General features: G+C 35.1%; 13 protein-coding genes and 1 long non-coding RNA gene across 17 annotated transcripts; 1 reads left to right on the top strand and 13 right to left on the bottom strand.

The window, feature by feature from the left end:
• Positions 1-6051: 6051 nt before the first annotated feature.
• Positions 6052-8674, bottom strand: LOC110692760 (protein ODORANT1-like). The gene is made up of 2 exons (XM_021869825.1): positions 8160-8674; positions 6052-7167 (listed from the first exon to the last, which is right to left on the bottom strand). The coding sequence occupies exons 1-2, from the start codon at positions 8420-8422 to the stop codon at positions 6510-6512; spliced, it is 921 nt and encodes a 306-aa protein (XP_021725517.1). The 5' UTR covers positions 8423-8674; the 3' UTR covers positions 6052-6509.
• An 11750-nt stretch (positions 8675-20424) lies between these two features.
• On the bottom strand, positions 20425-26064 carry LOC110692759 (FAM10 family protein At4g22670-like). The gene is made up of 11 exons (XM_021869824.1): positions 25785-26064; positions 25653-25689; positions 25369-25524; positions 24849-24936; positions 24684-24761; positions 24514-24578; positions 23875-24015; positions 22986-23102; positions 22587-22898; positions 22367-22424; positions 20425-20901 (listed from the first exon to the last, which is right to left on the bottom strand). Exons 1-11 carry the CDS (start codon positions 25892-25894, stop codon positions 20810-20812), a joined length of 1254 nt encoding a protein of 417 aa, XP_021725516.1. The 5' UTR covers positions 25895-26064; the 3' UTR covers positions 20425-20809.
• A 1674-nt stretch (positions 26065-27738) lies between these two features.
• On the bottom strand, positions 27739-31418 carry LOC110692758 (lipid transfer-like protein VAS). The gene is made up of 3 exons (XM_021869823.1): positions 31020-31418; positions 30391-30426; positions 27739-28002 (listed from the first exon to the last, which is right to left on the bottom strand). Exons 1-3 carry the CDS (start codon positions 31330-31332, stop codon positions 27908-27910), a joined length of 444 nt encoding a protein of 147 aa, XP_021725515.1. The 5' UTR covers positions 31333-31418; the 3' UTR covers positions 27739-27907.
• Positions 31419-32482: 1064 nt separating this feature from the next.
• Positions 32483-35322, bottom strand: LOC110692757 (lipid transfer-like protein VAS). The gene is made up of 3 exons (XM_021869822.1): positions 34893-35322; positions 34398-34460; positions 32483-32772 (listed from the first exon to the last, which is right to left on the bottom strand). Exons 1-3 carry the CDS (start codon positions 35206-35208, stop codon positions 32660-32662), a joined length of 492 nt encoding a protein of 163 aa, XP_021725514.1. The 5' UTR covers positions 35209-35322; the 3' UTR covers positions 32483-32659.
• Positions 35323-36587: 1265 nt separating this feature from the next.
• Positions 36588-37891, bottom strand: LOC110692899 (non-specific lipid-transfer protein-like protein At5g64080). The gene is made up of 3 exons (XM_021869975.1): positions 37510-37891; positions 37304-37351; positions 36588-36881 (listed from the first exon to the last, which is right to left on the bottom strand). The coding sequence occupies exons 1-3, from the start codon at positions 37832-37834 to the stop codon at positions 36871-36873; spliced, it is 384 nt and encodes a 127-aa protein (XP_021725667.1). The 5' UTR covers positions 37835-37891; the 3' UTR covers positions 36588-36870.
• Positions 37892-41229: 3338 nt separating this feature from the next.
• LOC110692898 (lipid transfer-like protein VAS) lies at positions 41230-42802 on the bottom strand. The gene is made up of 3 exons (XM_021869974.1): positions 42323-42802; positions 41873-41953; positions 41230-41684 (listed from the first exon to the last, which is right to left on the bottom strand). The coding sequence occupies exons 1-3, from the start codon at positions 42633-42635 to the stop codon at positions 41602-41604; spliced, it is 477 nt and encodes a 158-aa protein (XP_021725666.1). The 5' UTR covers positions 42636-42802; the 3' UTR covers positions 41230-41601.
• Positions 42803-43501: 699 nt separating this feature from the next.
• LOC110692896 lies at positions 43502-45698 on the bottom strand. Its single transcript, XM_021869973.1, has 5 exons — positions 45310-45698; positions 45151-45201; positions 44702-44749; positions 44431-44502; positions 43502-43982 (listed from the first exon to the last, which is right to left on the bottom strand). Exons 1-5 carry the CDS (start codon positions 45611-45613, stop codon positions 43606-43608), a joined length of 852 nt encoding a protein of 283 aa, XP_021725665.1. The 5' UTR covers positions 45614-45698; the 3' UTR covers positions 43502-43605.
• Positions 45699-50795: 5097 nt separating this feature from the next.
• LOC110692895 lies at positions 50796-53231 on the bottom strand. Its single transcript, XM_021869972.1, has 3 exons — positions 52844-53231; positions 51869-51937; positions 50796-51234 (listed from the first exon to the last, which is right to left on the bottom strand). The coding sequence occupies exons 1-3, from the start codon at positions 53139-53141 to the stop codon at positions 50888-50890; spliced, it is 714 nt and encodes a 237-aa protein (XP_021725664.1). The 5' UTR covers positions 53142-53231; the 3' UTR covers positions 50796-50887.
• Positions 53232-55722: 2491 nt separating this feature from the next.
• Positions 55723-58671, bottom strand: LOC110692894 (clumping factor B-like). The gene is made up of 7 exons (XM_021869971.1): positions 58285-58671; positions 58080-58133; positions 57830-57877; positions 57656-57703; positions 57421-57468; positions 56647-56697; positions 55723-56236 (listed from the first exon to the last, which is right to left on the bottom strand). The coding sequence occupies exons 1-7, from the start codon at positions 58595-58597 to the stop codon at positions 55980-55982; spliced, it is 819 nt and encodes a 272-aa protein (XP_021725663.1). The 5' UTR covers positions 58598-58671; the 3' UTR covers positions 55723-55979.
• Positions 58672-61884: 3213 nt separating this feature from the next.
• LOC110692893 lies at positions 61885-63974 on the bottom strand. The gene is made up of 6 exons (XM_021869970.1): positions 63556-63974; positions 62980-63033; positions 62723-62761; positions 62470-62520; positions 62333-62383; positions 61885-62078 (listed from the first exon to the last, which is right to left on the bottom strand). The coding sequence occupies exons 1-6, from the start codon at positions 63866-63868 to the stop codon at positions 61948-61950; spliced, it is 639 nt and encodes a 212-aa protein (XP_021725662.1). The 5' UTR covers positions 63869-63974; the 3' UTR covers positions 61885-61947.
• A 1617-nt stretch (positions 63975-65591) lies between these two features.
• LOC110692892 lies at positions 65592-69844 on the bottom strand. Of its 2 annotated transcripts, XM_021869968.1 has the most exons (9): positions 69506-69844; positions 69368-69412; positions 69144-69182; positions 68047-68328; positions 67697-67738; positions 67365-67412; positions 66535-66588; positions 66135-66167; positions 65592-65836 (listed from the first exon to the last, which is right to left on the bottom strand). In XM_021869968.1, the coding sequence occupies exons 1-9, from the start codon at positions 69807-69809 to the stop codon at positions 65739-65741; spliced, it is 945 nt and encodes a 314-aa protein (XP_021725660.1). In that variant the 5' UTR covers positions 69810-69844; the 3' UTR covers positions 65592-65738. The 2 variants fall into 2 exon arrangements, with proteins under 2 accessions (XP_021725660.1, XP_021725661.1); XM_021869969.1 differs by lacking the exon at positions 66135-66167.
• Positions 69845-75894: 6050 nt separating this feature from the next.
• Positions 75895-77280, top strand: LOC110692863. Its single transcript, XM_021869945.1, has one exon. The coding sequence runs from the start codon at positions 75895-75897 to the stop codon at positions 77278-77280; it is 1386 nt and encodes a 461-aa protein (XP_021725637.1).
• A 3793-nt stretch (positions 77281-81073) lies between these two features.
• LOC110692862 (acidic leucine-rich nuclear phosphoprotein 32 family member B-like) lies at positions 81074-81658 on the bottom strand. The gene has a single exon (XM_021869944.1). It carries the CDS (start codon positions 81656-81658, stop codon positions 81074-81076), a length of 585 nt encoding a protein of 194 aa, XP_021725636.1.
• A 41507-nt stretch (positions 81659-123165) lies between these two features.
• Positions 123166-127512, bottom strand: LOC110692756. Of its 3 annotated transcripts, XR_002505527.1 has the most exons (4): positions 126810-127512; positions 125956-126037; positions 124920-125069; positions 123166-123473 (listed from the first exon to the last, which is right to left on the bottom strand). It is a non-coding gene; the product is annotated as an uncharacterized LOC110692756 (long non-coding RNA). The 3 variants fall into 3 exon arrangements; XR_002505526.1 differs by lacking the exon at positions 123166-123473 and having other exon boundaries at positions 124768-125069; XR_002505528.1 differs by lacking the exons at positions 123166-123473; positions 126810-127512 and adding an exon at positions 126128-126793 and having other exon boundaries at positions 124768-125069.
• Positions 127513-128678: the final 1166 nt, after the last annotated feature.

Here is a 128678-nt window from a genome sequence, read left to right as displayed (position 1 = left end):
TTTGTAGATAGTGTGTATGCTATTGTTATTGTGTACGTTATTTACGTGTTTGTTTCTCCATAACATTATAATAAAAATATGCTATCATTGGTGTTTACTTTGGCACCCAAACTCGTCTTGTTTACTAAGTGGGGATTGGGGGATCATTAACCTACCAACCCTCATTCTGTGGGCCACTTTTGTGGAGATTTCTCATACATCCTCCTAAAGTTCTAAGTGGATTAATTGGTCCATGTATAGTAAATGCAAGATTTAATAATACTCCATCTGTTCCATAATGTTTTTCAGTTTTCAGGAACTTAGTTCTTAGTTTCACGTATAGTAATGTGTTTGTGTCGGGTTGTGCAATGGGCCGCCTTTATTTGGGAGAAACATATTGAGACATGGCATATCCTGACCTGGCTGGCATGACAAATTAAAGCACGCTAAAATTAATGAAATTCTGCTTAGGCACGCAAACCGACACAATGACACGTGGGCCCACCTTTAGAAAATTTCGACCCGACATGACAAGAAACTCATGGGCTGATCCATGGGATGCTTTTACTAAACCCAAAGCATGTAGGCTCGGCACAAGGCACGACCTGACACGGCCCAAAGCCATCTTTAGCTAGGGCCTTGCCTAACCAACTAATGCTCCATTCACCAAAGAAGAACCAGGTTCAACTCAATGCCATAGTTGGCCTGCATAATTTTATTTTTTTTACCAATCGAAAGGCCACAACCTATAAAAAAAATTAAAAAATAAAACTAATTTTGATAACAATTATTCAAATAAATGGTTTCTCCAAACCTATAAAATGCATAATTAGTTAATAATTTAATATGTATAAACTTTTGGTCTTTCGTATAATGTATTTATATTAGACAAAATAATACTCCGTATTTCATATAAATTATAAATATATATAAAAAAAACAAAAATAAATAAAAAAAAAGGAAGGATGAGGTCGATCGATGGGAATTAGAAATTAAAAGGATCGGAGACACTTTATTACCTTTTATCATATCATGAATGTAAATTACACATTATGGGGCTGTGCCCCTTGGCTTAAAAACAATGAATGAAATTTCATGTTGTTTTCTTCTTTGGAATGTAATGGGGACCTTATAATTTGGGTACGTATGGGGCGGTCCAACGTCTCCAATTCGACTGACATATGTTTTGTTTTTGCAACAATATAAATATAAAGTAGAAGATGATAAAAAGAATAATTCAAAATTTTATTTATGAAGAAAGATGAAATAATGATTCAATATTCCACTAACACCAAACATACAGTATCTCATCTTCAATTCTTGTTACTTTTGTAGGAAAGCCAGGTCATTTCTCCACAAACTACCCTAGCTTCAAGGGGTTTGTATAGTAGGACCATTTTTCTTGGCATGCTTTCATGGGTTTTGACTTAAACCGTTTTGTTCTCAATTACTTCTTAAGTCTAATTCTAACATAAGGGAGTGCATCACCCTGCATTCCACTCTTGTTATCTTGTAACGTTAATGTTGCGGTCAAGTTGAGGCAGGAAGGCTTCGTTCGTTGCTCAATTTAATGCACTTTTTACATCTGTGGAGTCGGATGTGTTCTATTTACATACCTGATTTTTACTGATCTGATCGTATCTAATCTTATCTGAACTTATTAGCTCTTATTAGAACTTATCTGAACTTATCTTATACGAACTTTTTAACCCTGAAATAAGTAGAATTAAAGTGAACAGAACAAGGCCCAAGACTATCATACCCCCACACTCGTATCAGTTATTACTTTTTTCAAGTCTATGTTCTAAAATGTTCTTTCTACTCATAGTAAATTTAGGATGAAAAATCACTATTGCGATAATTAATAAAGAATTAAGAACAAAAAATGTATACTTCCATAAGAAAGGGAAATTGAAATAAGCCATTAACTTACTATGTGTATTATGATAAGTTGCTTTTGGATTGATATAACAAAATTTGCAAATTAAGGCATAAGAGCATGCTAAAGTTATTAATCACGTTTTTAGCTTAATTTGTGTATATACTCAATTATTTTTCTACTCCCGTACTAACCAAAGGAATTTTTTAACGTCATCAATAAATTGTTACTATCAGTAGCAAATTGGATTCTCATAATTAAGCATCATTAATAATATTTTATATCATTGATAATATAATAATGGATTAATGTAGATCTTAATTATGTAATAATTGCTCCTTAACATTCATCAGCCTCTTATCATGCTTAGGTAAGATAAATAGTAGTTTTGTATGAATTAAGCTTGTTGGTGAATAATTGTACGTACTAGCTCATTAGCAACTATAGTTGTGTGGTCATGATGATGCAACCAATTGCGAAAGTTGGTAGTTATAAAATTCCATAAAAGAGGAGAAAATAAAGATTTAACTTAAAATTTATACTTTGTTTTCATCATTAGTTTGAAAAAATTAGTGAGACGTATCTTATTATATGTGATATGATGTGTACTTGCTACATTGAGTGGATCCGAATTGATACACTATCTTTGTCAAAAAAAAATTGGTTACTTACAGTTTTAATTTCATATGTTGCACATCTTATCTTGATGTGGACTTAGCTAGGTGAGTGTACGTAGAATGTAATTCTACCTTTATATAGTTAGTATATGAACCATGTCCACAATTATATGTCGCGCTATGCATCCTCTCACGATCAAGTGCAAAAGAAGAGTATTTTATGTCATGGTGTATGTTGGGTGTTATGTAACGTTCGATTAATATTAGATTATCATCATCTACTATGTAATAAGCCTATGACTGCTATGAGACACCTCTAACTGATTAATCGTTTATATGCAACACAAACAAACTTTTATGTTTTCAGGTGTTTACCTATGCAATAATATTAACAAACTGAACATCTTGAGATAGAGAAATTCATTTTTATCGAAAAAGTATGTCTTCAAGTTGGTTAACAGACATCTACAGTTCTACACTAAACAATAAAATAAAGTATTGATCTTCTTTAATATTATTGTTCGACCTTCTCACACGCTATGACTATAAGAGTGTGTATTGATAATATTATTGCCCTGTGTTATATTGTGTAAGCTATTAGCATGAACATGAGTCTCATCAACTTACCGTCCGTGATTAACAATTGCCAAAAGCTAACAAATCTACCTGATAATTAATTTGGTGCCATAGAATATATTTTTGATGTACTACGTGACAGTTTACTATGATTATACACCCCCCACTTTGTCGGAAACAAATACACTTACTCTTATACAACAAATATATACCCGAAATAATTCCGTGATTCGCCAAAAGGTAACGCATATAATATGGGGTAGGCCTTGAAATGAAAACTGACCAACGTTAATTATGTGTGACAAAATTAATTAAATTAATTAAATCAATTGAAGTTACAGCTTTAATTCCTATAATTGTCTTGTTATACTATATAGTACTTCATCATGCTATGATTATGTCACTAAGTACAAAACTATAGGTGATTAATTAAGTTGAAAAAAGATGACTTTGGTTGCTTAAAGCGCAATTTATGAACATATAGTATTATAGATTTATAGTGTATATTTTTTTTTATGACGAAAAAGTATGCTAAAGTCCTTATCCTTTATAATTGAGTGGTATAATTATTAGTAGTAGAATAATTCAATGTACACAATGCCTTTCCCAAACAAAACTAAGCTAGAGATATATGCAAAGTATTTTAAGAAGCCTTTATGTCACGAAATTCATCATTTCTGAGTTGTAAAAAAAATCAAATGCATAAATTGTATGAATAAATTTCAAATACTTTGAAGGAAAATGAGTAAGAAATATTCTCTCCGTATTTGAATAAATGAAACTTTTTTATTTTCCGTCGTGTTTAAATAACTAAAACATTTCTTTTTTTTAGTAACTTCCATCTATTTTTAAATAATATTTTAATAGTTTTTTTTAATAATATTCTATTAATTAATGGTTTTCACAAAACCCCTTACTCTCTTTTCTTTCCTCAAACTTATACTCTCCTTTTAATAAATTCAACTAAATTTCCGAAAACACTGTAAAAGTCAAAATATTTCATCTATTTAAACACAGAGAGAATACTCGGTACATACAATAATGTTAGATTTCTCACAAGCTATACCCAAATTGAATCTTTATGACTAATTTAGAACTCTTGCAATTTTGATACACGTGTGTTACACAATTATTTAACCGTTGATAATAAAGTTCCAGGCTATAAGTACATATGAGTATGAAATAAAACTTCACATCAATGTCCTTGTTAGTAGAGCGCAAATGCATTTGAAAGACAATATTCTACATACATCACAATTCACTAAGAATATACGATAGTACTAATGCTTCAATTGAAAACCTTCAACTTTATCTAGAATTTAATTTTCATGGTACCACTACTTCAAAAATAAAAATCTTGCTTATCATGTGGTCAGCCCACAAATAACAAAACCTTGCATATACATCATCAATAGATGACACATGTAACACAAAGCCTCTATGCTCACAAATTAATCCGTTTTAAATTACATGTAACATTTGACTTCTCAAAATTAAATTTTATTTAAAAAATTTGACCTTATTTGTTAATATAATGCAATGTCAACCATTACTCAGTAACACTAACAAATGACATGCGTTAAACTAGTTTTAAAATGATTTATAAATATACATCATATCATATCAGATGTTACACTTAATTTGAGACAGATTATATGGAGTAATTACGTATCTATGGTTATGGAGCAACCACAAAAAATAAAGTAAGCACAAGAAAAGAAGGAATGGATCAACCAATAAAAATGCTGGAATTTATGTAATGGAGCATGCATAGAAGTAAGTCCTAGTATATACTCTCTAGAGTTAACTAGGTAGTGCCACTCAATTAAAATAAATATAAATTGGTAAAATCCATTGATAGATTGATAATGATAGATCGTATCAAAGTTGGGGTATGTTTTGTTAGTGGCGAACTTAGGTAGTCGGAAAGCTACAATTATTATTCACTCAAATAAAGTTTTTAGCATATTAAAGTGGCATGACAGACAGTCTAAGGGTTAATTATGAAGATAAATTAGTTTAATTAGACAAGCACCAATTAATATGATTTGCTACTGTATCTATTTATTAATGCGATGTTGATTTGTTATTTATTTCTTTTTCATCTTTTTTTTCCACTTTTTTTGTTTTATTTCTTTGTGTATGTATTAATTGTTTTTAAACAATAGTTAATATATATGTAGCCTTTTGCATCACTATTACAATAATGTGTCGTGTAAACACACAAATTCTCCCCCCACATCACACCCTTTAATAAATAAATAAGGAGTAACTAAAAAGAACAAAAACACTTTTCTTTTTTATTATTTTTTTATTTAATAGGCAATTTGCCTATACATGCATCCTAGTAGTCTCCCCAATATTGAGTTCTATTGTATGTCAAAATATATACTATTATACTTGTATTCTTAATCAATCAACAAAAATAAATTAGTCAATTTCCTCGTTATAACTCCTTCTATAAGAAAACATACATGAGTAAGTTATAAGTACGTCTCAATATTAAGGCAACATAATAAAATGTGTGAATGGTGTAGAGCCCAATATCAAAGGAAAAATTACAATCCATTTTCACATGAGAGGTGGGCTATTATTATGTGCCAATAGACATTTATGGAAAAATAATTGTCAATTTGGAGATAAGATAGGGTTACAAGGATAATTATAATGTTAAACTCATTATTGATACAGAACCAGCTATCAAACGGGTCTTGATTATACATACTCCCTTTGTGTTTTAATAATTGCTACACTTATCAAATGTGGCCGTGTTTTAATATTGTCTATTATTGTATAAAGTTTGATCTATAAACCATGCATCCCATCTAAAGTAAGACTAGGTTTCAAATCAATCGCCATTTAATAAGTTCCTCAAAATGATAGAGATCCTCTCATCAAATTCATGCATGTATACACATTAGCACTTAAATGAAAAATAATTTCAAATCAATATTTAATTTGTATAATTGTATTACTTTATATACAACACTAAACATATAATTTGTTTATAAAATGACAACAAATATTATTATCATTATTATTCATCATGGTAGGTACATAATTTATGTACAAAGGCTTTCCTTTGCACAGGAAGACAACGCCAAAGGGGCGCCTCATCAACTTTTTGAACAATAATTTACAGGCACAATTAATTAAAAAAAATAACAAATAAAAAGTGCACTATTTTCAGTTTTTTTCACTATGATGTACTCGTATCACTTTGGTATGGTATGATATTCTCACATATGGTTGGCTAAAAACAACCACCCGAGAAATGAAAATTAATTAACCTAATTTGGAAACATGCTACTTAATTTTGTAGCATCATATGTCATACATGCATGTACGTACATACGTGTTTTCCCGGTGGTCATCTTGTACGTGTGCGTAGCTCGACTGTTGTTTGATTGATTACTCCCGATAATGACCCAAACCATCGCGCTAATTAATTATCATTATTATTGATTGTTACCCATTTCTAACACATCCATTGTGTTCATAATTTCAATGTCATTGAAACAATCAAGCCCGAAATCTTGGATACCAAAATCTTGACAATCGAATAGCCACGAACAGTTATCTTCCCATGTAGGCAAGGTAATGGTATTAGCAACATTATTGCTTGACAAACAAGTTTGATCACTATTGTACGAGTAAGGCAACTCCAACGGTGTAACATCGTTGTCATCCCATAAGTAATTCATTAGCGCGTTATCAATGCTAATGCCTTCGATTAAGCTCGAAGTGTTAGGCTGATCATTATTAACACTCGAGCTATTCTCTGTCGGAGGGCTATTATTGTTAGTAATGTCCTCCGACATTGAATTAATGACCGACATGCTATTAGCTGGATCGCTATTGGCTGTCTCTAATGATGATGACTGGGTTTGATTTAAGGACTCAGCCGTGCTTATATCAGAATTATTATTGTTGTTAGAAGATGAAGATGATTGGTTTGGAATAATTTGATTATTTGGGGATTGATCTTTGTTTAAAGGTTCATGGGTAACGGGGTCAATTCCCATCTTAATAAGTTTCTTCTTAATATGGGTGTTCCAATGATTCTTGATCTCATTATCCGTTCTCCCCGGTAATCTTGCAGCAATTTTGGACCACCTGAAATATGATCAAAATTATCAGTAATTAGTTTCGTAATTAGCAAAAATGGTTACATAACTTTAATTTACGTCATTGTCATACATACTATATTTTCTACACGGGGCAAAAGGTTAAAATAAAGAAATAAAAAGGAATACAAAGAGAAAACTATATTCCAAAAAGCTCCGAATTAAAAACCGCCAAAAAATCTAAACAAAGGGATTTGAAAGACAAGCTTTTTTAAAGCATTGTTATTATTTATAGACACCAATCACATAATTAATTAATATCATTGTAACTTTTGTAAGGCCATTATGTCATAATTTACAATAAATTTAATCGACAAGAAACTATGTGCTACTCGTAGCTAGTTAATTGTCATGGTCATGCAAAAGTTAGGTGATTTGGTTACTTAAAAGTTACTTCAATAAAGAATACTTATCTTGCATATTCCATATAATATCACCGTCACAATATAAGTTGACGGTGAAAAGTTACCTATGTGTGATTTTAACTTTCACGTTATTAATTTATTCCTAATTTAAATTACGGTATTAAGACAGTAATTTTACTTTGTACTCCGTACTAGCTACTAGTCAAGATTTTAATTTAGAGACAATTAACTTAAGCAAAACATATTTTTATAGTCAAATGAATAGCAACAAATTTTAGACTTTTGCAATTATTATTTGTAATAACTTCATAAACATTTCTAAAAAATGTCATTATTTTCAAACCATAAGATCTTTTCAAGGAACATAATTAATATGGTGTTTTCATGAGTACTCGATTACAATCTTTCACGATTTCACTTTAACCATGATTCTTTTTATTATTGTATTATCTTAAGAAAAGGTAGACTTAATTAATTAGTATCATTACAATTTTGTACATTTACAATTTTGTATAGTTATTCATTCAATTAAATTACAAGGCACACATTGTTTAAATTTATGTTACAAATAAAAAACGAGACTTGTGCATGAATACCGACGTAAAAATAATGTTACCTATTTCCAAGTCGAGCATGAAGATCAATAACCAATTGTTCTTCAGCATCACTAAGAAGGCCACGTTTCAAGTCAGGCCGGAGATAGTTAGTCCACCGGAGACGGCAGCTTTTACCGCAACGCCGAAGACCGGCGAGCTTAGGGACAGCCCTCCAACAACATTGCCCATTAGTGAGGATAAAGTTGATAAGCTTTTTATCTTCCTCAGCGGTCCAAGGGCCTTTTTTAACACCTAGTTTGTCACAACAAGGTTGTCGTCCCATAACGCGTATAATAAAGCACCACCACTACCACCACCGCGACTACGACTATGACTATATGCTAGAGAGTAGAGAATGAAATAATAAAATGAAAGTGTTATGTTGTAAGCTCTTTCTCCTTGCTAGAGTTGGAATAATAATAAAAACTTGTAAAAGAGCAAATGAGTAATGAAATGAGGATCACACCAACCTATATATAAAAAAAATAAAAGGATGACTTTGTTAATTTCCTCTTGTAATAAAAAGTGGTACCAAAATATTTATAAAATTTTATGAGACAAAAGATAAGACCCCACCGAGGTTTACTTGAAAGGTGCTTGGGAACAACAATCTAACTTCTTCTGGTGCTTCAACTTCTTGGTCCCACACCAATAGTGCGAATTGGGGTGACCCAACTATAGACCTACAACATGTTTTTGCATAAAGTTTTTTTTTTTAATTAATATTTTTTAAAAATAATATTATGTTAATTAACAATTACTAAAGTCTTTATTTTCGTTTAAGTGAATGTTCTGATTTATTGTGATGAACTGAAGTGATTGGAGTTGAACTGAACAAAACTGAACTGAATTGAATAGAGCTTAAATGAATTATCTATGAGAGAAGAAAATTAAGAAGTGAACTGAAATAAACTGATTGAAGTTGAACTGAAATTAAGTTGAAAATAATAGACCCTAAATTAGAGCTATTATTTTTAATTTGGTAAATACTTCACTATAGCTGAAAAGTGTGTATGAAATTGATAAAGTACTTAGGCCCTGTTCTTTTGAGCTTCTGGGCAGAGCAGAGCAGATTTCAGCAGAGCAAAGCAAAACAGAGCAGATTTCAGCAGAGCAGAGCAGATTTCAGCCGAGCCGAGCAGAGCAAAGCAGATTTTATTATTATTATTATTATTATTATTATTATTATTATTATTATTATTATTATTATTACTACTACTACTACTACTACTACTACTACTACTACTACTATTACTACTACTACTACTACTACTATTATTATTATTATTAAATATTAATTATTATTATTATTAAATATTAATTATTATTGTTATTATTATTATTATTTTTATTAATAATTATTAATAATTTATTATTATTATTAAATATAATAATTATTTTTTATTTTTTTTATTTTTTTTTATTAAATATCAATAATTAATTATTGTTGTTATTATTATCAAGTATTAATTATTATTATAATTAAATATTATTTATTTATTATTATTAAATATTATTTATTTATTATTATTATTATAAAATATTAATTATTATTATTATTAAATATTAAACATTATTTATTTATTATTATTAAATATTAATTATTATTATAATAATTTAATATTAAGTATTAATTTTAAGTAGAGCAGAGCAGGGCAGAGCAGAGCAGAGCAGAGCAGATTGAAGCAGAGTAGAGTAGATTTCAGCAAAGCAGAGCAGAGCAAAGCAGATTTCAGCAGAGCAGAGCAGAGCAAAGCAGCTCTAGAGAACGGGGCCTTAAATAGTTATAAGTTTAACTTTGTGTCAAAGCTCAATTATAAAAAAGTATATTTGAAATCAAATTTAATTAAGGAGTAGCTTCATAACACAATAAATAATAACTGACCAAACTTATACTTCTTAGGAATGTAAAACATTAAATCGATTATTAACGAGGTCCTTTTTTCTAATTTGGTATAGACTAATCAAAGTAATACGTACTATTAATTATTTTAATCAATATATTACAATATTTATCAATTATTTGGTTAATTTAATCACTATATTACAATATTGTGGAAGTATCATTTTAGCATTAAAAAAAATTAGCATAAAATATCTCTAAAAAATCTTGTAAAAAAAATGTAAAAATAATAATTCTTCTCCCTGAATATAACCATGTACAATCGCATTCCCTCCGAATTTGAGCTTACTCAATCATAGCATCACCCATTTCGTCATCCCTACGTTTTCATTGGCTTTTGTTAAAGAATAGAATGTTAAAAAGCGTGTCTTATAAAAAATAAAAAGAAAAAAAAAATGTAAAAAAGAATGGTGCAACTTAACCATGGTTAGCGCGTAGACTAGAGACTATGGTCAGCATAATCTTTGGAAGATAATCAACTATCACTTTCATGATAGCACCTTATCTTCTTCGAGTCTGTTTGGCTAATTGATTGCTCCAAGACCATAGTTCTCTTAAGCAAGTTATTACTTTTTTTAAAAAAAAAATAAAATAAAAAATAATATGATGTATGACGAAAACTATAATCGAGTATTAAACATTTGAAACATTGTCGATCTAGAGTGAAATCCTATTGAGGTTATAACTTATGAGTTTATGTTCAATCACATGTGATGATTAGAGTCTCAGCGGGCATTGGTTTTATACTCTATCATATCACCTCTTTACATGTAAAGCTCTTGATCAATGTTAACTAGGGAATCGGATCTACTCAACAAAAAGTTTTAGATAAAGACTAGATAGAGCTCTAAAATTGATTTAATATTATATCAATGTGCATTGTAGATCATAATTTAGTTTATGCTTCTGATCCGATTTCTACATTGATCAATAATATGAATGTGATGACCTTGTAATTTTAAATGACTAGCTAGCTAACATGAATAAGAAATGTTCAAGAGGGTAGGGAATAACTCAAGCGGTTAGAGCTCACACAAGAAAAAATGAACAAGAAATATTGTCGACTCAATCTCAAGCAAATTCATGGTCATCACACTTTCAAATGTGGTAAATATGGCTACATCGTTTGGTACATGTACCTAAATTTATAATTAGGTGAAAATGAAGAAACACATGTTCTCCCCAAGTCTCTGTAATTAGATTTGAATATTTATTCTGTTTATTTTTAATTCATGAGTTAAATAATTGTAAAATGATTTACACATGGGAGCTTTCCAAATAAAGAGGGAATAAGAACAAAAATAAAAACATGAGCACAGTACATTACACATGTTCTCAACAATGCTCTATCGTTAACTCATTAATCCATTTATTTTCTTATTGGATCATTATCATTAGGTATAACTATAAGATATGTTTGACAAGTGAGACCTAATTAAGAACATCCCCATGTCAATGAAATCACATCTAGATCAAGAAATTAAATACCAACTAAATAATTAGTTCGTTAGAGACTGATTCATACCATTTAATTGTAATTAGAATTTAGACCATCCAGATGCATGTAGCAGCCACAAAATCAAATAATCCTTAAATTCTGAGCTATGGTCAATTTGTACGTACTAAATTATCAAAATATGTGACATTGTAATAAATAGGGATGGAAACTTTCAATATTAAGTCTTCGTTGAATCAATTATAAGGTTAACGATTTAACCCTCGTGAGACAAAAGAAGGAAGAGTCAAATATCATTTACGAAGGAAGCGAAAATGATATATAGAGTATACAAATTTTAGGGTTAAAATTTAGAATATTAAACATCAATTGATCACGCATTGAGAACACCGACTAATTAATTTAGTCATTAATCTTGAAATTAATACTATTCTAGAAATTATATTTTATGTTTAAAGTTAGCCGTAAAGTTGTATATTCGTAAATAGTGAATTAAAGAGAGCAACTCATTAGTTAGCCATTTTCTTTTTTGACGGCTATGCGTGCAATCTACAAAGTTTTTTTCCCGTGTATTTTTATGATTTCTTATGTATTATGCAATACAATAAGGTACATATATAATTAAAAAAAAAAACTTATATGTTTAATGAAATACTTCTTTAATATCCATATTCACCTTTTTTGTTAAAAAAAATGTTGAAATTTCACCAAAATATTACTATTGTATATATTATGATGAACTATGAATTGCAAGTTCTTATTTTATAATATCCTCTAAAAATTTTATCTATTAAAATTATTTATACAAATAGATTATTGATCAAAGCTCAACATCAATAGTCTCCATACTTGTGTTGAAACACCCCAACAAAAACACCATACTTGATGATAATATATTGATGTAGGCGTAATTTAGAGCCCTTTTAACTACAAACATAGAGCCTAATACTAACAACTTCAATTGCATCTTTTTTTAATAGCTAAGGTAGCATCATAATTTTATCCTCAATTTCATGATTTAATAAAATATTAAATCAAGAAAATGGCGTGTTAAATGGAATACACTTAAGGGTAGATGGCCACTATGAAGAAGTAAGGAGTATAAAGTTTAAGGATTGTTACAAAGCTTCCCCACACGGCCAGACGCAAAAGCGCGCATGCGTGTACATTGGCAAGTTTTAAATAGCCAATGAAATTGATTTTATAAGATTCACACTTTTATGCTTTGCCCACATATGCTTTGTTAGTGTTTGAACATTGGGAATTTGGCCCACACTAGCTCTAAATTCTTGACACTTGTTTTAATTTTATTTTTCTAGATTGTTCTAATGGTTAATCCGGATCCTTTTTTAAATCCGGATTCATATTTTAATTTTAGGTAACAAGGCGTTTAATTAGCGTGTGTACTGCTGTTTTACTTGACTGGTTTGATTGACTATTTTTATTGACTTTTAAGTTGACTACTTAAATAAATATAAATTGATTGATAAACTCACATGTAAGGACTTGTAAATCTATAACTATGTGTAATTATATTCATATAATTGAAGTGGTAAAAAAAACCCGTAAAAATTACTATATTTAAAATTTTAATTTTACAAGTTACTAGCTCTAAGGCTAGTATCTTTTTATTTTGGCTTATAGTCTTAAACGTCAACTTTTCAATTGATTTAAAAATCTAAGAAGTATGTACTAAATATTTTTGGTTAGTTGTTAGCTAGCATAACAAAGCCAAAACCCAATCAAAAATCCATTTGTCAAATTTTCCCACAACTTTTACATTTCTAGTTCTATAAGAACACATATGTAGAATTAAATGTGGTGATTGTGAATATGGCTTGAATATTCAATTTTATTCTTATTTTGTTTTGTGTTGATTTCAAGTTGTTAACAAAATATAGCTATAACTTTGCGGTATCAAGAATTCAAGACCAATTAATTTTAGTTTTGAACTTTTATATAATTAAGTCGTACATATAGTACTATATAGTACTACGCTAATTTCCAAAACATACATTAACTAACTTTAAACTAATAACTCAAAATTAGCAACAACAAAGAACAAGCTCTTGATTTTATTGGTATAATCATGAAGTTGTTAATATTTAATCAAACTGCATCTATGAAGATAAACATTACACCCAATTAGCCAAAACATTAGACAAAACCATAATCTTAATTATATCATAAAAAACAAAAAATGGGAGCAGTTTAAAACCCAAATTAGCAGTAATTGACTTGGATTACTAGTTTAGGCTAAAATTTCAACGTGGAGCCCTCTCCTTTAATTTGATTGTCAATGCCAAACTTGCTAGACATAACTTGATGTGCTTAGTAAGTCTTTTAATCCTAGGTTTGTTTTCAAAGTTATATCTTGTTTTTCCTCCTAATTAATTAAGTATTTGCAAAAAATTAGACTATTCTAACCATTATTAGCAATTAATAAATATAATGGCAACTGGGATTTTTATACATTAAAATTGCACGTATGTTTGACAATCAGCAACATTTAATTTCTTCTTCAAATAACCTAAATATATCCGAATTTTACTAACTTAACTTACAATTAATAAAATAATTAAATTACAAACCATGAAATAAAAGCAATTGGTGTTTTCTTTTATTGTAATTAACATAAAGTTATGGAAAAATTAATGGGTTAAATTAGTGACAGATGTGTGTAAGAGAATGACTATTACTGTTTTCTTACAGCTTGCAAGTTAAGACTTACATATAATAGAGAATCTTATATTTTTTGAGTGTATGTTTGTAGTATACAAATTGTATACTACAAGTCGTTGTACGTAACCCTAAGGGAATCGAGGAAGGAGCATAATTCTTAATTTAGTAACAATTAACAATAATACTCCAGCTTGGATGGTAGGCGATAATAAATAATGCTAATATCATAATAATGATGAAGTTGTATATGCAACATAGCTTAGTATTCCTTTGTTTGGCTAAGAAGTACGACGGATAAGATGGATGGGAAGAGAGAAAATATATCGTTAAAAATAGGAAGGAATATATGACATACCTTCCTCACAAAAAGAAAATTTAATCTACTCTACTCTTTACAAAAATATTTTTCCCCCTAGCGAAGAAATTTAATTTGGAACGTTGATTTTTCACAAATTAAATGTTCTCCATCAAAATAAGCAGTGACGCGAAATTACAGCTTAAATAGATGTAGAATTATGTCAAATTATTTTCCATCCCTAAGCTAGCGAATAAATTTAATTTTCGAAACTTAAATGTTCTCCATCAAAATAACTAGTGACGCAAAATTATAGCTTAGATAGATGTAGAATTACGTCTACCATAGGTTACTTAAAATAAGTAAATAAATAAAGAAATATAAGTACGTACGTACTTACTCGTATAACCTTGTGACACAAGAATTACAGCATGCCTTCTTTTTAAGGAAAGACAAATGAGGCTTAACTTGCCAATTAGTGAGCTTAATTAGATTAAGTAAAATATAATGTATGTCATTATCTTAAAACCATAAGAACACACCTGACATACACCTGCCATGTTCTTATAATGCCCCAACATTATTCGCAATGATTGATAATAAACCACGTCAAACATCTCAGATTTGCAAGAATATAAATACTTTATCTTAATGGAATCATCAATCAACCAAATATACTCCATCTGTTCAGATATAATTGTTACATTGTCCTAATTGTTCATAAAACATATTCCTAACGACAAAGATACCCTTTTCATCGCCCAATCTTTATAAAATATTATGGTTAACCTAATAAAAATCTTGTTACTTTCATTCATAGTTCGATAGGTTTTTATTTAATCTTTTCGTAAATCCTGATAAAACTGTATGTATATATGTGACTATTAGACCCGAATGAAGTATTGTACTCCGTACATTATAGTAATGGAGTAAATATATAATTATTGAATAGAAGTTCCTTGTAACATAAAATGTGGTCCAAAATTATATAAAACCACAATTACAAGAAAAGTATGGTGGCATTGCTTGTAAGATTGAGCATTGTCGGGTAAAACCTCAGCTGTTACATACTACAGTTTCAGTTACAGGTTCAAAATCTAAGCTTACAACTGGGATAACTTAGAGAAAATATATGTTGTTATTATTTTGTACAAGTTGCTTCTACTTAGGAATACCACTTATGTAGTCTATACATTTGACATTTTACTTTGCATACTCTTCAAGATTACCTTTTTTTATGTAATTTTTTTGGTCCTACGTACGATAGTTCCACTCATGATCTTTATGAAGCAATACAAGAACAAGTATCTATGACTCTATGAGAGCATATCATACTATTACATTATTTGCATGCATATATATATATGTCACATTTCCATACATTATTTGTTACTTATTTATGCTTATTATAATGATCTTATTTGAATTTTGATTTTAAGTAGAGAGTATAAGTGACTGTCTTGACATCAGTATGTGTCATTAAGTGTTACATTTAACAATCATTTTATAATACACGTGACCTTGTTTGACAATCAGTTATTGACTGTTACAAGTAATAAATTGGCTTATTTGACCTATTATTAATAATATCCTACTAGTATATATATATTTTTTTTTTTTTGAGAAAGTACAAGTTTACATATGGCTTATGACTTTTAGGTGTCTATATGTGTGAAACAACCAAAAATTAGTAGGAAAAAAAAAAAGATTACTGTCATAGACATCGTTTCCTTTTGGCTGAAGATAGTTTTCAAGTAGTTGAAATAAAGATTTTGAGATAACAGCTATATTTCAATTATAAAAAAATATGATACAAAATATTTTATAAATATGAAAATGTGAAAAATCACATTGGGGAATTTGTGAAGCATCAACCAATATTAAGATTATTTATATCGCAAAACCAACTCAATCAAAATCTTAAGCTAATGGTTGAAACTCTTCATATTGGTTGCGGGATGATTCTTCCCATGTCTATCTCCCGTCATAACTCATAAGTCGCATGACGATAACAACATCTCACTAGCCACCTTGAGATAGAGACCTAGCACAGGGTGAACCTTGTACCATACCCAACGGCTCAAGATCAGGAACAAAGAGGATGAAAGCGAATTAAAAATGACATATATGTGTCACAAAGGTCAATAAAGATATTAGAAAGTAATTAAGCTAGTGATCTAAGTGATTTGAAAAGATGAAGTAATAAGTTGATATAATTATTGTATGAAAATGTGGTTAATTTGATTAATAAAAGTGATGTAGAATGGAGAGGAGGCAGGGATTAATTAATTAAGTGGAAGCAAATCACATCTCCCGTTTTAGACATCTGTCAATCATGGGTAAGTCCGTGTCCTTAAGTAGTGATTAACAAGTGAATTAAAGAGCAACTTGCATAATTACTGCTTTTAAACCATTAGTTTAAAGACTAAAAGCGACTTAAGAACTACCATTGTTACAATGTTGTTGACTAATTACTACTAATTAGTGCTAAACTGCCGACAAATTATACTTGAGTGAACTAATTAAGATAAGGTATTATAGTAGTAAGAATTTTATAACTTCCATCATTTAATTATTCATATGTTAAGATTATTGTAGAATGAGGTTAAATTTTAATTACTGAGTATTTTATTATTTGCATTATTATTAAAATTTAGAATATTTTATAATTATAAGGTTGATTCTGATACCATGTTAATAGACCAACTCAACTAAAAGTTTAACCTGATAGTTAAAGTCGAAAAATATGTTTTACACTGTAACAGATTCAATAAGTCTCAAGTTTCACATTTCTTATACAATCATTGACTTAGTCAAATAAGATAAGTATCAAGGGCTAATCAAGTATTGATCAAGACCAATTATATAAGATGTAAAAATATAGGGAAATTCTCACCGGTGACACCCAACTTCCGTTTTTTCTCAATGGTAGAATATAATATTTTGGATTATCATTGGTAATCACCAATTAGTAATACTAATTTACTGGTAAAATTAATGAAACTTTTATCTAAGTCCTTACCCATGGTTACTATGTTAAGTGAAAAATTAGCTACGAAATGACTCAATTGCCCCTATTTATTTCCCTTAACCACTTATGTCTAATCAAATAACTTCAGGGCTTCATCTAGTATACTAATTGCAAGTCAGCTTGCAAATTCTGTTGTTAATCTAACTGGAAAACAATTGAGTATTGTCGCAGATCACGGTGACTCATTCCCTATAGCTGACCTCCTGTGTCAAGAACCTTTCCCTGGAGCATTTTGTTTAGCCATGGTAGTATTAAGAGAAATTGAGAAGAAGAAGAACAAGGAGTACGAATAGAATTGGGTTGTTTAAGGTTTATATAAAGGGGTAATTGATTAAAGAGGGAAAGTAGCATATAACTTTGGAGGGAAGTGATTTTTTAGAAGGGTAGGTTTGTAATTGTGTTATTATTAATCCATGGTTAGTCAATAATTAGGCAAATGTTTCATTAATGTTACCAATAAATTAGTATTAATAATTGGTGATTACCAATGATAATAAAAAAATTTGCATTCTACCGTATAGAAAAAACAAAAGTTGGGTGTTACCGGTGAGAATTTCCCAAAAATAAAGGGAGAATCCGATAAATAGGTTTAAATAAATAAGTTCACTTTATATGAGGAGAACAACGTCTAACACACCATATCTTTTAGAAATCTTTATCTTCACACCCTTCATAGTTTTTGTTGTTGTCGAGTACTCCTTACTACTTAAATGATGTTCTTTGAGTTTTAAATTTTTAGTAATTTACGCGATTATTAGGAAAAAAAATTGACTAATGTAGTGGTTTTTGACTTACCTTTTCATTGTAAGGAAAAAATTAGCAGAGAATGCGAGTTTGAATTTATTACAAAATAAAGATTATTAGTGAAGCTTCATATAGACTAAACGATTGAATGAGAAGTCTTAGAATTAGCCCCACCTAGAAAATGTAATAATATGGAGTTTGTGGTAAAGAATGAGTTGATAATTATAACTTGTGAAATTAAAGATTCAACATTTAAACAATTTCAAACAAGTAGTTGGGAACCAAACTGAACACAAGAATATTTAATGGTAAGTTTTAAGCTATATGCTACAGTAATAATACGCAAGTTGAAACTTCATACTAGTGTACAAGAAGTTCAATCTAGATAATTGTTTACTTTTCTTTACATTCGAGATAATGCAAGGGGGTAAATAGATACTCTGCAATTTATTAATTGGAAAATTTGCAAAATTGCAGCCAATTAAAGTTCGTATATTGTGAATTGTAGCCATTTTAAAAAAATTGCAAATCGCAGCTCAAAAGTTCGTATAAATTGTAAATTGCAGCCCGATTCAACTTTTTCATCGGTTTACATGTCAAAAAATCTTCAGTAAAGGTTTTAGGGGCCATTTTAGCCTTAGGGATCCGAATTGAGCTCGGAATTAGCAAAAAAATAACATAAGTGTCTCATTTTTATACTTTTCCATTAATCGATACATTTTTGTTAGGCAAAACGAGGCACTAACGTTATTTTTTTGCTAATTCTGAGCTCAATTCGGTCCCTTAAAACCTGAAATGACCTCTAAAACTTTAACCGAAAAATTTTCAACATGTAAACCAATGAAAAAATTAAATCGGGTTGCAATTTACAATGTATACGAACTTTTGGGCTGCAATTTACAGTTTTTTTTTTAAATGGCTGTAATTTGCAAAATACGAACTTTAAATAGCTGCAATTTGCAAAATACGAACTTCAAATGGCTGCAATTTGCAAATTTTCCTTATTAATTTTATTGAGTTTTCTTGTATGCCATATTTGACATAGCACTTAAAGTAAATAAGTAGTATATCGTAAGATTCAGGGTAAAAAAATTTTATGGAGTAGGAAAATTTGTAATTAACCATTCTCTTAGATTATCCTTTGTTGAACTTACCACCTGCTTTTTACGAAATTAGAAGACTCCCCCTCCTAAAGTCAAAAACTCAAAACCATTATATATCACCACCCCTTCTCCTATTCCGTGTAGTCGTATGTACTAAAGTACCAAGCATAGTATATCCAGCTTTAGTAAAGAACATAGAGTTGTTTAGTAAAGAACATATGACTGTTTTTGTAAAGAACATTTAGCCGTTTTTTTATTAAAAATTTTTTAATAATTATACTCATACTTTGTAATTATGTACTTGTATTACTTGTTTGACACAATCAAAGAATAAATTTTAGGGAATTTCCCTTCATTTATTCATATGGATAATTCTAGGAAAAAGGAAAATAAAAATTTTGAGAACATTTGTCATAATCAAAGCAGAATCAAATAAACGAGTTATTTTCTTAAGAATAATGATGCTTCATCTCAAGTATATTCTATTTCGTATGACAGTAACACTTACTAAGAAAGTCGGAAGTTCCTCTTGTGGGGGTAAATAGTCCTTAACCAATAGGAGCCATATTAGAATAACATCATATTCAGTTGCAAAATACGTACTAGTCAAAAGTATATTAGTATTATATCATTTATATGCAAAATAGATTACGTTACTATAGTAAAATTGGAGAACATTAGGATCCTATGCAAAATAGATTACGTTACTATAATAAAAATGGATTGATTCAGCTCGATATACACTATCGCATTTGTTGTTTTTTGACTTCTTTCATGGCTTTTAATTAATGAAATAATTTTAGTTTTAAAAAAAGGGGATTATAAATCCAGATGAAACTCCAATGGAATTTGATAAAGTAACTTCTACTTAAATTAATGCATACAACCAACATCTTGTAATAAGCATAATTAACCATCTGTTTCCCAAATCTTGCTACTAACATGGAAACAATGAGTTTAGTTAAGTGGATTGCTAGTTTACCACTCAACTCCCGCGCCTGAGGTTCAAATCCTTGTACAAAGAACATGCGCACAGAATGCAGAAACTCCAAGCAAAAATAGAGCACTCGATGCAATAAAGCAATCCAATATTTGAACTCAACTATAACGATGACAGTATGACACCGAAACAACTACACAAATTTCCAAAGTTCCATAAAACTAATGCTGACAATGTGCAATATTAACAGCAACTATCTTTAAAATCGGTCTATAAGATCTGCTCTAAATCAAGATACAAGTTTCATCCAAATCACAGCATGACTTACAACTAGCTGCTGTCTAGCAATATATAAAAGTGAAGCCCATCAATGTTGGAACATGCACAATAAGGTCAACTAAAAGGGCAAAAGTGCCGAAGTTAAGTACCTCCACTCAATCCTTTAAAATTTTGCAGGAAGACCACTCATTTTTTTTGTCACCATGTTTTGTCTCACTAACAGACGTACCTCCACAATCAACCGGAAAATTTGCCCATCATCTTAGCAATAATGGGGGCCACCTTCGGATTTGCTTGGTGCTTTGACAGATTTGCTGGGTTCTTCATTACTGTAAGCATACCAAATCAAATTTCAGAAACTAAATTATGAGCAGACTTCAAATGAAAAGAGTAAAATCAGGATGGAGATTGCCGACCTTCAAAATCTCAATGACCTAAAACAAATGATATGATACCTAGTCAATAGAAACCTTACATTCTTTCATGCATCAAATTTGAGAACTCAATTCATACTTAATATAGAAAGATGAGAAATTACAAGATTAAACCAGAAGTAAATATAAATTCTTGGACAGGCCCATTTCAAATTAGCAAGTCCTACAACTCTAACCAGTAACTCAGTCTCAGCCAACATTATTTAAATAAATTTATGGGGAGATGACCCAAATATAACCACAGCATTTAGCATTAGTAAATATAATTTTCACGCTGCTGTATGTCTGTATCTCTACCCTACACCCAAAAGGCCTACAATGTGGTAAGGCCAGAACAGCAGATACAATTACAACAATTTCAAAAATGCAAGGAAAACAAGAGAATTTGTCCAGAAAAATAATGTAAAATGCTCTGCTCTCCAATAATGCAATGAAGCATAATAGAACATTATGGCACCCTACATATTTGCTAACATTGTCTTGATGCCTTCTGCATGCAAGGAGTGCACAATCATGAATCTAAAAGCTTTTTAATTACTCCAATCATATAAAATGCAATGCACTAACATAGTATTATTTGTCTGTATGTTATACCAATGCAGAATTTCTTCATAATTTAAAAATGTTCATTATAGCTGCTAAGTTTTCACAAACCAATGTATAACATTAAATGGAAGTGATTTTGAAATGGGAATAATTAGACATGTTTATTGAACAACACAAAGAAAACCCATTCCATTGACAAGACATAAAATGGGTTAAGGCCAAAATCAAAACAATCCACCCCATTCTCTCTAAATAAGAATGTGGTAATATGGGATTTGACGTCTCTAGATACAGAAATTGAACCCTCCCCACCCCACCACCAAATGGCCACTTTTAATGAGCAAGTCAGCCCACTTAATCAGACACAAATCAATATAAAGTCGGATGACTAAAACTAAACTAGGTTATCACAGGCCCAAGGATACCTCTATAGTCTATCCAATCTCACCGAGTTTTTAGTATCAAGATTTTGCTTATAAACTGACATGGAGTTTTCCATAAGAATGTGCGAGGTAAAATTCACATTTTTCATTACAGCGTCTAATAGTCAGTCACTGGTGGTAATGATTAGTCATGAAAATCAATAAGAGCACATGTATAGAAGTGCAGGGGTATTGTGTACAGCTTTGGCCATTCACAGACCATTAATACAGAGTACCAAACTGTGTACAAAATTCATTACAATTCCACCAAATCATGACCTTGTACCAAACAAGGTGTGAAGTTGAGCCATTGAGATAGCAATATAAAATAACAAAATCCATAATTAGTGCATTAACCACATCAGAAAGAGCTGAATGACATTAGTACTTACCATCTTGAAGAGCCGCCATGACCTCTGGATCCTTAAAGGCCGTCATCAACTCAGGGTCCTGATCCAAACATTACAATTACCATATAAGAAATCAAATTCAGGCTTGGAGAAACAAGAAGCATAAAGAGATAAAAGTATCAAGTAATACAAAAGGTACAGCTGGCTAATCATCAATATGGAAATACCGTAAAAATCATTTCAAAACAGCATTTCAACTCACATTTAATATTTTGCTGAAATCAACATTGCCAGGCATTCCACCAGGCATACCTCCAGCAGCTCCAGGCATACCTCCAGTGGCTCCAGGCATACCTCCAGGCGCTCCAGGCATACCTCCTGGGAACCCTCCAGGCATGCCTCCTGGGAATCCTCCAGGCATGCCTCCTGGGAACCCACCAGGCATGCCACCAGGGAACCCTCCAGGCATACCACCAGGGAACCCTCCAGGCATACCGCCAGGGAATCCCCCAGGCATACCGCCAGATCTACTTGAAGATGACTTTTCCTCCTCCTTGGCTTTCTCATAGGCAGCCTAAAAAGGAACATCACCATTTCAGTTGCATAGTCAACACAATAACACAATTTCGGATCAAAAGGAGGAAAAAAAAAAAACAGAAACCTGTGCTTCAGCCTTCCTGCGCTGTCTTTCTCGTTGAGCCCTTCTTTCCTCTCTTTCCTTGCGCAGCCTATCATATTTCCTCCTATGCTCTTCAATCCTGTGTGCATTGGGCTCAACCTGATAGGTCGATTTGAGAGGTGTAAACATATATAGGAATACCAAGTAGAACCCTAACTCCCATCCCAAACAAATAAAAACAACAGGAAGACCAAAAAAAAAAGTTGTTACTTCCTAGTATTCTTCTCACATTAAAAAAATACAATTTTACGTCGTAAGTCCTTGAAAACAGAGCTTTGACCCAAATTCTTGAATCAACTAATCCAGCATCCTATTGGCTCCACCCCCAACCACCACCAAAATAGCAATTTACATAAAGGCGGCCTCACCCTTTCCTAACGCCAGGTATTGCTACAGGAAATCAAATATTAATTATGGTCACAATAACAATAACGGTTGTAAAAGAGCGGTTTAAAACTCCAAACGTTAGTATTTTACAAAATCATTTTGCATCAGCATTTTGGTCCCTATATAGAAAATGCTTGTCCATTAGGTGATTGCTATATCCTAGTGTGCAAAACAGCTAAATAACTGCTAACTGCTAGTTAAACCAGCTAACTACACTACTGCCAAACGAGTTAACAAAGTACTATATCTCTATAGCTTGCACTATCATCTCATTCAAATGCATCCAACCAGTAGAGTATGTAGATAGAAAATAACACTGTTACTGTTAACCTACTCAACTGTTACTGCTTACAAGGAAAGAAACCCCCCTCAACATACTTCATCAATGTAAGATTGAGTAACGCTGGGGTGTCAAACCAATAATAACAGATAATAAACAGATATAAACAAATATGCAGAATAAAAAAATCAATATTGGTAGCACCTTTTTCAGCACCGCACTTATTTCTTCATCATAGTCGATTGTTGAGGCCACATGCAAATCCTTAGCAGCCTCTGCCCACTGACCAAGCATTGCTCTTGCCATGCCACGAGCTTTGTGCCCTTTAGCAGAATCAGGATTTATCTGGCAAAAGGAATATGAGTTAAAAGATTTCTGCAAGCTGCACTATGAAATCCATTCATGGATAAAAATTGAGCAAACTGAACATGAATAGGTTATGCATAGGTTAGGGCAGGAGACTATCGATTTCAACATATCATATCATATCTACAGTGGGCAGGCATTTACTCTTCAAATAATACAAGGGTATTAAATCTTGGTTGTATCACTGCACCGTGCAATGTATAGGGTTTTTGAACTTAGCACAACCGCAATATAAGTCCAAGGCAGTGGCAGACCATACAAATTTGCCCACAAAAGTGGTATAGTGACCATTATTACAGTGGCAACTGCCAACAAGATTCAAACCCTATGACAACTATAAATAAACAAATTTCAAAATTTCAGTACATAAATGCAACATATATAGCACTATAGCAGTCAATCAGCTATCCAAGAGGAGTTTTCATAAACCATTATCCAATCAGTTTCAGTTAAAAAAATATTCAAGTGTAATGTTACCTCCAAAGCAGCATCGGCATCACGTATAGCAGCATTTGGCTTTTTCATCTTTACATACACACTAGCTGTGGAGCAGCAGATGACAAATCAGTAAAACACTAGAACAACAGTCAATAAAAACAATGATATCAAAATACAAAGTATAACCTGAACAGAGCATGAAGTTTTACCTCTGGTAGCATACATAATAGCCGACGGATTGAGTAATATAGCTGATGTCAAATGCTCAATTGCTTCCTCTGGTTTGCCTAATATCCCAAAAGGCACACATGAATAAGACAAGGGAAAGCTGAGAAAACACCCAAAAAACTTTACAACATAAATGATGTAATTACCTTCCGAAATTGCTTCCATTGCCTTCATTTTTTCTTCTTGAGCCGCCTCACGGTTTTCATCTGTGACTTCAACCGAAGAATCACCCATCTACAAAAAATTCCAATACACAAAAGAGTCAATATATTTGCAACTATAGGAGAGCATTTTGTTACTCAAACTCAAACAATACAGTTCAAACCACCATCCAAAATCCTCACTCATAAAGACAGCACAACACCCTTCACAATTGTTCACATAAGGCTACTTACCCTACACTTACAACGTCAAAGGCCGAAGCTTGGGCAGAGGCATTCAGGGTAATGATATAGAACCTTAATTTCTTACCATCTAATTATTCATCAATATTCCAATAACAAAGTTCATTCACCAAACCTAACCGAATAACAACGATTTTTCAAGCATTTTAGCAGCAAATATCATACAAGTACTTCATTTCAAATAGTTCAACACATGAAAATTCTCACATTTCCGATAATAACCAAATCAAATGCATCAAAAAAATAGATAAAATAAAAAGACCTTCTGAGGAGCATCATTATCAGGCTCAACGATTTCGCCTTCTAACTCAACATCAGATTCAACAATCTCCTCCTCTTCCTCTTCTTCCTCTACTTCTTCAACATGCGGCTTAGCATCCGCTACATCCTCGTCACTCTCATCATCAACAGTGTATTTCTGAATCCACAAATTCAAACAACATTTACAACATACACACACAAAAAGCTCAAATTAACAAGCATTTTTTGTAAAAAATTAATCGAAATAAAAAATTAAAAAAAAAAAAAACCCTAGAAACAAATTACCGATTTGTCGGAAGAAGTAGGAAGCTTAGCACCAAGACTGAAACCAACAAATGCAAAAACAATGAGAAAAATCAAGAGGATAGAGAAACGACGAGATTAAACTAAGGTTTTGGCAATGGCGGAAATTCATACCCTTCGATGTAATCACGGAAGAAAGAGAGAGAAGGATCGTAGAGAATGGAAGGATTGGATTTGCAGAGATCAACGAATTGCTTCAATTGCTGAACTTTTGAATCATCCATTGTTATCTTCTTCGAGCTATAAGATTAAGATCTGCAGAAATTAATTTATCAAACAAAAATTTGGGTTTCGCAGTAAAATGAGTAGAAAGGTTGAAGATGATTAATAAATATTTAGGGTTTAAGGGAAATAATGAAATGAATTGAAACTTTTGATTTGATTGAAACCCCTAGATTGTTTCTAGTAGCTTCTTTTGCTAAATGGATAATTTTCTTTTATTAGGGGTATGAAGGGTCTGTTCATATTTAGTTATTTTCAATTCAGTTCAGTTCAGTTCAGTTCAGCTCCAATCAGTTCACTTCAGTTCAGCTTCAATCAGTTCAGTTCAGCTCCAATCAGTTCAGCTCTTAATTTTCCTCTCTCATAAAATATTCATTTCAGCTTAGTTCATTTCAGTTCAGCTCCAATCAGTTCAGTTCAGTTCAGCTCCAATCAGTTCAGTTCAGTTCAGGCCCGAAGTGTATTAATACATTTCACCGTCGAAATTATTGGAATCGGAAATTACGGTTATATGACCTATTTTTGCAAGGTGTCGTTTGTTAATGCTCCAAAAGGCAAACCTAAAATTTTAAGATTGCTCTCTAGTCTTTATTTTGGGCTTTTGTGCATAAAATAGGGGTGCAGTGGTGCATACACTCCACATGTATCTGTATCATGCATTTGTGAATGAGATGGTTCGTGTAGGTTTGTAACTCTGTAAGTCGACTTGTGGGTATCACCATATCATCTTTAACGAGTTGAGTAGTATTTATCTTGAAACACGTTAGGAAAAAGTCATGTTGTGTCGATCTTTTAGAAATAGAGTCTATGCTGGGTAGACTCATATATTGTGCTATGATAGGAGGCTCTTATTTGCAAGTAGTGCCATGTATAACTTGTGGCTCAATTCGTGTCTCTCGTGTTGTGCCAGACTTATAATAAACTCAATACGGTCATACCATGTCAAGCCAATTATGTGCTAGCTTGATTCATGCCCTCTTTTACTCAATCTTAATTAATGTACTGAAGATTCAATATTCAATTCATATACGGAGTATAAGATTGTTTTTCTAATTAATTTACCATGATTTAACGTTCCTTTTCACTGGCTAGCAATTGTTTGTCTTAAGCATATAGATTAGTTTACAAACATTTTCATTTATTTAAATTGATCATAGAAGTAATCTAAAGCTTAGTATACAATATAAAAACACTTGTAAATGCCAATTGAAAACACTATTAACCTTAAGTAGTCATCAATGATCAATTACAAGAATACTTAAGTGGCATTTGCGTTGGATAGATCGATGACTAGGTAATGCTACTTTAGGAGCAACATTGCTACATGCCTGCCATGATTGATTTCTTATTCTGGGTTTTGGCTTATTACAACCATTTTAAGTACTATTGGTGCTAGTACTCCTAGTAACTTTAGGTAATGGTATGTTTTTCCTCTTTCTGCTTCCTTAGCTTGTTTAGTGACTTGCTTTTGAAGTTGTAATGGTTGGTTTACACAGGCCGATGGCGGTACTGTACTGGGTTATGCTGTGAAAGACCGAGATTAGATAATTAGTTTGCTGTCAAGGAGTTGTACCCTCCCATTTTATCCATCCTGTATATCTTTCAATTTGAACTAGGAGTTTCTCTAGTTCATGAACTTAGTTATGTTTTGGTTGTGGGTTTAGGAAACTAATGAATGAAATTCCTAAATTCCTTTCTGGTCTTTTCAAAGACTACTTATGAGTTATTTTCTATAGTAAAGGAGTACTCCGTAGAAATTAATCAAAACATAAATATAAGGTAATTTTTACCTTATTTTTATTAATCGATTTACACTACTAACAAATTATAAAATTGAGATACACTGTCGTCTAAAAATAAAGATATACCATAATACTAGTATAACAGGAGATAAATAAATACTCCGTACATAAACACCCGAGGCAAACAATGATCATCAACTTTTGATTTAATGTGGAGCAAACTGAACTGGTAACGAAAATATACGTGAAAATTGAAAATACATGCAATACAATCTAATAGAACATGAAGAATGCTCCAAACATGAGTAAGATGGCACCTAATCCAGCTCCTGTAATCCTGCCAGCAGCATTGCCAGAAGGACTGCTTCCTGCAAAGATTATTCAAACAAAGATACAAATTATGTCAGTTCATTCAAATTACAGAAACAATTTTCCGATGACATAACTTGTTTTTTTAGTCAATTTTTTTTTTTTTTTTTTTTTTTTTTTTGAGGGAGCTTTTTTTAGTCAATTAGGAAGTAAGAAATAGGAACATATCCAGCCAAAATCATCCTTTGGATGAATACAAAGCTACAATAAAACAAACATGATTTCCAAATAGTACAATTAAGCAAGCAGTATACTCAATTTCAGTAATAAGCATATGAGCAGAAGTTGATCAGACCGACATAATATAATATCAAGTATGAAATACAAACGTCTCTAACTCCCATCAAAATTTCACATTGCATAGCAGGACTCCATGAAAAACTTGGGGAGTTTTCATTCTATTGATAGTAGATTTAGTGGCATTAGTGCTGTAACACCTTTTCAAATGTGCTAGCGTACTGCACTTTTTAAAAGTTGGAGGGAAGAGTAAAGCATCAAATTTCCTTTCCTTTTTCTCAGTCGATATATTTTTTGGAAATCCACCAGCTAATCTCATAGCAAAAGGCGGAATAATATTGGCCCTCACGCGGCAAAGTTTTATCTTACGGACCTTACAGGTTGACGTTAAGATGGGAGGAGTATACTTTAGTTCCTGACCCTTTCTGCCGTTCCCCTTTTTCTTGATGGAGGGAAGAGAAGCCAAGCATTGCCTATATGATAACTTACTGCTTCGTTGGACCCAAGAATGGTTTTCCTTTTTCTAACATACAAAGTGATCAATTGTTTTAAAGTAAGTTCGCTTCAAAATGCTAGATTCAGAAAGATGTAATCATGAAAAGATACAAGTAAAAGAGCATGAACTAAGGTGCTAGTGTCAAATTAATGGACATTAAGTAATAGATAGAGGGGTTAGCTGCTAGACGAGGAGGGTGTAAAGAACTGAGTTCGGTCACCCATTAGAAATCAATATAACAGCACGAATTTCTGATTTTAACAAACAAATTTAATAAAGATGAAAGCTTTAAATTGATTGATAATGGTGGAATGGTTACAAACGATAATTTAATAGCTTAAGGCTATCAATCTTCGATAGTGAGTTTAGCTCACAACTCTCCATTAATGGCTTTAGGCCATAACTCTCCAAAAGGTTCTCACCAAATATCTGCCTATCTATTTACTTCCCTTACCTCCCTATTTATACTAAGGACTATCAACCCTAATAAACTAATAAAACTAGAATACCTATACTACCCCTCAAAGTTAGTCTATTACAGAGGGGCTGGCCGCTGGCGGGTGGATTCGCAAAGAGTGAGTCATCAAGAGATACAAAGTTGGAAGTGCCAGTAAATGAATAATAGTCTAGGTAGGTATACGGTACATGACTATCACAGCTGGCTATTTTCCTAGGAGAAACATCGAAAAACAGAGACCGATAGACGTTTACTTCTAGTCAAGATAGTTTGCCAAGACTTGGAACTTGGAATGCCCCAAAATAATTCAAACCTAACACTAATGCATTCGATAACAATATCCTCGTTCGATGACACATCAATTGGCATCATAAAGGTAATAGAACAAACAAAATTTCTTTGTCCAATACTCCTAAGAAACAACTCACCAAACTTCAACAATACTTGCAAAATGCATGGCATGTTTTCAGCATAACAAATGGAAATAGCCAAGGAATTTCTAAGTACTTAGGTGGATTCATATAAAGGAACTATTCACTACAAACCTCAACAATTGCAAGCTAGTATGATAGATTGTTAGGAGTAAATTGGACTGGGTTTTGATAATGATTTGATACTTAAACTTATTTTCTTTGACCTCTATGTGAAAGAACAATTTTCTACGTTCTAAGAATGCAAATTTGATCACCATAAAAATAAAAATAAAAATATACTTCATAGCATGTTCATACTCTATGAACCTGTGCTTATACTAGTACTAGTTATAAGTTCCAAGCAATGATAATAATGGTTCAAAATAGCAAGCAAGACACCATATCTAGGTCCGACATTTTTATGAGTCCGAGTAACATATGTCTATGGTACCAGTAACTAGTATATGTTGTGCTGACAATTCTTTACAAGAAACAAATGCTAAAGGTATTCAAAGAATTAAGTTGCATCACATTAGTTACCCAATTACCCTCCACCCCTCATATTTACAACAACCATTTAATCAACCACCACCATCTACATTTAATCTGTGTCCAAAGTAGGGCATAATAAAAAAAATGGACATGGCATTCAAGCAAAGTACGGACAACACGTTATTTTCAAGTACAGCGCAACAAACAACATTATTGAAATGCCTATAAAAGTAAATTAATTATTCAAATTTAAAGGCTTTAAACCAAATGACAAAGTCGAAAAGTATGTTACCTGAAGGAGTTGAAGATGGTGGGGAATTTGCTAAACCTGACCAAGGGGGGAATAATTATACATTAAAAAAAGTATTAGAACAATTACACCAAAGTAAATGTCTTTTTAAAATAAGGAGATTGATATACATATAGGAGCCTATAATAACATTTTCATTGTTGTTCGCGGGATTATACACTTGTATTATTAGTATTACCATCTAATAGTCTACTACAATGTACAAATTGTGATTTATTTCACATTAAGACTAGCAATATACTTGTTGAACTTTCTATATGCAAATTCTTAACTTTTTTCTTTCCACCTAGTTGAAGTTGAATCATCAAAATGCATGTGAACACAAAATTGTATTCCATTTTAGCCGAATTTTTTTATTTTATTTTTTGTCTTAGTTTGACTTTTCATTTCACAATAATCAAGAAGATTCAATCATCAATAATTTTCTATAGAATATAGAGTAATTGATAAGATCATAAAGAACACAATTGATCAAACAACAAAAAGTCAATCATTCAATCCTAAAGAAAAAACATGTAATTTTTTTAAAAATTCCCAAATAATTAAGCTCATAAAACAAATAAAACAACCCAAATAAATCAAAATAATGATGATTAAGAAAAAAGAAAAACCTGTGCAAATATTAGGAGATTTGCCAGTATCAATATGACAAAGCTTAGGAAGATTCATAGCTTGAGTAATATTAATACCAAAAGCTTTAGTTAAAGCAGGATTATTGTATATATTGCATAAGCATTGCTTTTCATTGGTAACCGCTTCTTTAAGTGGGTTGCAACAGCTCGGCGACGGCGTAGTGGTGGAGTTTAAGTAGTTAACGCACGCCGTTAGCTTTGATGCGCATGAAGGTGTTTCGCCGGAGCTTTGCGCCGCCGCTAGCTGCGCCACTAGCGCGACCGCCAATAATACAGCAAAGATTTTGCTCATGTTTAAACTTTAGAGAGTAAGAAAGATATTTTCTTGTTCTTGTTTATTGGGGAGTTTTCTTGGGATTGTTTTGAATGTTGGACTGTGATTTTATGGGTTTGGAGTTGAGGGGGCAGGTGAAAGTGGGGCCTATCAAGATGACTAGTGTGAATGAGTGTATATTCATTGAAAATTGGTAATGAAATGCTGACTATACTCGTCTTAATATTCTACTCCGTCCCCAAATTACATTCCTACTTCTAGTAGGGAGTACTTTAAAGGAGGGGTGAATCAAATTCAATCTGTGTCTCTTATGTCACGTTGACTTCGATATCATGTTAACGGATTAAGTTAACCAAAAAGCATAGGGCTTGTTTGGCATTATTTTTTATTTTTAGTTTTCTGATTTTTTTGAAAACTAAAAACCAAAAACAGGAAATAAGAAAAATGTGTTTCTACATTTTTGTTGTCAGTTTTCAAAATTATTATGATTTTAATAAAGTTTAAATAATTTTTTATTATATATTATATACTTTTATACAACAAAAAAACAAAAAAAAAAACAGAAAATCACAGCAGTACCAAACGAACCCTTAGCTAATGATTATAGCTGATGACTTTGGGCCTGTTCATATTTACTTATTTTCAGTTCAATTCAGTTCAGCTCCAATCAGTTCAGTTCAGCTCTTAATTTCCCTCTCTCATAAAATATTCATTTCAGCTTAGTTCAGTTCAGTTCAGCTCCAATGAGTTCAGTTCAGTAAATATGATCAGACCCTTTGTTTTAATATATTCTATTGTAAAAAGTATTCACCTGAAAAGTTGTAAGAGTGTTAAATGGGCTTGACTTCGTAGCATAAAAACATTCTGTTGAAAAGTTTCAACATATGGCGTCACCTTGCTCAATATCTTAACGTAAGCATTCTACTATTTGTTGATCAAGGAGAATAAACAATCCAATTTCAGCCTTCTAATTAGCTAGAGTGGTTGATGTTATTGCTTGGATTGGTGTGATTTTATTTAGATGATTATAAATTTATAATTAGTCTTGTACTGATTAAGAACCAAAAGTGCTAACACAACTCTATATAAGGTAGAGCTTTAGAGGTATATAAGTACACTTCTATAAGAGCCGGGACGGAATTAGACAATACCCAGGTCTAACATCAAATTGTGATGGAACAAAGCACTTAAAAATTAATTAGATACTCAGGAAAATGTTCAAACACTGAATGGCCTCATCAGAATTGATGTCTTCCACAATAATGATATGATGATTATGATCACCATGGAATAATTTCTAGATTACACAAGTTAATTAAAGATATCAAAAGAGCAGAAGCACATACTAAAACATTGTATATGCTCCAAACATAAGTAAGATAGAAACTATTCCAACCGAACCAGCTCCTGTGATCTTAGGGGCAGCATTGCCAGGAGGACTGCTTGTAGACGAGCCCCCTGCAAATATTGATCAGATGATTAGCTCAGTTTAGTACATCCAAATTACACGGGTTTCATGCAAATTAATGTATAAAGGCTTTCCTAACTACCAGTACCAAACTTACTACAAAGCATATATGTAGAGGTTGGTCACGCTACCAAATAAAATTAACATCAAAATCCATCAACATAATCTTGCCACATGACCACATGGAAAATAAATCACCCCTTCTAGTTCATAATATTGTTCCCTTTCGGAGGGAAAAGTGTGTGTGTGTGTGTGTTGGGGGGTTGCCTGTTTGGAACCATCTAAGAGCATTTTACATGTTCAACTCTAACCTATATGTGGGAATGGCCCTGAAAGGCCTAAATCAATTCCACATCTGCTCTTTCAATCGCTCAGTTAATACAGCAGATCAAGCAATGGCTTTGACTGAATGCAGACCGCTTGGACTGAATGCAGACCGCTAACTTTATTTGTGTTCAGATGGACTACTCGAGCTAATGACCAATGCAAACAATTTCAGATATAGGTATAGTGCTTTTGATATTAGTGGTTATTACCAGGTGTTTCCGCTAGTTTTTGTTAGTCTTGGGGAAGGGGGTTTTGCCCTTCCCTTGGTCTTGACTAGGTTGGACCCGGTCAACTTGTTCATGAAAATATAATATTTCTCAAACTATTATCATTGTTCATTCTTGTCAAACGCATTCGAGGAGAAAAAAGAATTCCATGCAACAGAGAGAGTAAACAGGGGGAGAAAGAGGGCAATGTGCATATTGGTGACAAAAGGTGATAGTGGTGGGAGAAAGGGCTGGGCTAGTAAGCCATCTTGCTAATCGCAACTGGCTAACTATAATGAAATTCATCTTAGGGAGTAGTATCACCTTTAATCCCCCTCCACTTTCAATCAAATAAGGCTACAAACCAATCAAATATAGGAAAATTGATAGCGAAGTCCTGACTACTGACAGTCTAAGTAAACACCAATCCTTATTCTTTCTTCATTCATGACACCAATGATTCAGGCATCGTAAAAGGTACTTAGGATAGACAGACAGCAATCTAGTATAATTCTGCTTACGAAGTAGCTCAACAATTTTCAAACACGCATGTTAAATGCTTAACGTAAGTAGAAGCTAAGGTTCCTTTACCTAAAGCAAAGGTGCTAGAAAAGGTCTTCAAGTGGAATGGAAGCACTTATTTTGAAGTGTGCAATTAGTCCCTTGTAAACAAAGTACTACAACCTCAAGTCGGGTTGGTCTCTAGAGGCCAAATGTCCCAAGTTTGACAAATTCGGGCAACAACTGGCTACGAACCAAAATTATACACAACAATTCAGCTAAACTTTATGTCGATGCCTCAATCAAAACTTTAACCAAAACAAGATATCAAAACAAACCACTTGATCAAATGAATTCATGATAGTGACTCCACTCCACCCACTTCACAACCACCAAAAATTCACCATACCCATTTATTTTTCTTTCCAGTTTGTCACAGACACAATGTATCAATCCAAAAAGCACTCAGTTTTGTAACTAGTATTATTGTCTTTTGTCACACACACAATGTAATAAACTAAAAATAGAAACTAAAAAAAAACAATTTTCAAAAGGCCATTCCAAAAATGAAGCGTTTTTACCTGGAGGAGTTGGGGTTGATCCAGCAGCAGGTGAAGAAGATGGAGATGGGGCTTGGGCTAAATCTGAACAAAAGGGTTAAAATTTTAATAAATAATTAATCAAACATTCAAAAGTATTCAAAATAAATTAATCAATAATACAAATCCAATAATTCGAGTAATTAGACTATAGGATTGCAAATCATGAAATCAACAGTATATTCCCACTAATACTACTTGAATCATCAATTGCATACCAAAATCCAAAATCAAAACCCAATAACACTCTCAATCCAAAACATCGAAATCTACAAGAACAATTTTGATACTAATTGAATAATTCGATTGCAAATTAAACAGTAATTTCACTCTAATACTACTTAAATTATATAGAAACCCAAGCAAAATCAAAACTTTTTAAACCAAAATCAAGTAAAATTACAAATGACAAAACCCAAAATAAAAATCTAAAACAAAAAGAACAAAAACAATAAAATAAATGAAAATATAACCAACCTTTGCAAAAGGTGCTGGGATCTTTGACAGTATTAATATGACAAAGAGTGATGAGATTAAGAGCTTGAGTAACATTAATATGAAAAGCTTGAATTAAAGCAGGATTATTATAAATATCGCAAAGACATTTTCTTTCTTTTGTGACGGCTTCTTTGAGTGGAGTACAACAGCTTGTATCGGGTGTTTTGGTGGCGTTCAAGTAGGAGAAACACGGTGCTAGCTTTGTTGCGCACGAGGGTATTCCGTCCGACCCTTGCGCCGCCGTAGACGCTACTAGCGCCGCCAGTAAAACCACCAACATCGACAATTTCCCCATTTTCTAAAGGATTGTAGTGAACAATTCTTTCTTTTTGGTTTTTAATTGGAATGATTTTATCTCAAGGAGTCACGGGGGTTTAACTGTTTAACTTTAGTTTAGGCTAGGTTTTTAGTCATTTTGTTTATTGGAACTTATCTTATTAGGTTTTGACCGAGTCTATCTCAAAATGCGTGTTTATCAATACGTAATTCGTATTGTGTAGGACATGACAGGGCAGAGCAGAATAAATTTCAGCAAAGTAGAGCAGAATAGCTCTAAAGAACCAAGCCTAAATCTATTATTTAATGAGTAAATCACGTAAATGCAGTAAATTACTTTCTTTTTGTAGTTAAAATTAATCACATTTTATTATTGACTCAAGTCTATCTCAAAATATTTTAATGAGTAGATCGCATAAGTTGAATTAACAATGTTTTTATCTCTTGTTATCATGAAATATGGAAGTGAGTAGAGTTTAGCACTTTACCCTAAGTATACTTGTTATTGTTAAAATATTATAACTATAGTACAAATCTTGAATCTTGATAGAGCTTATATTATAAAGTTATGGTTATATATATCAACATATATACTATGTAAGTAATGCAAGTGATTTGATTTAGCGACACATTTTGTATCTATCTAATGTAGACATGGACAGTAGGACCAATTTGAGTTAGCACATGGTGCAAATTATTATGGCTTGTAACAGGATGTGAAATTTAATCTGTATAATTCATTTGTCCCTCAACAAGTCACAGTGAGTAGATTACATACACATGATGTATCTTGAAATTAGTAGTTTTAGTAAACAACTAGGACAAACTAACAAATATATGTGGAGTATTATTTAGGGAGAATGTATTGCTTTTCAAACACTACATGAGTAAATTTCAAAATTTGGCATAAGCCCACAACTCATGGAGGTCATTTTTGAAATATGTATGGACTAACCTAACATGACAATGGGTTGTGCATAAAAGAATGACAACAATACATGACCCAAGTTAGTTGGAGATCAGATGAAATATTGGCTAGGTATGAACTCAATTAATGTATTGAAGTTCAACCTAAGAATGACTCTATACCAATTTTGATTTTTCCTTCACACACTTTAATAGTAGTGGATCTACTTGACATGTGGATTTGCATGACTTCAATTAAAAATAGACAATACATTTGTATGTGCTATTTTTTGTTTTTTTTTTGACAAACCGTATGTACTATTTAATGATATGTTATCTGGTCATCTAATGGTTCAATGTAATTGCTTCTTGGTATATTGCTTGTATTATGATTTATGTGATTGAACTGAGTTAATTAGAACTTTATTTTAGAAAGTTCTTTTTTTTTGTCATTAAAAAAACAAAGAAAGGATTTTTAATCTAATCCACAAATTCACAACACAAGAGCGTTTAAAATTAATAAATTACTTAGATTACAAAGAGCAAAATGGAGAGATTTTGTGTTACTCCGTAGTAAAAATTTTCCCTTTTATTATTGGATGAGCAGAAATAAGCAATACTTCAATACAGAAAAGAAATTTTTTCTAAAAAGAGAAAAAAAAATGGAAGAAAGATTAAAAGGACCCAGGCCCTCAATAGAACATTCAACGCAAAGCAAGAAAAAGCCCAAACATCTGATCCAGTCCAAGAAATGTTGTTGCCCAGCTGACTTTCCTTAGTCCATACCTACAAAAGTTTTAATGCCAATTAATTTCATGTAAAATCATGAGTAATAAATAAGTCCCTCATGATCTTATCAACAAAAGTTTTAGAAAACGAATTTAGAGGTAAGATTAATGCATATCTTGTTTGAATGTAACTGATTACACATATATTTATATATTTTTCTTAGTTAAAACCTATTTCAATTAACTTTGTATTATATGTACAAGTATAATATATAAAATACAACCTCCAAATTAAATGATTTAAATCGCGCACACCTTAAACATCTAATTAAACTACAAGGATACGTAAGATTGATCAAACTAAACAAGTAGTACAATTATATCTTACTAGTATCATAGATCTAGCTTTTAATAATTAAGTTATATAAAGACGAGATGAAAATCACAATACTTATGTAAAAAGACGAAAAAATTACAAACCTGAAGCTGGAGCCACAGCTGGAGACATTGATGGAGCCAAAGCTAGCGCTGTTGTTTGAAAAACAATACCACGTCAAATTAATTGTCACATTATTTCCACTTTCAATTCAATAACAATCACTTTAATTGTCACATTATTATTTCAACGATTGAATATATTGTACATACGTATGTACTAATAGATTAATTAGGAGCGAATAAGTTACCTTCACATTGAGCAAGTATATCAAATTGGATGCCACAACGTTGTGGTAGAGTAAGTGCCTCGGTAACATTAAGGCTCAAAGCCTGGATTATCTCAATGCTGCTAAAGATTGTACAAAGACAAGGGAGATCATTTTTAGTCACCATCTCTAGGGGTTGGCAACATGCGGCGGGTGGCACGGCGGTTGTCGAGTTAACGAACGGGCCACAAGGATCGAGCTCCATAACACAATCTGGTACGTCAACTTCATCTTGTGCTCGTGCCGCTAGCGGTGTTGGTACCACTAGCACCACCATCAAAGCAGCCAAGCACAACACTTTGCTCATTTTGTTTTCTAAAGTACTTCGTTTAGTTTACGTGTTTAATTTGTTAAATTTTATACTCAAATTCTGATTTCTATTTATAGACTTATTATTTGGGTATGTTTGTATGTAAGTAGCTTATTAAATATAAAAAGTCATTTTTTATTGCGGAGTATTTAGTTGATTTGTAGTGCATGATGATAATTGGTGAATGGAATTTCCTTAGGTATACATTTGAGCTTAATGTATTTTGGAAAATATATGATTGACCTTGTTTGTGTTTTTTTTTTATTCATTTTTCTTTCAAATAATTAAAATGCAACATGTAAGTGTTTATTATTTTTAAAAAGAATCTCCCTTAAGAGTTAAGGTCTTAGCTAGTTGACCTTCTCCATTAGTATTGTAAATTTGTAATACGAAATTACGAAGTATGTTATAGCAATTAAGTATGTACTTTTAATAGCAAGTTGTTTTTGGTTGAATTGTTGAACGGATGAATTCCATTCAACATAATTATAAATATAGTTTCCCATTATTCTCTATTTTATTTTGTAAAGGCTAGGATGGGAATAATTTTAACTCTTATACAACTATACAAGTATTAAATATTATTACCAAAGATGGTAGTTAGGATCTGTTGTCTCAATAAAATTCTCTTAACCAAAATAATTTCTTTTCCTCGCCATGTGCTTAATTATATATCTTGTGATATGAGAACTTAAGCCTGCAACTAACATTGATTGCCGTATCTAATAAGGTACAACAGGTTGTATGGATGTATGATGTGAAACATAATCAATTACTACGTAGATTACTAGTACTACTTCTTGAGTTAACTAATATATACCCCCTCCTCTGAATGAATACTGCATAAATATGACTTGTTCACCTGCCATGATGTCAATGCACAACTCTTACCAATATTAATATCTTCAATTGTCATTTAGCAAAATTAATAAAAATTTGATATTGTGGACATATAAATATACATGCATTACCGTGACTAATTTAGCAAACTTACTAATAACTTTTGTCATGTATAAAATATTACAAAGAATAAAATCAAGTCAAAGAGTGCAAAGTCAAACTAATGCATATATAGATACCGAGGGATTATATATTATATAAACTTTGTATAAATATCTTCAACTTGTTTGAAAAATGAAATACTTTACTGGTAGATCGAATGTAAGCTCGATGTCAGCCTGTTAAGAAGTAGGCCGGTTCATGTTCATATATATGTCTAGGCGAGTAGGCGGTCTAACTAAATAAAATTATTCTCCTTATATATTAATGTAATAGCTAGTCTGATCTTATGGCTTACCAACATACCAAGTCTACGCAAATAATGTCTTCGAGAAATATAGAAAAATTAATGGCAAGAGCCAATCTAGGGAGGCTGTATTGCCTGTATATATGAACGAAGTATCCTTGAATATTTCTGTTATCACGCATGTACTCATCATCACCTTCATATGGTGGCAGTAAAAAATAATACTACATTGTTGTTATTTTCAATATACGAGTAGTAGACTAGTAGCTAATAAGTTTGCTAGGATATTCCCTTGACTATTACGAAGTACAATGTATATGTGCTAATATATACTATTACTAATTCGATTGCTTTTAAAATATGACGACCTTAATTTATACATACTTTGTATACAACTGTACAAGTTGCAGTTGTTGTTGGTTTTTTTTTTTTGTGAGATTTGAAAGAATTGTAGTTGGTTTTTATTGTTATATCTCTACTGGAGCTCCATTCGGCGAAAAATTAAAGCTAGCTACGTAGGACCTGTTCTCATAGATTGAACTCAACCAAACTGAACTGAACTAAACTGAGTTGAACTGAACTGAATATTTTATAAGAGAAGGAAATTAGGAGCTGAACTGAGTTGAAATGAACTGAGTTGAACTGAACTGAACTGAATTGAAAATAAACGTATGAGAACAAACCCGTATATTCAACTCAATAATGTCATAGCTCATAGATCTAAGACTTTGGACAACAAATATGCTGTATAAGTTATGATGAGGAATGGCATGATCGATGTTATGACTGGTAAGGAGATAGAAATGAGAGTAAATATTGTTAATTTGAAAATTGGTTGTACTATTTTGGTGATAATATTAATGCTTTGATATCTTTTAACTTGGAGAAAATTAAAGTGATAGTTTAATGGTCAAGGTAGGTTAACTTGAGTTCCAAGTCTTCATCACATTGCCACATTTCGTAGCTTTAAAATAGTAATTAAATGTATTACGTTACGGAGTATATTTAGTTAGGATTTTTTGTGAAAAACTACCTTTTATATACAACTTTTTGTGAAAAACTAACTTTTAAAAAAAATGTTGTAAATGACTACCACTTTTTAAAAATATGTTGTAAATAACTACCACTTGCCGGAATCTTGCCGTTGACTTTTAATTCCGACGTTGACTAGACCATCCCCACCCCCTCCGCCTCCCTTTACTAAATTTCGACCACCACCCACCCCCTCCGCCTCCCTTTTCCAATTTCCGACCACCGCCACCCCTGCACCCATCCTTTTAGCCATCCCTTACCCCTTCTTGCAGCCCTCACAATCGGACCACCCCCACTTCCGTTTTCGACAGCCATTTCCGGCCACCCCTCAAACAAATTATCAATTTTCTGATTTCCGGCCCCAAATACTTCGAAACCCCTCAAACAAGTTATCAATTTCTAGCCAAATTTCATCTCACCCACCATATCTCACCCTCAAAATCCCGCCCACCCTCCTTCGGCCCCCTCGAAAACCTTACCCTTTTCAATTTCTGGATTTGGGGTTTTTTTTTTTTTTGAATTTCAGGTTTCAAAGACATTGAAGGTTAGTTTTAATGGTGGTTACGGGGAAGAAGGGGTAGGGAGGACTAAATTAAAGGAGGTTTGCAAGAAGGGGTAAGGATGGCTAGGGAAAAAGAGGGCTTGTAGGGGGTGGGGATGGTCGAAAATCGGGAAGGAAGGCGGAGGGGCAACAAGCGCAATTTTCCGGCAGGGGTATGGGTAGGGGCAGTCTGAAACTGGACAAAGGGAGGGGGAGTTGACGGCAAGGGGGTGGGGGTGGTCGAAACTGGAAAAGGGAGGAGGAGGAGGGGTGGGGGTGGTCGAAAACGGGAAAAAGCCGCCAAGTGGTCTAGTCAACGCCGGAAAAGTAAGTCAACGGCAAGATTCCGACAAGTGGTAGTTATTTACAACATTTTTTAAAAAAGAGGTAGTCATTTACAACATTTTTTTTAAAAGGTAGTTTTTCACAAAAAGTTGTATATAAAAGGTAGTTTTTCACAAAAAAATCCATTTAGTTATTCGAAAAAAAATGAACTTTTTCCCCCCTTATTCTGAGCATAAAAAAAGCATATATATGAGGTCAATTTTAATAATTATAATCCAATTATATAAGTATTAGTACGTACAAAAGGTTAATATCTTAACTATTATCGATGATATGCAAAATTATGACTTGTGAGGTTTATTATAGCAATGTGTTAGTAATATAAATTTCGAACAATGTAGAGCTTATTTGTGAAATTCGAAAAAGAATTGCATGTAACCACCAATTATCCATTACAACCTCAATGTTACCAATTGAAGAGATCGAAATCATCAATCCAATAATACAATCTCAAAAAAAAAAAAAAAAAAAAATCATTATAATCCGTTCTCCATACTATGTATGAACACGGATATTAATTATTTACGAGTAGTTACACTAATAAGAATGGCATGAATCAAGAATTATATATGTGTATCCCAGTTGGGAGTGTAGACGTTCCTAATAGAACATTAATCCCGCCAATACCAACATCAAGCTAGAAATTGGTCCCGCTCGTTTAACGATGTTTGCAGCACTCTTTCCTGCAAGATTAATTACGATGAATTTCAATAACGTATTAGTTAATTATTTCAATTTACTTCGATAATATGGATTAATACAGAGTTACATATGTGGCAACTAACACGAGGTGAAAAGTACGTCTATATTAGTTTTGAATCCTGATTTTGAATTGAATTGCTAAAAGAAATCTTAAAATTGTAGTAATTACCTGCGGGACTTGGAGATGATTCAGATGAAGTTGTAGTTTCACCACCAGCTACTGGAGATTTAGTTGGTGCTGCTCCTTTTACTATAAATATCAAATAAGTTGTAAATAAATTTAACTTTTGTACAAAGTTATGAAAGGAATAGAATGTTTGAGAATTACGAGAGAATAAAAAAGGCATACAAGATATTATTAGATTCGCTTAATTGTACATTAGCAAATTTTCATGATTGTACATTATATTTCCAACAAATTTGATCAATATTTCAAAATTGTTTTTTATATTCCTTTTTTATGACCTTTAAAAACCACATTATAAGATCAAAGGAACACAAAGGGTACAACAAATTGAATACTTATGTAAAATTATTTAATCACTCAAACTCTTAAGGACTTGTAACTAGTTGCATTATAATTTTAATAGCCATATATATAAAACAATAAGAATATTACCTTTTTTACAAAGACTGGTATCAACATTTTTAATGCCACATTTGGTGGGGAGCTCCATGGCCTGGGTCATATTGACATGATAAGTGGTGGCAAGTTCAGGGTTCTCGAAAATATTACAAAGGCATGGCACCTGTGTTTTGAACGCCTCCGTAAGAGGGCCGCAACACATTGGTGGTGGATTGGTAGTGGCATTGATGAACTGCGCGCAAGGCATCAATGCTTGAATGCATGACGTGCTTGGATCTTGAGCGTGTGTAGACACCAACATTACCGCGAATACTACCATGATCATCATCACCTTCTCATATGCCATTTTATATGATCTCTACTAGGATGGAAATAAAAACCTTCCTTCTTATTAGTGTACTAATATATGAATTTGATTTTACTAGAAAAAATAATTTATTGAAAATATGTTTGATTTGTTGAAGAATTTTGGATTGGTTGTATATATAGGATGAATCTTAGAATGTAGCAGATTTTTTAAGATATCAATGGACCTGGCAATTTTAAGCCAAGGTGTAATTTAATCTGTAGTATAGCTGTAACATGTTGGCCACTAACTAAATACATCACATGAACTACGTTATTAACTGTAATTTGAGAAATTTTCATGTAGTACTAATTAAGGAGTAATTAATTGATAAATTTAATGATATATATTAAGATAATTTAACAATAGATTATGTTTAACAACTAATTATACCATATTCACAGCTCATCATGTATGAAGTTGGAATATTAGGATATGGTTATATATATACTCCGTGACTAGGCTTTTCGTCCCATTTTCTTTTTTGGCTGCCATATTAACTTGGTCGCATATCTTTTTCAGACATCATTTTCATGGAAAATATTTTCCATCAAAATAAATGGACGGAACCAACTCATATCCTCATGAGTTTCACGTAGATCAGATCAATAACCGTCGTATGGGTATATAATATTTTTACAATTCAAACAAATGAAGATAAATGTACATATTGGACTAATAACAATGAAAATAAAAAGTAGTCTTTAATTTAACTAGCTACATTATAAGATATTAATAAGAATACTATAGTAAATTTTGAGATGTCCATTTAAAAATTAAATGCTCAAATTAAAGTTTGAAATTTGTGATCTCTATTTTATAATAACCCACCTCAAACTCAAGCCTTCACAATTAAGCACAAAATCTTTCACAATATCATGTGGATGTAGTATTTATTAAAAACAAGTGATCGAAAACAAATCATAACTCTTGAAAATACAATGATTCAAATCAAGATATCATAGTTATTTTAAATCAAAAAAGTTATTGCGAAAATAATCAAGAGTGAACTAGGAAGTAATCCAACTATATGTGCAATATTATTGTTGTTACTTCCACTTATGTTTAGGCTGTTCTTCGTCTTCTTTGGAATCCGACTTCCTGTGGTGCTGCTATTTGAACTAGGGCATAATGTATCGAGAGATTCACTGATTTTACAAAGCGTCAAATATTGATCAAAAGTGTCGGCATTTGAAGGATCATCAAGAACAGCGATCTTGGCACCAGCACAGAAACACTCACTTTCATCTGTTACTGCTTGTTCAACAATGGGACAACACTCTGATATTTCACTCTCAGACTTTGAATCAGTACAAGTTAATATCTTTGACCAACATTCGCCAACACCTGTGTATTTGTTGTACATGAAAAATAAATCAAAATATACCTTACGTGCATGTTTTTATTTTATTTTTTTTTTATTTTTTAACCTTATCACTAGACCAAACTTTGCTTGGTTACCACGCATAAATAAATTATGATATGATCCAATGGTTAAGTGAAAATGTATACAAGCATCACTAGTCTTAACTTTGGACTTTGAGGTCCGAGAGCTTAATTAATTCTATATGGTGATGCGAGTAATAATAAAGATAATTATTTCGTAACACATTAGCTATATGGTATGATACAAAGTTTGATTCGTTCTCCTAGCCAAGGGATAATTAAAAACCCTAATCTATGTATACACTAGTCATTATTATGAATATACAAGTAGGATAATGAGTAAAATTCATACTTTTTGAAAGAACAAATGTTTTAATTATTGATACATCAAGTTAAACGAAGAAATTACCAGCTGGTAGTGACTCATCTGGCGAGGGAGTTGATACGTCGGTAGCAGGGGTAGAAGTTGTAGAAGTAGGACCTTCAAAATTTAGAAATGCTATGTATATTAGTACATGCGGCCACTTAAATAATACGTATGTCGTATATATATAGGTATTTATAAATCATTGTACGGAGTACTAGACCAACATTGTACAACTAATAAACTCATCTTATTAATAACAAAATGTTCATATGAAAATAAGTAATTAATTCACATATGAATAAATTACACGTACTTGGTGGTGAGGGATCTTCTACTGGAGCTGAGGTTGGTATAGAGCCGCCTTCAAAATCAATTCAAAATAGTAAACTTAATTTATTAGTGGATCGGAGTAAGTATATAATTTGATTATATGACAAAACTTAATTACAACTTACAAGTATAATAATGTAACATGATCATCATGGATGTATTAAGGAATGACACGACCAACACACATGTATTAAGGAATGACAATTGGATTTAAATCACATTTACTAAATTTCATATCGGATTTAATTTAACATTGAATTTCCATATTTTTGTATCAGATTTGGACTATTGTCTAATAAAATGAAGTACTACCTCCGTTTCATATTATTTACAACGATAGACATTTTTCCTCGATCTCTACTTTATGTCAAATCATTGCGAATAATATGAAAATAAGGTAGTATATAAAATTGTAGATAGAGATGTAAATACTTGATGATGAAGAGTCTGGTGACACCAGTGGAGCCGAGCTTGAATCAGAATCTTCATAATAAACAAAAATAGCAAAATCAGTTATTATTTCTTATCTCGCAAGTAAATAATGCATTAGCTATGAGATGGAATAAGGAGATCGAGCGAGGTTGTACATACCATCAGGACATAAGGTCTGAAAAGAACCAGAAATGTCACAAAAAGTAAAGATGGTAGAGAAGGAAGCATCAATAGTTGCATTTTGTAGCGCAGTTTCTTTCATCAAACAAAAGCAGTCTCTTTCATCGTCTATTTCTTGCTGTATAATTGGACAACACAATGCTACATCATTATCACCAAGGCAGCTCGATATTTTGAGCCAACACCCCGCGTTTTCGACTTCATCGTCTTGTGCTAGTGAAGGTCTAATTGATATTGTTGTCAACATTATTATTGCAAACAATACCATCTTCATCATTTTCATGCTTATTCGATCTCTTAATTACTCTCTCTTTTTTCTTAAAGCTCTAGCTTTATGAAGTGTATATAATGTGAGTATGTAAATATAAGTATTTGATGATATTGAAGCATATGTTATATTTATAGCCAATTTCATAGGAGTAGATTAATTATGTATAAAGAACTTAAAAAATAATAATTGCCAATATTTTTGTAAATAATGTAAAGGTTGATACAATAATTAAGTATTTCAGTATCTCACAAATGGACGCTACCTCGCCTGTGACTTATTATTAAAAAGTATTTAGAGGTATATAGTACATTATACTTTGTATTACATTACATTCTTATCACCACAAATCCACAATCGTTAATTATATGCATTTTTAAGGTACTATTATTACGAGATATGTAATGTAACACACTAACACAAAGTATAATGTAGCACGCACTATGACCCCATGAAACAAATTTTATTATACATCCGAGTATATAAAGAGTAATTTTTTGTTTTTCCTTATTTGGGCGGAGTAAAAAGTGAGTGTTTAAGGTGTTTGTGGTACACTGAATGATTGAAAACACATAAACTTTATCATCATGTTCATCCTTCTACATGAGATATGAGTCATATGACATATCATTTACATCACCAGTGCAGTATTATTGCTTTCTAGAAATAATAAGCAACTTCTAGAAGTTGCCAGACATGCATTTCATAATACTATAAATAGCGTATGTACTTTGTAGTAATGCATAATCGTTGAACGTAACATTTGACTTCTGTTTTTATACTCCTACTTGTAAGCTTAAACGTATAACTAATTATTGACTTCTTGTTTAGTTGTTTATGGAACAGCCATGTGCCCATGTGCATGCAAGAAATTGTTTTGTACGTAATTTTTCTTTGACAAAATTAAATAAAATCAAGTTGGGTTATTTCTTTAAAAAAGATTGAAAAAAAAATTCACTTTTATATAAATTTTATAATCGTTAAATTATACTAAGTACATGCCGCCCAATTTGTACAAATTAACGGTGGATTGAAATATTGGATCAAGCCAAGTAAGTTAACTAATTGATGGATGAGATCTTGTTAGGTACATTATAGTGTCAATTAAAGGATCAACTTTGCATAATTTCACTAATACGTCAAAGATCATACAAAAGCCATAGAAAACAAGGATCTGAAGGGGGGGGGGGGTAAAAATGTATGATACACATGTTATGTATTATAATTAAATTTGTAGTATGTCAGGGAGAATGTGAAGTCTAATTTTACACACAAGCGTATAATGATTATTTTTTGTAGTTCGATACATAAGATACTTTCTTTATCGAAATTTTTGTTCTATAATACGAAGTAATTATAATATTGGATACAAGTTAATTGTTGTTCACTAATTATTAATGAAATATATATTTATGTATGATTCAATTTTCTAATTCTAAGTATATTCCTTACATCATATTTTTCTTACTATACAATGTTAAAAAATGTTATATCTATACGGTCAATACAGAATACATAGGAGTACGGAGCAAAACACTATTATATTGAAGAGCAATGACCACTAATTTTGAAATAATAATATTCTCTCTATGTTTTAATAAGAGTAACACTATTAATGCGACCATGTTTTAATAAGTGTTATATATATATTTTGATAAAAAAAAAAAAAAAATACATTTTAATATTACATCGTTCTGTTCTCATGTTCTTTACTCAAATCCACTACTACCTTTATATATATATATATATATATATATATACGCCGAATTTTATTTCCTCTCATATTCATTACTTTTCAATAAATTATTAACCTTACTCTCTTTTTCTTTTACAATTTTTTAATATTTCAACTTTTCCATTTACCTCTTATTTTATTTAAGTTAATTACTAAAATTATGTGTTAGTCAAGTGTAACATTTAAAAAAAAAAATCAAGCATAACACAGATTAAAACACAATAGGATTAGACTTTATGATTTAAAAAAAAATTGACATACAGTTCCAAATTTGCAATTAGTCAATGTCAACTTTGAAGTTTTAGGGCCTCTTAAATAAGTCATCAGCCAGTAAGGTACGACTTCGGAATTTGAGGGCATTAATACAAGTACTTCTAGAATGTGTGCATGAACGTGCGCAACTAGCATGGGGGTTGACTTAGTTTTCATTGGATATTAGTAAAAACCTTTTCAATGAAAAATTAAATTAGTTTTTTAAATAACCTATTTTTAAAGAAAAAAACAATTGTAAATGAATTTTTCTTAGTTTGATTGCATACAAAAAAAAGTAAAAGAAAAATGAAATAGGAGTGAGAATGGATGAGGTAAGGAGGGAAGTAAAAATGAGGTCTATTGTTTAGGATGTAATTTTCCACCATTAAAAATTTATTTTTCATCCCTTCACAAACCAAACAAATAAAAATAAGAAAAAAAAATTATTTTCTATGAAAATATTTTACATCAAATTAAATCAATTTTATAGGCATTGAAAAAAAACCCTATAATTATCGACAATAGTGTTCGATGAATTTATTTTTCTCCAAACAAACTCTATTTGTTATTTAAGGAAAACCTTACAGTAAAATTCAATTCAGGTGTGCACAATAACATCAAGACAATTAATTAAAAAAAAGTACATAGTGTTTTTAATAGAGCTAGTAATACACTTTATTAGTTATGATATGATATTCATACTACAAAAATTTTGTTAATATGAGTATTGTAGCTTCCACTTAGAGCTGGTCATGGGCCGGGCTGACCCGTGGGCGGTGGCACGAGCACACCAAGCGGCCCAACACAACACACGCCCGCTAGCGGCATAGCACGGCACGAGGAACAAGGGGTAAACCGTGGGTCGTGCCGTGAACATAAAAATAAAAATTTGACATGAACTCGCCACGAGCTTAGGCCTGCCAACACGACCCATAATATAAAAATAATTTTTAAAAACTATAAAGAATATAAAGAATAAAGAATTATAAATAATTAAAATTTAAAATTAATTAATTAATAATAATTTTTTTAATTAATAATAAAAATAATGGGCTGGCTTGTGGCGCGGAAAGACCCGACAATGTAGACACATGGCGGTGCCATGATTTGGACTGGAGTGTGCCATTTGGTGGCCCGGCACGGTATAACCTGCCATCATGTACCTAGGCCGGCACGAGCCACCTCCTAGCATGGTGAGGCACGGCCCGTGAAGGCCCGGTAAGACACAATGCCTAGATCTTCTTCCACTACTACCATTGTCACTGTTATCTTCATGTCAAAAAATATGACAATTTTGTGAGTTTACCTTTAAACAATAAGATTATGGAAATTCTACAAGTTTTTTTTTTTATTTTTCCTTATGCAATATTTATTTATTTTTTTTTTTTTTTTTTTTTTTGACAATAGCAAAGGCCTTATGCGATATATACATACGGAGTATTTTTTCTTTCAAGCAACAAACCACCTTGTGAAAAAAGATGATTCAACAGTAGTTAGTTTTAAGATGACTACCATTACATACTAAATTTTTTATGGGCTGATTTTAATTTAATTTATTTTTTACGTCAAAAATTATAACTCATTTACCTAATTTTTAGAATTCATTTACTGTTTTAATTATAAAATATAAAACTTAAAAATAAATTTTGAAAAAATATATATATAAAAACATTTATTTTTAGTTTTGACACAAAAAAAAAAAAAAAAAAGTCAATAAAATATTATTATAATGATAGTCATTTTACAGAAGACCACCATAGAATTTTTATGTGAAAAAAGATAGGAGTTAAGAAAGAGAAAAGGCTCAATGCTAGAAGTGAAATGAGGTTATATCGTATATAAATTAATGAAATATTTTATGAAGGAACCATTTTGTATAAAACAATTTTAAAATATTTAAATATAATATGAATGAACCACACTAATTGGGGAAATTAGTAACATATTATTACAAGTTCACAAATCACAATATAAAGAAATGGAGCAAGTATCTAAATAATGTCACAAAAATCAAAGTGCAAAGAAGTAAGTGTATATATATATAAGTATAATAATACAATTAGGAGTGAGCATGGGACGGGTACCCGTACCGTTAGTACTAACGGTTCGGGTACCCGATAACCAATATCACTAAAAGTGATATCCATAACCCGAACCGATAAGTTTGGGTACCCGGACTTCGGGTACCCGTATTTTCGGAACGGTTATCGGGTACCCAATAAAGTATCCAATAGTGATAATTAAACTTAAAAAATTAGTTATTATGATATTTTTTAACAATAATTAGTAACAATACCACATGATCTTGACCAAATTATTAATAACATTACTAATTATTGATATTTATAGTGATTATGAAGTAATGTAAGAGTTTAAATATTGAAAAGATAGATTTAAGTAGGAAAAAAAACAAAATAATTGCTTATCGGAACGGAACGGGTACCCGTTAATTTTAAAATGATACCCAAAAACCATACCCGATAACAAATTATCGGAACGGATACCCGAACCGTTATGGTTATTGGATCAGGTACCCTAATTTTCGAAACGGTAACGGAACGGATTTTTGGGTTTTCGATTATTCGGGTAGTTTTGCTCAGCCCTAAATACAATTATACAAATTCAATATGGCTGGCCATAATAATTAGTTGAATTAATTGTTATTTTCTAGTTATAGCCAGCTAGAGTGTCTTAGAGAATTTTTAGATGTTGGTCGGTTATGAGTATATATTAATCGATTTTGAACTTCAAGCATCAACATAAACTTTTAATTGAGTTTGTCCTTTAACATGGTATTAAGAGTCAGTACGCGTGACATAAAGGTCACCGATTTAAATTTCATTCTTCTCCTACTTTTTGTTAAATATTGGTCTGGGCCGCATCCGTCACCAAGAGAAAAAGTCCACTTCACGAATCCAAAGGATATTCTATCCCAAAACCATATGGTGATAGAAGGAGTAGCCCCTTAGCCTTATAAGGTAATTAACTCTCTCTTCTTCAACCAATGTGCAAGGACACTTGCATGTGGTGATTCTTGATAGGTCTATTTTTCAACACTTTCAAGTGGAATATTTCTCGTTAGGTATGAGAGGCCAATGCCACTTGATGCCCAAAGGGTGGCTCTCATGTACCGGGCGTAATAGAGTATATAAACTGATCCCGAGTTTCAACCATCAATATAAAAATGAGAGTAGTATAGATAGAAATAAATAAATCATCACTGTAATTATATATGGAAGTGTTTATATATTATTGAACAAATGCTTGCACAAATCAAAATTCTTAAAATGAGGATGTCATAGTCATTTTAAAACCAAGGAACTTAAGGCCAAAATAATTAAGAGTGAAGTGGGAAGTAAACCAACAGAAAGTGCAACATTATTGTTGGTACTTCCTTTTATGTTTAGGGGCTTTGCGCTCTTTGGTATCTTGGCTGTTGTCCCATGGCTAGCACTACTAGGGCAGATTGTGTCGAAAGAGTCGCGAATTTCACAAAGCGCCAGATACTGAAAGAAGATGTCGGCATCGGAATTACTACAGAAGCACTCCCTTTCATCTGCTATTGCTTGTTTAACGATCGGACAACAATCTAAAGAATCAGACTTTGAATCTGTACAATCTGATATTCTATGCCAACATTCGCCAACATCTGTTTGTTGTACATGAAAACATAATTATAATTAATTACTGCCAATGATCATAAAAAAATATATATATAATCATGTGGGATTACACAGTCGATGATTATTTTGCCTTCTAGCTCTTTCTTCCCCTCCCTCTATTAGTTTTAATTATATGGTGATTATACTGATATGAGTACTGGTAAAATTAATTTGCGTGTTCTTCTAGAAAAAAATATTTAATTAAAAGACTTACAACTGACAAGGTGTATGTAAAACCCTAGTCCATAGACCAGTATATATTTGACTTGTGAATGTACAAGAAATAAGAAATAATTACTCTTTTACACTTGTAAGTTACAACGCATACTTTTTTTCGGTATTTAAAAAAACAGGGCCTTACATGATTTAATATATTTTTAATAGTAGACCATGAGTAATAAATAAGGGTATTAATCAACTTTTAATATATTTTTTTTTTCAATTATAGTGTGTTACAAGTATTCTAATATTTTTTAGAAAAGTGTTGCCAAATATATTTAAAAAAAAAAAGGATTATATATATATATATATATATATATATATATATATATATATATATATATATATATATATATATATATATATATATGCATACTGATTTGCATCACACGATGAAGTTACCTGTTGGTAGTGACTCATCTGATGCTGGAATTGTTACTTCGGTAGTAGGGGTAGAACTCGTAGGAGGACCTTCAAAATAGAGATGCTATATATATCAGCTTTTCAGTAGCCATGCAAAATTTTGACTAGCTTTGATAATTTATAATTTTAAAAAATATAGTGATGTGTGATCTTGTTAAATTCGTTTTGTTTTATACTTTAAGTAAATAATATCAAATTTATAAATTTCACATATTAGTAATAAAGTATATTAATAATACATGTGAAATCTTGTTAGATTCATCTTGATTTATACTTTAATTAAATAATATCATGCATATTTTATAATTTTTACATATTAGTAATACAAAAATATAATAATAGAAATAATAATGCATTAACAAGCACGTAATGAGAATTGTTACATTTAATCTAAAATGAAATAGAGTACCTAAACTAGCCAAACTACTACTCCTTCCATTCCTAAATAATTAACATCATGCAACATGCCAATGTAATTATGATTATATATACATATATATATATATATATATATATATATATATATATATATTGAAAAAGTCAAACGTGTCAATTCTTAATACAGTACACCTTATTTAAGATGTTATATAAAACTTTAAATTAATACCTATCTAACAAAATACTCCGTATTTCATTATGTTTTTTTTAAAACACAACTATAATATGATGGTCAAAGCTATTACGTTAGTAGTGAAAAAAAAAAGTTAAATGTGTCGATTCTCTAGGAACGAAGAGAATATATTCGTTTCTTATTAAGTATAACAAAAAGTATTATTTATAAGATATATGAGTAAAAAAAATAAATAATAAATAAATAATAAACGGAGGTAGTAATTTGAATTCCTTATCAAGCTTCAATTCTAATGTTCATTTACTTTCAGATCAAAGGTATGGTTTAATTCGAGTTTTTATTTGACAATAATGTACGTTCCATTATATCGAGATTGCACTTACCGTCAGGGCATAAGGTCTGAAAAGAACCAGAAATATCACAAAAAGTAAGAATAGTAGAGAAGGAAGCATCAATAGTTGCATTTTGTAGCGCAGTTTCTTTCATCAAACAAAAGCAGTCTCTTTCATCGTCTATTTCTTGCTGTATAATTGGACAACACAATGCTACATCATTATCACCAAGGCAGCTCGATATTTTGAGCCAACACCCCGCGTTTTCGACTTCATCGTCTTGTGCTAGTGAAGGTCTAATTGATATTGTTGTCAACATTACTGCCAACAACACCACCTTCATTTTCATGCTTAATTAACTTGTAATTGTATACTCTCACTAGTCACTACCCTTTTTTATAAAGTTCTAGCTTATGATGATATTATGCAATACTTAATGTGTTTGTAAATATGATCATAAGATATTATTATTGAAGAGTATGCTATATTTATAGCCACCTTCTACAAGTAAAATATTAATAAAAGAGCTAAAAGAATATTAATAATTGATATTCTTTTAATAATGTAAAAGTTATTGATTGAGGGATCGAGTAACTCGATTAATCCTAACCACGCCCACACAGAAAAATCCCCTTTTTTTTTTCTTTCTTTTTGAAAGAGGAACCAAGTGTTTTTAATTAGGCAACTTCTAGAAGTTTTGCCAGACATACTATAGCGTACGTAGCAATGCATAATGGTTGAACGTAATATTTGACTTCTGTTTTATACTCCTACTTGTTAGCTTTAATTTAATTAATTCTTGTTGTTAGAATATAGTCATGTGCAATGTGCATGCACCAAATGGTTCTGTACTGTATACTTCTCCAAGTAAAACAAAATCAAAGGGTCAAAATCTAAGTAGTAATTCTATCAAGTACCTTTTTATTTTATTATTTTTTTGTTTTATATATTCGGATATTAATGGATTATGATACGGAGTAAGTTTTTCCTTAATTAGCTACATTTTGTAAATTTCTTCTCATTCATTGTTCATGTGAGCGCTGATAGTATTATGAAAACTTTAGCCTTATTTTAAGTTCTTAATTTGCAGTTGGTCAATGTCAACTTCTAGAATGACATGCATGGCGCTAAACACGTGAACGTGCGCAAGTTGCATGGCAGTTGACCTCAGAAAATTTTGAGTTTGACTTTTTTTATAAACGAAAGTACAGTACATTGAGAATAAGAGAATAGTAGCCGTAGGTGGAATTAAAATTATGATACTTGGTAGTTGGTACGTATCACGTATGATATAATTTGGCCAAAACTGGCTATTAGGCAGACTGGGTTAGGGTCCATTCTTAATCGAATCACCGAAGATTGCACTTTTATACTCCCTCCGTTACATATTACTAATTACTGGCAACAAAGGAATATTTTATGTCTCACAAATAATACCCCTGTGTTGTGAGTAATATGTAACGGAGGGAGTATATGTAATAACATGTCGGGCTAACATTTAGGTTGTGAGGGGTTCATAATGGGTGGGCCACTAAACTATTTCCTCTGTTTTATATTAATATATTTCTTTAACCACATTTGTCAATGCATACATTTAGATAGATGTAAACTTATTTGATTACTTATTAGCAAAAATTTATAAAAGTTTGATTGGAAATTAGACGACATTGAGACGAATCTAACAAGACCATGTATGATTTTTTTTTTAACACTAAAAAAACGAAGTAAAAGTAGGTTATGTGAATAGTTCGCAAAGCCAAAACATGTCAATTAAAAATTGGGAAATTGTTCTATGTGCCTTTAAGCTTTAAAAAAATGTATTGTGTACCCCTGAAAACTTTCAAATGCAGTGTGTATCCCCGAGGTTTGTAAGAACTTGCACCAAATACCCCTAGACTCATATAACAAATGATAATTTTGTTAATTTGAGACCCCATATAGGCTATAAGCATCAAATTCTATTATAGTGTTACAGTGTAATACTAGTATAATGCTAAAGCATTTAATTATCAAGCAAACTTAATTCATAAGTCAAATTCTAACACCTTAAAGTTTAGGATTTAGAATGATCGATGGAGTTCAAATTTTGATGTAATTTATGCTTTTAGGCGGTTTTACTCTATATAAATATAAAGTACTAAAATTGATTCTGTGTTTGGGCATAATTTTAGTTTGATAAGTCAATGATATGTGCATTTGTAAGACGATCAGAGTATGTGGTGATTTTTTTTTTTTTTACAAACCTTAAGGGTACATGGTACATTTGAAAGTTTTCAAGGGTACACGGTGCATTTTTCAAAACGTCAGGGGTACACAAAACAATTTCCCAAAAAAAAAAGTATTAATTGAATTGAATATAAGCAATGATTAATTAAGTATAATGAATTTATGATCAAAGATATATCAATGTTTTTTTTTTCATTATCTAATAAATTAGGCAAATATTTTGGTCATATGCAAACTCTACCCAATTAAAGTCCCAAAGTTTATGACAATTAAGGGCCCTTTGATATTGATTTCGATACTATTGTCATTGGGCTACCCTATCCAACAAGCATGTCTAATTATGGTTGTGGGCTTGCGAAAGTTTACTAATAAAGTGTGTGTAAATGCGTGGGATAAATATTATATGAAAGGATACTTTGTCTATCCCTATACTCTATGAGAGAAACTATATGTTAACCTACAAAAAATGTATGTGCAAAATGTAATAAGTGAAGTTTTGGATAATTGTGATGAAATATGAATCTATCGTTAAAAGAGATTGCGTGCTTAATTATGTTAATCCATCCCATTTAAATACTTTATTTTATTGTAATAGCCAATGAATGTAAAGTATACATGTTGCTTATGTTAATCCATTAAATTAAAGAGATTTTTAAAATGAACATTTTGTTACAAAAAATTGGGGGAATACAATGAATATAATAATGTAAGTAATGAGGAGGATTTTTTTTTGCATAGCTTTCAAGGGTTAATTTGTATCGATCGAAAATTAAAATAGTTGAAGCATAACCGTTAAATGAAAATGCTTAAAAAGGCAAACATAACATTCTTTGAGGAATAGAGGGAGTAATAAAGAGTAAAAGCCAAGCCAATTTATACAACATTTTTATAACGATTCCAAAAATGCGGTTAGATGATAAAGGTATTTTTGAAGAAAAAAAATTATAGTCGCCGCAGAATTTTAAGACAATAGTATCGCCCAAATAAAGAGTGCATTACTAGAAAATAAGACCATTTGATAATATCTGATCTTGTTTGCATTACTGTCATTTTTATCACCACCTCTTATGCTGGTACCACCACCTGTGTTCTTAGTATCATTAAAATCACTTTCGTCGCCACTTCCATTATTGCTAGTATCATTACCATCACCACTTTCATTGCTAGTATCATTACCATCCTTTTCATCACTTTCATTGCCCGTATCATAATCAGTAGCTGCAAGAGATATAAACTATATAAACTGCTCTTTCTATGTAAAACTTTGACCAGCATATAATTTTAGGCAAAAAGTAATAATAGTAGATTTGAGAGGGAAGTATTTATTAAAAGAGTATTAGGGTTTGAGTATACTAGTACAATGAAGATCATGATAGAAGAAAAAATATATTTAAATGGATCGGAGTATGTTTGAGTATAAAGAAATGACATAAGTGTAAAACTATTAACATGGTTGTTCTGGTGTTGCTAGGGAAAAATGAATTAACGATTGACGGTGGACCTTCATTTACTTTTTTTTTTTTTTTTTCCAATAATACACAAAAGGGTTTGAAGGACCTTCATTTTAAAAACATTAATAAGTGTAAATTCCATTAGAAAAAAATTGGTTGGACGATAAAAAAGATTACCTGGCGTTGGTGGAAATAAAGTTTCAGCGGGGCTTGATGGAGTTTGGTCACCTTCGCATTAAATTGACAACATTAAAACTCATATCATTATATACATAGTCAAACTAGGTTAAGTAGTAGTTTTAGTTGGTTATAGTACTATTTAAGACTTGTGATTAAATTATTTACATAATTCATCCTATATTACATAGGATTCTTGCTTTTACCAAGTTAAATAACAAATAAAACATAATGACACAATGACTTGATTAAGAAGTGATCTTGAGCCAATTGGTAATGTTTAAAAATAGACAGACTAAATTTGTTGATTTTGAATTATTTTCAAATGTAAAAAATAGTTAAAAAAAAAATTATTTTATAAATTTCCGAAAAATTAACATTAATTCATTTTTTATTTTCTTAATTAATTTATGATTTTTTAAAACAGATTTTTATTTAATTTTAGCATATAAAATCAATAAAAAAAAATCTAACAATCACAACCGTCCAATTTAAAAAATTATAGTTCAAATAATAACTGTAAATTTTCATTTTAAATTTATACTTAAAAAAAATAATTAAAAAACCCTAATTAGCTTGAACTACTTAGATTCCCTCCCGATTTAACGTGATCCTAGAATCGATTCAGGCCATTTTTGAACGACATAATTAGTGCGAATAAACAAGCATGGTCGCAGCCAAAAAAAAAAAAGCATGGTCATGCAATGTACTCATGCTAGTATTAACCAATTGAATCATGATTTATACATATATTGGTGCCTATTAAAATAGTACCTGTTGGCGGCAAAACAGGATTAGATTCTGTAGGGCTAGGCTCAATACCTTTAAAATTCAAATTGCATTATCATTAGTACGAAAGATATGTATCATTTGTCAAAGTTTGACCTTGACAATGTACCGATCAAACTAAGACATGTGAATGATACAAAAGGGGTGCAAGTTAATTAATTGAATAAATTTCCACGAATAATTATTTATATATATACTTTCTGGTTCCTATGAAAAATACCTGTTGATGGGGTAATGGGATCAGATTCCGTAGGGCTAGGCTCAATACCTTCACAATTCAGATTGCATTGTCATTAGTACGAAAGATATGTATCATTTGTCAAAGTTTGACCTCGACAAATGTGCCTATCAAATTGAGACATGTGAATATAAGTGTGGTTCCTATAAAAAATACCTGTTGATGGGGTAATGGGATCAGATTCTGAAGGGCTAGGCTCAATACCTTTAAAATTCAAATTGCATGATCATTAGTACGAGTACATGATATAGTACCATTGGATCGATGCATGTCATAAAATTAAAGTATTTGATTATGTAATTTAGTAAACTAATAAAAAAAAAATAACTACCAGAATTAATATATGCTCTATATATTTGAAACAAAAAAAAAGTTAGTCGTATATTAAAGGAAGCTGAGACATTACTTGGTGGTGACTCTGGCGAGGAAGATGTAGGCACAATAGGGCTTGAATCAGAATCTTCAAAATCAGAATAGCCAAAGTCAGTACATGAATATGTAACGATGTGTCTTAATACACACATTGACTTATCCATGTATCAAAGACACAAGATTATTGTGATTGTACGTAAATTCAATAAATAATGCAAAAGTCAAAGTGACGAACTCACCAGGGCATAAGGAGTCTAACGAAGCAGTAACGCTACAAAAAATGAGAATGTTAGACCAAGTTCTGGCATGGGAGGCATTGCGTCCGAAAATCTCCTTTGTCAAACAAAAGCATTCTCTTTCATCTGCAATGGCGTCTTTGATGGTTGGACAACAATCAAGAATACTGCTTGAATCTTCCATACAATCGCTAATTGTCAACAAGCATGATCGGTCTACGCTTTCTTGTGCGAATGATCCCCTTATTCCGACTAATAATATTGTCGAAATTACGATAGTAATTATTGATCCTATACATCTCTCGCTTCTCATCATTTTTCTTGATCCTATACTCGTATTTCTCTAGATTTACTCAATATATATATACGAGTCTGCTTCCGAAATTAACATCCAAATTTATCTCTTCTTGTTTTTTTAATAAGATCTGATGGCTCTTTGCAACCCTTAACTTTGCGCATTACTTAACTTAGCGCATTAGTTAAGTTCCTACTTGCATTAGATTAATAGATGAACTTAAGTTAGTGTGCCTCAACCACGAAGACGTCTTCTGCCTCTACAACTTGTTCTGTAATGTATTGCTTATACTTCGTAGTTATTCAACGATGTAATAGATAGTTGATCTCATGTATGTATACAAGTTGCACACAAGGTCTTGGAACTTATTTAATTTTAAAGATTTTTATTTAAATGCAATACACTTTTTTGGCACGTTTTTTAAAGAGTTTATTAGAATAGGTCATTAAATGAGCAATTTTATGAAAATAATTTGAAAACCAAGATTAGAGAAGAGTTTGTTAGGTACTACGACGTGTATAAATTGTTCTGATTAATTTGTTCTTCTATTACATGCATTTATACATACCAAGAGAACATATTATTCAAGTTAAATAGAACATAATTCATGTTATTGAAACCCATCAAATATTTTAAAATATATTCTTTTATTTATGTGCCTTAAAAAACTTAATTTGCAATAATAATATGGAGTAACGTTATTCAAACCTAAAGAACATATTGATCAAACTTAAATAGCATATACTTCGTATCATACTTCCAATTAAAATTGATGAATATGTATTGAAGAAATGAGAAAGAACATTCATCCTAATCCCCCCCAAAAAAATCATCCTAAACCTCAAAAAATAACACTAAAAACAAAAAATATAGAAATAACTTGGGTAATACTTTTTCTTTCAATAACGATTTCGTTAATTACATCTCTCTATTATTAATGTCATTCATACGTTAAAATCAACTCCAAACGTAATATTATTCCACATTGAAACACTTTGAAATTCAAAATTCGACGTTAGTTTTTTTTATATATGTAAAAAAAAATTTAAAAAATGTTTCTTTCTCTATACAAAAAATGAAATTCTATGTCTTTAGAAAAATGATACTCGTATTAATAAAATGGAATATAAATTACAACTCAATCCCTTCTATCAGTGAGAAAAATATTTTGACTTTTTTGCATGTGTACTTTATATTTATTTGCCATCATATTTTTTTGGTTTTTTTATACGCTTTTAAAAATCAGATATATCATGCGCATGGTATACCTGAGTGTATAATGATTTTTTTTTTTTAAAAAAAAAAGACCAATCATTTTAACAATTATTGTGGTTTTTTCTAACTAGATCGAATATTATTTTATCCAATAATTTATGTTGTGTTTTCTAGTCTTAATTATAGATATCATATGCATCTTTGATCAATATTTTTTTTTTGAAAAGAAGAAAAGGGATTTCATTAATTAAATATATTCAAACAGCACTTACATATAATTTTTACAAAAATAAAAAATTTCATCACAAAAACATAACACCTTAAAACTAAATATATCATAGATTTGATCAACAATCACCCTAATAAAACACTTAGCTTCATCGATACGAAGAAATACAATATGTGAGTTAGCTTTAGCTAAATCGGTTTGAAATCTACTGATGTGTAGTCCTTTGACTTGAAATACTCATGAGGTCCTTTGGACTGTTATGGAGATTATGAAACCCTAAATTTTCAAATCTCACCATACAAAGAGAAAATGAAAATAAACACAAGTGAAAAAAAATCATCATCTCAAGGATGAGATCTATTTATAAATTGAAAGCAATTAAAAAGTTTTTCAGGCTTACCACCGTTAAAAACACCAGTACAATCCCCTACAAAGATTCATAACTGAGACCAAGAGGGAAGGATGGAGATGGTAGTGATTAAGAGAAAAGGAAGAAGAAAAATCATCATAGAAAAAAACCTAGCAATGGAGGCTAGGAATACTCTTCCAAGAGAGAAATTCTAGAGGGAACCAAAAAACCCTTCTAAGGAGAGAACCTTGCTAGAGGGGAAAAACACAAATGATTGATATAAAGTCAAAATTGCTAAATAAAATAAATAGTAAAAAAGAGGCTGATAAAGATCTCTTTGACCAATAAATTAAAATACTACGTATTATGTTAGGTACAAGTATGAGCGGTGTTTATCCCGTATTGAAAAAGAAAGCAAAGGGCTTTCAGTTTGTAACCCAAGCAGGCTACTCCTCCTATTACTAATTGGTTTTACGATGGAACCTCGATTTAATTGGGCTCTGGTTTGTAGGCTTCTTTTTCTTGGCGTTAAGGACCATTTGTGAGTGTCGCCTTACCTAGTGTTAACTCTGTATATATAGTCCTGGGTGTGATTTTGTTCAGGGGGAAGTGTATAGCTAGGCTCACACTTGAGATGGAGATTTTTAGGTGATTGTCAATTAGTTTTAGGATGAAATCTCAATTTAGGCTACTTGTGTTATAACATTTTATTTTTTTAAAAAGAACATTATTGGAGTGAGAATTAATCGTTCCAAATTAATATAATACGAAGTACTTCATACTCCCAACGTTTTTTAAAGTTTGGCTCACTTTATATTTGTGCGGTCTTCAATGAACATTTTTTACCATGAATATATTCGGCTATGTATAAATGAAAATTATAAAAAGTTGATATTTTAAAAATTTATGATAAAGGGAATCTAATAAGACCTCACATGTTGTGTTCAAGACTCACTACTACCACTAGTAGGATAGCTTGTAGAATAAGACAAGCTATTAGTAATGTGTGAAATAAGCCATGCAAGGTAGTGTGTAGAGTAAGCCAAATGTTGACTTAATTGGTTCCTTTTGTGATAGTGTGCTTTGTACACTTTGTAGTTGGCTTGTAGAATAAGCCAAACTTGGTAGAGTGCTATATAAGCTATAACATGGGTCTTGTTGTAGCATCACTAAGCACAAGTAGGAGTGGGAGAATAACATACTTACTCTAAGGTTTGAGTGAAAACATAAGAGAGTGAGTAGTTGTTAGTAGCTTGTGAGTGCAAATACTAGAGAAGTTGTGAGCTCATTAAAAGTGTTTGTAATTGTGGTTTTGTAGCTCAAATTCAATAGTGAGATTGTCTTTGAGAAGGGTAACAAAGTTATCCATAAATTGCTTGTGTTATTTTTATTGTTCTTTGGCATTGTTGTTTATTATTGCTTGTTTTCGGTCCCGAATTCCTAACACATACTAATTTATTTCTATTGTATAAATCTTAAATTGAGGTCAAAATTATTTTATTTTGCCCACATCAATAGTAATTAAGTGAGTCGAACTTTCAAAAATGGAAGTAGTACAAAGTATATATTAAGAAAGAGTCAAGACAATAGAATCGCCCAAATCAGGAGTAGTGCACTACTAGAAACTAAGACCATTGGATATCCGATCTTCTTTGCATTACTGTCGTCATTTTCATCACCGCTTCCATTGCCAGTATCATTATCAGTAGCTGAAAGAGATATAAACAATGTAATTAACTCATTAAGGATCTTTATATTATCAAGTAAACCATATAAAATATTACCTCCGTTTCATATTTTTTGCAAATTTAGGGTATTATTTGTGAGATATAAAATATTCTTTAAGTTGCAAAAAATATGAAACGGAGGTAATATTTTATTATCCTGTTGAATTAATCTTTGACTAACGTGTACAGTTAAAATAAATACAACTATTAAGAAATGGAGGTGTAAAAATATTTACCTGGTTGTTCTGGTGTTGGGGGAAATAATAATTCAGTTGGGATTGGTGGACCTTCATATTTAATTTATAAATATGGTAACTAATTAGTGCAAATTCCATTATATATAAAATTTGATTGTATGATAAAAAAAGATTACCTGGCGTTGGTGGAAATAAATTTTCAACGGGACTTGATGGAGTTGGAACGCCTTCGTATCAAATTGACAACATTAAATTTCATTATAATAACAATAATACCGTATAATTTTACACATAATAACAAAATATAAATTGAATATGAAATTAAACGAACTTGATTGATTATATATTGTTACTAATTATTATTGAATTGATTGACGCAATAAAATGTCTTTTATATTTATACTCGAAAAAAAAAAGGGGTCATGTTACCTGTAGGTGGAGAAACGGGAGATTCCGTAGGACTAATACCTTCAAATTGCATAATCATCAGTAAATACTTTGTTAAAGAATCAACTCAATCAAAAGTTTAAATTGATGGTTGAAACTTAGAATCGGTTTATATACTCTATCATATTTATTAATATGATGCATGTCATATAAAGTATATACTCCGTATATGTAAAACCAAAAAAAAAAAAAAAAAAAACCCTAATAGCAAATTCTAGGATTGGAAGATAAGAGATTACTTGGTGGCGAATCTGGCGAGGAAGATGGAGGCAAAACAAAGCTTGAATTCGAATCTTCATCATCAAAAATAGTAAAATCAGTACAAGCTTATGATGAAGATAATGTATTCAATTCATGTATCTTAATAAATGTAATGCATACTTCATATTTTATTCTGTTATACATATTGTATCAATTAAAATTATAATAACATCTCTTTATACATATAATTTTCATGTTGAATAAAATTAAATCAATTACTCGATCATTAAGGTAAAAAAAAAAAAAAAAAAAACTCGATCATTAAGGTCAAATTAAAACTCAAAAATCCACTTGATTGATGCATGGATCAATATATAACAAGAAAATGAGAAGAAAAAAAAAAAGTTCAAGGGCACAAGATTATAGCAAGCTCTTTTACCATTCAACTGGTTGTACCTAGAGCTAGGTACAAATATATCCTAAAAAGAAAAAAATAAAAAAAGAATTTGGTTGTACCTAGTTGGATCAAAATACAAACGGTTGAGTAAAAATTGCACAGGACAGCAGATATACGTCTGACAATAAATGAAAAAAAAAAAAGGTAGCGAACTCACCAGGGCATAAGGAGTCGAACGAAGCAGTGACACTACAAAAAATGAGAATATTGGACCAAGTTCTGGCAAGGGTAGCATTTCTTCCGAAAATCTGTTTTGTCAAACAAAAACATTCTCTTTCCTCTAAAATGGCGTCTTTGATGATTGGACAACATTCAAGTAAACTGCTTGACTCCCGCAAACAAGTTCCCATTGTCACCAAGCATGTATCATTTACGCTTTTTTGTGCGGATGAACCCTTAATTCCAACCATTATAATTATTGTTATCATCAATATTATTGATCCTATGCTTCTTCTCTCATTTCCCATCATTTTATATTTCTTAGCTTGATAATTAAGACTCCGTATTATTATTGTGATTATAACTACAGTTTTATCAATATATATGATTATACATGTATATGCTTTTAATCTATCAGACATAATAACATGTTCGTTAGTTATGATTAGGTCATATATACAATTATATACTAGGTCGTATAATTTGTTTACGTACTAATGAGGAATATTCTTGTCATTTTTGTTGTTTTTGTAATAATTTATAAAGTGGACTTAATATACAATTGCGTTAACACCTTAATCTTTCAAGATTGATTATGACCTTAATGTGGTTGACATTTTTATGTGAAAATTAATCCATTCAAAACTTTTTTCTATAATTTACATGTCTTATTACAGCTGGAATTAATGGATAACACTCCTATATACCTTTTCTTTATGGAAATACTTTTCATTCCAAACTTTTTTTTTTTGAAACATTCATTCCAAACTTTTAATTATGTGTTCTCATCTTGTTAGGAAATTAGGGTGTAATCGTGTTTGATTAATGCGGAACAAATCAATGAAATTAAGAACGAGAAAAGCAATAAAGAAGATAGACAAAAAACACAAGGATTTACGTGGTTTGGTCAAAATAGACCTACATCCACGGGTGGGGGATTCGAGAGCTTCTTCACTATAATGGAGAAAGAAACAAGAGGATAATACAAGGAGTCCTAAATCTAATGGCTCAAAAGGTATGATCTAATTGATTGACTAACACAAGGAAACCCTAATAAAACCCTAAGATTGTTCCCCAAATATACTCAAATAGCCGTCATAGAAAAAATATAATTTTAGGAAATATTCCATAAATTATCCTAGAATAACCTAACTGCCGAGCTATCGGCAGCTAGCTCATGCCTGCCGCAAGTCCTCATAGGGCCGAGCTATAGCTCACTCGCATAGAGCTATAGCTCGCAGCCTCGTTGCAAATTTCCAACTTCGTCAGGTTTTTGTAAAACGGTCATAACTTTCTCGTTTCTTATCGGAATTGGGAATATGACCTATCGTTGGAAAGATCTTGAACCAAGCTATCACCTCCAACTTGAATCACCTCAAAATCAGTTGTAGTTTGAGAGATATAAGCGTTCAAAGTCAGCCCTACTAGATTTCGAGTTACAATTTAACACATCTAATAGCATTTTTTTCATATAAAAATATGCTTAACCTTATTTTGTGTCACGAAATAATTTCTTCGTAGTTTGTTAAGTAAATTTATACAACCTAACCAGAGATTAGGGCTCATAAGATCGACCCATTAACTATACACAATATAAAGGCCTAACATTTTGTTTCTTATTGAGTGCATCTTGTGGAGTTTTTACATTACTTGTAAACATGAGAGGGAAGGATAGCTCAAGTGGTTAGAGTTCCCTCCCAATTTCAAGAGATCTTGGGATCGATTCTCACCCCCGCCCTTGCGGCTCTCTAAACACCAAATATTATTTGTAAACATAATTACTTTGACCATTGATACATCATAAATTGTAAGAGTATATTAGTAAAAACCTATGAAAGTTTGCTACTAATTTGATAATTATTTACATTGAGACTGATCCAAAACAATTACTACGTACAATATATAATGACTAAATTTATCGTTGTATATTTAGCAGATCGATTAACCATTTTAGTCTTTTTCCTCTAAAGACTAAGATTATACTTTATTATACAATTACTGAAGACAATTTTATGTAGTTTGAAATTAAAAGGAAACAATTTAATTAAAACATTCACGTAGATAGAGTTACAAATAGCTAGTAATATTAGTTTTACAAAGAAAACTAGCAGCTAGCAATACAAGAAGAGATTTACATATATAATGAGCAATTGAGCATCTCTCAGACATAAGAATCCTTATCTAATGAAACAAGACGTATGTGAAGATAACAAATAATCCGGAAAGTGACCCAATCATCGAAATCTTATTTGCAGCACTTTTTTCAGCTTCCGTATTACCTGCAAAGTTAAATTCACGTGGAAAGACAAACTTCTAGCACTATTAGTTAGTTGCACTTTTGGTAATTAAATATAGTCATATTATATCATATTACTAGTAGAAAGTTTGGAAGTACAATTATACTCTTGTATATCATACATTTGTATTGGAATGAGTAGTTTACAATGCTAAATAATGTTACACAGAGTATATATCTATGAATAAGATTTTCAAATAAAATAATAAATAAATATATTAGTAAAGTAAATTAAAAAAAACCATTGTATTAGTAAAATGAATTGGAAGAGGAATAATTACCACTAGATGGCGGCTTTGTTGGAGCTGAGGCATCTAATTAAAGGAAAAGATAAAATGTAATTCATATAGAAAAAAATAAAAATAAAAACTTAGATTTTGATAATTATATGATAGTAATACTTTCTCTATGTAGAACGTTGTTCACATGCATGAGTATGTACATCCACATATGTAAACATAATTACCTTTATTTTTATTATTTGCAACAAGGGGTATTTTTAAAGTGTGATATAAAATTTATTTGTTACAAATAATTATATAAAAAAGGAAATAGTTTAATTTAATGGATCAGTTAAAAGAAAAAAAAAAAAACAAAAAAACCTGTTGCGGGCTAAAAAGATACTTTTTTCTTTGTTAGTTGTAAAATGATGATCAAGTGATAAACGGAGCACGAAATTACCTGAAGAGTTCATTGTGATTACGATACTTGCTTTGCTGAGGCTCTCCATTGAATCTTTCATTTGAAATAAACCAGTGTTATTGATAAGCATTACTTAATTAGTTAGGAAGGACTTTTTAAGTGGTTAACTTTATGAGGATGAACCTTTCATACAAAGAAAAAAAAATGCAATATAGGTCCTTTATCTTACAGAGATTGTTATATACACCCGGGGTGCACGATGCACCCAAGGGTTTTTTATTTGTTGTTCATTTGATGATAAAATGAGCAATAATCATTGAAATGAACGAACAATACTTTTTAGTGCACCGTACACTTGGGTGTATATAATAAATTTTATTTATATATTAGGTTGTTCTTAAAGACCCAATATATGGTCAAAATTGGCAAAAAAATTAATAAAAGGGTCTTCTTTTACGTGCCAAAAAATATATCGATTTGTGTGTCATCAATTTCAAATGCAGAAAATTGTTTGAGTAAGATTTTGAGTTCATTTCAATATAAAATTGGGTCCTTAAAGGCCAAAATGAAATAGGCCAAGTAAGTTGGAATTAGAGGAAAAATGAGAAAAAACACTAGAGATATGGGCAATTTTTCAAAGTCAAGTCAATACCCGGAAAAAAAAGTCAATGGCTAGGTGAAAGTTCCTTTTTACGACCTAAATGACATATAATGACATTTTTCCGGCTTTTTTTTTTTATTTAAGTTTATTTATATATTTATTCTAGCAAATGTTCCAACATAAAAAACTTCAACTATCTTGCCAAATTAAATAGATACAAAAACAAATAAAAACAACTAACATTAATTAGTTCAAGTAAGAAATTTACCATGAGATGGCCGGATTATAGGAGCGGAATTAGGGCTTGAAGCTTCACCTTCAATAATTATTTTAAACCAATTCAAATTATTAGTAATGGGCTAAAAATAAATGCAGGGTCATTATTAAATTTGGCAAGTATAATAGTGTCAGTCGTCCTAGAGCTCAAAGTCATCAACTTTATTTTTTGTAAAATACAAAATGATGATAGTCTATTTCCTTCATTCCAAAATACTCTTAACAGTACAGAGTACACCAGTAATACTACAATAAGTCAACAAGTATATAGTCAATCAATATAGCATACAAATAAAAATTAAACAACCACAAAATTAAACATACCATTGGAAAGTGACAATGCTTTAGTTGTAGGATTGCTTGAACCTTCAACCATAAAACCAAAAACCATATTATACATTCTACTAATAAAATCATTCAAGTAAAAAAAGTAAAAAAATTAAAAATAAATTATAATAAAGTCGTTAAGAAAAAAAATGTAACAAAAAACATCATATACTACCTCCGGTCCAAATTACTCGCAACTTTGGGGTATTATTTGTGAGATATAAAATATTTCAAAATTGCGAGTAATTTGGACCGGAGGTAGTATATCTTGTACACTTATATATATACATGTATAAGGGGGCGAATTGAATAAACAATGTCTATTTATACTACGTAATAATATATACCTTGGCAGAAATTGTTAAGAGAAGTGATAGAAGTAACAATGTTGCATGCGGACATGACGAGCGTAGTATTGGTAATTTGGTCGGGATTTTCTTCAAGAAAAGGTTTGATGGTACAAAAACATTCTTTATCAATTCTAGCTGTTTGTTGCATCAAAGGGCAGCATAGAAATTCAGTCAAATTAAACGCAGGGCTCGATGGATTCAAAGTTGGCTCTAATTCACTTCGATTATGACTCCTATCTATGCAATGGTCAATCTCTCGCCAGCATACGGCTTCGAATTCTGGAAGAACAAATTTTCGTCACTTTAATACATGGTTAAATTCAAGGGTAATAAGAGCTACATATATGCATTAATTACACGTACTAAAATACACTACGAGTACTCATATAATTTAAAAATTAATGATAAGTACATGTCTAAATAAATGTAATTTGCATTCTCTTTAGGAAACCGATATGTATATTGAAAATGTGCAAAATAGACAAGAACTTTTGAGACAAACGAGGCAACACAATTTAATACAGTATACGTTCGTGTTGTTTGGTTGACAAAATAAAACATAGAATTGTATAAACTTAGGGCCTAACCTTTTGGAAAAACATATATACAATACTAATCCCTAGAATTACCTTAACTTAGGTTACAATATAAAAGATAACTACCAAAAATATTCCACAAAATATATCCTCAATACCCCCTCAAGTTAGAGATTATACAAAATATATCCTAAACCTAGGATGAGAATATTTTATGGATATTCTCTATCAATGGTGTTTGGTTGACAAATTCATGTAAAGTAAAATGGAGGAACTAAATTTCTTAGGGGACCTAGGTAAGTGGAAATTCCCGTAAGTGGAACTTTTCATGGAAATTTCCACTTACCTTGTTTAACAAAACACATTTTAGAATTTTCTAGGAAGTCCAGTTTCATAGAAAATCAAATTTCCAAGTAATTTGCAATTTCTACGTACAACCAAACAAGCCGGTAGTATATAACTCATGCGTCTTGCAGGCAATGAGGAAAACTTAATTATTTGGTAAATTTTGCCCGTGATTAATTAAATGGATGATGAAGTGGAAGATGAATTACGTACCTAATGGTGGCGAAGGCTGAGGTGCAGGGGTTATGGAATCTTCAAAGCAGAAATTGCAAGATTAGTTTATTTATATAAATATAGAAATCGTGCAAATAAAAATGAACAATTATTTTGAGACAGAGAAGGTAAAATTATTTATTGTATACGTAGTATAAGTCATCTTGCAGGCAAACTTATTCGATAGATAGAATTTGCCCGTGATTTAATGGAATATGAATTACCTGGTGTTGACGGAGGGTCTGGTGTAATGGGGCTTGAATCAGAATCTTGAAAGCAGAAATTTCAAGATTAGTGTAAACTATATAATTATAAATAATAAGCTAGTGTAAATATGTAAAACGCAAGATATATATATGTACCAGAGCAAATAGTGTCGAAAGAAGCAATATCACACACAGTGAGAATTTTAGATACGGCGCCGGCAATACTAACATTCCGATCAAGATTCGGCTTAACACTGCAGAAACACTCTTTCTCCGAGTTTATTTCTTCAAACACGATTTTACAACACTCCTCCTGGAACTCGTCCCACGTTTCGACATCATTGAGGCATGTTCGTATATTCTGCCAGCATTCCTTTTGTGCTAATGAAGGCACATATAATTGCATTGACATCAACAACACAATTCCTACCATCATACCCATTTCTCTTCCTTTCTTCATCTTCTTCCTGATTCTTTTATTTTTGTAATTTCCTTCAGAAGATGGTTTTGTTTGATGTAGGTCATGTATGTTACTTAAATAATTTATATAGGGTTTTACCAAGAAAAAGTCACTAATGATTTAATTTAGCCACTTGATTGTATTATTTGATCAAGGATTACTTTTATTAAGACTGGCAAATAATAAAACAATTATTTAGTTGCTACTTGATTGATTTCGACCGTTAATGCTTGTCACAACGATATTATGCTTACAAAGTTACAATGGGCATATATTTCAGTACTGGTATCCCATTCACTACTTCTTTGTGCAATAGAATACTCTGTTTGTCGTTCCATAATAATTGACATATACGGAGTACATTCTTTCCTCATAATCAATATATTAGTTTAATTTGACCTTAAATACATGTATTACATATATAGTAAAATTTTAGTAAAAAAATATTTAAAAGTTGATTATTTGAAATCTTATATTTTACAATAAATTTATGACAAAATACGTTTTTTTACATTACTAAAAACATACTACACCAATAGCCAAAGTATATAAAGTGAAAACAAAGTTAAACGTGTCAATTAATCTGGGGAAGAAGAAAGTAACACAATGATTATAAGTAACACAATGATTTTTTAAAATTGAATATTAAGTGGTGCTAGATATGAGGGGACCCATGCTCCAAACATATTTCAACTATTTCAATCTCAATAGGCTTTCATGTAAGGGGCGTGTTAATATATAAACTAATCATAGTCTTCAACCATTAGCTTACCAATTAATTGATATGGTTAGTTCTCAATCATAGCTGATCATTCTCTTAAAATTTATGTTTAATAAATAATAAGAAAATAAAATACTATTTGTCTATTACTATTATTTAGTTATTAATTAAAGGGTAAAAAAATGAATACAGCTGATATATTGTTCAAATTCACGATATGAAAGATTCTTAAGTAAACTTCATACAATCATGTTGGGTATGGCCCAAATATTCTAAGCCCATTATTTTGATGAAGTATTAGGTTCATGTTGTAGAACTTCCGGATACATCTAGCATAATTGATATTGCTCCGCACTTATCTAGATTTTTTTTACTAGCTAAATTATCATGCAAAGCCCTAAAATGATTCTAGTTTTTTATATTGGAAGAAGATAGAATAATATGGTTAGTGAATTTTCTAGAATATCATGGATACAAAAATGATGATAAATTTCTCGAATATTCCGGACATTTTTTCCAAGCTCCATCTACACCTATAAATATATGTCATGGGCATTCAATCATTGAATATAGAACAACACAAGAAGTCATACCATACACAAGCCTTCCTACATACTACACCTCCTTGTACTATTTACCTTCTTTACGAATCCACTATTCTTATTGTGTTATACTCCTTTGTGAGTTCCTTATATAGCGAGAGTTCTCTTGTAATACTCACCCTCTCAATCGTTCCTATACTCCCCTATTTTCAAATAATGGAATAAAAGTGCTCGTCATAACATAAAATTGTGTGTTCATTTATATTAATTATCTTACCAATTATCAATTCAATTTATACTTCTCATTCAAACACATTTTTACTTCTGTTGCGCATTCTTCAACTCTAATATGTCAAATAATAAATCAACAAATATGAAGTAAAATTTATATTGATCCAATGTAACAAGACAAATTCATCATATTATTAACAAACTAATTATACTTTGTATTATTATAAATAATTGACAATTTTGGAAGAGTTTCAATTGTTGAACCCGTCGTTTAATAATTTTATCATAATCCTTAAGTTAGTTGATAAACTAATAAGCATATAATACTACTTCCATCTATGAACTTAATTAATATAGTGAACGGCAAGTCATGAAGATAATTCTTTAATACTCCTAATTAAATTGTTTGCCATCACCTTCCTTAATTTCTACTTGTTTTTTTTTTCAATAAAATTAATAAATTTATTTTATTATCTATTTATATTTCCTTCATTATATTTATTTGAAGTTTTTTTGATTTATCGTCATAATTAAATTTTATAATATCAAATATATATTTTTACTTATCTACAATCAATGATGCAACTATTTGTAATTCTGCCATGATGACAAATGTAAAAGTTAAATCGGTACAAATTAAAGATAATGGAGAAAATATTTTGTACATAAGTTTTAGGTTAGAATCAAGCAAAACCAATTGATACTTTCAAAACAAGAAAGTGTCTAACTTCAAAAAAGGAATGAAGTTAGTAGTGTTCCTGCCTATAACAATACAGGTTATATAGTTTTATTATTATTATCGAGTATAATATGAAATATAGTTTAGTTTACACTGATACTTGTGTTATTGTTTTTAATGATATACTCATATTAATTGGCTGTGAATATGTTAGATTCAACTCCTCTTATTATCATAATTTTGGAATGGATCAATTAATTTAATTACATTATTTGGATTGGATAATAGATTATGTATTGATTTACTTTCCATAGTGTTTGCTCCAATCGATGTTGTTTGGATCGGAAAATAGATTATGTGTCACTCTTAAAAACAATTGAAGCAAACACCAAGGGTAAAAGATGACGGTTAAATTGCACTGTATATATTATCTTGTAAAAGTTAAAGGTGCACATCCTTCCAACCCTTAGTTGGTAGAAAATAGTAAAGGTCACTAGTATGTTTTATATATATATATATATATATATATATATATATATATATATATATATATATATATATATATATATATATATTAAAGGTCACTAGTATATTAAAATTACGGTCACTATGTTCAACATAACACTGATTAACACATGTAGACCTCGGTTCATTCACAATTATATATTGGTGATCAAGTCCATAAAAGTTTTAATAAAATTCACTATGCTAAAGTTAAGATCACTATATTAGAAATAACATCGGTTAGTACGCGTGAAACTCAGGTTCACAATAATATTAATGTGATGAACTAGGCCCACCCAAGTTTTAAATAGAGTAGATGTATATATACTACATCATGAGAAATTGTGGCAATAGAATTAGTGTATTTTTAACCTATGAAATAGATGTTTATGTCATTGATGGTGGCTAGTCTTAGATTGACGATAATGTCCGACCCGTTGATTACCAGATGAAGAATAATGTAAGGATTTGTAAAAATACACTTGTACGGGATATACCGGTAGAATCATAATATGCCGGTAAAAGAGTGTCGTGCAGTTTAAAGCCCTCGTTAATCATTGAATAATTCATGTCCTTATCGGCATTAGTCTCTACCACGTGGAGAGCTGCTTCTCGGAACGTGGCATGTCCCTCCAACACGTGGAGAGTTGCTTGGTGCCGCGTAGGCACCTACTACTTACAAGGTCGATGTGCCACCTATCTGTATAGGTGGCACCTGCTTGGTTGTGTTCCTATAAATACCCAAGCAAATCCTCATTTCAAGGACGATTTTTTCTCTCTCTAAAACACTTTCTCTCTCTTCTTTCACTTTCTTCACTTTCTTCTCACAAAGGTACTGACTTTAGCATCAGAGTGGTTATTCCCGGATAACCCCCGGGCTAGCTAATTTGTATTGGCTGTGCAGGTGAGAAATTGGACGGTAAACCATTACCAGCCCTCAGACGTTAACGAAAGCAGAATCCAGCAGGAACAATTGGCGCTAGAAGGAGGGGGGAGTAATAACTTCTATCGTCCAACAGGACCTCTCACAGTCATGGAAGGAAGTAAGGAAACTTTAGTACCGGTGCCTGAAGTTGATAACCGGCAATATGACAACACGAATAAAACCGTACTACCAGAAATCATGGTCGAAGATGAAACTCATCTCCTTCATGGTAACACAATGAACAGGCCCGTAACACCTGACCGTAGTAGAGCATTAACCCCAGATCCCTTGGAAGGGTTTACCCCGGAGGAGCTAGAGATAACGACCAAGGTCATGCGGGCTATGTCTAAGAAAAGAAAAGAAGCCGAGTTAGCGGCAGGGGGAATGCGGGATGAGGTACCGACAAAGCCGCTGATAGTGAACTTGGAGAGTCAGTTCAATCAGGCGGGACAGCAACAACCGTCAAGAAACCGGGGCCGAGAGACCACACTGGTCGAGCGCCAACTCACACAAGGCGCCCAGGTGGGGGATTCAGGTTCTTACCGGCACGAGGTCTCTAGTGGCTTGGAAAGGCGGGCAGTCAGGGTGATCATCAGGCCCAGAATATCTCCATTCACACAAGAGGTACTTTACCAGCAAATGGAGAAAATAAAGATGTCGTCCTGTACGTATGATGGTAAGGGGGACCAAAGCGGTATGTGGCTGCGTTTGAGAGTCACATGTTGCTATATACCGACACCGATGCTGTGTGGTGTAAAGTTTTCCCCACGACTCTTATCGGCTCAGCTTCGGATTGGTTCTCCAATTTTGAGCCGGGATCAATTGACTACTTTGAGACCCTGGTGGAGTTGCTCACAGGTCAGTACATAAGTAATAGTGCGAGACAAAGGACATCTGGCGAGCTCATGGCTATACGGCAACGAAAGGATGAGTCGCTCAGGGATTTCATTAGACGCTTCAACAACGAGGCTAACACTATACCAAAATTGCAGCAAGAAATTGCCGTGATGGCATTGATGAATGGGCTAGATGACAACCAACTTGTGAACAGACACCAGCCAAGCGAGAACGAATTCCCTCTACACATGACTTGGCTATGGAAAATTTTGATACCCGGCCGGTAACTGCGCCACGTCCTTCCCCAGGAGGCGAAACTGTAAAGATCGAATTGCAGCCTGGAGTTCCCGGTAGGGTAGTGCGTGTCGGATCCGATATGGATGTCAACACACGCTACCATTTGGTAGAATTGTTGCGAGAAAGTGCTGACGTGTTCGCTTTCTCGGCAGACGACATGCCAGGGATACATCCCGACGTCATAGTACATAAGCTAAATGTCGACAGGAGGGCAAGACCTGTTCGGCAGAAGAAGAGGAACTTCTCAACAGAGAAAATGGAGGCTATTCGGTCAGAGGTGAATAAGTTGCTAGCGGCAGGGTTTATCGAACCTTGCACATACCCCGAATGGTTAGCAAATGTGGTTATGGTGAGGAAGCCGTCAGGGAAATGGAGAATGTGCGTGGATTTTACAGACTTGAACAGAGCCTGCCCGAAAGATTGCTATCCCTTGCCGAGGATAGATAGATTGGTAGATTCAACCTCCGGTCACGCGCTATTGAGCTTCATGGACGCTTTCTCCGGATATCATCAGGTCAGCTTATATGAGTCGGATCGAACCAAGGCGGCATTCATTACCGACTCCCGAGTTTTCTGCTACAGGGCTATGCCATTTGGATTGAGAAATGCAGGGGCTACGTACCAGAAGCTGGTCGACAAGGTATTTGCGAACCAGAAAGGAAGAAATGTAGAGGTGTATGTGGATGATTCAATTGTGAAAAGCCGTTTGGCTACAGACCACGTCGTCGATTTGAGAGAAACTTTTGAGACACTTGCGTTACCGGATGAAGTTAAACCCAGAGAAGTGCGTGTTCGGCGTGCGGTCAGGAAAGTTTCTCGGTTTCATGGTGAGCGAAAGGGGGATAGACGCCAACCCCGATAAGATTGAGGCGATTCTGAGTTTACCAGAACCAAAGTGTATAAAAGACATACAGAGGCTCACTGGTCGAATGGCCGCGTTAACGAGATTCATCAGCAAGTCAGCTGATAAGGCCTTACCGTTCTTTGTGATCTTGCGTCAGAACAAGCTGTTTGAATGGGGGAAGGACCAGTCCAAGGCGTTTCAGGCTGTTAAAAATCACTTGAGGTCCTTACCCACCGTTGCAAGGCCAGAACAAGGAGAAATATTACAGCTTTATATCTCCGCGTCGGAAAATACGGTAGCGGCGGTGCTCCTGGTAGAGCGGCAAAAAACACAACTGCCAATTTACTTCGTGAGCCACGTCTTAAATGCTGCCGAGAAAAGGTACCCGTTAGTAGAAAAGGTCGCGTACGCGGTAGTTGTGGCCGCACGAAAGTTACGCCCTTATTTTGATGCACATGCAATTGATATCTTAACGAATCAGCCGTTAGAGAAATCTTTGTAGAAGATGGAAACGTCTGGCCGACTGCTTAAATGGGCTATTGAATTGTCTGAGTATGTTATTGCGTATAAACCAAGAGTATCAATTAAAGCCCAGGCTTTGTCTGACTTCATTGTGGAAACGTCCTATTATGAAGAAGAGGATGCTATCGGCACATGGAAGGTATCAGTTGACGGCTCTTCTGCTTCAACCGGCTCAGGAGCTGGAGTAATTATTATCTCTCCCCAGGGAGATGTGTTCGAGTATGCCGTTAAGTTCAAGTTCAAAGCCTCGAATAATGAGGCAGAATATGAAGCAGCGTTGGCAGGAATACAGTTATGCATATCTGCGGAAGCAAGGCGTATTGAGATGACAACTGACTCGCAGTTAGTAGCAAATCAGTTTAATGGCACTTACGAGACTCGAGAGTCGAGCATGACGACATATTTGGCAAAACTCAAGAGTGTTACATCTGGTCTGGAGTATTTCGAAATCAAGTTGGTCCCTCGAGCAATGAACACACAGGCAGACGCCTTGGCTAAACTCGCAAGTTCAAGCTTCAATGACTTAGAGAGGACGGTTATGGTAGAGGTTATGAAAGAAAGAAGTATTGATGAACAACCTCCTAAGGACGTATATTGTACAACTGCGGGACAAGAATGGTATGATGATATCTTGGCTTACAAAATACATAATGCCCTTCCTGCCGGCAAGACGGAGGCAAGAAAGGTCCAGAAAGACAGTGTTTGGTTTATCATGTTCCGAGGTTTGTTGTATAAGCGGGGGTTTTCGTTACCGCTGCGAAGGTGTATAACGGCTTATGAGTCGGCAAGACTGATAGAAGAAATACACGAGGGTGATTGTGGTAATCATGCGGGGGGTCGGTCAATGTCCTTGGAAGCAATGAAACGAGGCTACTATTGGCCAACAATGAATGCAGATACCATGGAATACGCTAAAAAATGTGATAAATTCCAGAAGTACGGGCCGGTAATTAATCAACCTCCCAATGATTTGTCACCTATTCTTAACCCAATCCCGTTTTCTCAGTGGGGAATGGACATTATAGGGCCGTTTACATCGGCAACAGGTGGCCGTAAGTTTTTGATTGTAGGGATAGACTACTTCACAAAATGGATAGAAGCAGAACCGGTAGCAAAGATTACAGCGAATGAGGTAAAAAATTTTATCTGGAAAAGCATTTTTACGCGGTTCGGGTTGCCGACAGCAATGGTGTTTGATCACGGATCACAATTTGACTGTAGCCCGGTAAAGAAATTTCTAAGCATATACAAAGTAAAGTTTGCGTATGCGACAGTATGTCACCCGCAGTCAAATGGCCAAGCTGAGGCCGCTAACAAGCAGATACTAGGGGTAGTTAAGAAAAAAGTAGAAGACACTAAAGGCTTGTGAGCTGATCTGATACCCGAGATTTTGTGGGCGAATCGTACGACAACAAGAGAAACTACGGGGGAATCTCCTTTTAACCTCGCTTTCGGCTCAGAGGCAGTGGTTCCGGCGGAAGTGGGATTACCTTCTTTTCGGGTACAACACTTCTGCGAAAGTCAAAATGATTTGTTGCTCCGACGACAATTGGATTTTCTACCGGAAGCAAGGTTGACGGCTGCCATAAAATCTGTGGCATACAAAAACCGAATGAGCCACGCTTATAACCGACGTGTCAACTATCGGCCCATGGAAGATGGTGATCTAGTTCTACGTAGAACGGCGGCAACCGGCAAAAGGAACGCAGAAGGTAAATTTACTGCAACCTGGGAGGAGCCTTACCAAATATATGAAACACTTTGGCAAGGGTCTTATCGGTTAATGACCCTTGAAGGTGTACCCCTGAAGAATGTTTGGAACGCTAGTGTATTAAAGAAATATTTCATGTGAAATTTAAATGTGACCTATTTTACGTAGTATAAATTTTGATGACATGTTGTCATACGTATGTATGTTTTCGGCATTTATTAGTATTGTAACCTATTTCAACACTTATAAAATACAATCGCATTACCTACTTTCGATACGATCTGATCACAGCCTAGCTAGCTGACTCGGTCGTTCAAGTGAGGGAAGAATAATAAAATAAGATAATAATGGACCTCAAGGGGAGTTGAAAGTGCGGTCTGATCCACTGCCTTTGCTCAGCCTGACAAAAGTTGGATACTTTATCTCGGTATGTTTCATATCCGATGTTCAGCACAAGCATTACAGAGTTTTCCTAGAATTGGTTTACGAATAAATTCTGCCGAAAAACTCGGGGAGTATTATTGGTAAGGTGTATCTTGAAAACACCGATAACAAAGTTGAATGCATTATTTGGTTTTCCAAAACACCGGTAAGGTGTATCTTGAAAACACCGATAACAAAGTTGAATGCATTCTTTGGTCTTCCAAGATTTTATTCGCAAATAAAATACCGAGAAGTATAGTTTTGAAATGCCGAAAAACGTACATTTGTGTTAAAAATCAAGGAATAACTAAAACACGATTCAAGGAAGGCAATCATTAAATATTAATTAAAAGGTAAGTAACGGCCATAGCATAAACAAAATTCGCATGACAGTAAGGATAATGGTAAGGAAGTAAATAAACTAACTGATTAAGAATAATTGTGTTAAGTACAGACATACGCAAATAGAGTATTTAAACGTTAAAAGAAAAAAGGTTGCATAATACAGACGGAAGTAATTGTGTGATACATAGAAACGGGTACAGATAAACATAAACATTATAGCCCAGAGATGACTGCCCTCCTGATTAATTTTTGCCGGCCTCCTTTGTTGATTCAGCCACTTTAACAGGCTCTTTCTCAGCTTCTTTGTTGGAGGAACCGGCAGACCCATCTTTACCAGCATGAGTGGCAATAGGGCTACGGATAAGGGCGTCATCAAACTCCACTTCCGGCAATTCGCGCGGGTCTAAATTGGTTATCACAGCATGTGGGGGGAGCTCGTCAAAGTACTCACTCTCATAGCTGGTAGGAGAGTGGTTCATTTCTTTGTTAAAAGCCCTCTCGACGGCCTGCCATTTCGTCGAATCCCACCCCTCCGCTTTTCACACACAACGATGCGCAGAGACCCAGCCGGCAGTGTACCGGTCAACCATCAAATTGGCGTAAAGGTCGGTCTGCAGGAACCGATTAACGGCTCGGCGCCTGATTCCCGGTTTGTCACGCTCCATTTCCTCAACCTGGATGGCCAGCTTTGCCTTAGCCTCCCTCTCGTCCTTCAGACTCTGCTCAAGGCTGGCTACCTTCTTTTTTAACAGCTCCTGATCCGTCAGCTTCTTGTTTAGCTCCGACACTTGCTTTTGCAAGGTCATCATATCAGATTTAACTTTATCGTGCTCTTTGATGACGACCTTACAAGCGTCGTCAGCCTTTTTCAGCTTGGTCTCAGCGTTATCGGCGGCGCGCTGATAATGTTGGTACATGTGTACCACTTCGATAGCGGAGTTGACGGTCTAGTTAACGATAACAGAAATTTCCGTTAAATATATATATATATATATAAATGCTATCTTACCCGGAGCATGTTGTTCATCAGCTGACCGCAGGGAGCGGCAACGCGATTGACAGGCCTGTCGGTTGGCGTTGCCAAATCCTTGAGTACCCTCCACCCCATGCTTCCGCCAATCGCAGGGTCGTCACAGAGAACAAACTCTCCGCGGTTGACGTTGATCCGGGGGTTCCATGGGTCGCCGGCAACACCAGAGGGCACAGACTACTCGTCAACGACGTCTACCGGGATTTTGACATGAGGAATCTCGATAAAGTCACTGACGCCGGCCGGGACGAAAGCATTCTGGCCCAGACCGCCAGTGTGCCCCGACATGATTGTTGTCTCCTTGCTTGGAGGCTTTTCAATGCTGGCCATCTGGCCGGTTCTGACCTCGCTGCTGACCCCGAGACCTTTTGGATCTCTCAAGGTGACCGTCAGCTTCTTTGCAGGATGGGATTCGGTCTCGTCCTCCAGGTTGACAACTCCTTCCGGCCAAGACTCCTGTGCCTCCGGACGAAGAGGGACTGTATCGCCGTCATGTTTTTTCTGCTTTTTCTGTGGCTCTCGGTCGGAGGACTCGGAAGTCCTTTTAGACGCATTCCCACCACCCCTTTTCACAGCAAGGGTGCGGGGCTTGGTAGTGCGTTCGGTAGGAGCCATATCTTGTTGTTTGGTTCTTTTTCTTTTCGACGCTCTGGTAGCAAAAGAGGGCAGGGTGTCGTATGACTTCTTTGGCCGATCCGTCAGAATGCAACCCTAGTCGGCTAAAGTCAAGCTTGTCGATACCTGGCGGAGGACAAGCTGATAATAAACGTCAATAAACCGATATGATAAAGGTAAGCTTAGGCGTAACAACAAGTGTAAGTAAATACACACAGGCAAGTACGAAAATAAGCAAGCAAAACACATAAATTAATTCCAAATCACGAGTATAAGCAAATGTATATAATTTATAAATGCATCCATACCAAAAACATCGGTATGGCAGAGACCGACATGAGATAGAGGGGCGTTGCCTAGTATATAATTACAGTGGAGCAACCACACCCCCGGAACGACTTTATTCTTCTTACCGGCTCTAACATATGTACAATTAAACCATTTAAAAGCTTTTTTCTCCATCGGTCCTAACGCTCTTGACCGTATGGTCTCGAACATGCTGTGTGGATGATGAAATGTCCTACGGATGGTAAAATCGTCAGGCACACTCATAAAATAAAATTCATTCTTCCAGTTCTTGCAACTGGTCAATTTTGGCCACACTGTACATTTACCGGGAGTGGTAAAAAGGGACCACCATCCGGGTGACTGACTATCTCTTTTTATCCAATGTAATCTCCGAAATAAGTTCAGGGTAAGGCGAAAGTCCATAAATATCATAACCCAGACAAGAGACACAATATTTCGGATAGTCGGAGGCGTTAACTGTGCAATTGAAACATTCCAAGCCCTGAATATTTTTTCGATGTAATGATGGAGTGGAAACCGTAAACCAAACTCTAAATGTTTTGCATACACAACAATGTGACCGGCAGGACAGTCCAAAGCCGTCTGACCATTACTTGGTAGTCTCAGTTCGTAACCGTCAGGGAGATAGTAGAAGCGTTTGCCATGTTGGCAATAATCTTTTTCGGTGGCTGTCTGCAACCACACCGGATCCACAGTTGACTCAGTTATTTCATAGCTGCGGGGAATTTCTTAAGGTTCTAGATACTTTGGATCATCTTGATCTGAGTCGTATTCCTCGTCGAGACGTTCCTCTTCTGCAATCTGAGCAGCAAGGTTGAAATCTGCAGCAATTTCCTCGTCGGTCTCGCTGTTTTCACCCTCATCATCTTCTCCTTCCCCAACCTCTTCAGACCCATCTGCATCGTCTTCGTTACCGATGCTTTCACCCCCGCTTTCTTGCCGTTCTAGGCTATCTTCGACTGACCGGATATCTTCTTCTCGGATATCCGAAGCTTCAGGCCCAAGGTCAACCATTTCTTCATCAACGGAAGGTTTACTGCTTTCACCAACCTCACGTTGGTAACTGGTGTGTTTCGTTCTCGGCATCCTGTTAATATTAGTGCCGTATTGATTAAATAAATCCAAATTTGACCTCAAATGATATTGAACGCTAATAGGCTCAACATCGGCAATCTCTATGTCCTCTGGAATATCAGGGTTGGTAGGACGCAAAGCCTTCTCGGCGTCAGCTAGAAACTTATGACGGTAATAAGCTTCTCTTTCTTCCACAGAAGTTAAGGGTGTACAGAGTTCAGCCTCATTGGCTTTACCCATGTTTGCATGCATTCCAGAACCAGACATTCACAAATAATGAAATAAACGCAAAATCTACTAAACCACAAACCAGTGAGAAATCGAAAAGAAAGTTAGGGTTTTTTTATCTCTTTTTCAACTCAACTCTTGAAAGCGTAACTCGGGAATTAAGTGTCCTCCGTTTACAAACACCGGTCACAACACAACTGAACAAACCCTTAACAAATTGAGCCTTGAATCGCAGAAATACAAGCGCGCTACGAGCGAAGTGAAGTAGAAATTTTTCGAAATTTTTTCGCAACAGACATGAAGGGTCAAAAGTACGAAATTTGCTATTTATACTGTACAAATGAAGCGGTTGATGTGACATTTACTGCATGCAATCCAACGGCTGTAATAAAACGCCTTTTCGAAAGTAACCTACTTCGATGACTGACACGTGCCCCATTATTTTACTACATTTTCCCGCCAAATCCTGGGGGATAAATTTTCAAATGTGTGAAATCGTTTTAACTCCTATTTTCGGTTTCAGTATTTTATTGAGCCAAAACATGTCGGCATTTTACTCGGTAATTGAGTAAAGTCCTATCGTCAATTTGCTCACTTGGGGGGCAAATTGTAGATTTTTTCATGTATTGAGCAAGGTCCTATCGTCAATTTGCTCACTTGGGGGGAAAATTGTAGATTTTTTCATGTTTTTATTGAGCAAATTACTATCGTCAATTTGCTCACTCGGGGGGCAAATCGTAGATTTTGTTTTCGTTTTTTAAAACATTCTTTTATGACATATCGTACATACCACCACCGTGTTCCAACGCAAGTGAGCACGTCAGTTTTACTAACGCCCTCACTTGGGGGGCTAGTTGTACGGGATATACCGGTAGAATCATAATATGCCGGTAAAAGAGTGTCGTGCAGTTTAAAGCCCTCGTTAATCATTGAATAATTCATGTCCTTACCGGCATTAGTCTCTACCACGTGGAGAGCTGCTTCTCGGAACGTGGCATGTCCCTCCAACACGTGGAGAGTTGCTTGGTGCCGCGTAGGCACCTACTACTTACAAGGTCGGTGTGCCACCTATCTGTATAGGTGGCACCTGCTTGGTTGTGTTCCTATAAATACCCAAGCAAATCCTCATTTCAAGGACGATTTTTTCTCTCTCTAAAACACTTTCTCTCTCTTCTTTCACTTTCTTCACTTTCTTCTCACAAAGGTACTGAATTTAGCATCGAAGTGGTTATTCCCGGATAACCCCCGGGCTAGCTAATCTGTATTGGCTGTGCAGGTGAGCAATTGGACGGTAAACCATTACCAGCCCTCAGACGTTAACGAAAGCAGAATCCAGCAGGAACAACACTTGTAATATTAATTATATATATGAAGTATATATGTGCTTTGAAAACACGCACTCACATACAGATAATGTTACATAGCAATATAATTTACAATGAAAACAACCAGCAATACAAGCACAATTTTACGTATAATCAGGAATTGAGCATCTCTTAGATCAGCGTTGTTTATACTCGAGAAAATCGTTAAAACATGGAAACTCCAAATATCTAATGAAGAAGGACATATGTGAAGATAATGAACAAGCCAGAAAGTGACCCAATCATCGTAATCTTATTTGCAGCACCTTTATCAACTTCAGATTTACCTGCAATGTTACATTCACGTGGAAATTCAATGTACGTACTCTAGGTAAATACTTTACAAAATCTATTAAATATACATTACGAGTCATGTTTGAAAATCTAAAGTTAAACTAATACGGTGACAACTAAATTTTCAGACGCCAGGCTTGGGCTAGTCGTGGAATTATATTCTTGTTTATTGTAAGTTTATGGTCATACAATTTATTTATTTTCATTATGCTAGCTGTCTATATATGTACTAATTAATGTATAAATGTATAATACCATCAATTTAAATTAAATCTACCTTCAGTAAATTGGAAAAGTAATTACCTATTTGTGGTGTCTTCGTTGGAGTTGAGGTAGGGCTTGAAGCTATACCATCAATTTTATATTCAAAAGAGAAGATAAAATGTTAGTTATATACACAAAACTTAATTAAATTTTGACGATAAAATGATAAGTTAACATCACTCCATTTTTATATCTCCCTCTTGAGCTACACGGACTAGATAATTAGTTCAATATATTAGTAGAAATTGCTCGAGTTAAGTATGGACTTTTAGGGTGAAATGAGAAAGTTGTTCACAAACATAAATATGTATATCCGAGCATGTAAAGTTGTAAACATGTAGCGGGGTGAAAGAGAAAATTTTAATTCCTTTATTTAATGTAAAATGATGAGCAGAGTAATTACCTGAAGTCTTTTTTGTGGTCATTAAACTTGCATCGTTGAGGCTCTCCATGGAACCTTTATTAATTTGAAACCTCAATGTTAATATGTAACACTTGTAGATAAGATTTACATAATTAGGCTAAAAAAAAAAAAACACTATTATGTGCAACACTTTTTAATATGTATCAATGTAATGTTATATTTGCATGATTGTGTGGATGTGAGAATCAAATATGATTTGCACAATCAATGTAAATTCCTTAATGTATTTGTTTCTTAATTTCTAATACATGATTTTTGTTACTTAAAGTTGTGATGCTACTACGTACAATATTTCAAGTAAGAAATTTACCTTGAGATGGCCGGATTGTAGGAGCGGGATTAGGGCTTGAAGCTTCACCTTCAATAATTATTTTTATAGAAAAACCCATCAAACAATTAATAACGGGATAAATTAAATTCAACTTTAATCTTTCCTCAAAAAAAAAAAAAAAAAAAAAAAAAAAAAAAAATTAAATCAACTTTAATCTGTAACATGAAATAGGATAATAATTTATTCATCCGACACGTTTCAAAATATAAACTCTATAGCTAAGTGAAGAGGTAAAATAATAATAGATTAATAGGTATGAACAATCACAACGCCTTGAAATTATATAATGGTAAACAAGATAAATTATAATACATACCAGCCGAAATTGCCAAAGATTGAGTTGGGGAGTCACTTGGAGCTTCAACCACAAAAACAAACAATAACAAACCATATTACTACTTGATATGATCGACTATATATGAAATTCGTTTGGAAAAAATTATAAATGTAAGGAAAAATTACATTAGGTGTACGTTTACAAGGGGTACTACGGTGAATAAACACATGTTTGTAAATATAATATACCTTGGCAGAAATTGTTAAGAGAAGCAGTAGAACTTGCAATGTTGCAAGCGGACAAGACGAGTGTAATATTGGTTGCCGAATCTGGATTATCCTGAATAACAGTGTTGATGGCACAAAAACATTGTTTTTCAGTTCTTGCTGCTTGTTGCATCAGAGGACAGCAGAAAAATTCAGTCACATTAAACGCCGGGCTATCTGGATTCAAAGTTGGCTCCAATTCACTTCGATTTAAATTCTTTTGAATACAAGTTCCGATTTCTTCCCAGCAACTTGCATCTTCTGATGGCTCTAAGGTGGCTGGAAGAATTAAATTGGTGAGTATAATGGCCCAAATGAAAAGGCATATGCGCAAATTAAAGGATGATTAATTAAATTCCTAGCTATATTTGTTAATTAAATATATAACAATTGATTTTAATAAACAATTCAGTAACAAGACCCAATATGATTATGTTACGAGTATACTACATTTGTTTTCTATTATTTGCAACAAACGAGCATTATTCCTAAGAAAGAAGGTAGTATTAAGAGTCATTTAAATTATTATTTTTTTCCATCTTATAAATAGTGTTATGATTTCAAGTGAGAATATTTTTTTTTTTTTGAAACGAAGGAAGTAATATATTCCGATACTATGAAGTATATACTATTACATAACTCGCCCTCCATGTATGCAATTTAAATTGATAAATTTGCGGATCAAATTCGCCACTGTTTTAATTAAATAAAAGAAATTACCCGGTGTTGATGAGGGTGGAGTTGCAATGGGGCTTGGAGCAGAACCTTCAAAGCAGACATTGCAAAATTAGTTAATCCAACATGTATTGTACACGGTGAGTAAATTAAAAGTGCCCGATTATAAACAAAGTGGACGAAAAGTCCAATTGATGAAAGTGAACCAAATCTAAACCATAATCAACCTTATTTCAAATTGACTAGTGTTGATTGAATGATCTTAATTAGCTAATTTCCAAATAAATCAAATGCGCATCAAGTTGAAAAAAATTCATGACACAAGTTGTTCTCATCACTTATAAAAAAATAATGTGTTTCTAGTCTAAATCTTCTTGGTGTAATCTAGTTTGATCGGATGTCCTAATCAAATTAAACCTTGATCATAGTTTATTCTAGTGTAGTAAGACTTCATAGATTCCGCTTGTGGGTGTGGGTATGTGTCTTCCCATTATCTAATTTTATTAGTATAAAAACAACTACAGCAACAAAGGTTTAGTTCCAAAATGATTTAGGATCAACTAACATGAAACATAAAATATAAACACAGAATAACAAAAGGACATAACAAAATAAAATTAAATTTTTTTGGTATTATCTAGTCAAGTTTGAATAATCTAGCTTTTTGATATAATTTTAACATAAATAAGGTGAAGAGAACAATAACTACTGAAGTTTAATTATGCCAAATTTGAACGACTAACTCCTTTGCCATGTCTTTTTAACGTTAAGCATTCATATGAGAAAATACTATTGGGGGTGGGGGGAATAAAAGATAAATCATAATAAGTGTAAAGTGTAACACGTAATGTGTAGGATATATGCATATATACCAGAGCAAATTGTGTTGAAAGAAGCAATGCCGTCACAAAGAGAGAGAACATTAGATAGGGAGTCGGCAAGGGTGGCATTTTGATCAAGAATAGGCTTGACGCTGCAGAAACACTCTCTCTCGGTGCTTATTTCCTCCGAAATGATGGTGCAGCACTCCTCTTGGAACTTAGCCGCTGAATCAGCGCCGGCGATGCATGTTTGTATCCTATCCCAGCAATCCTGTTGTGCTGATGATGGCACAAATTGTATTGACATGAACAACACAATTCCCACAAACATAACTACCATCTCTATTTCTCTTCCTCTCCTCATTTTCCCTCTTCCTTTTGTTTATTGTTTCGGGGTTTTCTGGTGTCCTGCGGGAGAGTTACAACACCGAGACTGGAACCGGACGCCTGTACCTGCAAAACAACGAAGACTCCTTGTGGTAGGAGCTCCGCCTCCAACGGTCAAGTTAGTACCTGATTAAGGAGTAATAAATGCGGAAATTAAAGTGATTTAGTCTCTCTAGGTGAGAGTGTTTAATGTGTAATCCGTGTGTTGTTTTCGAGTCCTCCTTCTCTTAATGAGGATTAAGAGGGGTATTTATAACCTCGGGAAGCGTGCCACTCTCTAGGTTTAGGGTAAACCTAGGGCTGACTGGGCCTCTAAACAGGATTGGGCCTTGTTGGCCGGTTTTCCCATTTGGCATGGGTGGACACGTGGCGTGTCTCAATTGGTCCGTAGAGGACGTATCTGTGATTGACACGTGGCAGGCTCCTATTGGCCTACGTGAAGGACACGTGGCGGAACCTGGTTGGTCCACTTGTCAGACGGTGATTGGTGGATAAAAATCCCCTAATCATTTGCCCCTCACAGGTGGCACGTGACTGGTCACGTGTCACCTGTGACAGGTGTCGCATGGTGACAGGCGACGGCCTGCTACAGGTGTCACCTTGCAAATGGCCGAGAGATTTTCCCGCCCAAATTTTGAATTTGGAAGCGACCCTTCGCCTTCTCACTTTGCTTATATAAGGAAGTGCTGACTTCGGTCATTTTCACATTTGAGAACTTTGCGAGAGAACATTCGGACCCCTGAACTTGCTCTGACACTTTGGACTTTTGTTGCCTACCGCCTGCTCTGACAAGCCGTTTGCAAAGGATTTCAGAATTTCATCAGTCGTCACTCGTTCAGGTAACCGTCGGTTCTCTTATTCTTAATTTTTTTCTTATTATTATTTTTTGAAATGGCACCATGGAAGCACACGACACGACCTAAGTTAGTGATCAGCCGGTCACCGGGGACGGCTGAATCTAGGACTAGGAGTGCCGCCTGCCCTTTTCTGGACCCATCTTTGCCCTTTATACAAAGTCCGACTGTATCTGTGTCTATGCAGAACGTGATGGCCAGAACAAAAATGACTGCTAGGATCTCAAACTCGGACGGCTCCTCCCAAAGGGTGCCCATTAGTGAAACATCTGACCAGGCGCCAGATGTAGAAGTGAAACAAGGCGGCTGCCAAGCCGACAGTTCTGAGGGGGGGGGTCAAGGTGGTCCATTCCCATTTCACCGTTGATATGTCTAACTTTTCTCCTGCTCCTTCTAAGGGAGAGGAGGCGGGCCCCTCTGGGAGAGGGGATGAGTCATCCTCTTCGGGCTCGTCAGAGGACGAGTCCGAGTCCAGCTCTTCTGGCCACGCTTCTCCAGGCTCAGAAGAAAGAAACAGCCGCCTACAAGAGGCGAGGCTTTCTCATGCAGTTGAGAAGGGGGGCAATTGGGCGGAGCCGTCCGCCTCTTACAGAGAGGAAAACACCCCCTACTACTGCACGGTACCCCGGGGCCGGATCGCAGCCATGCAAGACAAAGTGGAGAGCTTTATAGCTAACCACAGAAAGGGCCCCGGATTTTTACTGTTCGTGCCGGATCCAGAAGACACTGTCGTCTGGCCGGCTGGTACCAGCTATGATGACGGCTGCTTTGGCTGCTATGTGGCGGCCATCAAAGCTGGACTGCGCTTCCCATTACATCCGGCTGTTCAGCGGATTTTAGATGGGTATGATTTGGGGTTATGGCAGTTAGCCCCCAACTCTTGGGTAAACGTACTCGGCTATGTGGCCGGGTGCAAAATGTACGGGGTGGAGCCAAGCTTTGAGGCTTTCGCCCACATGAACTATCTCAGCCGGACCCCTAAGTCGGGCGGTACCGGCTGGTATCAATTAACAAGCCATAGGGGCTACCTCATGACGAGAGGTAAGGCGAACAAATGGAAGGATTGGCGGAACACCTTCCTTATCATCGAGGGTTCAGACACGGAGCTGAACAAACGCTTTAACAAGTGGAATAGGGATCCGCCTCTTCTCGCAGGCGGCCGCAGCATGCCGCCTGTTCCCCCAAAGGCTAAAAAAGAGATCCTAGACAAAGGACTCTTCAAAGTAGAGACTAGGGTGAACTCTACTTCAGGGGTACGAGAGCAAGTACCCCTAAACTGCGTCCCGAGCTTCAAGAGACTAGGGTGAACTCTACTTCAGGGGTACGCTGCTAATGTTGAAGACTTGCCCCCTTCTTAAGCTTTTATGTCTTCTTTCACGGCCTGCGTGCCGTTTGCTTGTATTTACCCGGCCAGGGGGCCGGGGTTCTGAATATTTTAATCTTCTTTAATGCAATTTTATTTTTCTTGAAATTTGTCTAAGTGTTGAATATTTGATATTGAATTGTACACTATATCGACTGTTTTGCATGGCCGATTGTAGACAGGTACGGATGGTCCGCCTATGCCCCTGGACGACTGGTGGTCTGTTTCCAAGCTGGGCGATCAGTCGGCCATTTATTCAATCGGTATTGGTCCCGTTTAAAAGACTGGATTACCTTTAGGCAGGCGGTCTTGTTATTAGTAAAATTAACCAAGTAAGAAAGGGTTTTCTTACTTAGACTTGTAGGCAGTATATGACTGGATTACCTTTAGGCAGGCGGTCCTGTCATTTGTAAAATTAACCAAGTAAGAAAGGGTTTTCTTACTTGTGTTTTTTTTGCTATAGGCAGTCTAGGACGACTGTTTCCTATCAGTGTGAATAGGTGTTGTATGAACTTTTTAATTTCATACTAAAATTTTTAAGGGGTGACTAAGTAAATATGGCTCTTACCTAGTCGCCGAGTGATTGAGTAGTAGAGGTATCAAGCGGTGGGTACCGGTTGTTCCCCTTTATTCGCCAATGTTTGTTGGCTATTAACTCGAAGGGAAACCTAGTAGGAATAGTAGTTTGAATGCCCTTGTTTGCCAAAAAACAGGTGGTCTATTCAAACTTTTTAGGTTCCATACCAAGTTTGGGAGAGTGACTATGAGTTAACGTTGGTGTTACTCAGTCGTCCTCATTCTAGATTGAGTAGTAGAGGTACCAGGCGGCAGAGGCCGGCTGGACCCCTTGATTCGCCGATGTTTGTTGGCTATTAACTCAAGAGGTACCCCCTGCATTTATCCCAAGTAATACAGGCGGTAATCCAACTCAAATGTCAACTGTTACCACTAGTTTGGTTAGTGATAAAAGTTATCCTTGTCTCAAAAACGGCTACGTGGTTGCCCTTGGGGACAGTCGTATAGGTGCCGTGTGATTAGTTTATAGAACAATGTTCCACCCAAAAGGGAGCTGCTCTCTGCGACGAATTTCATCCGGATGGATGCCGTCGGACGCCTGCTATAATGTTGGGACAGGTCGAATTGAATTTTTATATTTTGATCAGTTGGATTGACGCCTGGTCTGATCATGTTTTTTTATAGTTCTTGGTGAACTATATTATGTGAGGGTAGCCGGTCAAGCGGCGTGCCCCTCTTAAATTAAACATAGAGAGTGGCCGACTGTTTGTCAGTTGGCATGCCCCTCTTAAAATAAAAATGAATATAAACATGGAGAGTAGCCGACTGTTGGTCAGTTGGCATGCCCCTCTTAATACAAAATTGAATAGTAATTTGCAACTTTATTCAAGTAGTCCTTGACTTTACATTTTTTTTTTTTTAAAAAAGAAATATTTCTTAAGATTATCTATGTTCCAAGTTCGAGGTAACGGCTGGCCGTCTGGTGTTTCCAGACGGTAGGTACCATCTCTAACCTCTTCATATATTCGGTAGGGGCCTTCCCAGTTGGGAGTTACCTTGCCAGACTCGTTAGCCCTACCAACAGCTTCCATTTTTCTAAGTACAAAGTCCCCCACCTTGAGAGGACGCATGTGCACTTTTCTGTTGTATGATCGAGTCATTCTTAGGCGGTAAATCTCATGGCGTAAGACAGCATTGCCTCTCTATTCAGGGAGTGAGTCTAACGCCAGGCGCATGGCTTCCCAGTTTGCCTCTTCGTCATATAGCATTACTCGAAGAGTCGGCTCGTAGTGTTCTATTGGAAGAACAGCTTCCGCACCATAAGTTAGGAGGAATGGAGTTTCTCCAGTCGCCCCTTTTTCAGTCGTCCTAATGGCCTAGAGAACATGTGGTAGTTCATCCGCCCATAGGCCGCCTGCTCGTTCAATCTTTTTCTTCAGACCGTCTGAGATGATTTTATTAAAGGCTTCTACCTGGCCGTTTGCTTGTGGACGGCCGACAGATGCAAAGAAGTGTGCAATTCCTTGGTCACCCAACCAGCTTTTGAGAACAGGCGTCTCAAATTGGGGACCATTATCAAAAACCATAGACATGGGAACCCCGAACCGAGTGATGACATTTCTCCAAATGAATGAAATTACATCCTTCGTCTTGATTCCCTTAACAGCCTCCGCCTCTACCCATTTAGTGAAGTAGTCGACGGCAACAAGTATGTATCTTCTTCCGCCTGTAGCAGGCGTATATGGACCCAGAATATCCATGCCCCACTTAGCAAACGGTAGGGGGCTATGAATGGTGGTGAGGTCAGTAGCCGGACGGTGAATTAGTTTGCCAAACCTTTGACACTTGTCACACTTTTTCACCATCTCCATAGCATCAGCTTCTAAGGTAGGCCAGAAGTAGCCCTGGCGCCTTGCCCGTTGAGCAAGCGTCCTTCCACCTATATGTGAAGCACAGTAACCAGAGTGGAGATCGTCTAGTATCTCTCGCCCCTTTTCTGGAATAACGCACTTTAAGAAGGGTTGTAGGTACCCCCTTTTGTGAAGTTCTCCCTTTATAATTTCAAAATTGGTGGCTCGTCTTTTCAGCACATGGCTGACAAAGTAGACCGGGAGCTGACAGCCGTCTCTTTCAGCAAGAAGAACAGCGCTTAACGCATGATCAGAGACGGCCAGATACATGTAAAGTACTTCTTTGGGCAAAGGGCTGACTAGCCTCGGCAAGGAATGCAAATGAACTTTCAATTTTTGGAAGGCCGCCTCAGCATCCGGCCCCCATTCAAACCTTGCCTTTTTCTTAATTGCCTGGAAAAAGTATAGGCATTTGTCGCCTGATCGACTTAGAAATCTTCCCAAGGCCGCCAGACAACCTGTTAACTTCTGAACCTCTCGGACGGTACGGGGCGACTGCATGTCAATGACCGCCTGCACCTTCTCAGGGTTCGCCTCTATTCCTCTCTGATTAATGAGAAATCCGAGAAATTTCCCAGACTCAACTCCAAAGACACATTTCTTGGGATTGAGCATGACATGGTGCCGCCTGAGTGTGGCGAAAGTTTCTCGGAGGTCCGACAGATGATCTGTCTGAAGTTTAGACTTGACAATCATATCATCAATATATGCCTCGACATTTCTCCCAATCTGATCAAAGAATACAGTGTTTATCATTCGTTGGAAGGTGGCCGGGGCATTCTTAAGACCAAACGGCATGACCGTGTAACAGTATAACCCTTGATCAGTGACGAAGGCCGTCTTCTCCTGATCCTTCTTCCATAAAGGTATTTGATGGAAACCAGAGTAGGCGTCCATAAAACTCATCAAAGCATGGCCGGCTGTTGAGTCGACCAGGTTGTCAATTTTAGGCAGAGGGTAACTTTCTTTTGGGCACGCGTTATTCAAGTCTGTGTAGTCTACACACATTCGCCAGGTACCATTCGGCTTTTTAACAAGCACAACATTTGCAACCCAGTCTGGGAAGTAACATTGCCGAATGAATCCTGCATCAAGTAATTTTTTAACTTCGACGGCTGCCGCCTGACTTCTTTCTTTGCCATGGTTCCGCTTCTTCTGCCTTACCGGCTTCTTTTTTGGATCCACAGCCAGTTTATGTACCGCCAGCTCAGGACTAATGCCTGGCATTTCATGGACTTCGAATGCAAAGATGTCCTTGTATTCTTTCAACAGATTGTGAAAGTCATCACCTAGGACCCCTAGAGCAGTCGTCCCAACTTTGACTGTTCTGTCAGGACGCGAGACATCTAAGATTAGGTCCGTATGCTCACCAGCCGGCTGAGGGCGGAATTCATCCGACCGCTCCTCTGCCAATGATTGCTATTTTTTATCTTTTCTTGCGGCCCCCATCTGGGATGCCTTTCTTTTTTTGCCGCCTGCTTCTTGAACAGGCGCATTATCCTTGACATTGTCAATCTTTCCTCCACTGGACCCAGCGGCCATAACAGTGGGCTTGACATCCGAGAGATAGCATTCTCGTGCCATCCTCTGATCTCCCCTTAGGGAGCCGACTGTTCCATTGTCCCTCTCAAACTTGAGCAACATAAGAGATGGGATTATTACAGCCTTGGAATTATTTAGGGTTGGTCGTCCCAGAATCATGTTGTAGGCCGAGAGTTCTTCTACCACCAGGAACCGGACTACCATGTGTCGTCCTTCCCCTTTTTCACCCAGGCGGATGGGTAGATCTACTCGTCCTACAGGGTGGACGACTCCTCCTCCAAACCCTACTAAAGGGTGGGAGGCCGGATGTATACAATCAATTTTGTACTTCAATTTTGACAGACATTTGCTACTGATAAGATCTGAGGAGCTTCCGGTATCTATGAGGATTCGGCCAACTCTCTGATTGGCCACTTTACATTCAATGACGATAGGATCGTCATGCGGCCCCCTGACCCCTCCTAGATCTTCTTCAGTAATGACAATCTCAGGAAATGAATTTTTGGAGGGCCGTTCTGGGTGAACAGAATTTACATCTAGCCGCCTGATATTGTCTTTGTTGCCCCTAATAGTGGGACCTCCTCCTGCGAAGCCGCCTGCAATAGTGTAGACGACTGCATCATCTGTATCAGAGCTGTCGGCCTGTTGATTCTTTTTGGCCGACTGTTTTTTCGAGGAAGTGCTCCCCGTGGATTTCTTGACAAAAGAGTCAAGATCACCTTGCTCAGCTAGGCGGTCTAGATACCGCATGAGACTGATGCATTCGTTGGTGTGATGACCAACATCTTCATGATAATCACAGAATTTATCTTGGTTCCGGTTGCTTGCAGAACCCTTCATGGGGACCGGCTTCTCAATAGAGATCCGTCCCTTGATTTCGTTTAGGATAGTTTGGCTATCCTTGCTAAACGCATACTTTGGGGAGTATGGTTTGAATTCTTTTTTCTTCTTCTGGGCCGGCTGTTTAGAGGAATCAGCCGCCCAGACCTCTTTTCTCTTCTTTTCCTTGTTTGACGACTGTATCTGTCGTCCTTCTTTTTTGTCGAACTTTTTCCCGTCCGACTGTTTCACTGCACTACAAAGATCAGTTGCCTGTATATAGGCTTCTGCTTCAATCAAGGCCTCCTGAAGAGTCGCCACCCTCTTTCGAACCAGATCAAATTTGAAGGTCGACCCGTCTTTGAGACCCCTGAAAAAGTCAGTATAAGCTACCTCATCCGGTAACCCTTGAATCTGTATTCTCATCAGGTTAAACCGCCTGATGTAGGATCGAAGCCCCTCCTTCTCACCCTGCTGAATTGTTCCCAAATCAAGGGTCGTCTTCTTCGCAGGAATGTTCATGGAGAAGTTGGAGGTGAACAAGTAAGCAAGCGTCCTGAAGTTGTTTACACAACCAGTCGGCAGGTTGCCGAACCATTGCTGTGCAATTCCTTTGAGAGTCGCTGGAAAACACTTGCACCAAGTGGGATCATCCAACCCTTGAAGGTACATTAGGTTGGAGAATGCCGTCAGATGATCTTCTGGGTTAGTAGTGCCATCATAGGCGCCTACTAACACATTTTTCACTTTGGCCGGCTGAGCGGCTTCAGTGATTTCCTTGGAGAAGGCCGACGGCTGTTCACCAAGTCTAAGCAACCGTAGCTGCCAGTCCAAAGGTTGGACATTTTTAGCTGCGTGTCCACCAAACGGAGGTGGCTGCATAAAATACTGTTGTTGTGGTACAAACGGTAAGTTTGGTACCGCCTGGTCGCTATGAAAGCCTGACTGACGGGAGGTGCCGCCTGACTGACTCTCATGATACGACTGGGTATGCCTCATCGAGGTATTTCGCAGACTTTCTTGAAAATTTGAAGTAGAGGCCGACTCTGACAGTCGGTCACTCTTCTTCTGTTCTAACAGCAGACGAACGTCTGTGTATGTTTTCTTCGACCCGTCCGCCTGAATGTGACGAACAGGTTTCCTATTTCCTGGAGTAGGAAAACGGTATTTTGTGAGGTCAAGGGCAGGCGGCTCCCACCTCCTGGATTTAGGATGAGGAGTTCCCTCTCGCCCTTGAACCGGCTTCCTCTTGCCTGAGGTGGAAGGTTTCTTAGCCGACTGTTCCTTGGCCGGAACAGGCTTCTTATTAAGCAACTCTTGAATTTCTCCCTTGAAGTCCCTCATGAAGGTCATGAGTTCGTTCCTTGTGATGGGAGCAGACCCATCAGTCGCCTGCTGCCGAACAGACGGTGCGCCTGTTGGCTCGCTTACAGTTTGAAAATGTTCCCGTTCCCTCCTTTCGGTCTGACGGGTACGTCGGGCCCTTAGGGTCCCGTCTGGAGCTGTGTGAGCTTCAACTTCAAGTTCATTGTCAGTATCATGGTCCGACTGGATTTGAGGGTCGTCTAGGGGACGCCTCTCTTCAAAAGTCGGTACAAACGTGGATGCCATCTCAGAAGTACTCTCCCCACAGACGGCGCCAAAATGTTTCGGGGTTTTCTGGTGTCTTGCGGGAGAGTTACAACACCGAGACTGGAACCGGACGCCTGTACCTGCAAAACAACGAAGACTCCTTGTGGTAGGAGCTCCGCCTCCAACGGTCAAGTTAGTACCTGATTAAGGAGTAATAAATGCGGAAATTAAAGTGATTTAGTCTCTCTAGGTGAGAGTGTTTAATGTGTAATCCGTGTGTTGTTTTCGAGTCCTCCTTCTCTTAATGAGGATTAAGAGGGGTATTTATAACCTCGGGAAGCGTGCCACTCTCTAGGTTTAGGGTAAACCTAGGGCTGACTGGGCCTCTAAACAGGATTGGGCCTTGTTGGCCGGTTTTCCCATTTGGCATGGGTGGACACGTGGCGTGTCTCAATTGGTCCGTAGAGGACGTATCTGTGATTGACACGTGGCAGGCTCCTATTGGCCTACGTGAAGGACACGTGGCGGAACCTGGTTGGTCCACTTGTCAGACGGTGATTGGTGGATAAAAATCCCCTAATCATTTATGATAAAATTCTTTGAGATGTTTGATTTTAGGGGATGTATATTACTCTTCTCATGCCACATATTTATATAGGGTTACCAAGAAAAGTTCAATTTAGCAACTTGTATAAAGTATAATTGATGAAATACTTTGTATCCATATGGCATAATTTATTAATTATGATGGAATACTAATTAGGGTAGGCAAAATCTTTCACTAATTTAATAATTATAATAGCTAGTTGATTGATTTCATTTTTTTTTTGAATGATGAGAATCGATCCCAAAATCTCTTAGAACCGAGAAAGGAGTTCTAACCACTTGAGCTATCCATCAGCTCACTCTAATAATTGATTTCAATTCTAGTTGTAAGTTTGTTGATGCTCGTCACAAAGATGTTTTTTAGGATCAATTATTTGTTATTATAGTTGTGTAAGGATCAACTCAATAAAAAGCTATACGGAACTGTTGAGCCCATGCGGCCACATGTGAGTAGTATGTTGTCCCACATTGAAAAGTGTTCGGAAATGTATCCCATATTGAAGAAATAAGAAAGTTGTGTCCACTTAATAAGGCTAAGGGGAAATTGTCATATGATTTTGAAATGGAACCTCCTTAGTCGTGTAAAGTGGACAGTTGTGATGGGTGTGCCCCAAACCCGTTTATCAGGGATTGACCACTGATACACGTTTCTTAATACTTATTATTTACAAGTATTGCTGGAAAGACTTTGTTTCAACTATAAATTTTCACTAAAATGTATTGTCTTTGCAATTTACGGGTGCAAAGTAGCCACATGTTATAACAACAAACATTAACTCTGGTAAATGCAAGTTAGCAACGACTTTCTACAAGCCTACAAACCAATCTCTAGCTTTATGTGATCGATTCCATAAAACCTAAAAATAATTAAACTTATCTAATAATTACCCAAATCATTTGCAAGTTGACGATGACAGATTCTTTAGTAAATTTCATACTATTAGAAAATCAGAAAATATAATCTGACTAGATCAAATATATATACTACTAGTCTAACAAGACATATTCATCATATATAATCTATATGATCATATCATGAACAAACCTAATTAATTATACTAGGTATTATTATAATTCGTTGACAATATTGGAAGGATTTCTTTTGTTGAACCCGTAATTATAATCTATTATACTGTAATCCAAGTTGATATAAGGAATGAGTACTGCTTCCATAATTGTGAGCTTAAGTTAGTAAACGACAGTCGACAGGTGATAAAAAAATAAATTTTTAAAAAAAATTAACACCAAGTTGTCTGCCATTTTTCTTAGCTTCTTTTCCTTAATTTTTTTTTTGGGTGATTGGAATGAGCCAAACTTCGTAAGGCAGGATACTTTCAAATACAAGAAAGTTTCTGACTTCAAAAGAGGAAGTTAGTAGTGTTCCTATTAACAGGAAATATATTTTAGTTTTTTCAACTAGTGTATAACATAATGGTAAAAATCATCGAACTATCACGATAAATATTTAAAATTGTATGGTAGTCATCCTTAAATGACTATTATTATACGAAGTACTAATTTTTCATTATTTGATTTTTTAATTTTTTTTTATCAAAATTATATATAAATGTTTTTTCTTATTTTTAAAATTCATTTACTATTTTTATATTTTCATAATTAATTTATAAATTTTTTAAAATTCAATAATAGTAAAAAATGAATTTTGTAAATTAATTAGGAATAATATAAAAAATAAAATAAAAAATTATTTCAAAATTAATAAATGAATTTTTGAAATTAGATAAATGATTTATAATTAATCTTGACATTAAAAATAAATCAAAATTATTCAATAAATAATTAGTACTCCGTATAATGATTATGTTATATTCTAAGGAAGCTTTTAGCAATACTTTAATTCAAAAACATAAAATAAAATTGGTCTATCCAATCCTTTAAGTAAAAATGTGTCATGTGCGTGTGGAGAACAATTGTCTTAATATAGGAAATGTTAAATTTTTAGTTACATACGAAAAAGGCCTAGGGAGGATATAGGATTTGGTCCACAAATATGGTCTAGGGAGACTCCATTGTAATCCCCCATATTTTGAACTTAATTATAATTTATTTATATATTATTCTTACAAATATTTTTATGTCAGTTTCATTAAATAAGTTAATTTTTATGAAAAGATTTAAGTAAACTAATATGTTTTTAACTAATTTACAATAATTTTAACATTATAGCCCAAAATCCAAATATTACTCCTAGTCTAATTAAGAAACCCAAAGCCCAAATAAAACCCTCAAAAACCCTTACCTTCTCCCCCTTCTCACGTGAAAAAAAAAAAAAAAAAAATCAGCTTCACTTCTTCCTCCTTCTCCTTCATTCACGCAGCAAATAGAGAAAAAAAAAACCCCCCGAAGCTTCCCCTGCTGCCACCCCTGCCGCCGCGCCGCGCCACTGCAGTTCGCTCTCCCCTCTTCTCCTTCCTCTTATTTCTTTTTCTTTATTTCTTATTATTTTGATTAAAGATTCAATTTTTATTTGATTTCAATTATAAAATTATTGTTATTAGGCTTTAATAGTATGTATAAATTACAAAAGATTATAAATTTATGGATTTTGTATGTCTAATTATTAAATAAAATTTCAGATTATGTATTTTGCATATTTTAGGGTTTAAAACATTGATTTTTCATGTTTTAGGGCTTGATTACGTGTTAATCAAACTATCTAATCATACTATGTTTAAATTACATTAAAATATAATTACCTTGATCATAAATAAATTTTCAGATTTATTAAAGTTTCAATTTTTATGAACAAGTAGTGTTAATTTCGTGTTTTTATGCTTCTAAACCTACAAAATAATCATTGTGAGTATTTTGTGATTGAAAAAGCTTTGAACTTTATATTCTAACTTTAAAAATAATTTTCAGATTTCATAACTTTTATTTTGAAGCCTCTAATTGCATTGAATTGATATATTCTTGGGTTTTTAACACACTAACTTGCTATATAATGACTAATTCAAGTAATTATGCTTATGGGGTTATTTTATATATTTAAAACAAATTTCAGATTTATTTACCCACTTTAAAGTTGTTGTAATTTGATATAAAACACTATATTTTCATAATTCTAACATGTAAACTTAAAGTTGGGATGTTATATTACGGACTTTGATTTTTGGGGACAATCTAAAGGCTTTATTTTGGTGATTTAAGAGGTTTTAAAGTAGTTTAGTATTGCTGTAATTTTAATTGCTTTGGTATTGATTTATTTCTAATTGTTTGGTTTAGGAGAGGACTTTGTAGAAGGCGACTTCTAGTTTAAAGTGGCCAACCGGATTGTTTACACAAGGTACGTACAAGATACGAAACCTTGCTTGTAGGTGCATGTTTAAGGACGAATCTAGAACTTAGTATCATGTATAGGATTGACTGGGTTAAATTGTCTGGTTATACATTGTGAATTTCAAATGATGTGCACTAGTTTATAATGCAAGTATTATTTGTGCTTTAATTATGCAAGGTGCGCTTAAAGGCAAAGGTATGTGATTGGTGTAAAGATCAAATTATTACTCGTTCATGATTATGTAAACAGGATGAGTAAAGGAGAAATTCAAGTCTTGTAAGACGAGGTTAAGGTTTTGGGGTGCCTTATGCACTCAAGGTGTTTATACACCGAGGTAGTAATGGAATAATTAATAAATGTTGTTTGTCACTATTAAATCAAGAATCTAAATTGAGAATTTGCCATGTTTGATTGAATTGCTTTTGGGATGTTTGTATTGATATGTATATGAGTCATCACCAAGTCTAAACCTGTAAATCACGTAAAGTGCAAGATGGATGAGCAATAAAACTCTGGAATGGTGCACATCTGGAGTAATGACAATCAGGGGTTGGGGTACATGGGGTATTAGCCGTGTACTTTTATCGAGGCCGTCTGATCTACGAGTCTCTTATTTCAAATATTATTTTTCTAAAACTAGGAGTTAGGTGAGATCTCATACTAACTACGGTCACGGAGTCGCTCCCGTGGTCGTTGGATGTTTATTGATGTTTCCGAAAGGAGGCATGGGGTTTTTCTTTATTGATGTTCCAAATGGGACATGGGTTGGACAACCTTGTCTATTGCTAAATCCAATGAAATAAATAAATGAGTCAGTTAATATTAATTAGTGAGGTCTTAATAAATTTGATAATCGAGTCGTGAATTGAGTTTGTATTTAATGATGCTTGTGCTTGAATATTAGTAGCATGTTAGGTATTTTCTTAATTTGTTTTCGCAGCTTGTATGTACTCAGCTTTGCTGACTGCGTGCTTTTGTGTGTGTCTTTCTTTGGTCATGGCCTTCGTCTTTCAATGACCCTGTGACGATCCAATTTTTACACTTGTAATATTGGGGAGCAGAATAACCACAGGTTCTTACACATGCAGCATTCATCAGGGTTGTGGGATCTTGAGTAGAGAGTTGGTTGTTTCCATATTATTTATTTTGCAAAGTTTGAATTTATTTTAATTCGATTTTAGTTGACACTAATTCTTTTGGGTTTGAATTTATTTGAATACTGAATCTAATCACTGACTACTTTTTATTGGGTTTTGAATAAGGGCCTTAATGGTTCCAACTTGTAATACTTATTTTGATTTAATTCCTTTGTTTTGAGGTTTATTTAAAACTGTTTTGGTTTTCCGCTGCAAATTTCTGAGATAGCCTTAACGTTTGAACACGTGGCGGTAGCACACCAGTAATTCTCTTGAAATTGTTCAGGTTATATACAGGTTTCTCACAGGTTTTTAAGAGAGAATTATTGGAGTGTTACATCCATACTAATTAACCAATTGATGATACAAAGTTTTAAGATTAACTCTACCTAATAAAGTCAAACCATATCTTTTTTCAATGTTTCTGAGACTACAATGGGTTTCAATATGAAGTACTCCGTATATCAAAAGAGTGGTAGCTAGGATGCTAACTAAGATGCATGATTGGTTTATTATATGGTTTGTGGACTACACCTCTTAGTACCATAATTTTTCCCATCAATCCATTCAAAAAAGTAAAAATTATGATGATGGATATTTTTAGATTCACAATAATACTGTAGTTTAGTATAATCAAACATTTTACTTCGATCTGTAGCATATGAATTTATTAACACATAGTTTAATGTGAGATAATTTTCAATCAATCAAGTTTCTCAAAAGTTGTGAAAATGTAATTAGGGTAAATATTAATGGCCGATCATGGTAGCAATGTTAACGTATTATTCCATGAAATTTTATTGTCTGTATTGGTATGTTGTACGTATAGCAAAGAAATTTTCTTTTATAATAAAAGTCCAATATGTCACACACGTACTTCAATAGAATTATACGCATAGATTATCATTTCTTGGCATTGTTCTTAAGATAAGTAAAATAAATAAATAAATTAAAAAAAAAAAGGACATTAAGAAGCTTTCATTTCTTGGCATTACAAAGCATAGTCTACAAGAAAAAATGGTACCAAAGTATCATATTTTTGTGGAATTCATGAAATGTCTAACGTACAATGTGGGTGCTACTTAGTTCAAATGATAAACGAACATGGAGATACAATTATTGATATAAGAAATATGTCAAGAGAAAGAAACAACATAATGATCCACTTATCCCAATCTTGTTGGCAGTGCCTGCTCAAAATAAACACAAAGATATTCTTTCATTAAAAAAAATAAATAAACACAAAGATACAATAAATATAATCTATAAACTTCCTCCCAATATCCGTTTTAGGTCACTCCTTATTTTTTGCAAATTTTCTCACTATACTTTTACCCTTCTTATTAGAGCCGCATAATCATTCATTCATTTTATATTAAAAATAAGGAAAATTTGTGAATAAGGTCCTTTTAAGTAGACCTTTTTGTGACAAAGCCCCTTCTATAAAAAAAAAGGTGGCACAAAAGGACCTTATATCATGTTTGGGTTGTGAGGTGGGTCCTTTGACCATTTTCTGACGTTGACTTTTTTATTTTCCGGCCAAAAAAAGCCATGTGTAAAGCACGTGACTTATTAAGTTCCTTTTTTACCCTGTTTTCTCTCATTGTGGGGAGGATTAGCCTTGAATTACTTTGAATAGCTTTCAATTTTAATTTATGGGATTATAATTGAAGTTTTAGTGTTGATTGTTTTCAGAAATTAGGGTTTAATAGGGGAAAAAAGGGAAAACGAGGGAAAAGAAGAGGGAGAAAAAAGGAACTTAGATGTGACTTTTTTTGGCCGGAAAATAAAAAAGACAACGCCGAAAAATGGTCAAAGGACCCTCCTCACAATCTAAACATGATATAAGGACCTTTTGTGCCATCTATTTTATAAAAGGGCCTGTTGAGCAATTAGGTTTTGATGATTATAAACTAATGATGATTATCTATCTAACGTGTATGTTAAGTTGTGCATAGAAAAAGCAAATTATGCTTGGAACAGGATACAAGGAACCTGAGTAATGACAGGTATATATGTAAGGAACTTGAGCAATATAGGATAAGCAATAGAGGAACAAGAACAACGATAAGTGTTATGGTTGATAAGCATGATGATGGCTAAGGGACCATGAAGGTAACTATGTAAACATGTGTTTACATATGTTAGCTTCATAAGGTAAGTTAGCTTCATAAGGTAAGTATCCTATACATATATAGGTTATGTATGTGTAGGAGTCTTTTAATTTAGTTTAGTTTTCTTTATTGTTTTTATAAATAAAAAACTAACCTTCTGTTTTACTTTGTTATTCTCAGAAGTTTGCTCAGTTCGTCATCATCAAAAAGGGACAACTTGTTGATCCTTATGAGGTTTTGATGATGATGTTAAGAATTGAGCAAACTTCCATTTAATAAGGATTTTCTAGTGTTGTGATGTTTGCAGGTTCAGTAAGCGTTGAGGGCTGAAGTAGGAATTGAAACAGAGGAACTTTAGAGGATCCATGAGGATACAAGTAAATTTAGAAGAAGAGTTCCAGAAATGGAACTTCCAGAAGTTTCTTAACAGGAACTTCAAAACGGGTTGTAACGACCTGGTTTCGGTGTAATGCTGGGGAAAACCCTAAGATCCAGAATATATCAAGACTACAGGATTCCAGAACAAGAGTTTCAGAGAAGCAACATGAAGACAGAGAAATAGAAGTATATTGCTCTAGGATTCATGTAAGTATGTTGGACATAAAAGTCGGTCTGGAACAAGTCTATATAGAACCAAGGTGAATTCCAAACAGTCAATGAAATTAGAGTAACTGACTTGTCAGGAACTCAGAGACTGTCAGAGTTCAGGAACCTAATAGGAACTTAAGTATGAACGTCGTTAAAAGTCGGTTTTAATGATATATATATTTACCTTATACGTGCATATCTTTTAGGGATTTGGTTTTACTGAATAAAGATATTTATCTTCTAATAAATCCCTTTTGGAAAAAGATAAGATTGTTTAAAAAGTATTTTAAACAAAAAGATAAGTTTTGAATAAAATCTGATTTTATGCTAAGTTTATCTTATTATTATTGACAGTTTTTATTCTTAACAAAAAGATATATTTTCGGAAAACTGATTTTTAGAAAATATCTTTTAAACTTATCTTTTCAGAAAATCTATCTTTTTCAAGATGAAATGAATAATTCGAGTGTACTATAAATATGCTCATATGCATTCATTCAAAGTTGAGGCTGACGAAGTGTAGTGGTCGTGCTTAATGGTTTTATCCTTCACCACGAAGCTAAGTCAGTCCTCCTGGTCAAAGTTCCTATCAGGTTTTTGGTTACAGTACGTCTAGTGAGTTCCAGACAGATCTTGAGTGTTCAACATATTAGTTTTATCTCTCTATTCATAGATATGTATTTAGGGATATTCGATGAGATCTTGTAATGGGAAAAAGGGTTTTGAGTGTTTTGTATTTTGGGGTGAGATTGTGAATTATCTTAAATTCACGCTTGTGTATGAGTTTGAAATCTCGTAAAATTCGAGTGGTAGTTAGTCACCTGAGTGGGTGTGTCTTGGATTGCACAGTGAGTGAAAGGAACCTGAGAGGTGTCTTGGGTCACCTAGGAAGTGTCCTGGGTAAAGGGAGAAAAAGGGTCCTGAGAGGTGTCTTAGGTCTGGTAGGAGGTGTCCTATCATATAGTCAAGTGTCCGTGGTGGAACTTTCAAAGCAAAGGTCAGTGTAATAGGTTGTACTAGGAGAGTTGCCTATTATAGTGGAATTTGTTTATAAGTCCCAATAGGGCCGAGGTTTTACTTCCAGTTAGGCACTGGATGGTTTCCTCGTAAAACTTGTTGTGTGCTTTAAGTTCCTTTACGTTTTGTTTTTAATTTCCGCATAAGTTCCGCGATTGGAACCTACTACCATTCACCCCCCCTCTTGTAGTAGTTCATCTAAAATAACAATTGGTATCAGAGCAGGTGCTCTTGATAAACCGGGCAACCCCGAGGAGCAAGTTCCAGGCTAGGATGGATACCTACAAGGAATGCAGCGAATGGAACTCAACCCTAGAACGTTCCCAATACCACGTGAAGACCAAAGTCTGCTTGTGAAGCAGATTTGATTCAAAGATGAACATCTTTGAGGTAAGTGTCTCGTCTTTGAAGTCTTGATTATATATGTGTACAAGTTCTTTGTAGTATTTCTAGTTAAATTTTGGATTTTGTTTTGAAAGTTTGCAAATCAATTTTGTGTAACCTCAAATCTGATTTATAGAGTGAAAAGTATTTGTCAAATTTACAAATTGATTTATTTTTAAAGAATCGGTTTACTGGAAATAGTTCAAGGAACGTATTATGTAGAATTATGCATATTTGGTCTCTTGGAACCTAGATTACCCCTGTATGGAAACTTAATTCTTTGGGCAAGGTAATGAACGTATATTTTGAATATTTGCCAAAGAATGACCTTATCATGTGTATGTGTTTTTCTGAATATTTATTATGTAGACACATGGTGTTTATTGTTAGTAAAGATAGTTGGTTTAACCGTAGTTGTTTTAATTATGGATTATTGATGTCTATTACTAACATGAAGGTACCTAATATAAATTGGGTAACCAAAGCCAAAAGATGACCGATTTTGCAGGCTAAGTGAGTGGAGACAACTTATTAATAATGATGATCTTTGGTTGTTTGTATATAAGCAATTATGTGCAAATTCCTCTCACTAGAAAGCCTTTATAAGAGGTTTGTAGTAGGTGAAGCGACAGTGGATAAGTGTGTAAGTCGCCTATACATCTCTCTGTAAATATTGGTCATGTGCTTTTAGTATGTATTAATCCTTCACAAAGTCCTATTGAAATTCAATTCCCTAATATTATGAAGGTTATTTGTGAATGGATGAAAAGAGAAGTTGTTTGGATGTTTATAATGTATATCATGACAAACTAACTTCTCTTCTAGCTTTGTGCAAGTTATTAATGATTGTTTTGTAGGTTTGTCCATTGAGACAAATTGGTGCGCAAAAGTTTGTTCCATTAGGAGCTCAGTGCTTAAATGGGTTGGAACTTGGTGAACTTGGAATGATAAAACGAATTAGGGATACAGGAATAACAAAGCTTCTATATCAAGGTGCTATAGGAGTTAGCGTATACGTTCCTGTAAAGATTCTTGTTCAAGTTCCAGTTAAGTTCTTATTTGGAACAAAGCATTAATTCCTGTAGCAGACTCTTATGAAGGATAATGAGTTAAGATGATTATCTTTGACTGCGTGTTGGAGATTCATCATTTTGTTGATGGAACGACATCTAAAAGGGAGTATTCTTACAGGAACTTTATGTTTTAACACTTTTATGCTTTAGGTTTTATCTACCTCTTTTGACTAACCTACTGACATTTTAAAGGCACAAAGGAATCTCTTGGGTTGTGAACTTTCAGGTTATATCTTTTGAATGATAATATGAGGGACTTTGACAAGGTGTTGAAGAATTTGAGATTAAATCAACACGTTCCTCTACCCAAGATACAACGGTCTAAAGGACCAGAAGGACATGTTCCAACTTTATGTCAAAAGGAACATGGAAGAGTTGAAGGTTTATAATAGGAGGGAACTTGCATTATCTCGACAGCGAGGATCCAAAAGAGATGATGATAGCCAAATCAAGGTATCTCTTGCTATAAACCTGCAATGGAAGAACTTTGACTTATAATACTAACACGAAAGGTAAAATTTCTACATAACAGGAAGTTAGTAAGTCAAGTTCCTATCCCATTGTGAATATTTTTCTTGTCAAGTTTTTAATGCACATTCTGGTTTTCAATTGCTTGTAACTCTAGTTGTTTTATGGCTTCAAAATGACATCATCAATAAAGAGTGGAAATGTCACATATGAAGGGAGTCAAAAAGGGAACACATCATTTGTGGATCTCAAGGTGATTCCTAACAACAACCTGACATCTCTAGGTTTTATTGAAGATGAGATACCTCTATGCTTCAAACTGTGAACATGTTAATCTTTTCATGCTTGATAAACCTAGTAGGAACTCGATAATAGGTATATGTACATGTAAGTTCCAAACAGGTTAAGATCGAGAAGCATGAGAATGAAACACATGTTACATTCTCTTTCAACATCAGGTAGATGGTAAGTGTTTCGGGGTTTTCTGATGTCCTGCGGGAGAGTTACAATTCCGAGACTGGAACCGGACGCCTGTACCTGCAAAATAACGGAGACTCCTGAGAGCTCCGCCTCCAACGGTCAAGTTAGTACCTGATTAAGGAGTAATTAATACAGAAATTAAAGTAATAAGGTCTCTCTAGGTGAGAGTATTTAATGTAGGTAATCTGCTTTGCTAGCGAGATCAGCCGGTTATTAGTGTGTTCTGTAATGTATTCGGTCCCTTGATTAATGAGGATTAATCGAGTATTTATAGCCTTGGGAAGCGTGCAACTCTCTAGGTTTAAGGTAAACCTAGGGCCGATCGGGCTTCTAGACTGAAATGGGCCTTGATGGCCGGTTGTCCCATTTGGCATGGGTGGACACGTGGCGTGTCTTAAGTGGTCCGTGGAGGACGCGTGGCGGAACCTGGTTGGTCCACTTGTCAAACGGCGCTTGGTGGATAAAAATCCCCTAATCATTTGCCCCTCACAGGTGGCACGCGACTGGTCACGTGTCGCCTGTGACAGGTGTCGCACGGTGACAGGCGACGGCCCGTTACAGGTGTCACCTTGCAGACGGCCGGGAGACTCTCCCGCCCAAATTTGAATTCGGAGGCGACCCTTCGCCTTCTCATTTTGCCTATAAAAGGAAGTGCTGACTTCGGTCATTTTCACATTTGAGAATTTTTGCGAGAACATTCGGACCCCTGAACTTGCTCTGACATTTTCGTACTTTTTCTGCCTACCGCCTGTTCTGACAAGCCGACTGACCCGAACTTCCAGGACTTCATCAACTGTCATCCGTTCAGGTAACTCAGTTCTCTTACTCTTAATTTTCTTTTTATTTTTTGAAATGGCACCATGGAAGCACACGACACGCCCTAAGTTAGTGATCAGCCGGTCACCGGGGACGGCTGAATCTAGGACTAGGAGTGCCGCCTGCCCTTTTCTGGACCCATCTTTGCCCTTTATACAAAGTCCGACTGAATCTGTGTCTATGCAGAACGTGATGGCCAGAACAAAAAAGACTGCTAGAATATCAAACTCAGACGGCTCCTCCCAAAGGGTACTCCTTAGCGAAACATCTGACCAGGCGCCAGATGTGGAACGAGGCGACTGTCAAGCTGACAGTTCTGAGAGAGGGACCAAGGTGTTCCCTTCTCATCTAACCGTGGACATGTCTAATTTACCTTCTGCTCCTTCTAAGGGAGAGGAGGCGGGCCCCTCTAGGAGAGGGGAGGAGTCGTCCTCTTCGGACTCGTCAGGGGACGAGTCCGATTCCAGTTCTTCTGACCATAGTTCTTCTGACCATAGTTCTTCTGACTCAGAAGAAAAACATAACCGCCTACAAGAGGCGAGAAGTTCTCATGCAGTGGAGAAGGGGGATAATTGGGCAGAGCCGTCCGCCTCTTACAGAGAGGAAAACACCCCCTACTACTGCAGGGTGCCCCGGGGCCGGATCGCAACCATGCGAGACAACGTGGCGAGCTTTATTGCTAACCACAAAATGGGCCCGGAGTATTTACTGTTTGTGCCGGATCCAGAAGATACTGTCGTCTGGCCGGCTGGTACCAGCTATGGTGACGGCTGTTTTGGCTGCTATGTGGCGGCCATCAAAGCTGGTCTGCGCTTCCCATTACATCCGGCTGTTCAGCGGATTTTAGATGGGTATGATCTGGGGTTATGGCAGTTAGCCCCCAACTCTTGGGTAAACGTACTCGGCTATGTGGCCGGGTGCGAACTGAACGGGGTGGAGCCAAGTTTTGAGGCTTTCGCCCACATGAACTATCTCAGCCGGACCCCTAAGTCGGGAGGTACCGGCTGGTATCAACTAACAAGCCACAGGGGTTACCTCATGACGAGAGGTAAGGCAAACAAATGGAAGGATTGGCGGAACACCTTCCTTATTATCGAGAGTTCAGACACGGAGCTGAACAAACGTTTTAACAAGTGGAACAGGGATCCGCCTCTTCTTGCAGGCGGCCGCAGCATGCCGCCTGTTCCCCCAAAGGCTAAAAGAGAGATCCTAGACAAAGGACTCTTCAAAGTAGAGACTAGGGTGAACTCTACTTCAGGGGTACGAGAGCAAGTACCCCTACACTGCGTCCCGAGCTTCAAGTGGCTCTATGATGAGTACTTCTTGGCCGCCTGTGGCCTCGGCAGTCGGTGCTCTAGAGGTAGCCGGCCTGACGAATACTCTGTTTTTCTCACGCCTTGTTTACTTGGGATTTTTACTAACTTTGCTGTTTATTTCTTTCAGCCGACGCCATGAGTAAAATAACAGCATCTAAGACTGCGGCGGCCATGCTGCGGGTTTCGCTAATGAAGCAGTCGTACGCCGACTCCCCAGCAAGGAGGCACCCTTGGTAAGCTTTGAAAACTCTTCCCTTTAAGTTGTATTATGCATATACTAACCCTTTTTGTTTTCAGTCTGGCACTCCAAGGGCTTCTTTCCTCGCAACAGCCGGACCCCAAGGCCCGGAGAACGACTGTTGCAAGCTCTCCTGGGTCTTCCAGGAAAACAGTGGCGGCTGAGAAGCAGCCGGCCACTTCTTCAAAAACCCAGGCGGGGCCGCCTAGATGTATGGACACTTGCTTGTAAAAACTCACTCTTGCTTCCTTCTTGATTAGGTCTAACTTGTTTTTCCTTCACTTAATGCAGCCGGCCCCCAGGGACTTGACTTGGTTGAGGTAGCCAAGTCAATGGTAAAAGTAGTTCCTCCATCTGACAGGGAGGCGGTCAAGGGGTGCCGGCACCCTTGACCTCGATGGAATTTCGGGGTCCTAGCTGAGGTATACCACTTTTGAAGTTCCAGGACGCCTGTTAACCTTATGATTGGAAACTGACGCCTGTTTTTCTTTGTACTTAGGCCCTGCTCCGAGTCAACAGCCTTCGCAAGCCGATTGATCGGAAAAACAAAGAGGTAAAGCCGCAAAGGCTATGGCCGCCTCCAGCTGTGATAAAGCAATGTTTAAATTGCCCAAAATGAAGTACTGACCATTGATCTTCTTTATTATCAGGCGCAGGCTACCGCCGCTGTTCGGGCTCAGTTAGAGGCGGCCCAAAAGAAGGTTGACGAGCTGGAGGGACCGTCACCAAATTTAAAGCCGAGCTGAAACCCTTCGCCAAAAATGCACTCTTACGAAGCCATGGAGAAATCTTTGGCTAACGTAAAAGAACGCCTGGTGAACCAGGAGAAGAGTCTTACCCAAGAGCTCTCGAGGAAAGGCCGAGCAAGAAAAACAAGAGCTCGTCCGGGAGATGGTGGAAGACTCCGCCAAATCCAACGCATGACCTGGGAACGACTGTTCCCCAGTGCCGACTTTGCCTCATGGGAAAGAACGTACCGCCAGTGTTCGGAAACATATAATCAACAGATCCTGGCGGCTGCTGAAGAAGAGGCGATGGACGTTGCGTTGGAGGAGGAAAGAGCCTGTTGTGGCGCTTGTGCCACTTGGGGGAAGGCATCAAAAGATGATGCAGCGAAGGCCGAGTCCAGCAAGAAGAGTGCTGACCAGGCGGCAGCTGCTGATACTGAACTGCCCCCATCTTAAGCTTTAAGTATTTTTTTTTTCACGGCCTGCGTGCCGTTTGCTTTGTAATTACCCGGCCAGGGGGCCGGGGTTTTGAATATTCTGCTGGTCTTTAATGGCCGGCTCATTTTTAATGAAATTTTTGTTTTTGGTTCAAATTTGTCTAAGTATTTTTAATTTGTTCACTAGACCGACTGTTGTGTATGGCCGAACGTTAAGACAGGTACAAATAGTAAGTATGCCGCCTATGCCCCTGGACGACTGGTTGGTCTGTTTCCAAGGTAGATGATCAGTCGGCCATTTATTCAATCGGTATTTCGAACTATTTATTCAATTGTCTGACCAAGTAAATAGTATTTCCTAGTCGCCAAGGAATTAAGTAGGAAAACAAGCGGCGGGTACCGGTTGTTTCCCTTTATTGCCAATGTTGGCTTTTAACTCGTAATTTGTTAACCTAGCAAGAGTATTGGTTGAGAGCCCTTGTTTATTAAAAACTGGTGGACGACTCATACCTTTTAGGCTCCATACTAAGTTTGAGTGACTATTAAGTTAACATAGGAGTTACTTAGTCTTCGTCACAATCTAGATTGAGTAGTAGAAGGTACCAGGCGGCATAGGCCGGCTAGACCCCTTGATTCGCCAATGTTTGTTGGCTATTAACTCAATAGGTTAGTAGGAATAGGGGTTCGAGTGTCCTTGTTTGTTTAAAACAGGCGGACGACTCAAACTCTTTAGATTCCATACCAAATTTGAAGGAGTGACTATGAGTTAACTTTGGAGTTACTCAGTCGCCGTCACTTTTGTTTGAGAAGTAGAGGTACCAGGCGGCGTAGGCCGGCTAGACCCCTTGATTCGCCAATGTTTGTTGGCTATTAACTCAATAGGTACCCCCTGCATTTATCCCAAGTAATACAGGCGGTCATCCGACTCAGATGTCAACTGCTACCACTGGTTTGGTTAGTGATAGAGTTATCCTTGTCTCAAAAACGGCTACGTGGTTGTCCTTGGGGACAGTCGTATAGGTGCCGTGTAATTAGTTTATAGAACAATGTTCCACCCAAAAGGGAGCTGCTCTCTGCGACGAATTTCATCCGGAGGGATGCCGTCGGACGCCTGTTATGATGTTGGGACAGGTCGAATTAATTTTGTAGATTTGATCAGTTGGTTTGGCGCCTGGTCTGATCATTCGGCCGGTGGCCTTGGTAAGTTCTTGGTGAACGTAGGTGCTAAGTAAAAGAAGGGTAGCCGCCTGTTAGGCACAGGGTCGGCCAGGCCCTAATCTTTTTAGCTAAGTATTGTGAGTAAAATACTCAATGGAGAGTAGCCGACTGTAAAGGAACAGACGGCATGCCCCTCTGAAGATAGAGTGAAAAACTCAATGGAGAGTAGCCGACTGTAAAGGTACAGACGGCATGCCCCTCTGAAGATAGAGTGAAAAAACTCAATGGAGAGTAGCCGACTGTAAAGGTACAGACGGCATGCCCCTCGTAATACAAAAATTGAATAGTAAGTGCAAACTTTATTAAGTAGCTCTTTACTTTACATCATTCAGAAGAAATATTTTTTAAGGTTATCTACATTCCAAGTTCGAGGCAACGGTTGTCCGTCTGGTGTTTCCAGACGGTAGGTACCGTCCCTGACTTCCTCATAGATTCGGTAGGGTCCTTCCCAGTTGGGAGTTAGTTTTCCAGACTCATTATCCCTACCAACTACTTCCATTTTTCTGAGTACAAAGTCCCCTACTTTGAGTGGACGCCTGTGTACTTTTTTGTTGTATGATCTAGTCATTCTCAGGCGATAGATCTCATGGCGCAAAACAGCATTGCCCCTCTTTTCAGGAAGTGAGTCTAATGCCAGGCGCATGGCTTCCCAGTTTGCCTCTTCGTTATACAGCATTACTCGAAGAGTCGGCTCGTAGTGTTCTATTGGAAGAACAGCTTCCGCACCATAAGTTAGGAGGAATGGAGTTTCTCCAGTCGCCCCTTTTTCAGTCGTCCTAATGGCCCAGAGAACATGTGGTAGTTCATCCGCCCATAGGCCGCCTGCTCGTTCAATCTTTTTCTTGAGACCGTCTGAGATGATTTTATTAAAGGCTTCTACCTGGCCGTTTGCTTGTGGACGACCGACAGATGCAAAGTAGTGTGCAATTCCTTGGTCTCCCAACCAGCTTTTGAGAACAGGCGTCTCAAATTGGGGACCATTATCAAAAACCATAGACATGGGAACCCCGAATCGAGTGATGACGTTTTTCCAAATGAATGAAATTACATCTTTCGTCTTGATTCCCTTTACAGCCTCCGCCTCCACCCATTTAGTGAAGTAGTCAACGGCAACAAGTATATACCTTCTGCCGCCTGTAGCAGGCGTATATGGACCCAGAATGTCCATGCCCCACTTAGCAAACGGTAGTGGGCTGTGAATGGTAGTGAGGTCAGTAGCCGGACGGTGAATTAATTTGCCAAACCTTTGGCACTTGTCACATTTTTTCACCATCTCCATTGCATCTGCTTCCAGAGTAGGCCAAAAGTAGCCCTGCCGCCTTGCCCTTTAAGCAAGCATCCTACCACCTATATGGGAAGCACAGAAACCAGAGTGAAGATCATCTAGTATCTCTCGTCCCTTTTCAGGAGTAACACACTTTAAGAAGGGTTGAAGGTACCCCCTCTTGTGAAGTTCTCCCTGTATCATTTCAAAACAGGAGGCTCGTTTTTTCAGTGCTGCCGCCTGTTGAGGATCATCCGGCAGTGTACCGTTTGTCAGATATGCCCTGATTGAATCCATCCAGGTTGAGCTTCTGTCTAGGATTCCAATAGGGTTTTCCTCGATGCTTCTCTTCTCCATTACTTCCCAAAAAACAGTTCGAGGAGTATCGGAGGAGGCGGATGATGCTAATTTCGAAAGTGCATCTGCCTGGTTGTTTTCTGATCTCGGCACTTGGATTAGATGGAAATCCTCAAGGGAGCCGACTGCTTGTCGAACCGCCTGTAAATACTTGATCATGGCCGGATGGGTTGCTTCGTATTCGCCATTGTACTGACTCACTATCAATTGTGAATCAGAACAGGCGTCTATTTTTCTTGCCCCTGCCGCCTTGCACATGCGGATCCCGGCTAGTAAAGCTTCATATTCTGCCTCGTTGTTTGAAGCCTGAAAACTGAAGCGTAGAGCATACTCGAACCTGTCGCCCTCTGGAGATTGACATACGACGCCTGCTCCACAACCATTTGAAGTAGAGCTTCCGTCCACATATACCTTCCAGACTTGGTCTGGAACTTGAGAGTCGGGAGGACGAGTCATTTCTACAATAAAGTCAGCAAAGGCTTGCCCCTTCACTGCTTTTCTAGGCTCGAAAGTGACTTCGAGGCTCTGTATTTCTATGGCCCATTTGATCATTCGTCCTGACGACTCCATGATGGTAAGGGGTCGCTTGATTGGTTGGTCGGTATACACGACGACTGCATGTGCCAAAAAGTAGGGCTTCAATTTTTTAACAGCCATGAAGAGTGCAAGACCAAATTTCTCCACTAGGGGATACCTCAACTCGGCATTTTTCAGTACGTGACTGACAAAGTAGACCGGGAGCTGACAGCCGTCCCTTTCAGCAAGGAGAACAGCGCTTAACGCATGATCAGAGACGGCCAGGTACATGTAGAGATCTTCTTTGGGCAAAGGGCTGACCAGCCTCGGCAAGGAATGCAAGTGAACCTTTAATTTCTGGAAGGCGGCCTCAGCATCCGGCCCCCATTCGAACCTTGCCTTTTTCTTAATTGCTTGGAAAAAGTATAGGCATTTGTCGCCTGATCGGCTTAGGAATCTCCCCAAGGCCGCCAGACAACCTGTTAACTTCTGAACCTCTCGGACGGTACGAGGCGACTGCATGTCAATGACCGCCTGTACCTTCTCAGGGTTCGCCTCTATTCCTCTCTGGTTGATAAGGAATCCGAGAAATTTCCCAGACTCAACTCCAAATACACATTTCTTGGGATTGAGCATGACATGGTGCCGCCTGAGTGTGGCGAAAGTTTCTCGGAGGTCCGTCAGATGATCTTTCTGAAGTTTAGTCTTGACAATCATATCATCAATATATGCCTCGACGTTTCTCCCAATCTGATCAAAGAACACTGTGTTTATCATTCGTTGGAAGGTAGCCGGGGCATTCTTAAGACCAAACGGCATGACCGTGTAACAGTATAACCCCTGATCAGTGACGAAGGCCGTCTTCTCCTGATCTTTCTTCCATAAAGGAATTTGATGGAAACCAGAATAAGCGTCCATAAAACTCATCAAGGCATGGCCGGCTGTTGAGTCGACCAGGTTATCAATTTTAGGCAGAGGGTAACTGTCTTTGGGGCACGCCTTGTTCAAGTCTGTGTAGTCTACACACATTCGCCAGGTGCCATTCGGCTTTTTAACAAGCACCACATTTGCAACCCAATCTGGGAAGTAACATTGCCGAATGAACCCTGCATCAAGTAATTTTTTGACTTCGGCGGCTGCCGCCTGACCTCTTTCTTCACCATGGTTCCGCTTCTTTTGCCGTACCGGCTTCTTTTTCGGATCCACAGCGAGTTTGTGTACTGCCAGATCAGGACTAATGCCTGGCATTTCATGGACTTCAAATGCAAAGATGTCCTTGTATTCTTTCAACAGGTTGTGAAAGTCGTCACCAAGGTTTCTCAGAGCAGTCGTCCCCACTTTGACTGTTCGCTCAGGACGGGAGTCGTCTAATATCAGGTCCGCATGCTCACCATCCGGCTGAGGGCGGAACTCATCCGGCCGCTCCTCTGCCAATGATTGCTATTTTCTTGCTTTTCTTGCGGACTCTGTCTGGGACGCCTTTCTCTTTTTGTCGCCTGTTTCTTGAACAGGCGCACTCCCCTTGACATTGTCAAGGTCTGTTTTTTCTCCACTTGACCCAGTGGCCATAACAGTGGGCTTGACATCCGAGAGATAGCACTCTCGGGCCATCCTCTGATCTCCCCTTAGGGAGCCGACTGTTCCATTATCCCTTTCAAACTTAAGCAGCATAAGTGACGGGATTATAACAGCCTTGGAATTATTCAGGGTTGGTCGACCCAGAATCATGTTGTAGGCCGAGAGTTCCTCTACTACTAGGAACCGGACTACCATGTGTCGTCCTTCCCCTTTTTTGCCCAGGCGAATGGGTAGATCTACTCGTCCCAGTGGGTGGACGACTCCTCCTCCAAACCCTATTAAAGGGTGGGAGGCCGGATGTATGCAGTCCGTCTGATATTTCAGTTTTGACAGACATTTGCTGCTGATGAGATCTGAGGAGCTCCCGGTATCTATGAGGATTCGGCCAACTCTCTGGTTGGCCACTTTACATTCAATAACGAGAGGGTCGTCATGCGGCCCCCTTATTCCTCCTAGATCCTCTTCAGTGATGACAATCTCAGGAAATGTATATTTGGACGGCCGTTCTTGGTGAACGGAATTTACATCTAACCGCCTTATATTATCTTTGTTGCCCCTAATAGTGGGGCCGCCTCCTGAGAAGCCGCCTGCAATGGTGTAGACGACTGCATCATCTGTCTCGGAACTATCGGCCTGTTGATTCTTTTTGGCCGACTGCTTTTTTGAGGAAGTGTTCCCCGTAGATTTCTTGACATAAGTGTCAAGATCACCTTGATCAGCCAAGCGGTCTAGGTACCGCATGAGACTGATGCAGTCATTGGTGTGATGACCAACGTCATCATGATAAGCACAGATTTTGTCTTGGTTCCGGTTGCTCGCAGAACCCTTCATGGGGAGCGGCTTCTCAATTGAGAACCGTCCCTTAATTTCTTTTAGGATAAACTGGTTATCCTTGTTAAACACATACTTTGGGGAGTATGGTTTGAATTCTTTTTTCTTTTTCTGAGTCGGCTGTTTAGAGGAATCAGCCGCCCAGACCTCTTTTCTTTTCTCATCTTTGTTGGACGACTGTTTCTGTCGTCCCTCTCTTTTGTCGAACCTCTTCCCGTCCGACTGTTTTATCGTACACAGATCAGTCGCCTGTATATAGGCTTCTGCTTCAATCAAGGCCTCTTGAAGAGTCGCCACCCTTTTTCGAACTAAATCAAATTTGAAGGTAGACCCGTCTTTGAGACCTCTAAAAAAGTCAGTATAAGCTACCTCATCCGGTAACCCTTGAATCTGTATTCTCATCAGGTTGAACCGCCTGATGTAAGAACGAAGCCCCTCCTTCTCGCCCTGCTGAATCGTTCCCAAATCAAGGGTCGTTTTCTTCGCAGGGATATTCATGGCGAAGTTGGAGGCAAATAAATAAGCAAGCGTCCTGAAGTTGTTTACACAACCAGTCGGCAGGTTGCCGAACCATTGCTGTGCAATTCCCTTGAGAGTCGCTGGGAAACACTTGCACCAAGTGGGATCATCCAACCCTTGAAGGTACATCAGGTTGGTGAATGCCATCAGATGGTCTTCTGGGTTAGTAGTGCCGTCATAGGCGCCTACTAGAACATTTTTTACTTTGGCCGGCTGAGCGGCTTCAGTAATTTCCTTGGAGAAGGCCGACGGCTGTTCACCAAGTCTAAGCAGCCGTAGCTGTCAGTCCATAGGTTGGACGTTTTTTGCTGCAGGTCCACCAAATGGAGGTGGCTGCATAAAATACTGTTGCGGCACAAATGGTAAGTTTGGTACCGCCTGGGCACTATGAAAGCCGGACTGACGGGAGGTGCCGCCTGACTGACTCTCATGGTACGACTGAGTATGCCTCATCGAGGCATTTCGCAAACTGTCTTGAAAATTTGAAGTAGAAGCCGACTCTGATAATCGGTCACTCTTCTTCTGCTCTAGCAGGTGCCGAGCATCTGCGAACGTTTGCTTTGACCCGTCCGCCTGAATATGACGAACCGGTTTCCTATTTCCCATAGGATAACGGAGTTTTGTGAAATCAAGAGCAGGTGGCTCCCGCTTCTTGGATTTAGGATGGGGAGTCGCCTCTCGCCCTTGAACTGGCTTCCTCTTCAGTGAAGTGGAAGGTTTCTTGGCCGACTGCTCTTTGACTGAAGCAGGCGGTTTTTTGTTGATCAACTCTTGGATCTCTCCCTTGAAGTCCCTCATGAAGGTCATGAGTTCGTTCCTTGTGATGGGAGCAAACCCATCAGTCGGCTGTTGCCGAGCAAGCGGTGCGCCTGCTGGCTCGCTTCCTGTTTGAAGATGCTCCCGTTCCCTCCTTTCGGTATGACGGGTACGTCGGGCCCTTAGGGTCCCGTCTGGAGCTGTATGAGTTTCAACTTCAAATTCACTTTCGGTATCATGGTCCGACTGAACTTGAGGGTCGTCTAGGGGACGCCTCTCTTCTGGAGTCGGTACAGACTTGGATGCCATCTCTGAAGTACTCTCCCCACAGACGGCGCCAAATGTTTCGGGGTTTTCTGATGTCCTGCGGGAGAGTTACAATTCCGAGACTGGAACCGGACGCCTGTACCTGCAAAATAACGGAGACTCCTGAGAGCTCCGCCTCCAACGGTCAAGTTAGTACCTGATTAGGGAGTAATTAATACGGAAATTAAAGTAATAAAATCTCTCTAGGTGAGAGTGCTTAGTGTTGGTAATCTGCGTCGTTAGCGAGATTAGCCGGTTGTTGGTGTTCCGTAATATCCCTGTTCTTCTCTGCTTGATTCTTCAATTGTTCAATTACCTAACTAATGAGGATTAATTAAGTATTTATAGCCTCGAGAAGCGTGCCACTCTCTAGGTTTAAGGTAAACCTAGGGCTGATCGGGCCTCTAGACTGGATTGGGCCTTGATGGCCGGTTTTCCCATTTGGCATGGGTGGACACGTGGCGTGTCTTAATTAGTCCGTAGAGGACGTATCTGTGATTGACACGTGGCAGGCTCCTGTTGGCCTTCGTGAAGGACACGTGGCGGAACCTGGTTGGTCCACTTGTCAGACGGTGATTGGTGGATAAAAATCCCCTAATCAATATTGTTTGATGTTTTATAATAACTATAGTGTACTTTTAATAGTCAAAATTCTTAAAATTAAGGTTGACTATAAAGTCAAAATGTAGCAAATATAGGAATGAGCAAGGGAGTACTTTTGTAAAGCATTTTTTTTTTTACATGAGAAATAAAGATGTATCATATATTCATATGTAGCTTGGATGGAACCACATGCATGGGGCTAGTGGAGGCCTGGCTCGATCAAGATCGTAATATATACTCCATCTGTTTTTAAATACTTGCTTCATTCCTCCTGGGTATTTATGTAAATACAAATCTTTGATCAATTATATTTTTAAGTATAAATCACAAATATTATCAAGGTAGGATAGATAAATAATGCAAAAACAATAAAAATGGAGCAAGTATTTAAAAACAAAGGGATTGGAATACGTATTCTTAAACTAGTAAGCAACCAACATATTGTATTATATACTTTGTACGCCGTATATTTTATCAAAACTAACAAGTTACTTGAAACTATTCTATAATTGGAATAAGCATGCATGAAAATCATAAATAACCACCAAATCACCTATAGTAACAAATCAAACTAGACTTGATCCTAGACTTCCTAGCTATCCAAATATACTTAAATTTGTTACCCACTACATACATTTTACATGTGAAAATGCAGCAAACTAATTTAAATGGCCAATATACTTGGTAATTCCACCATTTTTTGAAGTTATTATTTCATTGTTGGCTTGGCATGTTTGCTAGTGTGATAGTGTGCATAAACTCTCAAAACAATAAATTTTAAAATTTTGTATCAAATAGAATCTAATAAGATTATGAGATCTAATATAATTTAATTTCGCTTTTCACATACATAAATGACAAACGATGATTGATCAAAATGAATTGAATGAATATGGTCGATAGTCAAAACGGGATAACTAAAAAATGGAACATAATGAGATTTATTTATTAATTTAATTCTCAAGTCAAATTCTGATGCTTCTCCCAAAAAATTCGGGGTATTGAAAGCTCAATTTTTTGTCATCTAAAAAAAATAGTACAAAATAAAAATAGGAAGTTGTGTAAAATTTGCTTATGTAAGTAAGTTTTAATAAGGTGGTCCAGCACCTAATAGAGTGTAGGGTGTAATAGTATGGAGTTATGGACCATCCTTAAATAAGAGCCGTACATGAGATCAAGTAAACATGGCAGAAATTTCTGATCAACATTATCAATAATATGATCATCACATTTTTCGGCCTCTAGCGAGGTTAGATTCATAGACAGTACTACACTACCAGTCTACTACTACTGACCTTGTACTCTATAATTTTTAAGATAAAGTATATTATTGTTAGAATATTAACTGAGCTCATTCAAACAAATTCAGGGTATGTTATCCCTTCGTTTTAAAATAAATATTCCATTTTTATTGAGACGATTTTACATATGTCAATATGATTATGAAGATGTTTAGTACAGTAACTATCTAATTTGAGCAAAATTATCTTATTTGACTAAAATTAGCTTATATATTGACGGTTAAATAAGCTAATTCAAGGTGTTTGGTGGAAAACTTATTTAAAAAGCTTATTTCACTAAATAAGCTCTTTTTTAAAAAGCTTATTTTCAGAGCTTTTTTAATTAACTTATTCAATTCTTATGGTGAAATGACATTATACCCCATTTAATTAAAAATCCTATATGAACTACCTACCTCTTAATTAGCTTATTGGTCATTTCACATAATCAACCAGCTTACAATCAACTATTTACCAAACACTTTTCTACAATAAGCTAATAAAATAAGTTAGTCAAATTAGTTAATGCAATCAACTAGTTAAAATTAGCTAACACACTCAATTTAAGCTATCAGCTTTTCCCCAAACACAGCCTATGTTTAATTGTATGTATAAAACACTAATGGAAGTCAAATCAGTATATGTAAATAGTGTAAAGTTAAAATAGCTAGGACACTTATTTTAGAATGGAGGGATCGCTACTAACCTCTTTTTTTATATTATTTTGGGTTTTTCTACATGGTACCCTTGAATTTTTGAGTTTTCTACCTTGTACCTTTCTAAATTCAGATTTCTACAAGGTGACCTTGAATTATTAGTTTATTTTACATTATACCCTTGAGTTTTTAAATTGTTCTATATGGTACCCTTGAGTAGTAATATAAATGGCTCTAAATTAATTTGACTCAAACCCACACCACCTAAACGACTTATTTAGCACCATCAAATACACAACTAACATGTTTATTGCAAAAAAAAAAAAAAAAAAAAAAAAAAAAGACTAACAACTTGAGTCCCTTTTTTTTTTTGACAGCAGATTGAGTCCCTCTAAAACAAGCTCTTTTAGTTAAAGTATGAGCAAAAAAAAGTTCTTACCTTCCATCTCAAATGATCATACAAAAGTTCCACTAAATAGCGAATAATGAAGATTGGTGATTCCTCCATCTAATATAAATATAGAAGTGGTAAATAGATCATTTAGATGGTTTCGGTTTGAGTAAAATTAAGTTAGAGTCATTTAATTTACAACTCAAGGGCACCATGTAGAAAAACCCAAAAACTCAAGAGCACCTTGTAGAACTTAGGATTTAGAAGGGTACAATGTAGAAAACCCAATAACTCAGGGGTACCATGTAGAAAAACCCTATTATTTTCTTACTTGCAAGATTTTTACAATGTATATTACTCATATAGTCATATTCTCCATTTTTTTATTCTTAATTCATTGCATTTCGTCATTTATACTTAAAAGGGAGATATAGTCATATCAAATATTATACTCTTTCTCTCTCTGATTATGATTTATGCATCGTCAAACTTGAAATACAAAAGTATTGCAATAAAAAAAAATAGAGGAAGTTAATAATGGTTTTCTTAATTCTTAGGTCAAGACAATAATGAATAATCAATTAATTAGTTAGATAAAACAAAAAACAAAAAAATAATTAAACAAATAATTAGTAAAAAGTTAATTGATGAAAATAGGTATGTACAAAACCTCTTAAAAGTTAAATAGTTGCAAAAAAAAAAAAAAAAAAAAAAAAAAAAAACTCAAAAACTAATAAAAATGGGTAAATATATATAAGATGTCTTATATAAAAGTAGTCTTACACTTAAGACCATCTTATACATATACAAGATTTACTCATCAGTATTTAATTTTTTGTATAAGGGTCTGTTCACATTTAATTAATTTCAGTTCAGTTCAGTTTAGTTCAATTCAACTCCAATCAGTTCAGTTTAGCTTCTAATTTTCCTCTCTCATAAAATATTCATTTCAGCTAAGCTTAGTTCAGTTCAGTTAAGCTAATTAGCTCCAATCAGTTCGGTTCAGTTCAGCTCAGTTCAGTACATGTGAATAGGCCCTAAGTATACTTTTCATGTGATGTAATATAGCACTGACTATTGAGTCACTTTTTCCCTGATTATTTCCTACATAAATGATAAAACCTTGATAATTCATGTAAGCATGCAGAAGTACAAAGAGTAAAGTGTTATAGTTGATTTTTTTTCCTAAGCACCTTTGTTTTGATGAGTATAAATGGATTGACTAGTTGAATGCTTGATTTAGGATTTATAATGTACGTAGTATTATTATGTACTAAGTATTAATTAGTTAAATTGAGTATTACATTTGAATTACTGATGACGAAAATAAATGAAGTTTTCAATAAATCTATCTGAAGTAATTGATTTTAATATCTATCATCGGCAAGAAATATATGAAAACTAATTAGACTTCATATGTACATATTACATAATATATACTTGATAGTACAACTCCGTACTTACATACTCTCGGAGTCTTGGTAAAATAGCAATAAGGCAACAATATAGGGCGATTAATTAGAAGTAAAAGAATGTCCATTAAATGCTTAGTTACTGCATCACTTAATAAAGATGTTTTTAGTTATTGGTCATGATGATTTATGCTCTTATTAATTATATGTACGTGAGTTTGAGCATGTATATTTTTATCTTCTTTAATTTTTATTTATTATTATTTTTTTAAAAGGTAAGAAAAAATGAACATTAGGAAGCCCTCCTCATGAGGAGAATTCCTAATGTAAAATGTTGAACCGTAAATTGGATTGGGTTTGTTTTTATTTTGTTTAACGGCGCCTTTTTGGTGCAGCAGGCCACACCGTGTGGCCTGCTTCAAAGTCAGCAAAATAACGGAGAACGACGCGCGTATAACGGGATTAGGAAACAAGCGCTGAACAAAATGGCTCTACAAAACACGCGCAAATTTCTAAACCTTAAAACCCATAACAACTCATTTACGAGGAACGAATGCGAAAAGTGAGTGAAACCTCACACAATTTTTCTTCCAGAAATTAAAGAATAACAATGGCAGAAGAATTCGAAAAATTACCTGATTCACAAGAATCATTAGAGATCGAACAAATTGAAGATTCTTTGATGAATCTTGGAATCCAAACTAGTAATCAGGTATTGGATCTGGAAGATGAAAACAGATACAATGAAATTGAAGAAATTAACAAGTAACCCCTGTAAAATTAACATGTAACCCCTGTAAAACTAATAACTAACCCCTGTAAAATTAACAAGTAACCCCTGTTAAACTAACAAGTAACCCTAACAAAAATTAACAAGTAACCCCTGTTAAACTAACAAGTAACCCCTAAAGTAAACAAGTAAGCATAACAAAAATTAACAAGTAATCCCTAAAATAAACAAGTAACCCTAACAAAAATTAACAAGTAACCCCTATAAAATAAACAGGTAACCCTTGTTAAACTAACAAGTAACCCCTAAAATAAACAAGTAACCCTAACAAAAATTAACAAGTAACCCCTAAAATAAACAAGTAACCCTAACAAAAATTAACAAGTAACCCCTATAAAATTAACAAGTAACCCCTGTTAAACTAACAAGTAACCCCTAAAATAAACAAGTAACCCTAACAATAATTAACAAAAAATAAACAAGTAACCCTAACAAAAATTAACAAGTAACCCCTATAAACACTAGGCGAAAAAACCATTTGGGCACCGGTTCAAAACCCCCTTATGCCACCGGTTTTGAACCGGTGGTCATTTGGGGGGTGGCAATATAACTTTCTCGCTTTTTAAGGGTTATTAGCACTGGTTCCTGTTCAAAACCGGTGCCAATAATGGCCAAAAAAATAATTTTTTTTTTCTTTTTTTTTGCATTTTTTTCACTTAAATTGATAAATAAACACTAACATATGTATAAACTTACATATTTTCACAAAAAATGATGTGATATTACAATTTTTGTCCAAAAAATTAAAGTAACACTATAGTCTGCGTGATATGAACAAATGCAAATTTATCAGACCAACATACTACCAGAAAACTATCCTTAATTAACTACTTTAATACTTACAATAACCCAGTTTATATTACAAAAAACCTTCAAATGTAGACAATTGTTTCCAATGGCAAATAGAGATTCATCGGTGATAAAGGTTCCGCCAATGTTGAGGTGCTGCAAAGAAGTAGCTCTTGAGACCTGTAACCAAATGCATTCATTAGGTTTGGCTTTATACAAACTAAGTACACTGTTAGAACATTGTTCAAGCAAACTAAGTACACTGTTGCAGATCAGAGCCTTCTTTCAGTATTCATTGAGTTTAGCTTTATATAAACTAAACTTTATATTAAGCTCAGTCAAGAAGGATCATGCAATTTTAACAATAAAACAATCAGATTTATTTTGTTACTCCATCCAATCATATGAGTTTAGAGTAAACCCAACAACACAAAAACATACAAGTATATTGAGAAAATAAAAGTTGGTTTGAAGCATTTATGATGGAAATCAAGAAAATGAATGAATGTTTGGATAGAATTGATGTTCGTTTTCAAATTCGTGACGTGAGATGTGGTGTACAAGATATGTCGTATGAGAAAGAGAAACTAGAGCAACCAATTGTTGAGGCTATATACGAGGAAAAGATTGTATCTTTACCGAGTGATAATCTTACAAATCCAATTTTAGAGCAATCTCATGAACAACTAGTAGAAGAAAAAGAAATTATGGAGCACAAAAGTGTATTTTTGTCTAGTTTTGTTGACGAGGAGGTTACATTTGAACTATCTAAATTGGTAGCAAAAAGTCAAATTTCTACAACTTCCTTTTATGGTGATAATTGGGATACAAATATTTTCACGTATTATTTCCATTATATTGATTGCATTGACAAAGGTGTGTCATCAATTAAAATTTTGGAGCATTCAATTGAAGTTTGTGGTGCATTCATTGGTGTAAAATATAAGCATGACGTGGTTGGATGGAGACATATTCTTTTAGCTCATGTTCGATTAATTTGGATGATATCTTGGTTCCATGATTTGCTAAAACTTGGGACAAGTTTTTTTCAAGAGGGGGAGTATGATGCGGTTCCAAGGCATCAATATTGTTATTATAATTATTTTTATTGTTATTTTTAGTTTATTATTAGATGACCGAATTTATTAGGATATTTTTGTTAGTTTAATTCGGTTAGTATAAGATAAGCTTAACTTTAAAGATCATATTTGCAAAATATTATCTTTACAAGTTAGAGTTAGTTTCCTAGTTAGATTAGAATTTGTTTTACCGATTTTTAGGCTAATTATTTAGCTTATAAATACGTGATGGTGTTTAACGAAAAGTATGATTGATTGATTTGAAATTTATAAAGTTTTACGTAAGCTTGTGCTTGTGTATTCTTGGCCTAGTTTAGGTTTTAAGCTCGTGTTGCTTAGCGTTTCTTGACCGAGACTCAAGATTCCAAACCTTTCAACTGCGATTGAAGGTTATATCCATCAAAATTCATATCATATATTTAAAGAAGAAAAAAAAAATCAAACTCTGTTTGAAAGATTCAATTATTGTCCAAAACAAAGGATTAGATAAATAAAATAATACGAATTTTAAGCATGAAATAATAAAGAAATTAAAAACTGGTCATACATGTCAAGTTCCTTGAGAGAGAAGGCAAGATGAACAAGGCAAGAAGTAGAGGCATCATCCATTTTACATCCAGAAAAGCTCAAACTTCGCCTCCTTCCCATTGATTGCTTCACCCCTTCCCTCCATTTCTTACACACACACCAACTTGCCCTTCATTTACATACATAAACATGTTAGAAAATAAAAAATATTCAAAAGTCGTAAGTGGAAATTAATTCCTCTGCCGACAACAACCAGGATTTAATTGTCACGTTACTAGTTACTAGTGCGTATCTTAAATTTAAATTACACAATTGACGTGACAATAAAAATAAAAAATACTTACTGAGCTAAATCAGTGAAAGAAGAGAAAAGGAGGAATATATGAGACAGAAGATCAGTTGGAAGCTTTTCAATTTCTGATTCTTCAATATTCATTATTTCACCTATTTCTGATATTCTCATCAATAATAATTAGCAGGAGAAGATTCTAGAGAGAATAAATGAAAAAAGAGAGATAGAATGAATTGTTGGATTATAATTTAAATTTATAAAAATGAAAATATAGGCACGGCTTGATAAATTGGCTCTCTCCAAAGACATACAAACCAAAATTTTGGAGTGCAAAAAGCAATACTCACACGGAGCATGCATGGGGACAGAATTGAAACAAATAGTACAGGCTCACTGCCATACTTAAAACGTTAAAACCCAAATCTTGGAGTGCAAAAAACAATTCACATGCAAGTGCGTTGTAGCCCCCGTAATCATATGAATTTATATCCAAAATTATTAACAAAATCACATTAGATACTACTATACTCACAAAACCATTACAAGAAGAAACACCAAATCACAGGCTACATATATATAATTAAGAAAACACGTGCTAGAGACGTTAGGAAAATGGGGAAACATATACGGAGTACATATAACTAAGATATGAAATAGCCTATAATTTGAGCAAAAATGATGCATCTATGAAGCTTGAGAAATAAACATATACGGAGTACATAAATTCAAATGCTGAAAGATAGAGCTAAACTTGGATAATTACCAGAAGCAACCATTGCTTTAGGACCCAGCTCTTCAAAAAACTCAGCTTCTGGACCCTTTTCAAGGACAATGTGACAATACCTCTGAAACAAAAAGTAAACAAATGCTCTCCCATTAATACAATTAATCTGATTATCTAAATCCCTAAAAAAACTAAATTATGTGATTCATACCACGATTTAGATATTCAAGGTCGCGGCAGAACAGGGCAAGGAATGGAGATTTTGATTAACAGGAAAAATAGATAAAAAAAAATCAACCAAATGAAGACATTAATTAATATACCCACAGTCAATTTGACACATTCATATAGCTTAATCAATCGATGTTTACGAAGCCAATTTCAACAAGTAAATAACCTAATCGTCCAAACAAATTACAGTCAATTTAAAGTTGACCGCTGGTAGCCCCACAGCCACCACGCCTAACCAACCACATAAACCCACCACATGCACCACCTAAACCCAAACACACAACCTCAACCCACCCCTACCCGAACCCACACACCAGTCCGACCACCATAACCCACCCTAAGTCCCTAACCCAAACCCACACACCAGACCGACCACCCTAACCCACCAGATCCACCACCTTAACCCACCCTAAACCCACCAGGTCCCGCCTTAATCCACCAGATCCACCACCTCAACTTACCCTAACCCTAACCTGAACCCACCTTAACCAACTAAATTCATACAGAACAATGGAACAACTCCTCATTTATCTTAATTATCATTCAGAAAACAGATAATTTCATACTTCATACACAATCATGAATATTTCTTTCCTGAATTCAATCAATTATTTTACCAAATAAATTAAACCCAAAACGCAAAAAAAATCAAGGCATTTAACCTGAATAATTGGACCAAAACGCAAAGCCAAAGAACCTGGAAACCCTAACATCAAATTTCTGATTTTTGAATCGATAATTGATTCAAGTTTGTTGTTGTTGTATTTGGTTCAAATTGAAGACGGCAGCGACGGTGGTGTTGGCCAATTGATGCTTGCATGGTTCGAATTGGCGGCGGCATTGGTGGTTGTGCGAGGGTAAATGAAAGAGAGAAATAGAGAGCTGAGAGGAGAGTGAATGCGAGGTGGGATGGATAGATAGACAGAGAGCTGAGAGGAGAGTGCGCCGGCGAGGTGGATTGGACGGCGGCACGGCCGAAGAGGAAAGAGAGAGAGAAGAGGGAGATCTAGTTGAGGAGAGAGGAGAAAGAAGATAGAGAAAGCTAGGTCGAGGGTCGAGGAAAGAGAAAGATAATGAGGAAAGAGAGAGAAAATAGAGGGGCGTTTTTTGTTTTTATTTTTTTACTATTGCCACCGGTTTTTAACCGGTGGGATTAACATTTTCCCTACCGGTTCGGTTTGAACCGGTGGAAATAGTCTTCCCTCAAAATCCCGTCGAATTTTCTCCTTCTTTTTCCCACCGGTTTTAAAAAACCGGTGGCCATTGATCGGTGCCAATGACTGTTTTTCTACTAGTGAAAGTTAACAAGTAACCCTAACAAAAATTAACAAGTAACCCCTAAAATAAACAAGTAACCCTAACAATAATTAACAAGTAACCCCTAAAATAAACAAGTAACCCTAACAATAATTAACAAGTAACCCCTATAAAATTAACAAGTACCCTAACAAAAATTAACAAGTAACCCTAACAAAAATTAACAAGTAACCCCTATAAAATTTAACAAGTAACCCCTGTATAATTAACAAGTAACCCCTAAAATAAATAAGTAACCCTAACAAAAATTAACAAGTAACCTCGAAAATAAACAAGTAACCCTAACAAAAATTAACAAGTAACCCCTGTTAAACTAACAAGTAACCACTAAAATAAACAAGTAACCCTAACAAAAATTAACAAGTAACTCCTAAAAATATCAAGTAACCCCTATAAAACTAACAAATAACACCTGAAATTTAACAAAAATTAACAAGTAACCCCTCTAACTTAACAACAAATTCTGTAAAACTAACAAGTAACTCCTAATAAACTACGAGTAACAAGTAATAACCCCCTAAAACTTTACAAATAACCCTTGTAAAATCAACAAGTAACCCCTCCCTATAAAACCAACGAGTAACCCCTAAAACAAGTACACTGTAATTTTTAAAAGTAATCCCTACATAATGAAAAAAGTAACTATTGTTGTATCTTCTACATTAGCAAGCTCTTCCAGCATCTTCTTAGCAACCTCCATTTCATCTGCCTTTTTTTTCTTTTCATTCTCTGGTAATTCTTCATAAATTGCTTGATTTCTACTCAAGAAATCTCTCAAATTGCAGAGCATAGATGACAGAAAAATCGAAAAAGTACTAAAATTAGGGTTTGATTTATATCAAAAGTAGGAGAGTTCAGCGTATATGTCGATCCTTTCTTTCCCTTGGGGAAGATTATCTTGATTTTAGTCATTATCAACGAAAAGAACAATTTAGAGGAGAGAGAATTTGAGGAGAGAGAAAATGGAAGAAGAATAGTTTGAGGAGAGAGAAAATGGAAACAGAGAAAATGAGAAAACTTTGGGAAAGAAGAACCTTTTGATGTAATAAAATGAAAAAAAAGAAAGACACTTTTTTTTTTAATTTAAAATAACGGACCCGTTTGGTAGAACGGAGTCCGTTATATGAAACGGACAGGCCACACCATGTGGCCAGCCACATATAAAAATTTGCCTTTGTCTAATTGCATATTAATGTTTATATATATAGTTAGAC

Source organism: Chenopodium quinoa, unplaced genomic scaffold (assembly GCF_001683475.1).
Source record: "Chenopodium quinoa cultivar QQ74 unplaced genomic scaffold, ASM168347v1, whole genome shotgun sequence".
In the NCBI taxonomy this organism is placed as follows: Eukaryota; Viridiplantae; Streptophyta; class Magnoliopsida; order Caryophyllales; family Amaranthaceae; genus Chenopodium; species Chenopodium quinoa.
The sequence above is the reverse complement of the archived record's forward strand: the minus strand, read 5'-3'. Positions and strand labels throughout refer to the sequence as shown.

What these genes read in the sequence shown, in the direction of transcription:
- LOC110692863 (XM_021869945.1), top strand. Translation starts at nt 75,895, where the DNA reads ATGGAAACGTCTGGCCGACTGCTTAAATGGGCTATTGAATTGTCTGAG.
- LOC110692757 (XM_021869822.1), bottom strand. Translation starts at nt 35,208, where the DNA reads ATGGGGAAATTGTCGATGTTGGTGGTTTTACTGGCGGCGCTAGTAGCG. An exon ending in TCCCAGCACCTTTTGCAAAG is followed by an intron (nt 34,461 to 34,892) that starts GTTGGTTATATT and finishes CCTTTTGTTCAG; the next exon opens with ATTTAGCCCAAGCCCCATCT. An exon ending in ATCAACCCCAACTCCTCCAG is followed by an intron (nt 32,773 to 34,397) that starts GTAAAAACGCTT and finishes CAATATTTGCAG; the next exon opens with GGGGCTCGTCTACAAGCAGT.
- LOC110692759 (XM_021869824.1), bottom strand. Translation starts at nt 25,894, where the DNA reads ATGGATGATTCAAAAGTTCAGCAATTGAAGCAATTCGTTGATCTCTGC. An exon ending in TTCCGTGATTACATCGAAGG is followed by an intron (nt 25,690 to 25,784) that starts GTATGAATTTCC and finishes TGTTGGTTTCAG; the next exon opens with TCTTGGTGCTAAGCTTCCTA. An exon ending in CATGGCGGCTCTTCAAGATG is followed by an intron (nt 20,902 to 22,366) that starts GTAAGTACTAAT and finishes GTATGCTTACAG; the next exon opens with TAATGAAGAACCCAGCAAAT.
- LOC110692893 (XM_021869970.1), bottom strand. Translation starts at nt 63,868, where the DNA reads ATGATGGGAAATGAGAGAAGAAGCATAGGATCAATAATATTGATGATA. An exon ending in GTTCGACTCCTTATGCCCTG is followed by an intron (nt 63,034 to 63,555) that starts GTGAGTTCGCTA and finishes TTGATGATGAAG; the next exon opens with ATTCGAATTCAAGCTTTGTT. An exon ending in CTCGCCAGATTCGCCACCAA is followed by an intron (nt 62,762 to 62,979) that starts GTAATCTCTTAT and finishes TGCAATTTGAAG; the next exon opens with GTATTAGTCCTACGGAATCT.
- LOC110692892 (XM_021869968.1), bottom strand. Translation starts at nt 69,809, where the DNA reads ATGAAGAAAGGAAGAGAAATGGGTATGATGGTAGGAATTGTGTTGTTG. An exon ending in TCTTAACAATTTCTGCCAAG is followed by an intron (nt 67,739 to 68,046) that starts GTATATATTATT and finishes TTATGGTTGAAG; the next exon opens with GTTCAAGCAATCCTACAACT. An exon ending in AGCATTGTCACTTTCCAATG is followed by an intron (nt 67,413 to 67,696) that starts GTATGTTTAATT and finishes TAATTATTGAAG; the next exon opens with GTGAAGCTTCAAGCCCTAAT.
- LOC110692894 (XM_021869971.1), bottom strand. Translation starts at nt 58,597, where the DNA reads ATGATGAGAAGCGAGAGATGTATAGGATCAATAATTACTATCGTAATT. An exon ending in GTTAGACTCCTTATGCCCTG is followed by an intron (nt 58,134 to 58,284) that starts GTGAGTTCGTCA and finishes CTGATTTTGAAG; the next exon opens with ATTCTGATTCAAGCCCTATT. An exon ending in TTTATTTCCACCAACGCCAG is followed by an intron (nt 56,237 to 56,646) that starts GTAATCTTTTTT and finishes TATCTCTTGCAG; the next exon opens with CTACTGATTATGATACGGGC.
- LOC110692760 (XM_021869825.1), bottom strand. Translation starts at nt 8,422, where the DNA reads ATGGGACGACAACCTTGTTGTGACAAACTAGGTGTTAAAAAAGGCCCT. An exon ending in CATGCTCGACTTGGAAATAG is followed by an intron (nt 7,168 to 8,159) that starts GTAACATTATTT and finishes ATCATATTTCAG; the next exon opens with GTGGTCCAAAATTGCTGCAA.
- LOC110692896 (XM_021869973.1), bottom strand. Translation starts at nt 45,613, where the DNA reads ATGAAAATGATGAAGATGGTATTGTTTGCAATAATAATGTTGACAACA. An exon ending in ACCAGACTCTTCATCATCAA is followed by an intron (nt 44,750 to 45,150) that starts GTATTTACATCT and finishes TTGATTTTGAAG; the next exon opens with GCGGCTCTATACCAACCTCA. An exon ending in AGATGAGTCACTACCAGCTG is followed by an intron (nt 43,983 to 44,430) that starts GTAATTTCTTCG and finishes ACAAATACACAG; the next exon opens with GTGTTGGCGAATGTTGGTCA.
- LOC110692899 (XM_021869975.1), bottom strand. Translation starts at nt 37,834, where the DNA reads ATGAGCAAAGTGTTGTGCTTGGCTGCTTTGATGGTGGTGCTAGTGGTA. An exon ending in TATACTTGCTCAATGTGAAG is followed by an intron (nt 37,352 to 37,509) that starts GTAACTTATTCG and finishes TTCAAACAACAG; the next exon opens with CGCTAGCTTTGGCTCCATCA.
- LOC110692898 (XM_021869974.1), bottom strand. Translation starts at nt 42,635, where the DNA reads ATGGCATATGAGAAGGTGATGATGATCATGGTAGTATTCGCGGTAATG. An exon ending in TACCAGTCTTTGTAAAAAAG is followed by an intron (nt 41,954 to 42,322) that starts GTAATATTCTTA and finishes TGATATTTATAG; the next exon opens with TAAAAGGAGCAGCACCAACT. An exon ending in ATCATCTCCAAGTCCCGCAG is followed by an intron (nt 41,685 to 41,872) that starts GTAATTACTACA and finishes TTAATCTTGCAG; the next exon opens with GAAAGAGTGCTGCAAACATC.
- LOC110692895 (XM_021869972.1), bottom strand. Translation starts at nt 53,141, where the DNA reads ATGAAAATGAAGGTGGTGTTGTTGGCAGTAATGTTGACAACAATATCA. An exon ending in TCAGACCTTATGCCCTGACG is followed by an intron (nt 51,938 to 52,843) that starts GTAAGTGCAATC and finishes TCTATTTTGAAG; the next exon opens with GTCCTCCTACGAGTTCTACC. An exon ending in AGATGAGTCACTACCAACAG is followed by an intron (nt 51,235 to 51,868) that starts GTAACTTCATCG and finishes TACAACAAACAG; the next exon opens with ATGTTGGCGAATGTTGGCAT.
- LOC110692758 (XM_021869823.1), bottom strand. Translation starts at nt 31,332, where the DNA reads ATGAGCAAAATCTTTGCTGTATTATTGGCGGTCGCGCTAGTGGCGCAG. An exon ending in ATCTCCTAATATTTGCACAG is followed by an intron (nt 30,427 to 31,019) that starts GTTTTTCTTTTT and finishes CCCCTTGGTCAG; the next exon opens with GTTTAGCAAATTCCCCACCA. An exon ending in ACCATCTTCAACTCCTTCAG is followed by an intron (nt 28,003 to 30,390) that starts GTAACATACTTT and finishes TAATCTTTGCAG; the next exon opens with GAAGCAGTCCTTCTGGCAAT.
- LOC110692862 (XM_021869944.1), bottom strand. Translation starts at nt 81,658, where the DNA reads ATGGGTAAAGCCAATGAGGCTGAACTCTGTACACCCTTAACTTCTGTG.